This window comes from Schistocerca serialis, chromosome 8, assembly GCF_023864345.2.
Source record: "Schistocerca serialis cubense isolate TAMUIC-IGC-003099 chromosome 8, iqSchSeri2.2, whole genome shotgun sequence".
Lineage (NCBI taxonomy): Eukaryota > Metazoa > Arthropoda > Insecta > Orthoptera > Acrididae > Schistocerca > Schistocerca serialis.
The window spans coordinates 267,313,941-267,458,119 of record NC_064645.1 but is presented as its reverse complement, the minus strand read 5'-3'; positions in this window follow the sequence as shown (position 1 = coordinate 267,458,119).

Below are 144,179 nucleotides of genomic sequence, written 5' to 3'. Positions count from 1 at the left end.
AAAGGAGGATATAAGATGAACATCAACAAAAGCAAAACGAGGATAATGGAATGTAGTCAAATTAAATCGGGTGATGCTGAGGGGATTAGATTAGGAAATGAGACACTTAAAGCAGTAAAGGAGTTTTGCTATTTAGGGAGTAAAATAACTGATGATGGAAGAAGTAGAGAGGATATAAAATGTAGGCTGGCAATGGCAAGGAAATCGTTTCTGAAGAAGAGAAATTTGTTAACATCGAGTATAGATTTAAGTGTCAGGAAGTCGTTTCTGAAAGTATTTGTATGGAGTGTAGCCATGTATGGAAGTGAAACATGGATGATAACCAGATTGGACAAGAAGAGAATAGAAGCTTTCGAAATGTGGTGCTACAGAAGAATGCTGAAGATAAGGTAGGTAGATCACGTAACTAATGAGGAGGTATTGAATAGGATTGGGGAGAAGAGAAGTTTGTGGCGCAACTTGACTAGAAGAAGGGATCGGTTGGTAGAACATGTTTTGAGGCATCAAGGGATCACAAATTTAGCATTGGAGGGCAGCGTGGAGGGTAAAAATCATAGAGGGAGACCAAGAGATGAATACACTAAGCAGATTCAGAAGGATGTAGGTTGCAGTAGGTACTGGGAGATGAAAAAGCTTGCACAGGATAGAATAGCATGGAGAGCTGCATCAAACCAGTCTCAGGACTGAAGACCACAACAACAACAACAACAATCATGCACATCTTATGAATCACTTCCTCCAGGAGAATGACATCACTTGTTTAGAGTAGCCAGCATGTTCTCCAAACATGAACCCTATTGAACATGCCTGGTATAGATTGGAAAGGGCTGTTTATGGACGATGTAACCCACCAACCACTCTGAGGGATCTACACTGAATCACTGTTGAGGAGTGAGACAATCTGGACCAACAGTGCCTTGATGAACTTGTGGATAATATGCCACAATGAATACAGGCATGCATCTATGCAAGAGGACGTGCTACTGGATATAAGAGGTACCGATGTGTACAGCAGTCTGGATCACCACCTCTGAAGATCTCGCTGTATGGTGGTACAACATGCAATGTATGGTTTTCATGAGCAATAAAATGGGCAGAAATGATGTTTATGTTGATGTCTATTCCAATTTTCTGTACAGGTTCCAGAACTCTTGGAATAGAGGTGATGCAAAACTTTTTTTGATGTGTATGTAATCTCAGAACAAAGAATAGTGATGTTTATTATATCTTCAGGATTTAAGGAGTTTAATTTTGGACTGCCATATGTTAAGATACTCGTGTGTGTTTTTTTTCTTATCAATAAAGTAGTATTCACAGTGTATACCCAATTAGTACTTCAGTCTGCATGGATCCTACAATGGATTGCCTACAATGTGCCAGAGGTACAAGTTTTCTATTTTTATTTTTTGTTGTTGTAAGTGTCAGTAGTAAATTATACAAAATGCCAGACACACTCTGAAACTACAGATGAGACTGTTCCCCCTCTGACAGAGCACGCAGAAATACTGTTAGGGTTAAGTTCCCACCAACAGCGGAAAAAGATGAGTTATGCAGGCAGGAAGAAGTCCTGAAAGCTGTGTTTGAGCAGTTGCAATCAGGGTCTGAGGATCAAGGATGTCCATACAATAGTTTATTTACAAGGGAGGGTGGGAGATGGGGGTGACTCGACCTGGGAGTATGAAGTATTTTTGATATTTTGGAAATGAATGGTGACTTGCAAGTAATCATAAAAAGTTCCAGTTCTGAACCAGTTAGCAGCCTGTGTAATACCAAGTTTCAAATCATTTTCTTGAAAGGTGAACACCTGACTACGTCGTACTTTTTCCTGTCCTTGAGAGCTTGAAGGGGGGGGGGGGGGGGGAGGGGGGCAGCCTCTCCTTGCTCCTAGGTATGTGCGCCTTGCTGAAGATGCTAAGACAGTAGTTTGTGTCCTTCCCATTCTTCTCTCTGTCCCTCAGCAGCTGCAAAAATAACATCTTTTTCTGGCAAGTCAACATATAGTACCAGGAAATACAGATTCTGTTGCAATCCCTGCTGGTTGGATGCAAAGAGCATGGTGGATGCATACCAAATCCTCAATATTACGCTACGGTCACAGGTTCGAATCCTGCCTCGGGCATGGATGTGTGTGATGTCCTTAGGTTAGTTAGGTTTAATTAGTTCTACGTTCTAGGTGATTGATGACCTCAGAAGTTAAGTTGCATAGTGCTCAGAGCCATTTGAGCCCAATAATACAGAAATGTTAGACAACCTAGGATAGTGCCACTACTTTACAACAATGGATCTGAGTAGTGGGGTATCACCATCTGGAGATAGTACAGGAGGATAGACTTAAGACCACTTTCACGGCATCATGAGGACATTACAAGTACAAACATTGCCATTTCAGCTAAAAAAATGAACCAGATACTCTCCAGAGGCTACTGGATTGAATTTCGTGTGGCTTAGAGCTGAAAACTTACATAGTATACTGGGAAAACATCTCTGTATTCTCAAAGGGCATGCAGAACATGTAAAACATTGGAAGACATATGCAGTAGGCTATGAATTGTGCATGTGACACTTAGCATAAGCAAGTGACATTTTACACAAATACAGTTAAACTACCATGGTCATGCAATTAGTGGGAAAGGTGTTTGAACTAATCCTTGCCTAAAAGAAGTAATCTTGAACTTCACAGAGCCACAAACCACAGAACAAATACAGTTACTCTTGCAAATTTGTAAAGAATTTTGCACATATTGTAGAACCCTTGTAAATATTGTTAAGGAAGGGTGTGAAAATCCTGTGGTTAGCAGAATGTCAAGCAGTGTTTGAGGCAGTGAAGGCAGCATTAGTTTCTGATCCAGCACTAGACTTTCCTGATTTTTGAAAGCAATTTATCCTCTCCTGTGACACCAGCAGTGAGGCAGTTGGTTGTAATTTGAGCCAGAATGTCAATGGGCAGGGACATCCAGTACCACTTGCATAAAGGCAGCTGAATGAGACAGAGTGTAACTGCTAAACTAGGTGGAATTGAATGTTACAAATTTGTTTTTGTGAAAGAACTGACATTACTCTCACTTGCCTTGTGTGGTGGCACATGGCCAGTTAGGAACTTAATTCTTTTGGGCATGATCATCATAAAAATTCATCTTTGAAATAGATAGATAAGGGAACAGGTTCTTCATTTGCTGTAATTAATGTGAGACTTAGATTTGTCTGTCATGTGGTTACCACTCTGGGTAAGGTCTAATATGACTATATAACATTAATTCCAAAATTACTGTGAAATCTCATAAAGGTCCATGAGTTAATTAATTTGTTCACATTCTCTGAACTGAAAGGAATGTAAAAAGGAAACATATAATATTTCTTATTTGAATAGTTGAGCATTTTTATTGCCATAAACTGTGCAGATACCATTGTCACTTTTCCTGCTTGCAGTAGTGGCTGAAATGTCAGACAATTTTAAATATCACTCCTTGAAAAACTATAAATAAGAAGGGTTTTACAACAGCTGTAATTAATTTTATAATATTCTCTAGTGGCCAGTGCATCATTCCAGTATTGGGGAAGATTCATGTTGGTGTGTATGATTTTTCTGTATCATTACATAACCTGTGACCAACACCAGAGATGAAGTGAATTTCATTACATTTTGTAAGATAAATTTTACAAATAGAAAAAAATGTTGGCAGTGATAGGTGGAGTAGTATACTTTAGCTGTTATTTTAATGGATGGAAGTTTAAGGTCCTCATTGGACACGCTTAATTAAAACAGCTGTTGGGGTTGAAGGACTCATTGAGTAGGTTAAAAAGAAAGGGCACTCAAGCTCAATGAGTTTGATTATGAAGTAGCTCATAAATCGGGTAGAAAGTTCACAAATGCAGGCAAATTAAGTAGGAAAGTTGCAGTGCTACATATGCTAGGCAAAATTTTAATGGAGTGGCAGAGAGTAGAAGTGACTGACAAGACTGACAGATATTCAGGTCACAACTACAGTTCATGACACATGAGGGCTTTCTCTGCAGAATGATGAAATTGGGATCCTGTGTAGGGGTATTTGAGGATGAAGCACTGCATCAAGCCCATGACCATGTCTTGTCAGTTCACAGAGGACACCAAGTGAGAGACAGATGAGTAGCAGAAAGATTCTGCTGGAGTACAAGGAAATGTGACACCAAGCAATACATAATAGACTGCTTGCATTGTTCACAAGGAGCTGACCTTGATCAACAAAAAATACCTTTGCAAAGACTGGCAGGGGCACTTAAGCAATTTAAAGTGACTGAAACTGGTGTTTTAGGCCTTTTAATAAATATGCACTAACAGTTATGGATTTTTTTTAAGGTTCCACCAGGCTGATAGAAGTTCCCTACCCTAAGTGGTGGATCACCAGCAACAGTCAGATGGGTTGTGGCAATCCTAATGTTACTGCATGGCATCAACAGATGAGCAATACATGCAGTTCACTCAAGGCATGGTAAAGTTTGAGATATGTGGTAGTTCCATTCTGGCAAATGGCATGACTTATGAGATAACCAGAGTGAACTTCCACATCCCAGCTGTACCCACAAGTACAACTGTATTTCAGTTCCCTCTCTCTGCACTGTATTGGACAGAGAAACTGTCTGAGACATGGCCAATGCAGAATCTATCTTACTTTTAACAGTACCATGAACCCTGATCTCTTACACTCTTTAGACACACTGATAGTACATCAGCAAGGCAAAATTTCCATGGGGTAAATGTTGCAGCATATTTAGCAATACCAGAAGAACCAATGCCAAAATGTAGTAACCTAGGCATTATGACCACTATCTTGACATGTTTCTGATAGCATTTTGCATACTTCACATTTGTCTCAGATGTAGAAAGATCCATCCTCCATATTAACTGACACATCAGGCACCTGTTGAGTGTTTAACTAATGTAAACCTCAAAAAGTAAATTAAGAAACCTGAAAAATCAGTATAACTTGTAAAAACAAAACTTAAGGTAATGATATAGAATTAGGAAATGATCCTTGTAAGTCAGCTTCCATGAGCAATGGAATTTGTAACCATTGCATAAAGTAAAATTATGTAATTACATCTATGAGGTTAGTGTGGAAGATAATCAAAGGCAAAATTCAGAAAGAATTTCTTGAAACTGGAGAGGAGTGTTGTGCAGCAGAATAATATTATTGTACTTGAATATTTTTTTTAAAGCGTTCCACTAGGTGTGCTCAGAATGGAGTAGATTAGTGCTGGGCTGGTGGGCCTATCAGTATGTCAACAGAGAGTACCACCTATGCAACAAACGTCAGAATGAGGCAGACATAAATGCAAGTGCTCATGTGCTACTTAACAAGACACTGTGAGGTAGCCATATGTAATGTCACTGCCCGAGTGCCACTACAAAGTAAAACATAGACAGAAAAGAACTGAGCTAAGCAACCCAGAATTATTATTGAATTACCACAGGAAGGCAAGGAGCACTGATGGGTCTGGTAAATGTGGACAAATGTGCTCATACACTCAGAGCAACCATGTCACATGCACGGACTCAACCCTTTGAATAAAGAGGCCTTCAGAGCTCAAGTAAGCATTCAGTCATGCTGCCATTCTGTCCATGTCACTATAACCAGAGAGAATGACAGTAAGTTGAGTTTCAGTGAAATCACAACAAGTTTATGATTGATAGGTAGCCTGCTACTTACTTGCTGACTTCAACACAGAGATGCAGCCAACCTGATGCATACCACAGCCATGATCTGCCAGTACTGCCTACTGGTTCATCATGGATGAGAAGACTAGAGAGGGACCAACCCTCCTACATTACTGAGTCATTGCAGATGATCTGGAAGCTGCCATCCTCACATCGAACAGACAAGATGCCTCTGCAGAGCCTCCTGGTCAGCTTGTGAGCATATGTTGCAGTCTTGGTCTATCCCTGGTGGTTGAACAGTGCCTAGAGTTGATGGAAACTGACATCCTGGACCATCGTCAGCAGCCTCTGCTGAGTGCATGATGGGCAATCTTTGCGAGTGCTGAGTTGGGAGGAATACTAGGTCACCATGGAACATTCCTGCAGGCAGTGGCTTCCTTGGCCCGTCACCATTGCTAGCACAGTACACAGCCACTGACTTCCGGTGGTGATGTCATGACTCACAGATGATAAGTTAGTATTCCTTTGTGGCACATGTACTTACCCCAGTCACTGACTACAGCTCTGAAGACACTTATAGTATACTCCGGTACATTTTGTATGATAAATAAATGTTATTACAGATACTACTGTATCACTGACACCTCTGGGCATGCACTGAGCTACACTTTACTCTTGATCTCCCAATCACACCTTGCCTCCAGGCCACATGTCAGAACAATGTGACTTTTCTTAACAGTTCCAAGTACTTTTCCTCTAAATAAAATATCATCTACATAAATAATTAATTTAGCAAGTATTTCCATTCCTGATAGAAAATCTAATCTTTGTATAAGCTCTGCAACAGAAATGTTTAACCCAAGTGGTACAACACAGTACTGATAAAATCTACTCCCATATAAAAAAGCAATGTATTTTTTGGAATTGGGATCAAGTGAGATGTGATGAAATCTTGACTTAAGATCAAGACTAGTCATGTAAGTTACATCTTTAAAATTATGCAATGGTTTTTGTATGTTCTCAGAATGGTCAATTTCTCTCTCTAATGTTTTATTTAAGTGTTTCAAATCTGATGCAAGTCTTATCCCCCCATCCCTTTTACATCACACAATGAGTTCAAGGTAAAATGGTTCGTGCTGTTTTAGCTTGAGTTTATACTGACAGTTTCTTACTCTTCTTGGTTTCTCATTTAACAACATCTCAGTACTCCCATTAAAATGTCCTTTAATCCTCTTTCTCACTCTTGTTAAGTTTCTCTGCATCTTCTGCTTTAGTTTCAACTAAATTATAACAATACCCTACATCTCCCCTCTCATTTAAGCTAACTTCCTCTTCTACAGTTCATCAGCTATCATCTAATACCCACTTTACCCTGACTTGATTATGACTCTTTACGCTATTTGCAATGATTAATTTTGTTTGAGAAGAAATTCCACTTCTTGATGCTTATGTGTCCAGAAAAATCCTACTTTAGTTTTTACAATCTAATTCGTGTCCAAAGTAATATCCTTAGTCAAATCAGGCATCACAAAACAACCAGGTATAAACAGTATGTTGTTAATTCTAAATGACAGTAGCATTTGTTTTCTAACTATTTTACTATGTCTTCCTGTATCTCCTCTAATCTTAATTTGTACTACAGGTTAACTCAACAAAATCTGGACTATTACTTAATTATTCAGGGACACCACAAACTGGACTCCTTATATCATTCAGACTGTCACCTTCCCAGTTATTAACTTCAGTAAGAATTATGAACTTCACTGTATATCACTGTCATCTTTCTTTTTCCACTGCATACAAAACATCCTTCTTAATTTCTTTGAAACCCATATCATTTGTTTCATGTTTCCTTATGTGTGTTCCTACTCTCAGTTGCATGGTACTCATAGGTGTACCAGTTTTTTCTGAGTTCTCTTGATTATTTCTTGTCTCTTACCACAATTCTGGTTGCAGGCTTTTAAATATCTTTTCCAGTGCATCACTACTTTTCACTACTTTCACTGCCATGATGATCCCAAGCTACTTCTAAATTTCATTGTTTACATGTTTTTCATACTCCCTCTCATCTTCACAACAATTTACTGCTTTATTGATGCCAACCAGCAACATGTCATGTTTATGTACCTCCCTATTACAGTTCTGGCTCCCTGAACAGCTTTGTTGCTGTCCCCATAAATACCTTCCTCTAATACTTTCCCTAGCTTCTACATAAACCATAGTGTCTAATTCTCTATATAAGTCTGTCTCACTTCCTACTTTCTCTTCATCTTGTATAACATCTTCACTCTCCTCACCACTGTTAACAAATGCATCTTCATCATTAACCTCATTATAATCATATAAGATATCTTCTTCAGTCTTGTTACCACCACTATCTAGCATAATTTCTTCCCCCTCAGTCCGTCATTGCCAGGTACATCAGCATCAACATTAGAAACAGTAAAATCTTCTTTTGCATCTGCTACATCTTCAGTCATTACCATATATAATCCACATTCATCAAAATCATATTCAATTCTCTCCACTCCCGCTAAAACTTCATTATTTGATTCTCTCAATATTTGTTAGAGATTCTGCATCTGGTTCTACTTCCACAATGTGAGTAACCATTTCTTGTTTTCCTTCTTGCACATATTTATGTTCATTGCCTACCAAGCCTCCTACCAAAATATAAACTATTTATAGCATATCTCTCCCTATTTTTGTTTTGTTGCCAATATGATTCCAAGTTTCTCCTTCTCTCATGATTTCTGTTTTAATAATCAGCATGATTTCTCCCATTTAGTAATTATCCTGATTTCTCCCATTTCTCCTCACCACAGACTGATGGCCTGCCAGTGGGATGATCTTTAATTTACAGGATCATTCCCTCTGTGTCCATATCTACTGTGGTTAAATGGTCTGTTCTTCTCTTCTCATGATCTCTTTCTGTTTTGAGGTGTCCTAATCTCATTTATATTTCTGTCATTCCACTGAGGTCCTCTTCTCTCACCTCTTCTGCGATAATTATTCCTCTAATTTCCTACCTCTCTTTTTCCATGATTACCTGCGTTATTACAATTTTTGTTGCACCCTCACCCCTGCCTGATGATGATTCCCACAATATCCATTCTGATTATAACTATTTCTTTCATTTCTCTCTAATGACCTGTCTAGTTTATCTACGTATTTTAGAAATTATGCAATGGAATCACCTGGCCCATAAACTAAACATTATTGCACTTGCACTTGTACTCTCTTCTTTGCTGCATCTTTTTGTGTAAACTCATCAAACAATTTACCTAAATGGATTAACTGTATCAGTTGTAGAGCACAGAAATCTTTCATACTACTATTTCCTTCTGTATAATAAGGTCAATTTAAGGATTCAATTTTCAGCTTAGCTTGTTCACTTTCTGACCAAATTTTATTCAGAAAGATTTCTGAAAATCACTATTGGTCAGATATGTATTGGGATGTTGGTTAGCCCAAGAGAGTATTTCTCCATCCATAAACTTTTTTACAAATTTTAACTTAAGCAAATCAGCCATACCACTAATAAAATTGTCATGACAGTGCTGTAGAGAATCAACTAGGTGAAGTTTATCATCTCCTTGACAACTTTTAATAGGTACGTTGGCCCACTGTTACCACTGAAATTTTTAGTACCAAAACTTTCTTCCAATTCAGCTAGTTTTCTACAAACATGATGTACAATACTGTTACATGCATCAGCACTGCTAGTTACACCTTTCTCCACCTCAACAACTTTGTTATTAGGTCTAATCACCAAGAGTTGTGGTGACCACTGTGTCCAGACTGCATAGTGGTCAGCACATCTGCCTAGTAAGCAGGAGGCCTGGGTTCGAGTCCCAGTCTGGTACAGATCTTCCGCTTGCACTGCTGATATAAATTAATCCTCACTGGCAGCTAATGTCTCTAACTTTTTTGTGTCTTGAAACTTTCAGCTGTTACGATGAACCAAGGAGCTACCAACAGTGTCTCCTCAACAACATTTCTGCCAAACAATGTTGTGAGTGAACCTGAACAACAGGTGTCTGGTTCATGCACCCATGGTAACTGCTATTCTTTGGCAACAAAGGCTGGAATTCACTGATTGGCACCAGGTGGTCTTTACAGGTGACAGACGGCTGCTGATGTATTCAGCATAAAATGTCTGAAAGCAAACACTCTGCAATAATTGAGAGAGTGTTATGGTTTGGGGAATGTTTTTGTGGCATTCCCTGGGTGAACTTGTCATTCAGGAAGGCACAATGGAGCATCAGAAGTATGCATCTACCATGTCTAACCCAACATGGAGTTTATTTTTTCTCAGCACGATGGCATCTACCAGCAGAACAATGCAACATGTCAGATAGCTCATGGTGTATGTACATTGTTGATGCCTTGAAGCAGAATACCACAAAAAGAACAACTGAAGGTGTGCACATGAGAAACAGATCCTAGATAGAGCACGAGACGTATTGGACAGAAGGTGCTGACACTCTGTTGGACAGCTTTCCTTTCTTGGCATGTTGAGCACTGGAAGCATTAATATGCTGCTCCACTCAGGAAAAAAGAAAAGAAAATCTTACCTATATGAAATGGCCTGTGGTGATACGGTGATGATTCCTGTGTCTGCTGTGATAGTAAAAATTCTTCTTCTAGCAGTTCATGACTAGGTGGTTGAGAGATTGACCCGCCTTCTTGAAGAAGAACCTTGTGGTGATCTGGAATCTGTCCTGCAGGAGCGAAATGCCACTGTCTTGGAGCAGCAGGTGAGTGAAGTATTCCCTTGGAAGACAGAGAGTGGTCTTCAGGGCCTGGTTCTGGACCCTTTGTGGCGATGTGATGAGTGTTTCTGTGGCCTTTCACCACAGCACAGCTGTGTACTCCAGCACTGGTTGAAACAGTGTTAGGTACTGCATGACACCATGGTGTGATGGCAGCATCAACTGCAAGCTGAGCAGTGTGTATAGAGCACAGAGATGCCCCATGGCTCTGCCTCTGAGGCCAATAAAATGAGGTGCCCAAGGTGGTATAGGGTGATCCCATGATATTTCGCCATCCTGCTCCCAGGATTTCGATTGGCGTGAGATCTGGCGGCGGTATTCTTCAGGTGAGATTACTGCCTGGCTACTCGCTGCGTTCAATTTTCGTGGCTATTTTGCAGACCATGCGCCCAGTGTGTCACGCCCAAGCTGGAGGCGATGTCTCATCATGTGAACATTCATGCTGTGGATAAACAGCGCTGTATCATCGGCGTAAAGTGCCAGTTCAATGCGTGTCACCCGTGGAATGTCGGCAGTGTATAGAGAGTATAGCAAGGGGCAGAGTACCAACCCCTGTAGTATCCTTGCGCGTATTTGTCGATCCATAGAAATACCATCGCCTGCCCTCACGTGGAAGGTTCGCTGAGATAGGTACAATCTGAGAAGGATTCCATAGGACGTCGGCAGGCGAGTACAAAGAGCTTGTCCACAAGGCCATCATGCCAGACAGAATCGGAGGCCCTGGGCACATCAAGGAATACTTCGCAAGGTATTCCCTTCTTCCCAGTGCTCTCATCGCCAGCTCTATCAGTTGCAAGAGCTGGCCAGAGGACGATTGGCCGTTTCGAAAACTTAACTGCTCATCAGGAATGACACCCTCCTGAGCCCTTCTGCAAACACCCTCTCTAAAACCTTCGTCAGCTGAAGAGAGCTGTGGTTACGTCGACCCCGACTACTTCTGGGTTCGACATGTTCTCGACTGATTCGAATATTTCCATGTGGAAACGCTCTGAATCCAGGGTTCGATAATTCAGAGGTCAGTCTGGAAGAGACATGGCAATTACATCTATGCCAAAGATGAATGGAAGATGACTGGATGACAGGACATTCCATGTCTCAGCATATGTAAATTGCCCGATGCTCTTCATGAGGGAGAAGTCGATCACATCTGGCCGGATTTGGACAGGGAAGTGTGTGGAACCAAACGACCCAGGATGACTGTGCCATTCCAGTGAATGAAGCGGGAGAGTTGGTGCCCACTGGTGGTGGTGAGGCGATAGTTCCATTCCAGGTTTTTCTTGTTGAAGTTGCATGCAATGAACAGTCTCCCCTCCAGCGACAGCAGGACATTGAAGTCCGCTCATGCACTGGTCTAGCATGCTGCCACTATATCGACACTAGTGGTGATGGCTACCCCGGTGGCCCACAACTTGGCAAGCTCTTGTAAGCGGACTCGAAGATGCTGCAGCGACCTCTTACAAAGGTGGAGGTGCCGCCCTTGTGGGTCATCTTGGTAGCAGCAGTAGTTTGCTGTCCTCACGTCCACCCCAGGTTTAAGGAAATTTTCTGGCACAAGACAGATGTCAATGTCCCTGTCCTTTACGAATTAGGGCATTATCCATGGTGTGCTTGGTTCTTTACCACGTTAGCCTGGGGGGTCACCATAACTGCATGGACGAGAGCAGGTAGCAGACTCATAAGCTGGCTCAGTGTCCGCAAAAACATATTGAGTTCACTGACGTCTTCTCTGGTGGCTGCGACGTTGGTCTTCGACGCTGGGGTGAGGTCTGCTGGCTGGTGTGTGCGTTCTGCATGCTGTGGTGTGGCATGTTGCACCATCTGATGTCTGTGCCCATGTTCTTCTGGCTGCGGCGCAGTTGGTGGCGCGTGCGTGATGGTCTCTGTTGAGGATGATGCCATTCCCTTGGCAGCATCAGTGAAGCTGCATGCTGGCAGGACGTGTCTGGTGGCTGTTCTGTATTGGAAATCGTTGCAGCACATGCCACATGTAGCTCACTACTGTTGCAGCAAGTAGGTGGGTCCTCCTCTTTCTTCTGTCACTCCTTGGTCTTGTGTGACTCGGTACATTTGGCGCAGTGAATAGGCATGGTACAGTAGTTACCATGTGGTCCATGCCTTGGCAGGAATGGTAATGGGCTAACAAACCTTTTGCTCAAAGGGCTCCGTCTTCATTGAGATGTTGAGACTTTGTCCACCCGGAAAACTTCCGAGTTTCGACGTTGGATGCATCTACAGTGGCGGTTGGGCGCTTCTGTGAGGTTTGAGTTACCATCATGTCCTAACTCTGATTGTGTGGGTTCGTTCCAGCCAACTTCAGGCTATCTGTCGTCTTGTCAGGCGCGGCTGTGATCAGTGTTGTTGACTCGCCGTGGAACAAGCCAGATGTGGCAGTCTGCGACCGGGTAGCGTGCTGAGACATGATGACAGCAGGGATGGTGCCAGTAGTCTGCGCCATAATGGTGTAGTTTACTGGGATGTAAATGGAACATATGTGTTAAACAATGGCCTCCTGATACCGATAGAGAATTGTGCCAGTAGCAAGGTAGTGCCCACTAACCACCATGTCTGTGGGCCCTACCAACTGAGTTCAGTCTCAACGCATTGTTTTTGCTGCATCTGTGGGACGAACCCGTACTCAGCTAGCTTCCATCTCAAGCTGGGCGGCAATAAGATCTTCTGCTGACAAGCACTTTCTTCAACTCACTAGCGAGTCGATGAGGCAGTGAATTCATGAGCTGTGGAGAGTGTCCATCTTATTGCCAACCTCATTGTCCATGTCAGCATTTGCTTCCATCGTAGAGGGTGTGTGTGTGTGGGGGGGGGGGGGGTGTAAAAGAGGTAGGGCTGCTGGAAGGAAAATTTCCACCAGGTGGCTTCTAGTCAGTTCCTTCGCCCTAGCACCATGAAAGACCCTGGTTGGTGGCCCTGCCAGACCAAGGTTCGAAACACTACAATTTGTTTCGAGAGCACACCACAAATTGCATTTTTTGGGACAGGAAGCATCGCCAAATAGAGTTAGCCACTCAGAATATCCTAGTGGAGCACACGTAAATTTTAACGTTACTGCTGCTCGAGCAGCTCGGACCGAAGATGGAACGTCGCAGGGCGCTTCTGGAGCTGGCGGACTACAAAGGAACACCAGGAAGTGCACCAGATCGAATACTGAAAGCCAGCACACTGATGAGTGCATGGAACCGAAATAGAAACACCACCGCTCGGTCTGGCGCATCCCACCAAAGAGGGAACGCCTAAGAATGTTACTAGCAGGAGCGGACTGCAGAGAGAACACCGGGAACCGCACTGGACGAAAAATGGAACGGCGACCTACAGACAGGCGCCCCAGACCGAAGAGGGAACGCCTAAGGGTGCTGCTAGCGGGAGCGGACCGCAGACGGAACGCCTGGAACCTACAATGACGGGGGAAGAGTTTACATGTAAATATTGGATCCATTATACTCGATAAGCAGCAGCATTCAGTCTGAGCCAGCAAGGCATGCAGATTGCTGCCACCGTGCGCTACGCCTACTGGGTCAACGAGAGTTCACAAAGAAGTACTGTGCTGTGGCCATGGCGAAAAGCAAATTGTCGGACGTTGATTTAACAACAAAGGCAAAATGTTGTGCTCTCTGTGCCAGAGCATGCGGAAGAAAGCTGTGCAGAAGAAACTTGTCACTACGAAGGTGCCAACGGTCTTGCAGCTCTCTAAGTCTACTGACCAAGCCAAGAAGAATCGAGAAGTGGGGTCGCAGAGTGTTACCCCTTTGTACATTAAGTGCAGAGGTGGCTGGACAGGGCTGTTCGACTTGATGACGAGCTAGAAAAAAACACGATGTGATCTACGAGTCGGTGGATTCAGACTCGATGATCTGCATGCTGGCAACGAATATGGCCGCCCACAGAGCGATCGAGAGCGCTGTGGCCGTCCATATTGCCCTCATGCTACCGGCATGAGAGAAGACCACTGCTGCAAGAAGTGTGAAGACCACCAAAGCGCTCATGAGAGTGCCTTGGTGCTGTGCTGAGACAGCAGTCTGAGAAGGACTGCTGCGTGCCAGGTTCGGTAATGCGGCTGTACGGCTGCATAACTGAACCAACGAGAGGAGACCGCTGCTGCTCGCCGTCGCAGTGCAAACGACTGACGGCTCTAGCGACGTCTTCTGGAAGGTGCTGGGCTTCCCTGTAACGGCAGGAGCTCTCCCTTCCAGCCTGGATCCTCAGCTCCAGAGCTTCAACTACCAGAGCGCGGACTATGTAGCGCAGCCGCACCTGCGACCGTGGCAGAGAAGTTCTGCCGACCTGTGCTCGGTGCGGCGGGCCACACGTAACCAGCTGGCGTGGCTGTCCGGCCTTTTCAAGCCACAGCCGAGCCGAAGGCGGCGTGGCGGAGAGGACGAAGACGACAATGATTGGGGGGGGGGGGGGGGCTGAGCCCAGTCCAGTAGTACAGCAGAGGGACAGCACGGAGGCAGCTCTCCGCGCCAACAGCGGGGACGACCGCCCAAAGGTGAACGGTCGGGATGCAGCTCTCGTCCCCGACAAAAGCAGCGGCAGCGAACTTCACTCCGTCATGAAGGAAGCAATAGCGGGCATTAAAGCTGCCATGGCGGCAGAGAGGGCCGCCTTTGCAGCCGGCATGGCTACGGAGGAGGAGGAGGAGGAGGCCTTGAGGCAACTCCGTGCAGTTCTCGACCAAGGCCTACGACCAGCAGCAGGGGTGCAAACTCCAGCGAACGCTCCTGCACCCACTCAGAAGAGTGCAAGTGTGTCTGCCCTAGCAACTGCTCCAGCAACGCCAAAGAAAAAGGGTGCCAGGAAGATATCCGTCTCCCCAAAGGCAACGCCAGCGACGCCAAAAGCCCCGGGGTTTGTTTGTTTTGTTTTAGGAGGCAAAAACAAATAGGGTCATACGAGCCCATGTCAATAGTGTACAACAGGAAGACAGAGAGGAGTTAAAAAACGACTACATGTCAGTCTCAATCGACATGAGACGGCTAAAAATAGGGACGTGAATAAAGGTGTACAAAATACACTATAAAGAAACGGAGGTCCAGAACTTAAGTTTAGATGGCCTTCGCCATATTGCTATGACGGATAAAAGTAAAACGGGATCGACAGCCCGCGCTTCGGTTGCTAAAACGGCCTATAGCTCAGACGGCAAACCCAAGCGGGAACATAAACGGTTAAAAAATGGGCATTCCGTCAGGAAATGGCGGACAGTTAAAACTTGGGCGCAATGTGTACAGAGTGGTGGGGGAGCGCCACTTAGCAAATGACGATGGCTAAAAAGGCAGTGCCCAATAAGCAGCCTAGTTAAAATGACCTCCTCGCAGTGGGAGGGCTGATAGGAGGTCATCCAAGCTGCTGGAGAGGCTTAATAACCTGGAGCGTATTCCCATGAAGGAAGACGATGCCATAGTGACACCACCTCCTAATAGATGGCAACACAGAAGTCATCGGAGGGAATATTAAAACTAGTGGGCTGTGATACGAGGACTGTAGCCTTGGCAGCAGCGTCAATAGTCTCGTTTCCTGTCAGACCGTCTTTACCAGGAACCCACATAAACACCACAGTGGCTTCATCAAGAAAGGGATGGGCAGCGTACAGCACACAGAGGCTTTGGACGAAGAGAGAGTCTGAACAGATGACACAGTTGAAAAACTCTGCGGTAAATACAGACTTGTGTGCCGGAAGCCGTAAAATCAGCAGTGTGGATCGTCGAGCAAGCCGATCTGCTCGAGGGTCAACTGCAGAAAACTGCGCCTTGCAGTAAACAGGAGACGCCACCCAACAGCGAGCTGCCGCCGTTCAGCTTCACGCTGATGTTGCCCCAAGTCACCAACGACGCGGAGCAGCACAGGACTCAAAGCGGCTCACCAGACTCCTCTCACTAAAACTGTGGTGTCACCGCCAGACACCACACTTTCTAGGTGGTAGCTTAAATCGGCCGCGGTCCATTTAGTACATGTCGGACCAGCGTGTCGCCACTGTGTGATCGCAGACCGAGCGCCACCACAAGGCAGGTCTCGAGATACGGACGAGCACTCGCCCCAGCTGTACGACGACTTTGCTAGCGACTACACTGACGAAGCCTTTCTCTCATTTGCCGAGAGACAGTTAGAATAGCCTTCAGCTAAGTCCATGGCTACGACCTAGCAAGGCGCCATTAGCCTTACATAGTTTGATAGTTAACGTATGAAATGTCTCATCAAGAACGTTGTAAAACAATGAAGAATTAAAAGATAAGTATTCGAGGAGCTGCATACTTTTCTTATTAGAATTGACTACTTATCCTGTTCCAGAATTCACGCCTGTCTGCGTTAGATTTCGGCCTCCTCTATCTACAAGGTGTTGGCACATTTGCCAACACATCAAAAACGACCTCTGGCTCTAACACTGTATCACTGCATGATACCCACTACTAACAAAACCTACCCTCACAAGACCTGCCGCAGGCAGCAAGAAATCAACTACTGCTCTTATTGCCTGACCAAGCTCACTTGGTTACTATATTTGAACTACCGGTCTAAACTTCATACTAGTTACTAACCATCTTCCACACGGAGCACGTCCGTATCTCACCACTGACTTTTAGTATCAGCCGCACGCAGTTGACGGCAACAAGTGTATGGTGAGTTAGTCGTAACATGTTGTCTATTTAGATGTCCCATACAACGTAATAAGGAAGTACGGCCGCTCCTCTATCAGCATACCACGTGTTACTGGCACATCTCAGAATGATGTAGCTTCCTAGAAGGCTTGTTGGTAACATTTTCGACCGTTACTACAAACGTCGTTATGTAAATGGAGCACTTGTAGTAAAAATCGCTCCCCAGGTACGTCGTTTCTGAACCGTACCGCATTATTTTCACAGAGCAATCGTGCAAAATGTCACCCTTATAGACGTCCCATAAGTATTATCGGTAAATAACATCACTTCTCTGCTGTACACCATGTGGTTTTGTCACATCATTTTCGGAATGGTTTGGTTTTTTATAGGCGGGAATTTTACGCGTTTGACGTTCGTTATGAACATAGCTATATAAAGGACGTGTTTATAGAGAATCCTCTTCCCCTCTAGTTACGTTATTTCAGAACGTTAGGGTAAGCAAAGTAAGAATACCACTGTCAGTATAGACTTTATCGCCATGCCTTCTATCCCTCTGTAGGCATTAACATGAAGTTTAATTATATTAGTCATGGTACTGCCATGATATTTTTATCGTAAAGAATATCTTTCGTATAGAACGATTTGTGTCTTTATAAAGAGCTGTATTTTATGTTATGATTACATATCAGTAAAAGCTACAGGATTAATATATGGTTATAATACACTAGGGGGAGTGATAGTAACGGAGTTCATCTGTGAAAATGAGATTATAGTTCACCTTGATATAGTAATTCCGAAGAGTGTAATCGGAGTTTGATGATGAAAGAGTGATGTCGATGTGATCTACTCCATGAGTATTGCACGATAACGATTATGTGTTTGGGTTTCAATCTATTTGATCAGTAGACAGCGATACAGTTTTAAATACTACTTTCGGTTTCCTTTGACATACAGTATAGAGCAGTACTGATTTCTGCATGTACAGGAAATAATCAGTCATTTTGAAGTTAATAGAATTTTATCGGTAGTACAGATAAACAGTATCATAAATATTTACATAAGTTGTGGTGTAAGTAGGACCGATATTATTCCTTTGATTACATGACGCGCTATCCCGAGAGACGTCGGCCTATTAATGATTACTGGATGCCAGTCATCCGTACAGATTCTCACGGTTATCCATACTGTGGTTGATGATTGGCCTCTAGATTATGTGAATTCATGTGCTTGCCGGCCGCGGTGGCCGTGCGGTTCTGGCGCTGCGGTCCGGAACCGCGGGACTGCTACGGTCGCTGGTTCGAATCCTGCCTCGGGCATGGGTGTGTGTGATGTCCTTAGGTTAGTTAGGTTTAAGTAGTTCTAAGTTCTAGGGGACTTATGACCTAAGATGTTGAGTCCCATAGTGCTCAGAGCCATTTGAACCAATTCATGTGCTTGGTTCAAATGGCTCTGAGCACTATGCGACTTAACTTCTGAGGTCACCAGTCGCCTAGAACTTAGAACTAATTAAACCTAACTAACCTAAGGACATCACACACATCCATGCCCGAGGCAGGATTCGAACCTGCGACCGTAGTGGTGGCTCGGCTCCAGACTGTAGCGCCCAGAACCGCACGGCCACTCCGGCCGGCATGTGCTTGGCTTGACACCCCTATATATGGAGCTTTGTCCGTTAGTATTGATTATGAGATAGTAGTTCATGTGTTTGTGCTCGGTTATACCTACTATGGAGTTCACTATGTGGTCAATTCGATAGAGAATTCGCTTTCCCTTGTCAGACTCCGTACTGGACACATTTTCGTCTTCCCCTGTTGCGAATCAGTTTCATCTTAGTCACTTAAGAAGCCTTGTGTTCAGAATAATTTTACTTCCCACTCTCAATGCTTGTTCTCGTAATCAGTGGACAGCTTATATTTCAACTATTAATTTTATACAAGAACTGATGTATATGGATAAGCGAAACGAATGAGTACCCATGGTGTAATGGTGATATTGGTTGTCAGACTTTCCGCCGTCCTAATAAGTAGTGATTAAGCATGTCATTGAGTATAATTAACCTAATCAACCTTTGACTAGATCACATTTACAATACGAGTGTTATACGCTGTATACTTTACTGTATGCCTTCGATCTGGTAAGTGTTTATTAGAGGAACAGCAAATATTTTACAGGTGTGATGAATTGTTTCGACTGTCAGTACCTAGTTAGTCCTTTTGGAGTATTGCTGTGAACTTGATCGTACTATTGACCATGTAAGCATACTAGAATTACACTACTTGTGACCAAGATTACTGCTGTCGATGAGACAAAGACGTTGAAATAAGGTTTTTCAGCGGCTTGTTAACTTACATTTTTATTCGAATGAGTAGGTTTTAGATTGATTAGTATCTATTTTACACCACAGACTACCTTTGATTAACTAAGTTCCATACTCGTTTTCCGGTTTCTTATTACTCGTTTTGCGACGTTATGATTGACGTTGTTTCAGTAACTTGCTTCACTGTCACTTTAGTATGATGACAATGCAGTGTTTTGCAAACATAACTCTATTTCTACCTTTCCTTCCCTTTACTATTCTTTAATAATGGATCTTGCCCTATATATGTCTGATTAGGAGTGCATGTTCTTTTTAGTACTGTTTACTATCCGTAAGGGTAACGGCTTGTCACTTAAGTTTTTTATATATACTCCCATTTCATTTAATGCTTGACATTGATCTGTAATAAAAACGATCATGTATGTATAATTTCATTTGTACTTATTGGTACCACATAAATTGTTAATTTCCAGAATGACTGCATTTAATGAAAACGCCAAAATGTAATTAATTTTATTGAATTCGTCCATTATGTAATATGTCTATAATATATTTGTTTACATAATAACTCTTAGATTACTGATGTCACATTGGTTGTTGTATGTATGGCATATTTTATAAGGCCTGATGATGACGTTGTTACAAAGTTGAAGCTAGTTGCTAAAATAAAATCGACACCTAAATTACAGCTGGAGGAATTTCTTCATTTTTAATATAAACTTTCACAGAGGTTTTTTTTCCCTTGGCTCTTGCCTTTTTCCTCTGATCTACGAACCGCTACCCTTCGTTCAATTTTCGACCCAATCTGTCTCCAGACGAGCGTTAATTATAACCAGACTTATGCAACCATCGCAGCACCAACATCTTAACGAACACTAATCCCTACGCAGAGATTGCAGTAGACCTTTTATCCTTTTATGTCGGCCACTCGCCGGTGTGGACGCGGAGCGTCCGGTGTGGACATGGAGGGTCTCCACCCTATTAAATAAAAGCGACGAGCTGCCTCAAGTAATGCCTTGTGAATATAATGAATCACGTTATCGAAATATCATGCAAGAATGATGCTGATCTCTGAAAGAATACTGGAACCTGGTTGTCAAGGGAAGGCAGGATTCGGTTACGATTGTGGACGGGGCCGTAATCAATTACTATTGGTTGCCTTTTACAGTTACACACATTTATTTTTAGAACAATAATTCCAGAATCAACAATAAATAATAAATACATGTTATTAATGAAGGAATAAACAACTGTGTAAATAATAATGTTTTCAATGCGTTGCAATTTATCGAATCCTCTTAAAACACAGATAATATTAAAAAAAAAAACAAAAAAAAAAACAAGCCACTGTGATCATGGCTGAAGGCGTTACACGCCAAGAATGGCAATATATTAAGAACGTTTAAGAACTCGCAGCAATTACAACTTACAGGTATTGAAATATTAAAAGGTAAGTGGCTACAAACACAGCAGAAGGTATCAGACGTCAGGAATGGAGTAAATAAAGTTTTAAGGCTTACTGCTAAAACACAAATATCGAATTATTTTTTTTAAAGAAATAATCACAATCAAGGCTGAAGGCCTTACACGCCAGGAACAGCAGTTATATAAAAAATTTAGGAACCTGCTGTAAAACAGCAAATACAAGCTAAGTTAATTAAAAGAAACAAGCAACTGACCACCAAATGGGTGAGATAAGATGATGGTAACCTTGTAACACAACCCTTACAATGCTAGATTATTGGAAGGCATTTCATACCTGAAAAAGACGACATAATACACAAAACCTATTATTTCCCAAAGGATATTCACTCAGTGTTTTATGTAAGTAAATAACCATGACATTTAAATGGTGTACATTAGCATATGATAAGTACAGCTTTTATAATACCAATCATTTAGCCTAATTTTTTTTAGTTAACCGAACGATAATAGCGACGCAACTCAGTCTTGTAATACACTCATTGTACCTTCGATACCGATGTCTTTCTTTGGAGAGTTCTTCGTATTTGACTGGGTATGCCGCGCCTTCACATGGTTAGCACTAAGTATCTATGCCTGGACGACTTATCTGACGTAGTAGTAATAAATTATGTACACAAGTCTTCCTCAGGAATAGGTCTGTCTAATTGAAAACCGTATCAAAATTGCTACAAATTTTCGAGATTAGCCTTTACGGAAAAAAAACGTAGCAGGGGACTTTAATTTATAATATGTACGGAAGATATACACCGTTTATCCAGCAAGTTCTAAGGCTGATTTTATTCATGGCGTATAATCGTCGTCAGCACAGTAAATTCGGTTGCAGTTTGAGCTAAGAACCGTAAGTAACAAATGTTTTAAGTTTCAAAGAGTTCCGACACTAGGCAGAGCCGTAGTGAACTATCAAAATGGCGTCTATAGAAGACAGTCGTTACCAGCAACGCGCCGTAATTGCATTCACAGGAGACAAGACTGTGTGTTATGAGTAGGAAGTTACAACAAAACGACCAACTGCAGAATGGTTGGTTGATTCAGGGGAAGGGAACAAACAGCGAGGTCATGGGTCCCGACGGATTAGGGAAGGATGGGAAAGGAAGTCGACCGCGCCATTTCAAAGGAACTATCCCGGCATTTGTGTGAAGTGAGTTAGGGAAATCACAGAAAACCTAAATCAAGATATCCAGACGCTGGTTTGAACCGTCGTCCTCCCGAATTCGAGTCCAGTATGCTAACCATTGCGCCACCTCGGTCGGTAAAGTGCAGTCTCCGATGGTTCGCCAAGACCAAAGAAAGAACGATAATGTTGCGAGCGTCAAAAATGTCGATGAGCATTTTCTTCAATTTCGATTTGTCATTTTGAATGAAGTGAACGACCTGAAACCAAAGTAAAATTGGGCAGTGGTACCAACTTTTAACATGCATCACCAGGTTGCACGTTGTTCTGCAGCCACGTCAGTGGGTTGTAAAATTTCTAATCCTATTTTTGAATTTAGGTGATGTAACAACTCTGTCGATATTGAGAAGGCACCAGCTCACGGATGCGACGTTTTTTCAAATTCGCTGAAACTTTCACGCAGTTCTTTTTCTGTTCGTTTTTCATTTTTAATGCATGAAATATTGTGATCCACTTATGGGTGAAACATTTGGGTCCATAGATGAAGCATTGAATAGCAAACCTGCTGCAAAACATCTTCAGGGTCTACTACAATCGCTCTGTCATGTAAGACAGAGTGTAATCGGAAGGAGCTGGCACAGGTCTAGGCTGTGCATGGTCGAAAGGTGTGCCGTTGTGTTTATTAAATTCTGTAAACAGAAGGGGCGAAGGGCTGTTCTTCTGGGAGAGGGGGTGTTAAATTTCCACCATCTTTGGCTTTATAAATTTCCCTCCAATTTTTAAATTTCACACCAACGCCATGTTTGATCGTTTTAAATTTCTCATCATGTTTTTAATTCCCAATCATCCGTCATCTTGATGACGCCATGTACGCAGCTGTATGTGGGCAAAAGACCTAATGGAATTTTTTCAAGTTTGACAAAACAACCTATGTGAGCCAGAATCGCTGCTGCATTCCTTCTGGCAGATATCAAAGTAAGTGACTGCAGGACACCAAAAGCAACTGAAATTGCTCAGCGAAGGCACAGGGCCTTTGCAGTTCTATGCAACGTATGCGAAATTGTCCCTCCTCTACCAGCAGTGTACTGTACGACACCGCAGGAGAGAAGCGTTCCTAGCGATTGGAAAAATTCACAGGTTGTTCCAGTGTTCAGGAAGGGTCGTCTAACAGAGACACTAAACTGTAGGCATATATCGCTGATGTCAGAATGTTTTAGAATTTGGGAGTTTTATCATCGCTTATTATCTCATTTCTAGAGACAGAAAATTTCCTTTGTTGGAACCTGCATGAATTCCGGAAACGTTGATCGTGTGAAACGTAGATAGCTTTGTTCGTCCACGAGAAGGAGAAGGCAGAAAATACCGGTGCCCAAGTTGGTGTCGTGTTCGTTGATTTCCGGGTGACTGGATAGAAAAGTTCCGAGCAAACAGAAGACAGGATGTCAGTCTTAACGTAGACAAATCTTCAGACGTAAAAGTAACTCTGGGCGTACCCCAAGGGAGTGCTATAGGAGCATTACTTTTTATAATGTGTATAAATGATGTATCATGAGCCATGAGGCTTTTCACGGATGTCGGTATTATACATACAGAAATCACAACGCTATAAAACTGCAGCGATATCCAGGAAGATCTGCAGAGGAAATTTTGGAAATTTGTGGTAATTTCCTTTTTTTCTCGTCATCACTCTTCTGACTGGTTTGATGCAGCCCGCCACGAATTCCTCTCCTGTGCCAACCTCTTCATCTCAGAGTAGCACTTGCAACCTACGTCTGCAATTATTTGCTGGATGTATTCCAATATCTGTCTTCCTCTACCGTTTTTGCCCTCAACAGCTTCCTCTAGTCAATCCCTCATGTCTTAACAGATATCCTATCATTCTGTCCCTTCTCCTTATCAATGTTTCCCACACGTTCCTTTCCTCTCCGATTCTACGCAGAACCTCCTCATCCCTTACCTTATCAGTCCACCTAGTTTTCAACATTCGTCTGTAGCACCACATCTTAAATGCTTCGATTCTCTTCTGTTCCGGTTTTCGCACAGTCCATGTTTCACTACCATACAATGCTGTACTCCAGATATAGTTCCTATGGGACCAAATTGCTCAGGTCATCGGTCCCTAGGCTTACACACTCCTTAATCTAACTTAAAGTAACTTACGTTATGGACAACACACACACACACACCCATGCCCGAGGGAGGACTCGAACTTCGGACTGCGGGAGCGGCGCGAACCGTGGTAAAGCGCCTAAGACCGAGCGGCTACCCCGTGCGGCATCTGCAAAGGAAACACGCTTGCTGCAGGATGGGCGATTGTACCTCAACACAAACAACTGTAGAGTATTACACATAAATAGGCGACAAGATGCGTTATTGTATGATAACAATATTGCGACACAGTCACTGGAAGCTGTCAGATGTGAAAGTATGGGTACGGGGCGATTTAAAGTGGAACCTCCACATACAACTAATAGCAGATAAAACGGACGCGAGACTGAGATTCACTGGAAGAATCCTAAGGAATAAGTAAATCACCCCAGAAGGATGTCGAATACAAAATTCTAGTTCGATCGGTACTGAATGCTGCACGTCGGTCTAGGATCCGCCCCGTAAAGGATTGTGAGAGGAAAGAGAGAAGGCCGAAAGAAGAGAAGCGCGTTAGGCACAGGTTCATTAGGTAAGTGCGAAAGCTCCACGGTGATGGTCATCCAGCTCCAGAGGCAGACGCTACAAGAGAGGCGTTGTGCATGACAGTGTCATTTACTGTTCAAATTCCGAGAGAGTACGTTCCTAGCCCTTAATATACCAGGCCTAAGTAGTCGACGTTGTTTACCAAGCTGAGCTGTTCTTCGGTCCCTATATTTTTTTCTTAATTTATCAACATAGTGGTGTAGAAGGTTACTCAGATTAGGTTCTCTGTATGTCTAAAAGCACACTTAAATTAAATAATCATTAACGACGTGTTGCTTTATTGTCAAACCTGATAAACTGACGAATAGGCAAAAGTCGATTCCGTGCGACGGCTGCAATAAAAGCTGTCGAACGAATATTTTCGTCTGTTTTCCACATTTTAAAAATTGATTCCTTTCGTCAGCGAAGAGCTCCAGCAATCAGTAGCATACCAAGAAACTCTCTGAGTTTAACAGAATCATCATCTGTCCAAATTCTCATTTTGTTCAGAGCACCATTTGCATTGTAATACTGAACAACATATGACGTTTCAGCACTGGTGAAGGTGCATATAATATCTACAATTTGGTCATCAAACAACATGTTGCAAATTTCGGAAATCGTGGTTGCATGATCTCTTTTGCTTGTTGGCCCTGGAGACTCTTTTGGAGTGTTATCCTGCTTAACAAAACGCTGTTTATCGCAGTGTCAGGGTGTCTTCTAGAAACATCGGTCTGACAGAAACAGGTCATCGTCGGTAGGACTTTATGTTGTTATCAAAGACTGGAATAAAAAACATTTGAGTGTTATACTGACTATTATAGTGAGTTACAGTGGACATTGAACTTGTTCATTTTTTTCCTGACTTTACAGTAAACTCATCTTCTTCATCGGAATTCTCATCACAATTTTCGCTGGCAATGTTACTTCCTTCTGTTTCCATTTCAAGGTCGTCTTCCAATCCCAACGTATTTTGTTCGGGAATAAAGGCCTCATCACGCTCACTGAAGACATTTTCTGGGCCACGGAGTTCACATCCATTCTGAACCCGAAGAACCTCATTATCTGCGATTTGCTTGCAGGAATTTTTTAAAAAATTATGTGTTCACATAGTAAAAGATTACAAAAAAATTCATGAAAACACGTGACGTAGTATATCAAGTGTTATTACAATTCATACGACCCCGCTCCACGAACTTCTCCCTATTACCCTTCTTTAAGGGGATATACACTACTGGCCGTTAAAATTGCTACATTACGAAGATGAAGTGCTACAGACACGAAATTTAACCGACAGAAAGAAGATGCTGTGATATGCAAATGATTAGCTTTTCAGGGCATTCACACAAGGTTGGGGCCGGTGGCGACACCTACAACGTGCTCACATGAGGAAGCTTTCCAACTGATTTCTCATACACAAACAGCAGTTGACCGGCATAGCCTGGTGAAACGTTGTTGTGATGCCTCGTGTAAGGAAGAGAAATGCGTACCATCACGTTTCCGACTTTGATAAAGGTCGGATTGTAGCCTATCGCGATTGCGGTTTATCGTATTGCGACATTGCTGCTCGCGTTGGTCGAGATCCAGTGACTGTTAGCAGAATATGGAATCGGTGGGTTCACGAGGATAATACGGAACGCCGTGCTGGATCCCAACGGCCACGTATCACTAGCAGTCGAGATGACAGGCATCTTATCCGCATGGCTGTAACGGATCGTGCAGCCACGTCTCAATCCCTGAGTCAACAGGTGGGGACGTTTGCGAGACGACAACCATCCACACGAACAGTTCGACGACGTTTGCAGCAGAATGGACTATCAGCTCGGAGACCACGGCTGCTGTTACCCTTGACGCTGCATCACAGACAGGAGTGCCTGCGATGGTGTACTCAACGACGAACCTGGGTGCACGAATGGCAAAACGTCATTTTTTCGGATGAATACATGTTCTGTTTACAGCATCACGATGGTCGCATCCGAGTTTGGCGACATCGCGGTGAACGCACACTGGAAGAGTGTATTCGTCATCGCCACACTGGCGTATCAGCCGGCGTGATGGTATGGGGTGCCATTGGTTACACGTCTCGGTCACCTCTTGTTCGCGTTGACGGCACTTTCAAGAGTGGACGTTACATTTCAGATGTGTTACGATACGTGGCTCTACCCTTCATTCGATCCTTGCGAAACCCTACATTTCAGCAGGATAATGCACGACCGCTTGTTGCAGGTTCTGTACGGGCCTTTCTGGATACGGCACATTCTCCAGATCTCTCACCAATTGAAAAAGTCTGGTCAATGGTGACCGACCAACTGGCTCGTCACAATAAGCCAGTCACTACTCTTGATTAACTGTGGTATCGTGTTGAAGCTGCATGGGCAGCTGTACCTGTACGCGCCATCCAAACTCTGTTTGACTCAATGCCCAGGCGTATTAAGGCCGTAATAACGGCCAGAGGTGGTTGTTCAGGGTACTGATTTCTCAGGATCTATGCAGCCGAATTGCGTGAAAATGTAATCACATATCAGTTCTAGTATAATATATTTGTCCAATGAATACCCGTTTATCATCTGCATCTCTTGTTGGTGTAGCTATTTTAATGGCCAGTAGTGTAAAAAGCAAGCATAAATTGGTTCTTAGAGTTGTAGTACTATCACCAAAAGCCACCTTCTGGGGTCTCCAGAGAACCTTGCTTAGTATGTTAAGGCCTATAAGAGTCAACCAATATATTACTTTCTCCTACTATATTTCGTGAAGATACCGTGATGTAAAATTAGGGGAGTTTGAATTCACATGGAATCACCAAGAATAATTCGTGGACTGTTGTCGACTGGTTCTGAGAAGGGCGGAAGTGACAGTGAAACACAAAGCACTCTCCGCCACACACCGAAAGGTGAGTTGTGAGTGTAGACGTCGACGAAGATGTCGAGGGGTCGGTTCTTCGGCAGAAGGGCTCCTCGGCGGTGGCGGCAGTCGGCTGCCCGAGGTGACAAACCCGGGTCCCGGCAGCGGTTGCTACAATCAATAAGGTTGCCAGGTGCGGCACAAGACAAACACTCGAGGGCGCGCGAGCGCCAAGAAGCTGCCACCGGCGGAGCATCGATCGCCGGCCGCCGTCTTGGGCGGTTGTACACACCGGCTGCGGCCGGGCCACAGCCGGGTCCCTGGGAGGCCACCGATAACAAAATTGTTCCAGACGGCGTGCAAGTGTATGAGCCAGTACCAGAGGACTTCCAGAAGACGCTAATACCCTACTGGCCATTAAAATTGCTACACCAAGAAGAAATGCAGATGATACACGGGTATTCATTGGACAAATATATTATACTAGAACTGACATGTGATTGCATTTTCACGCAGTTTGGGTGCATAGATCCTGAGACATCAGTACCCAGAACAACCACCTATGTCCGTAATAACCGCCTTGATACGCCTGAGCATTGAGTCAAACAGAGCTTGGATGGCGTGTACACCTACAGCTGCCCGTGCAGTTTCAACACGATACCACAGTTAATCAAGAGTACTGACTGGCGTATTGTTGCGAGCCAGTTTGTCGACCACCATTGACCAGACGTTTTCAGTTGGTGAGAGATATGGAGAATGTGCTGGCCAAGGCAGTAGTCGAACATTTTCTGTAGCCAGAAAGGCCCGTACAGGACCTGCAAGATGCGCTCGTGCATTATCCTGCTGAAATGTAGGGTTTCGCAGGGATCGAATGAAGGGTAGAGCCACGGGTCGTAACACATCTGAAATGTAACGTCCAAACTGCCGTCAATGCGAACGAGAGGTGACCGAGACGTGTAACCAATGTCACCCCATACCATCACGGCAGGTGATACGCCAGTATGGCGATGACGAATACACTCTTCCAGTGTGCGTTCACCGCGATGTCGCCAAACACGGATGCGATCATCATGATGCTGTAAACAGAACCTGGATTCATCCGAAAAAATTACGTTTTGCCATTCGTGCACCCAGTTTCGTCCTTGAGTACACCATCGCAGGTCCTCCTGTCTGTGATGCAGCGTCAAGGGTAACCGCAGCCATGGTCTCCGAGCAGATAGTACATGCTGCTGCAAACGTCGTCGAACTGTTCGTGCAGATGGTTGTTGTCTTGCAAACGTCCTCATCTGTTGACACAGGGATCGAGACGTGGCTGTACGATCCTTTACAGCCATGCGGATAAGATGCCTGTCATCTCGACTGCTAGTGATACGAGGCCGTTGGGATCCAGCACGGCGTTCCGTATTACCCTCCTGAACCCACCGATTCCATATTCTGCTGAGTCATTGGATCTCGACCAACGCGAGCAGCAATGTCGCGATACGATAAACCGCAATCGCGATAGGCTACAATCCGGCCTTTATCAAAGTCGGAACGTGATGGTATGCATTTCTCCACCTTACACGAGGCATCACAACAACGTTTCACCAGGCAACGCCGGTAAACTGCTGTTTGTGTATGAGAAATCGGTTGGAAACTTCCCTCATGTGAGCACGTTGTAGGTGACGCCACCGGCCCCAACCTTGTGTGAATGCCCTGAAAAGCTAATCATTTGCATATCACAGCATCTTCTCCCTGTCGGTTAAATTTCGCGTCTGTAGCACGTCATCTTCGTGGTGTAGCAATTTCAATGGCCAGTAGTGTAGTTCCAGCCAAAGAGAATACGTTGCTGGCAGGTGTGTATACTACCGAACCATCAGTCTAAAGTTGTGGTTGCAAAATACAGAGGCGAATTATTTACAAAAGAATGGAAAAACTGATAGAAGCCGATCTCGGGGAAGAGCAGTTTGGTTTCTGTAGAAATGAAGGAGTAATCGAGGCGCTATACGACGTATCTTTTGTTGGAGAAAGACAAACGTACGTTTATAGGATCCGTAAATATATAGAGATAGATTTTGACGTTTCGGGGATAAAATGTAGAGGCCGAAAGATTATCCACAATTTGTGCTGAAACCAGATTATAGTTATAAGAGACTAAGGACGTCAAAGGGGAGCAGTAGTTGAGAGGAGAGTGAGACATGTTTGTAGCCTGTCCCCGATGGTTTTGAATCTGTAAAAATGGTTCAAATGGCTCTGAGCACTATGGGACTTAACTTCTAAGGTCATCAGTCCCCTAGAACTTAGAACTACTTAAGCCTAACTAACCTAAGGACATCATACACACCAATCCCCGAGGCAGGATTCGAACCTGCGACCGTAGCGGTCGTGCGGTTCCAGACTGTAGCGCCTAGAACCGCTCGACAACTTCGGCCCGCTTGAATCTGTAAGCTGAGGAATCAGTAAAGGAAAGGGAATTTAAGTTCAAGGAAAAGGAATAAAAGTTTTGAAGTATACTGATGACATTGTAATTCTCTCAGGAATGGCAAAGTACTCGTAAGAATAGTTAAGCGGAATGCTTAGTGTCCAGAAAGCAATTATAAGACGACATTGATAAAAGTAATCCAAGGGTAATGCAACATAGTCAACTCAAATCTAGTGATGCTGAAGGAATTATAGACACTCAAAGTAGTAGATGAGTTTTCATGTTTGGGAAATAAAATAACTATGGCCGAAATAGAGGGGGTATGAAGTGCAGACTGACAATAGCAAGAAAATATTTTCTAAAAGAAGAGAAATAATTTAAGATGTAATATAAATTTAAATGTGAGGAAATATTTTCTGAAGGTATTTGTCCGGAGTGTACACTTGTACGAAAGTGAAAAATGGAGAAAAAATCTTTCAGTCAGGAAGAGAACAGAAGCTTCTGAAACGTGGTTCTACAGAAAAAAGACTTGAAATTAGATGGGTAAATCGAATAACTAATGAGGGCATGCTAATCGAATTTGGAAGAAAATAAATTTATGGCATACCTCAACTAAAAGAAGGATAATAGAGAGAAGTGGTGGGGGGGAGGGGGGGGGGGAGGTATAAGAATTGTAAGGCAGGGCAAGAATTGAATACTTCAAGCAGTTTCAAATAGATGTAGTTTGTAGTAATTAGGCAAATATGAAGAGGCTTGCACAGTATAGACGAGTGTGAAGAGCCGGATCAAACTAGTATTTGGACTAAAGAACACAACAACAACAACAACAACAACAACAACATCCTGAGCTGGAAGCCGCACTTGAAATGTTTCACTCAAATTTTTGTACCATACCATAGTTCCAGAGAACCTGTGTTTTTAGAAAAATGATTGATTTACCTCTTATTCTAGGTCACACGGTAAATTATCGGGGTAAAGAATTAAGTAAGTATGAAAAATGGATACCCATTCGTAATTGTAACTAATAACTAAATTTTTTGGGCTCGTGTACGTGGCATACTCGTTGGGGTAAGGGAAATGGAAAGAGAAAAAATAAGCGTTGGTTGTAAATCACAGTAAAATTTTACATATGCCAAGAAATTTTTGTATCCAAACGGGAAAAGTTTACTGCTTGCTTCAGACAAGTACGTGATTCAAAGATGACGGAGACCAATGCATTAGACACATAAGGAGTAAAATATACCACAGCGTGTTATTTGTTCTTGAATGAATATAATCCACTGTTTACAGATGAATGTCTACTCAATTTCGAGAAAGGTCCTCATCGCACATTTGCCTAGAGCAGGGTCGGTCATGACGTGCGGAACTTCACGCGTGCTTAATGTTATTCCCACGTGCGGACTGAGGCTCGACCTGTATCGGCGCTGTTCGGTACGTCTCGGATTTCTTCGGTCCTTCTCGGTATAGCGCGACATTTCATTTAGCAGTGGGATGCGACACCTTCCAGCACTCGGTATTGCTAATTTTGGTCGGCACGACTGTCTTCAGTTCTGCAAAAATCATGGAGTAAGCGCCGTTTATCCTTTGCTGTTTGTGTCGTACTACAAAGGAAGTTCATAGGTTCACTGACTATTTACGCAAAAGAGGTAATCTTGCGACATATCGTCACAATACTTTTAAAATGAATGGGAATCACAGAGGAGAAAGATGAGAACTCTCAGTAGCTATTATCTAGTGGCATAATCGACGGGTACAGCAAATTTGCAGTGAAACGACATTGCAACAGAAGGAATTTAAACATTCAGTTGACGATCAAAGAACTGGAAATTATAACGATCGACATACGATTTGTATGGCATTCCTTGTTCTGTACATCGAGAACACTAGGCGTTAAATATTCGGAGATGGACACGTGATGGAATCAGTGGCGCAAATAGTAAATTCCCTGAAGTCGTACGCCTTATTACATCGTCAGTTGCAGCAGTTTTTGATGGAATCGAGCGAAGTGTTTGGAGACGTTATGTACTACTGAAAAGTGCATTGGTTTAGTCAGAGGACGTGTCAGGAACGAGTTTTCGATTTTAGACCCGCTATTGCTGAATCAGAAGAAACAAAACTGGCGTTCTACGCATCGGAGCGTGGAATGTCAGATCCCTTAATCGGGCTGGTAGGTTAGAAAATTTAAAAAGCTAAATGGATAGGTTAAAGTTAGATATAGGGGGAATTAGTGAAGTTCGGTGGCAGGAGGAACAAGACTTCTGGTCAGATGAATACAGGGTTATAAATAAAAAATGAAATAGGAGTAATGAAAACCAGTTCTAAGCAAAGAAGGGAAAGCAGAAAGGCCGGCTGTTGTGACCGAGCCGTTGTAGGCGCTTCAGTCCGGAACCGCGCTGTTGCTACGGTCGCAAGTTCGAATTCTGCTTTGGGCATGGATGTGTGTGATGTCCTTAGGTTAGTTAGGTTTAAATAGTTCTACGTCTAGGGGACTGATGACCTCAGATGTTAAGGCCCATAGTGCTTAGAGCCATTTTAACTATTTGAAAGTAGAAAGGCGGAAGGAGTATACAGAGGGTCTATACAAGGACGATGAACTGGAGGGCAGTATTATGGAAATGGAAGAGGACGTAGGTGAAGATGAACTGGGAAATATGATACTGTGAGAATAATTCGACAGAGCACTGAAAGACCTGAGTCGAAACAAGGTCCAGGGCGTAGACAATACTAGAACTGATGTTAGCCTTGGGAGAGCAAGCCCTGACAAAACTCTACCGTCTGGTAAGCAAGATGTATGAAACAGGCCAAATATCCTCAGACTTCAAGAAGAATATAACAATTCCAATCCCAAAGAAAGCAGCTGTTGATAGGTGTGAAAATTACGATCTATCAGTTTAATAAGTCACGGCTGCAAAATACTAATACGAATTCTTTACAGGCGAATGGAAAAACTGGTAGAAGCCGACCTTCTACATCTACATCTACATTTACACTCCGCAAGCCACCCAACGGTGTGTGGCGGAGGGCACTTTTCATGCCACTGTCATTACCTCCCTTTTCTGTTCCAGTCGCGTATGGTTCGCGGGAAGAACGACTGTCTGAAAGCCTCCGTGCGCGCTCTAATCTCTTTAATTTTACATTCGTGATCTCCTCGGGAGGTATAAGTAGGGGGAAGCAATATATTCGACACCTCATCCAGAAACGCACCCTCTCAAAACCTGGCGAGCAAGCTACACCGCGATGCAGAGCGCCTCTCTTGCAGAGTCTGCCACTTGAGTTTATTAAACATCTCCGTAACGCTATCACGGTTACCAAATAACCCTGTGACGAAACGCGCCGCTCTTCTTTGGATCTTCTCTATCTCCTCCGTCAAACCAATCTGGTACGGATCCCACACTGATGAGCAATACTCAAGTATAGGTCGAACGAGTGTTTTGTAAGCCACCTCCTTTGTTGATGGACTACATTTTCTAAGCACTCTCCCAATGAATCTCAACCTGGTACCCGCCTTACCAACAATTAATTTTATATGATCATTCCACTTCTAATCGTTCCGCACGCATACTCCCAGATATTTTACACAAGTAACTGCTACCAGTGTTTGTTCCGCTATCATATAATCATACAATAAAGGATCCTTCTTTCTATGTATTCGCAATACATTACATTTGTCTATGTTAAGGGACAGTTGCCACTCCCTGCACCAAGTGCCTATCCGCTGCAGACCTTCCTGCATTTCGCTACAATTTTCTAATGCTGCAACTTCTCTGTATACTACAGCATCATCCGCGAAAAGCCGCATGGAACTTCCGACACTATCTACTAGGTCGTTTATATATATTGTGAAAAGCAATGGTCCCATAACACTCCCCTGTGGCACGCCAGAGGTTACTTTAACGTCAGCCCGCATCTCGTGGGCGTGCGGTAGCGTTCTCGCTTCCCACGCCCGGGTTCCCGGGTTCGATTCCCAGCGGGGTCAGGGATTTTCTCTGCCTCGTGATGGCTGGGTGTTGTGTGATGTCCTTAGGTTAGTTAGGTTTAAGTAGTTCTAAGTTCTAGGGGACTGATGACCATAGATGTTAAGTCCCATCGTGCTCAGAGCCATTTTGCTCAGAGCCAGTTACTTTAACGTCTGTAGACGTCTCTCCATTGATAACAACATGCTGTGTTCTGTTTGCTAAAAACTCTTCAATCCAGCCACACAGTTGGTCTGATATTCCGTAGGCTCTTACTTTGTTTATCAGGCGACAGTGCGGAACTGTATCGAACGCCTTCCGGAAGTCAAGAAAAATAGCATCTACCTGGGAGCCTGTATCTAATATTTTCTGGGTCTCATGAACAAATAAGGCGAGTTGGGTCTCACACGATCGCTGTTTCCGGAATCCATGTTGATTCCTACATAGTAGATTCTGGGTTTCCAAAAACGACATGATACTCGAGCAAAAAACATGTTCTAAAATTCTACCTTGGGGAAGATCAGTTTGGATTCCGTAGAAATGTTGGAACACTAGAGGAAATACTGACCCTACGACTTATCTTAGAAGATAGATTAAGGAAAGGCAAACCTACTTTTCTAGCATTTGTAGACTTAGAGAAAGCTTTTGACAATGTTGACTGGAATACTCTCTTTCAAATTCTGAAGGTGGCAGGGGTAAAATACAGGAAACGAAAGCTGTTAACAATTTGTTCAGAAACCAGATGGCAGTTATACGAGTCGAGGGACATGAAAGGGAAGCAGTGGTTGGAAAGGGAGTGAGACAGGGTTGTAGCCTATCCCCGACGTTATACAATCTGTATATTGAGAAATCAGTAAAGAAAAAAAAGAAATATTTGGGGTACGAATTAAAATTCACGGAGAAGAAATAAAAGCTTTGAGTTTTGCCGATGACACTGTAATTCTGTCAGAGACAGCAAAGGACTTGGAAGAGCAGTTGAACGGAATGGACAGTGTCTTGAAAGGGGGATATAAGTTGAATATCAACAAAAGCTAAACGAGGATACTGGAATGTAGTCGAATTAAATCAGGTGATGTTGAGGGAATTGGATTAGGAAATGAGATACTTAAAGTAGTAGATGAGTTTTGCTGTTTGGGGAGCAAAATAACTGATGATGGTCGAAGTAGAGATGATATAAAATGTAGACTGGCAATGTCAAGGAAAGCGTTTCTGAAAAGGAGAAAGTTGTTAACAATGAGTATAGATTTAAATGTCAGTAAGTCTTTTCTCAAAGTATTTGTATGGAAGTGAAACATGGACGATAAATAGTTTAGACAATAAGAGACTAGAGGCTTGTGGTGCTTCAGAAGAATGCTGAAGATTAAATGGATAGATCACGTAACTAATGAGGAGATACTGAAGAGAATTGGAGAGAAGAGGAATTTGTGGCGCAACGTGACTAGAAGAAGGGATCGGTTGGTAAGACATGTTCTGAGGCATCAAGGGATCACCAATTTATTGCTGGAAGGAAGCGTGGAGGGTAAAAATCGTAGAGGGAGACCAAGAGATGAATACACTAAGCAGATTCAGAAGTATGTAGGTTGCAGTTGGTACTTTGAGATTAAGAAGCTTGCACAGGATAGAGTAGCTCGGAGAGCTGCATCAAACCAGTCTATGGACCGAAGACCACAACAACATTGCTGAGTTTCTGAAGAAAAAGGGAAGCATAAACGAAAATTAGATCATCCGGAATTAATTGTAGACATTGCATTTTAAATAGACTGCAGAAGGTCCTTAGTAAGACATTGCAACGTAAAAATGAACTTAATTATGATCTCATGGCGAAAGCGGATGCATTTAGTAAGAAAATCTCGTTGTGGAAGGGACAACAACTGATAAGGAACACCGTCGATTTACTTAAGGTCACTGGCGTTAAGGAAAACACGAATTTTAAATAATCCACTGTGGCGTTGAAATAATTCTAGGTACAGCTTTATAAACGGTTGAGGACTCTGCCAGTCTTACATCTGTTTTTGTGATGTTTTCGTCACAGTTTGCAGTTCTCGATTATGAAACTAAATAAGTCGTTACGTGGCAACATGAGTGACGAAAATCTTCGAAATTGTCTGCGTCTGTCCTTATGCCAACAGTTTGTGCCAGACACAAATTTTATTATGTCATTAGCGAGCCAACCATAATTAATTAATACAAGAGATGTTGTTGTTTGTTTTTCCCGCCGCCCCTCCCCACCTCTTCCCACTCAGATGGTGTGGCGTGGAAGAGAGAGAAACGTGACTCAGGCGACTGAGATTCGTACACGTGCATGTGCCGGGATCTTGGACATCCTTGCCTTAGAGAGAATGTGGTAGCCGATAAAATTATAAGAATTTTTTTGATAAATTTATACATTAATGAATTATTTTGAAGGAGAATTTTACTAATAAGTCCACGGTTGATGAAGTATTTATTTGAGAAAAGTATGTTCCACAAAATTCTGAGAAAAATAGGTGTAAGTTATAGGTAGAAACAGGTAATAAATAATATGTGCAAGAGCTAAGAGGAAGTAATAAGAGTGGACCGCCAAGATCGAAGTGGTCGTGTTAAAAAGGGTGTAAGACATGGCTGTAGCCTTTCGCACCTATTGTTCAGTCTGTGCATCGAAGATGCAATGATTGAAATAGAAGAAAGGTCCAGGAGTGGAATTAAAATTCAAGGCGAAAGGATGTCAGTGATACGATTCGCTGGTAACATTGCTATCCTGTGTGAAAGTGAAGAAGAATTACATGATTTCCTGAATGGAATGATCCGTCTGATGAGTACAGAGTATGGACTGAGAGTAAATCGAAGAAGGACGAAACAAATGGGAAGCACCAGAAACTTGAACAACCCGAAACTTAACACCAGGACTGATGGTTACGAAGTAGATGAAGTTAACGAATTCTGCTACCTAGGCAGCAAAATAAATAATGACAGACGGAAGAAGGAAGACGTGAAAAGCAGACTAGCACTGGCAAAAAGGACATTGCTGGGCAAGAGAAGTCTACTAGTATCGAACATGGGCCTTAACCTGGGGAAGAAATTGCTGAGAATGTACGTTTAGAGCACAGTGAAACTTGGACTGTGGGAAAACCGGAACAGAAGAGAATCGAAGCATTTGAAACGTGGTGCTACAGACGAACGCCGAAAATTAGTTGGAGTGATAAGGTAAGGTAGGAGGGGGTTCTGCGCAGAATTGGAAATAGGAAATTTGTGGTAAGGTCGTATGGGACCAAACTGCTGAGGTCATCGGTCCCTAAGCTTACACACTACTTAACCTAACTTAAACTAACTTACGCTAAGGATGACATACACACCCATGCCCGAGGGAGGACTCGAACCTCCGACTCTGCGCAGAATCGGAGAGGTAAGGAATATGTGGAAAACACTGACAAGGAGAAGGGACAGGATGATAGGACATCTACTGAGACTTCAGGGAATGACTTCCAGGGTACTAGAGAGAGCTGTAGAGGGCAAATACTGTAGAGGTAGAGGAAGACAGAGATTGGAATACATCCAGCAAATAATTGAAGATATAGGTTGCCAGTGCTACTCTGAGACGAAGAGGTTGGCACAGGAGAGAAATTGCCGGCTAACTGCATCAGACCAGTCATCAGCCTGAAGACTCAAAGAAAAAATAGTTCCACAACTGCACTACAGCTGCAGAACGTATATTTCCAGAACAGTTACAAGAAAATCATGAATATAAATTAGTTTTGTAGTGATAAGGGCTGGGTATAGGCAGACACCATTTGGAAAGGGCCTACAGAAACTCACAGTCATGCTTGGATAGCTCAGTCAGCAAGAACATTGCCCATGGAAGCTAGGAGTTCAGTTTTGAGTGTTGATCTGGCACACAGTTTTAACTGTCAATACGTTTCAAAGCAGCACATGCGCCATTGTAGAGTGAAAGATTACTTCCGAAAATAATCCACTAGGCCAAACGTCTCCAACATTTCGTCACAATGGGGTGGTTATTCACAAAATGACGAACATGTGCCGCATCATCATTCTGTGCAATAACAAGATACAATAATCGACAACTGAACATAACAAATTTATGGCAAATAGCAGCTATTACATCTCTGCACATGTGAAGATTTCCTGGTACTCTAAACACAATATTTAAATTTAAACTGTATCGCCATGCCTCATATTTCATACATTTCATCAAGCAAATTCAAGTACTGTTAGTAAGCCAGATGAAGTGACATCGCAGGCCATTTCCGACCCGTGGGATATAGTTTAGTAACGCCTGCCTTAGGCTATGCTGTTCCAACGCTGCTCCAAGGGGCACAGGTGTTGCTCTCTCGCAGGCAGGAGCACCTAGTATAGGCTATACACCAGGTAGCCATATTCGATGCATCAAGTTGGTCACGCTCCTCTGCGGGACCGCTTGCTAAAGCTTGGCTATACAAGGCTGTGCCTCAGCTGCTCCACCAACCCTGCACATCGATGCCTGTGGGAGCCCACAGGCGGGCACTCGAGCTGGAACCGCTTACCCTAGGCTCTCGGAAAACCATTTGTACATGACGCACATTTCTCTAGTAGCGTGCAGTTGAAGTGCAACACTAAAACCATAAAACGAACTAGACTTCTAGTTAGACAAAGAGGAGCTTCAGCACTGACTACCTGCAAGACACGAACTGGCACCTTTCAGAGACGCTCACTTTAATTTGAAGCGTGGCCTGCTCAAGTGTATTCCGTCATTAGCTAGCTCCCTGTAGTGGCTTGGCAAAGAAACGACGCTGTTATGCTGCTGGAAACGAAGACTCTTCTCCCAGACTACTGGGTCCGCAGGTTACCAGAGTTATTATTTGGGTTAGTATATCCCTGATGAATCCACTTGACAATTATTGTCTCGCGGTAGGCTGTGTTAGGCTCTTGTGAAATATTTCTTACAGAATGCTCGAGCCTCTGTCCCATGAGCACCTGGTTTGATACCATGTGCAAATTCAAAAAATTCTCTCTTGTCATGAAGGAAGGAAAACTAGGGTTTACAGTCCTGCCGACGGCTAGGTCAGTAGAGACGGAGAACATCTTTCACTCCGGAAATACGCTGGGCAGCGGCGGAACCGCAGGCGCGCACCTTGGGAGATCGGTTTGTAATGGGGCCCCACATATATGGAGGACGGGGCGCGTAGCTGTTATTTGGTGTCTGGAATTAGTTGTAGAGGAACGGAACAACACTGACTTAGAGAGATGTCTGAGGAGCCGAATGGCGGTTGGCAGTGGACAACACAAGTGAGCAGTCCAGAGGGCTAGAAGTACAGGCTGGTCTGTGTTGTCTTGGTGCATCAAAGTGTGTTCCATGCTGCTCCTGTATAGAAGAAAATCAGAAGTAGAACAGAGTAGTTTGTGCAGTTTGAACCTACAAATAGTTGCAGTAGATTAGTGTTCTTGCTGTTGTATTAGTTTGACAATATGTAGTCTGATTTTTCATTGTGTGGAAATATATAGTTTTTTAGTCGTTATTATGAATTAGACACTTAGAGGAGAATCGGCCAGATTTTGTCTCGATTTAAGTCGTTCAAAATTGGTGTTGTTTCGCATCCACCATATATTTTCATGTACTTTACTATGTGTCTTAAGTTGCAGGAATAGAATTAATATCATGTTCCATAACTAATTACAATAATTTCGTCTGGAATCATATTGACTTGAATATTTCCAAATCGGAAAAGGGAAGGCGGGTACAATAGCATCCTGTAGATACTTACATCAAGTTATGGTATAGGTAAGACTCGATGTAGTTCCGAGATGGTCATGAACGCTACACTGGTGTCCAAAATTAAATCAACAGAGGGAAATTTTATAAGGTTGCGTTCATTTTGCGACAAAACAGTATAAACAGGTGATGGTAAAGTAGAAACAATGTAGAGAATACAGAAAGTAATCAACTGCAACATTCACAATGGTAGGCAAAAAAGTTCTTCGTTTTTTTCCAACTTAACGGATTTGCACACACATTCTGACAACTGGTTAACGTGCTCTGTATGGTGTGTGAACGCCTCTGGCACCAATATAGGCCTGACAACGACGGGACATGCTGTGAATGATGTCATCAATTTCATGTTGAGGCAATAACGCCCATTCTTCCCGCTGAGCTGCTCACAACTCTTGGAGAGTGGTCGGTGGATGCTGACGTGACGCAGTCCGCTTCCCTAGTGCATCCCAGACATGCTCTATGGGATTTAAATCGGGAGAGCGAGCACGACACGCCACGCATAAAATATCTCCCGTTTTTTCTTAAAGTGCTCTATAAGATCGAGCATTATCGTCCATCAGTACGAAGTCTGAGCCCACAGCACCTCGTTACAACCGCGCATGGAGTCCCAAGATCCCGATATCTCCTCACCGTACCTGACAACAGTTAAATCTTGCTGATTCACCCTTACAATTTCATTAAGAGTTGTTTGAGTGCTCAACATAATCCCTGCCCTTACCATTAGGGATCCTCCTCGATATCGGTTTCTTTCCATAATGTCTGGGTCCCGAAACTGTGTTCCACGTGCCCTCTAAATGCGAATCCGTCGCTAATCACTCTCCAGACCAAATCGGGACTCATCTGTGAAAAGAACAGTGGCCTATCCTTAGACCTTCCTGGTAGCATCTTGACGGCTCCGCTCTAGACGTTCAAAATGGTTCAAATGACTCTGAGCACTATGGGACTTAACATCTATGGTCATCAGTGCCCTAGAACTTAGAACTACTTAAACCTAACTAACCTAAGGACATCACACAACACCCAGCCATCACGAGGCAGAGAAAATCCCTGACCCCGCCGGGAATCGAACCCGGGAACCCGGGCGTGGGAAGCGAGAACGCTACCGCACGACCACGAGATGCGGGCTCTAGACGTTCCCTTGTGTGAAGACATGCCAGAGGCAGACAGACAGCAGGTGTCTAACAATAAAGGCCACTGTGCCGAAGCCTGCTGTACACCGTTTGCCTCGATATAAGACGACCAATGTCAGATGCCTGTTGCAGTGCAGTTGTACGGCGCTACCGTCGTGTCCTCACAGCCAAATAACGGCCCACGCTTTCTGTCACACGTGGTCGGCCCTGTTCTGTTCTCCGGCATACAGTTTCGGTCTCTGTGAACTGTCGCCCCATCCGAGAAACAACAGAACGATTCGTATTAAGCCATCGAGCCGTATGAGTTTGCGACTGTCCTGCTTCCTTTCTTCCTATGGCCCTGTAGGCTTTTTCTCTGTGCCATACTGCACAGTCTGTGACTGAGTACACAGTGATTGTGGATGTGAGACTACCCTGCGAACACTATCCCGCTTGATAGTTGCCCTCACGTCATTGCTGGCGTGGTTGTCCGTTATTGGAATGCCATCTGCCATGCAGAACACGATCGTAGCGACATCTGTTGATAGTTTATATGATTATATCGTGAATTAGACACGGGACGGGGAAATAGTTTGTTGCTTTAATTTTGCGTTATCTTAATTAGTGAGGATGGTATATTTCTGTCTTTTTCAATGTTTGAGTTAAAATTCTCCATTAAAATAGTATATAAATGAAAAGTTTAGGCTGAATGTTTGGTTGTGGAGAACAAGGAGTAGTCAGTGTGGATCCACATCACTACGGACTGGAAACTCCGCGACTGTGACACCCAAATGGGCAGCTATCGAGGCTAAGTAGACGAGATAGTAGAACTAATTGTAAATCAAAAATCTCTACTGGGGGGGAGGGTGAATAAGTAAGTTTCCCTATTGTATAAAAAAATGCATTAAAGAAAATTTGTCACTGTAAAATAATTTTATTGACATTGTACAATGCTTCTGCTACTTTTGTACATACTTATAATGTTTTTCAAAGCATTTTTTTGTAATGTAACACAAGTTTTTCCAAACCAGTGTTGTAGCAGGTCGGGTCCTGTGCTCGTAGCCAGCTGCTCACTGTTTATGTTACTTCATTATCGATATTGAAGTGCTTACTTCCAAGATGAGTTGGGGAAACATGTGAAAATCGCTTGGCGCAAAATCCGGTGAATATAGAGGGAGCGGGAACACTTTCCAGTTGAATTTTTCGATCTCCGCCTGGGTAATTCGAGCGATATGAGGCTGAGCATCGTTCTGAAGGAAGATACCATTGCGAGAGAAAAGTCAGAACGTTTTCTTTTGATGGCATTTCGCAGGTTCCTCATGACATTACAGTACTTCCCTGCATTCATTGTGGTGATGTAGTGTTGTGGTGCAGGTAGTGAACGAGCAAAACCTCCTGACAGGCCCAAGAGATGGTTGCCATATCTCTCTCTACCAAATGCGTGGCCTTTGCCTTTTCTGGCGCACTTTCGCTGGGTTTCTTCCACACTGTGCCCTGACATATCGTCTGAGGAGCTGAATGATGGAGCCAGGTCTCATTCCCAGCGATAAGCCATTTCAGTAGCAGATCTTTCTCTCTCTGATGCATTTCCAGAAACATTCCGGCCGAATACAGCCGTTGCCGCTTGTGGACATCACTCAGCAGGTGTGGCACCCATCTTGCACAGGCATTGCTGTAGTGAAGATGATCTGTCAGGATTGTTGCGATGAATGGGCGCCCTATTGTAGCCCCAGGAGGTAGCCGCATTAGGATATTGTCAGTGGTAACGTGACGATCGTTCTCCACAATATTGCGAATTGAAGTAATGGCATCACAACATATCGATGTAGTGGGCCTCCCTGTTCACTGTTCGTCATGTAGTCTTCTCGCCTTCCTCAAACTGTATACGCCGAAGTCAAGCCATTTGAATGCTCATACAGCTCCCCGATAGACAGAGGTTAACTCCCGATGGATATCGACAGCAGACAGTTGTTCTGCTGCAAAAGAGAAAGGAACGAATGAGCGCAGAACACAAGCGGATACACTTTGTATTGGTAACTCCATGCTAACTTGGCAGCGTACTGACAAGATTCTGAGCTAGGCATCGTATGCCGCTCTGAGCAGTGTCAAGCCATGCCAATCGAGCTTGCCAACCCTCATATGTCACTGGAACAGTTTATTTTGCGGAGGAATAAAATAGGGAATCTTACGCGTTGGACAACCCTCGTACTATATAATTATTGTTTCTATTATGTAATATTACCTGCTTTAAACTTTCTAGATATCAGGTTCATGTGTAACTAGCTTAGCGCCAGTTGCTTCACTCGGGTAGACTGTATGGCCTACAGAGATTTTTTTTGTTTTTATTTACTCGAATTTTCACGTTGTTCACAAATTACAACACCTTCTAAGCTTTCACGCTAATTACGCCCATATAAGCATGGTATCTTTCGAATGTACTTGAGACCAAAAAGTAGTTCTGGTAGCTGTAGTCCAAAGTTTTTGTTAATCATGCCTTTTGCATTCTTGTGGAGATATTTCCATAGCAACTTTCATCACTTAACAAATTTTTCTTTCTATCTAACCGCGAAGTGAAACATCTATTTTCATAAATTTAGCTTTAATTTTTTTTAATGTAACGGAATATTTTCTTATGAATTTTGATCCTCTATTGCACTCCCTGAGGGGTTGACTTTCCAGAAACAATGAAACATGTATTTTTAAATTTCTAATCGAGAAGTCAAATACAAACTGTCGTAGATGTAACCTTAAAATTCTTCAGTAGTTCTTTCGTAATTATTTATTTAAAAAAAATCTTTCACCCACTGTTTTACCCCTTAGTGGTTGAATTTCCAAAACTGCTGAAACAAGTATTTTTCATTTTCTGACTGTGAAACCAAATACCTTTTTTTGTAGTTCTAGTTTCCAAATTCCCTTAATAGCGGCATACTTTCAAAAAGCCTTTCATCCGCAACTTCGGACAGTCCCTCCTTAAAAGATACCTAAAGTATAAAATCCACACCCAGCCCTTCCTTCAAGTTTCTGTCCTTAGCAGTTTGGGCTGTGTGACGATGAGCCAGTGAATAAGTCTAACCTGTTTCACCTCCACAGGCGCTGAATTTCCAAAATCAGTGATACACTATTTTTTTTATTTCTGGATGAGAAGCCAAATTTAAGTTTTCATAGATTTATCTTACAAAAAGCTTTTATAATAAAATATTTTCAAAAAATCTCTTCCCTTATTTCACACCCTTATTGGATAAACTTCCAAAAACACTGAAATACGTATTTATTATTTGTAAGTGAAAAATTAAATATCAATGTTTACAGATGTAGCTTTAAAAATACTTAAGTTGTTCTTCAGTAATGGTATGTTTTCAAAAAAACCTTGCACCCTCTGTTTCACCCCATACGATTAAATTTCCAAAAATGCTGAAACATGTTTTTCTTTATTGTTGACTGGAAAACCAAATACCAATTTTTGTACATCTAGCTTCAAAATTGCCTTAAAAGGACCTTCAGCCCCTATTTCACCCCCTTGGGGTCGGAATTTCGAAAAATCTCTTCTTAAACGAAGTTTATAGTACAAGATATATAGTATAAGTTGTTGTTGTCGTCTTCAGTCCTGAAACTGGTTTGATGCAGCTCTCCATGCTACTCTATCCTGTGCAAGCTTCTTCATCTCCCAGTACTTACTGCAACCTACATCCTTCTGAATCTGCTTAGTGTATTCATCTCTTGGTCTCCCTCTACGACTTTTACCCTCCACGCTGCCCTCCAGTGCTAAATTTGTGATCCCTTGATGCCTCAGAACATGACCTACCAACCGGTCCCTTCTTCTTGTCAAGTTGTGCCACAAACTCCTCTTCTCCCCAATTCTATTTAATACCTCCTCATTAGTTATGTGATCTACCCATCTAATCTTCAGCATTCTTCTGTAGCACCACATTTCGAAAGCTTCTATTCTCTTCTTGTCCAAACTATTTATCATCCATGTTTCACTTCCATACATGGCTACACTCCATACAAATAATTTCAGAAACGACTTCCTGACACTTAAATCTATACTCGATGTTAACAAATTTCTCTTCTTCAGAAACGCTTTCCTTACCATTGCCAGTCTACATTTTAAATACTCTCTACTTCGACCATCATTAGTTATTTTGCTCCCCAAATAGCAAAATTCCTTTACTACTTTAAGTGTCTCATTTCCTGATCTAATTCCCTCAGCATCACCCGACTTAATTCGACTACATTCCATTATCCTCGTTTTGCTTCTGTTGATGTTCATTTTATATCCTCCTTTCAAGACACTGTCCATTCCGTTGAACTGCTCTTACGAGTCCTTTGCTGTCTCTGACAGAATTACAATGTCATCGGCGAACCTCAACGTTTTTATTTCTTCTCCATGGACTTTTATACCGACTCCGAATTTATCTTTTGTTTCCTTTACTGCTTGCTCAATATACAGATTGAATAACATCGGGGAGAGGCTACAACCCTGTCTCACTCCTTTCCCAACCGCTGCTTCCCTTTCATGCCCCTCGACTCTTATAACTGCCATCTGGTTTCTGTACAAATTGTAAATAGCCTTTCGCTCCCTGTATTTTACCCCTGCCACCTTTAGAATTTGAAAGAGAGTATTCCAGTCAACATTGTCAATAGCTTTCTCTAAGTCTACAAATGCTAGAAATGTAGGTTTGCCTTTCCTTAATCTTTCTTCTAAGATAAGTCGTAGGGTCAGTATTGCCTCACGTGTCTCAACATTTCTGCGGAAACCAAACTGATCTTCCCAGAGGTCGGCTTCTACCATTTTTTCCATTCGTCTGTAAAGAATACCCGTTAGTATTTTGCAGCTGTGGCTTATTAAACTGATAGTTCGGTAAGTTTCACATATGTCAACACCTGCTTTCTTTGGGATTGGAATTATTATACTCTTCTTAAAGTCTGAGGGTATTTCACCTGTCTCATACATCTTGGGGGACTGATGACCATAGATGTTAAGTCCCATAGTGCTCAGAGCCATTTGAACCATTTCATACATCTTGCTCACCAGATGGTAGAGTTTTGGCAGGGCTGGCTCTCCCAAGGCCGTCAGTAGTTCCAATGAAATGTTGCCTACTCCCGGGGCCTTGTTTCGACTCAGGTCTTTCAGTGCTCTGTCAAACTCTTCACGCAGTATCGTATCTCCCATTTCATCTTCATCTTCATCTACATCCTCTTCCATTTCCATAATATTGTCCTCAAGTACATCTCCCTTGTATAGACCCTCTATATACTCCTTCCACCTTTCTGCTTTTCCTTCTTTGCTTAGAACTGGGTTTCCATCTGAGCTCTGGATATTCATACAAGTGGCTCTCTTTTCTCCAAAGGTCTCTTTAATTTTCCTGTAGGCATTATCTATCTTACCCCTAGTGAGATAAGCCTCTACATCCTTACATTTGTCCTCTAGCCATCCCTGCTTAGCCATTTTGCACTTCCTGTCGATCTCATTTCTGAGACGTTTGTATTCCCTTTTGCCTGCATCATTTACTGCGTTTTTATATTTTCTCCTTTCATCAATTAAATTCAATATTTCTTCTGTTGCCCAAGGATTTCTACTAGCCCTCGTCTTTTTACCTACTTGATCCTCTGCTGCCTTCACTACTTCATCCCTCAGAGCTACCCATTCTTCTTCTACTGTATTTCTTTCCCCCATTCCTGAAAATTGTTCCCTTATGCTCTCCCTGAAACTCTGTCGGGTTATCCAGGTCCCATCTCCTTAAATTCCCACCTTTTTGCAATTTCTTCAGTTTTAATCTACAGTTCATAACCAATAAATTGTGGTCAGAGTCCACATCTGCCCCTGGAAATGTCTTACAATTTAAAACCTGGTTCCTAAATCTCTGTCTTACCATTATATAATCTATCTGATACCTTCTAGTATCTACAGGATTCTTCCATGCATACAACCTTCTTTTATGATTCTTGAACCAAGTGTTAGTTATGGTTAAGTTATGCTCTGTGCAAAATTCTACCAGACGGCTTCCTCTTTCATTTCTCCTCCCCAATCTATATTCACCCACTATGTTTCCTTCTCTTCCTTTTCCTACTCTCGAATTCCAGTCATCCATGACTATTAAATTTTCATCTCCCTTGACTACCTGAATAATTTCTTTTATCTCATCATACATTTCATCAATTTCTTCATCATCTGCAGAGCTAGTTGGCATATAAACTTGTACTACTGTAGTAGGCATGGGCTTCGTGTCTATCTTGACCACAATAATGCGTTCACTATGCTGTTAGGAATAGCTTACCCGCACTCCTATTTTTTTTATTCATTATTAAACCTACTCCTGCATTACCCGTATTTGATTTTGTATTTATAACCCTGACCAAAAGTATTGTTCCTCCTGCCACCGAACTTCACTAATTCCCACTATATCTAACTTCAACCTATCCATTTCCCTTTTTAAATTTTCTAATCTACGTGCCCGATTAAGGAATCTCACATTCCACGGTCCGATCTGTAGAACGCCAGTTTTCTTCCTCCTGATAACAACGTCCTCTTGAGTACTCCCCGCCCGGAGATCCGAATGGGGGACTATTTTACCTCCGGAATATTTCACCCAAGAGGACGCCATCATCATTTAACCATACAGTAAAGCTGAATGCCCTCGGGAAAAATTACGGCTGTAGTTTCCCCTTGCTTTCAGCCGTTCGCAGGACCAGCACAGCAAGGCCGTTTTGGTTAGTGCTGCAAAGCCAGATCAGTCAATCATCCATACTGTTGCCCCTGCAACTACTGAAAAGACTGCTGTCCCTCTTCAGGAACCACACGTTTGTCTAGCCTCTCTCCGTTGTGGTTGCATCTACGGGACACCCATCTGTATCACTGAGGCACGCAAGCCTCCCCACCAACGGCAAGGTCTATGGTTCATGGGGGTAGGATAAGATCCATACCTTCTCAAAAGTTCAAGTTTCTGTCCTTAGCAGTTTGGACTCGGCGATTATGTGTCAGCCAGTCAGTCAGTCAGTCGAGACATTGACTTTCATATATGGAGGTAATTAAAAATAAATCAAATAACGTTGTTACTGGAGAGCACGGAATTATAAAGTGATCTGGGCTGCAAGTGTCATGCACACAGTACTTCCCAAGGGCCAGTCGAGTTGTTTTTAAGCCTGCCTTCTATACTGCCGACAGCGCTCTTACATGATGTACACTGAAGCGCCAAAGAAACTCGTATAAGCGTGCGTATTCAAATACAGAGATATGTAAACAGCAGAATACGGCGCTATGGTCGACAACGTCTATATAACACAACAAGTATCTGACGCAGTTGTAAGATCGGTTAATGCTGCTGCAATGGCAGGTTATCGAGATTTAAGTGAGTCTGAACGTGGTGTTATGGTCGGCGCAAGAGCGATGGGACACCGCATCTCGAAGGTAGCGATGAATGACAAAAGTGCAACCCTTCCGCAAATTGGTCAGATTCCAATGCTGGGATATCAGCAAGTGTCAGCGCGCAAACCATTCAACGAAACATCACCGATATAGGGTTTCGGAGCCGAAGGCCCACTCGTGTACCACTGATGACTACACGACGCAAAGCTTTACGCCTCGCCTCGGCCCGTCAACACGGACATTGGACTGCTGATGACTGGAGACACGTTGCCTGATCGGACAAGTCTCGTTTCAAATTGTATCGAGTGGGTGGACGTGTACGGGTACGGAGACGACCTCATGAATCCATTGACCCTGCATGTCAGCAGGAGATTTTTCGAGCTGGTGGAGGCTCTGTAATGGTGTGGGGCGTGTGCAATGGGAGTGATGTGAGACCCGTGATACATCTAGATACGACTCTCACAGGTGACACGTACTCAAGCATCCTGTCTGATCACCTGCATCCATTAACGTCCATTGTGCGTTCCGACGGACTTGGGTAATTACAGAAGGACATGCGACACCCCACACAGCCAGAATTACTACTGACTTGCTCCACGAATACTCTTCAGAGTTTAAATACTTCAGCTGGCCACCAAACTCCCCATCATGAACATTACTGAACATATCTGTGATGCCTTGCAACGTGCGGTTCAGAAGAGATCTCCACCCTCTCGCACTCTTATGGATTTATGGAAAGCCCTGCAGAATTCATGGTGTCAGTTCCCTCCAACACTGCTTCAGACATCAGTCGAGTACATGCCACGTCTTGTTGCGGCGCTTCTGCGTGCTCGCGGGTCCCATAGTCGATATTAGGCAGGCGTACCAGGTTCTTTGGCTCTTCAGTGTAGAACAGGCACTAGTGTTACACAGCATGTTTGGCCAGAGATTCTGCACAAAGTTGTCCACTTTTTGTACTGCTTTGAACTAACTTTATGTGTGGTTGGTTACACCTGGTTATGAGACTCGTCGCAAACATTATTTCGTGCTGTTCTTGCAATAGTGTAGAGTGACTCAAAACTGTCAATTTGCAACTAGAAGATAATGGAGTAAATTAATTTAATAGAGGCTGTTATGTTATTAATTGGGATCTTCATTTCATTGTCCATTTGTGGGGCTCTGAGCACGACAGTTATAACCCGATTATTCTATGCATTGTGTAGTCGAGGTTCTAAGTGTAATTTAATCAGCTGTTTTTTTATATCGTAAATATTGGTTTTTCCTCATGAAATTCTATTTTATGAATCGTCGTTTCATTATGAAAACATTAATTACTATATGGTTATAAGAAGTTGTGAGTCCCCCCTCAGGCATGGGTGTGTGTGTTGTCCTTAGTGTAAGTTAGTTTAAGTTAGATTAAGTAGTGTGTAAGCTTAGGGACCAATGACCTCAGCAGTGTGGTCCCATAGGAACTTACCACAAACTTCCAAAAACAGAAGTTGTGTGGTATTCTACAGCCCTTCCACCTGTGAGATCGCCCCTGTGTGCCAGACCAGTACTCGACCCCGGGGCACTTGCCTTTGAAGGATAAAGAGCAGGTTCTGACGCATTTTTGCTATCAAATGAAATGACTAATTAATTAAATTAATCAATTAATCGCCCTCTCCTCACAAATCTGGAAAGTTGCTGGAAATACAAATTTTCGTGGTAAATTCAAACGCAGATTACATTGCGTAGCAGAAGACGTAATAGAGAACAATGTATCTGTCCACACCAACGATATGAAACTGAATTTTTATGAACACTGAATATATAGTAATAATAATAATAATAATAATAATAAACCACGTGGAGGCCCGGGAAAAGAATAGGCCTCCGGTATGTTCTGCCAGTCGTAAAAGGCGACGAAAAGAACAAACCACTAATAGGGCTAACCCCCCTTTTAGTGTGATTAGTTGGCTCAGGACAGAACTAATGAAGCCTCAGACAAGTGCTGTCATGGTCGGGGACGACGCTTGAACCCTATGCCCGTCCACAATGGTAACGACACTGCTAGCCACACGGAAAATGATTTAAATCCAAATAGAGGTGTTTTGCAGGATATGCTTCCTGCAACCACTCTAGAAGGAAAACAGAGATGGTCAGATGAAGTTAACCGACACCTCATGTTCTGTTATTGCCAAGCAACAAAGTTAGGAACCAACACAACTTGATACAGATCACAGGTATACACAACATTTATTACAAGGTACCCAGAATTAAAATTTTTAACAGAACAACAACTAGCTGATCAGATCCGTGTAATAATCGAAAATAACAGGATACCCCAATCAGAATTAGAAAACATCAAACAACAAGTTCAACAAATACTGGAACAAAATAATGTGCAATCAAAAGAAGAAGAAAATACAGTAATGGACTCAAACATCCCAGAGCAAACAAACAAAGGACAACACGCATCAATTAAACAATCAGAGGAAAACGAAATCTTAAGACAGCTACCAGAACAAGCACAAATAGAACATGAAGTGACACACATGTTAGATATAGAAGAAAAATTTCCGCTGAAATATATAGAATACAAAGACACAAAAACAGACATTAGACCATTCTTGCATAGACCACCAAATAACCCACAAGTCGAAACAACAATAACAACTATCAACACAATCATACACAACAAAATAAATGAAAATACAACTATGGAAGAGTTACTACTACTGGTTTATATAGGAGCACTCACTACACTAAATATACACACTAGGCAGAGATCAGAACCAACCAACACACAGAAGAAACCCACAAAACCAGGCTAGAGATCAGACTGGAAAAACTGAGAAAAGACATCGGACAGCTAACACAATTTATAAGAAATGAAATATCAGACAAAGAACGAAAAAGGTTAGGTAAAATCTCACAACAAGAAGCGATAGAGCAATTAGATGAAAAGAAGCAGAAATGACAAGCATTGGCCAAACGACTTAGAAGATACAAAAAAAAGTGAAAATAGAATGGAAAAAACCAAACATTCAACACAAACCAAAAGAAATTTTACCAGACAATAGATAACACACACATTAAAACAGACAATCCACCAAACATAACAGACATAGAACACTTCTGGAGCAATATATGGTCAAACCCAGTACAACATAACAGACATGCACGGTGGATACTAGCAGAAACAGACAAGATGATACCACAAATGCCTGAAGTGATAATTTTGCAACATGAAGTCACCCGAGCAATTAATTTTACGCACTATTGGAAATCCCCTGGAAAATATAAAATAGTAAATTTCTGGCTAAAGAAGTTCACCTCAACACATTCACATCTAACTAAACTATTTAACATTTACATTGCAGACCCATACACAGTCCCTGATGCACTTACACAAGGAATAACTTGTATGAAACCTAAAGATCAAGCAGACACAGCAAACCCAACAAAATATCGCCCCATAACATGCCTACCAACAATATACAAAATATTAACTTCAGTCATTACACAGAAATTAATGACACATACAACACAGAACAAAATTATAAATGAAGAACAAAAGGGCTGCTGCAAAGGAGCACGAGGATGAAAAGAGCAACTGATAATAGATGTAGAGGTGACATATCAAACTAAAACTAAACAAAGGCCGCTACACTACACATACATTGATTACCAAAAAGCTTTTGATAGTGTACCCCACTCATGGTTACTACAAATATCGGAAATATACAAAGTAGATCCTAAATTGATACAGTTCCTAAACATAGTAATGAAAAATTGGAAAACCACACTTAATATCCAAACAAATTCAAATAATATCACATCACAGCCAATACAGATTAAGCGTGGAATATACCAAGGAGACTCATTAAGTCCTTTCTGGTCCTGCCTTGCACTGAACCCACTATCCAACATGCTAAATAATACAAATTATGGATATAATATTACTGGAACGTACCAACACAAAATCACACATTTGCTATACATGGATGATCTAAAACTACTGGCAGCAAGAAATCAACGAAATACTAAAGATAACAGAAGTATTGAGCAATGATATAAATATGGCTTTTGGAACAGACAAATGTAAGAAAAATAGCACAGTCAAGGGAAAACACACTAAACAAGATGATTACATGTTGGATAACCACAGCGACTGCATAGAAGCGATGGAAAAAACAGATGCCTATAAATATCTAGGATACAGACAAAAAATAGGAATAGATAATACAAATATTAAAGAAGAACTAAAAGAAAAATATAGACAAAGACTAACAAAAATACTGAAAACAGAATTGAAAGCAAGAAACAAGACAAAAGCTATAAATACTTATGCTATACCAATACTGACCTGCTCATTTGGAGTAGTGAAATGGAGTAACACAGACCTAGAAGCACTCAATACACTCACACGATCACAATGCTACAAATATAGAATACATCACATACATTCAGCAACAGAAAGATTCACATTAAGCAGAAAGCGAGGAGGAAGGGGATTTATCGACATAAAAAACCTACATTCGACAGGTAGACAATTTAAGAACATTCTTTATAGAATGAGCAGAAACTAGCAAAATACACAAAGCAATCACTCATATAAATACATCGGCTACACCACTGCAATTTCACAACCACTTCCACAACCCTTTAGATCACATAACATTAACAGATACGAAAAAGTAAATTGGAAAAAGAAAACACTACATGGCAAGTACCCGTATCATGTAACACAGCCACACATCGATCAAGACGCATCCAACATGTGGCTAAGAAAAGGCAATATATACAGTGAGACAGAAGGATTCATGATTGCAATACAGGGTCAAACAATAAACACCAGATATTACAGCAAGCACATTATTAAAGATCCCAATACCACGACAGATATATGCAGACTTTCCAAACAACAAATAGAAACAGTAGATCAGATCACAAACGGATGTACAATACTAGCAAATACAGAATGCACCAGAAGACATGACAATGTAGCAAAAATAATACATCAAAAACTTGCCATACAACATAAACTAATAACACAACACGTTCCCACATACAAGCATGCACTACAAAATGTACTGGAGAATGATGAATACAAATTATACTGGAACAGAATCATTGTAACAGATAAAACAACACCACATAATAAACCTGACTTCATACTCACCAATAAAAAGAAGAAATTAACACAACTAACTGAAGTTCCATACCCAACACAACAAATATACAGAAGATAACAGGAGAAAAAATTGAAAAATACGTCCAACTGGCTGAGGAAGTCAAGGACATGTGGCATCAGGATAAAGTTGACATTATACCAATTATAGTATCAACTACAGGAGTCATACCACACAATATCCACCAGTACATCAACGCAATACAGCTACATCCAAACGTATATATACAACTACAGAAATCTATAATTATTGATACATGTTCAATTATCCGAAAGTTCCTAAACGCAATGTAACACATACCGTACAGTTAAAAGGAAGTGACGCTTGACCGAGGTCCGCGTCACTTTCCATTTTTAGCCAGACATATCGTCTGAGAAAGGAAAGAAATAATAATAATAATAATAATAACAATAACAATATATTTAGTATTTATAAGAATTCTTTTTGCATATCGTTGGTGTTTACGGATATAGGGTTCTCTCTCTTTATTTCATCATCTTTGTAATACTGGCGCAGTTTAGCTATGAAGTCATAATCCAAGACTGCCGATCCAGTCAAGCTCCTCTCCTCCTCCTCCCACCCCTACTCCTGCTACTGCTGGCAGAAAATTCAAAAATTAGCGGGACATTAAAAATCAGCGGGAAAATTCGATTTTTTTCTTCTGGCTGTGAAGCGTGGCAATTGGGGAGAGGTAGTTGCCATTGATCGAGTGGTGCAATGTATTTCTAGCCAGTCTCGTCAGTAACTGCTGGATACAGAGAATATTTTTACTATTAATCAGGAACTAGAATTTTACTCCACCAAGTCCAGCCAGCAGCCCTATGGAACGATAAGTAATAATGAGAAGACAGCAGATTATTACTGAAGTGCTGTGGAATAGCTGCTGGCAGGGACACAAGGATGGGTATTAATATTGGAATAGAAAATCACTGTCCCAGTGCTTCGACTCCTTTCTTTTTTTGTGTGTGACACGCTGTAAATAGAGGTGTCATCGTCGACGACGACCCAGACTTCATGGTGGAAGGTAAGGAGGTACTTGAGTCCACTTTATTATGAATAAATTTTTGAGGTAAATTTCTTAAAGCCTGTATATCGGTCTGTAAGAATGTCGTAGTGCCAAGGAACGTGGTACCTTATACCGATGCCATGGGAGGGGTACTGTCGTGGCCAGAGCTCTTACGTGGTACACCGCATTACGTAAAGTGTCTACTTTGTTGCGCAGGATCGTCGTCCGTTTGCGAAATACTGCTTCAAGTACTGCAAGTCAACGATGCAAGTATAGCGGCTGGCACGAAGTATCCATCTGAGTACCACATTTTTTTAAATTTTTAGACCGCCAATTTGCGCTGGAGTGGCAAGACCCAGTCGAGCTGCCATACAGTATCTTAGAGAGAACGGTCGCCTTATGTAACCGACGCTTTGCAGTGGTACTGAGGTCAGTAGTCTTGATAAAAGGTAGGAATTTCTTGGTCGTACCAAAAGGTTTATTCCTGAGAGGGTCAGTATGTTTATGGAGAAAGAAGTGTTTGTCCAAAGTGTCCCCCAGTGTCACCGTTACCCCCAGGGAATATCCCACCCATGCAGTCTCGAGGTGGTTGTCTCCGAACAGCGTTTTTTGCTGAAATAGATGGCTGTCGTCTTAACGGGATTTAGTTGCACTTTATTGGTCTCACAGCAAGCGGCTGTGGCATCTAGTCCATACTGAAGCCGTCGAATGTTGGCGTGAATATGTCTTCTGCTGGTGAGGAATGCCGTACCATCAGAAAACTGTGCAATTTGTACCCCTGTGACAGTTGGCATGTCATTTACATAGGGGATAAATAGTAGTAGGGATAAAACGGATCCTTGAGGCAGCCCCATCTGCGCCGGTCGGGTATCAGACGATTGGCCTTCAGCTATAACAATCATCTTTCTGTCTGTCAAACAAACTAGCTATAAGTTTGACATAACAATTGAGTATCAACGTCAGTTCATCCAGTTTCCTCCATAACTTACCACATGACCTTTCGGTATCTAAGAAGACCGCTACAGCAGCAGCAGACACGCTGAAATGTGTGGTAACATGTTCCGCCAGATGAACGAGTTGCAACTCTGCGAGTGGTTTACGTTAGAAGCCATATTGTTCTGCCCTGATCAGACCAGCTGCCACCAGTGGTTCCAAAATGCGGGCCTGGATGACTCACTTGAAGGTTTTGCCCAAACCACTAAATAGGCTAATGGATCGGTAATTTGTGGCCACGGTAACGTCCTTTTGTGGTTTGGAAATAGGAACTTCCTTGGCGATCTTCCACTTAGTGGGGAAATACTTCGTCAAGAGACAGCCATCGTAAATTCTTGTCAGGAGCACCAATGGTTTATGTGATAAGTTCTTCAGGTATAAGTTACTGACCTTGTGCCTTGTTCCCATTTAGATTCCTGAGGATGGTCCTAATTTCACTAGGTGTACTTAGATGGGTAGAGAACCCTTCGGGAATGGTGATGATCCGATCGACTAGTTGTATGAAGGCATATTCATTTTATCTCTGGGCTCTGTTCAGAGGCTCTCTCAGAAGCGCCATTTGTCGCTCAAGTGCCGCCGCGAATGTTTCCGCTTTGGTGAATGGGTCTTCTGTTAATCACTGAGGAGTCTGAACCCATTGTTTGGGTGTGGGATAGGTCCTCAAGTTTTTCACTAAACGCCATTCTTACGGTTTTCAAAAGAAAGGAGGACATCTCATTCTCCCACGTTTCTACTCGCCAGTCCAGTAACCGTCGTCGAAACTGCCTTTCCAGGCGATGCACCCATCGGCGGGAAGCTGGGATGCGAGTCTGTTGCCATAGCTTCCAAAATTGGTTCTTCTGCAGCTGTAGTTCTTCAAGTAGGGGAGGCAACAGATCGTGGGTTTGGAAGTCATCAACAACCGTTACAGACGACATTTTGTGGGCCTTCTGTAGTTTCCGCGCTAAGGAATCGATGGTATAATCGATTTGGGCCAGCGTCTGAACCTGCAGGGTAGGCACGATGTTGTTATTTAAGTACCTCAGTTATTTTCCTGGCGAACACGTTGGTTCGGTTGGTGACTGGTCTTTGGTAGCGTCGCCAGAACAGTACCATAGTTCGATGATAAGTCATTGATAGTAAGAAGACATGGATCAATCCCATACCCCTGGATGATAACAATGTCATGAACATCTGGTTGTCGATGGCTGGGGGAGGGAGTGTGATACTGCTCGAAAGGTCCCCAGATCTTCAGGTCAGAGTCCTATTCCAGGCGATGCAGCACCAGTCCCCTAGGGTTGGTGGTACGTGAATTCCAGGTAGGATGCTTCACATTCCAGTCGCCGCCAATAAACGTCTTGGCGTTTGGTGCTAAGATATGGTGTAAGTCTTGTGCTATGAGCTGCATTGTGGGTCGAAGATATGCCACCACAAAAGTGATCTCTCCCTAATCCGTCCAGACTGAAATCGCTGTCGCCTGCAGCTCCTGCAGGTTGGGTAGGTCGACATGCTGGTGAGTAATAGTACAGCAAAGGTAAATTGCTGTTCCATCATCTTGTGCATGTCTGTCAGAGTAGTAACCCATCTTATTTAGAAATTTGAAACTTTCACTTGGCCGTAGGCGAGTCTCTGCCAAGAGGACTATATCAACCTTGTGACAGAAAATGAAGTCTTGTAGCCCATGTTTCTTGTTGCGAACGCCAGTGGCATTCCATAGATGCGAAGATCCTTCGTATGTGTGGCCATTATGAAAATCTGACTAGTGAATCTGCGCCAGTGTTTCTACCATTACAACTATCAGACAGCTTGTCTTCAGCTGCCAACATCTTCTTTCCCAGCAGTGATGGTTTGTGTGTAAGGTTAAGGCTGCTAAGAAATTTGAGAACAGCTGTCACCTCCGTAAGTGCAGCATCTGCACCATTGTCCCAAGATGCCCTCGTTGTTGAATGAACAGTGCCACGCTGTACACAGTGCTATGACTTTTGTTTTTCCTGTATTGTCATTTCATTTCCATGCCCCATGTGGGCAGGAGAACAGTACATACACAAAATATGGGGATCAAAGATGAAATTTAAACATGGGAAGGGGAAATAATTGGAGTTAAAATAAACAAAAAAAGGGATAATTTGATGAGGCACTTTTACATAAAATGCACATACAGTTAAAATGGTGCTCAGTGAAGACGTAGCACATAAACACTGGCGGCACAAATAGCACAATTAGAAACGGCGTTCACAGTATGGGACGATGATACTGAGCACACACTGCACTTATGTGACGTACAAGGTGAGCACCAAAACACGACAAAGTAACTGCATCAAAATTTGAAATGCTGCCCAAGAGGGAAGGGAAAGAGGAAAGAGAGATTGGAGGTAGACAGAGGGTGGGAGCAGGAATGGGGAGGAAGGGGTGCAGTCAGCAGCACACCAAGGAGCAGGAGATGGGGAGCGAGCGCAAGGGCTGGGAAAGGAGAAGGACAGGGGGTGGAGTGAGGAAACAGCAGAGCGGGAGGGGAAGAGAGGGAACCCAAGGAAGCAGGGGAGAGGAAGAGAAGGGCCAGAGTTGGAAAAAGGATAAATATCAGGGTGAAGCACTTCATCTGGGGTGAGGAGACTTTTGAAGTTCCTTCAGGAGAGGAGGTGCAGAGAGTGGAGGTGGAGAGAGGGTGGGACACATCAATAAAGGAGCAGCAGCAGGTGGGGAGTGGAGGGGAAAGGAGACATCAGGAGGTGAGGGGGATCAAGGTTGTGGTTGGTGTACAGATGTGTTCAGGGAGGAGGAGGAGATGTGGGCAGGAAAGGAGGTCATAGAGGCTCCTTTTGAGGGGTGCAAGACAGATATGGAAAGTGAGGCAGATTGCATGGCGTTCAAGGATTATAGAATTTAGGAGGGGTGGAGATCCAGGCAACACTGATGTAGCAAAGGATGGGATGAATCAAGGATTTGTAGGTATGAAGGATGGTGGAAAGGTGCAATCCCCATGTCCAGATGGACAGGAGTTTCAGGAGGCAGAGTCTACTGTGGGCTTTGCATTGGATGGTAAGGAGATGGGGAGTCTGGGTGAGGTGACAGTGAAGGGTGAGGCCAGGGTATATCAAGGTGGGTGTAAGTTGAATAGGGCAATCATAGATGGTGAGGTAGAAATCATGGAGCCAGAAAGATGGGGTGGTATGTTCTATAAAGATTGTCTGGGTTTTGGAAGGATTGAATTGAAGGAGCCACTGGTTGCACCAAGTGGTAAACTGATTTAGGTGGGTTAGGAGGGAGCACTGGGACCGTTGAAGGATAGGATAGAGGGCAAGCAAGGCAGTGTCATCAGCATATTGAAGGAGATGGATGGGTAGGTGTGATATGGGCATATCAGAGGTATTCAGGGGATATAGGAGAGGAGAAAGGACAGAGCCCTGTGGCACATCTGCATTTGGGTAGAAGGTACAGGAAGGACGGCAGGAGAGGAAGAATGCAATGAGACAGATGAAGTTGATCGGAAGGACATAAGTCTGGAGCCTGAAAAGGAACCTGCAATACCATACATGGTTTAGGCATTCTGTAGGTCAAGGGAAACAAAAGTAGCAGAGTGATGACGGGAGTTAAGTTAGAGGAAGAGGAGGTGGGTGAGGTTAAGAAGCTGGTCATTGGCGGAGAAGGAAGGCTGGAAACCACACTGCATAGGAGAAGGAAATACGTTGTGTTAGGTGGTGATGGATATGGCAGGAGAGAATGGACTTAAAGACCTTACTGAACATGGAGTTGAGGCAGATGGAGTGATAGGGGGCCTTGTCGGAAGGGGCTTTGTTAGGTTTAAGGAACAACATGATGTGGGAAGTCTTCCACAGGTCAGGGTAGAAGCCAGTGGAGAGGATGATTTTGTACAGGTTGACATAAAACAGGAAAATTGTATTTATGGCCTACTGGTTTATGATTACAATACTCCTACAGTTTCGGAAGTTGCAGTAACAATAAAAAAGGCTCTGGGTCAGAAAGAGGTGGGAAGAGAATATGGACTGACTGGTGGAAGGAAATGAACACACAGGAAGAAAGAAATGGGCAGAGTGAGGTGGAAGAGGAGATGGAGATAGAACTGAGGAGTAGATGGACAGAGAAATGGGGGTGCAGAGAGAGGTAGAGAGGAGACAGAAGGAGATGGACAGAGAGAGGGGGAAGAGAAGATGGACAGAGAGAGGGGAGGAGGCGATGGACACAGAGTGGGGAAAGGAGGAGGAGAGGGACAAAGGAAGGGGGTGGGAGAGATGGACAGAGATAGGAAAGAGCAGGAGATTAGGACGTTTATCAGTACCCATACATGTGCTTTCTCTTTTCTTTATTTTCCATTTAAGTGAACTGGGTCATAGCAAAGTGTGACCAGGTGCAGCTAGCTAACAATAAAATACAAATCCTTTTGGGTTTAACATACTGGCCCTGTAGCAGCCTCTCTGTTACGGCAGTGTAAAGACTTGAACAATTTAAAGTGAAACTCAGCCTGAAACAAGCGTCTGCACAACCACAATTTTGCACGGAACACAACTGACACAATCTCTTCTAACGCCATCGTGGCCGAGCACACACATTCGCTAAGATCACCTTATATCTTGTCCGCACCACTTCTCTGAGTCAAGACGTCAAGCACTATACACATCGCCCGGACAGGAATCGACGCCCCTTACTGACAGCAAACCCAGATCCCAGGCTCCACCTGGCTGGTGATATATACATAGCTGGTGAAAGACCTACACAGCTTTATCAACGCTCAGATAATATTATAAATATTTGTGAAACGAGGAAACTCTGGTTAACAATTGGGATTTTGTTTAAAAGACAGGTGAGTCATAAAAATTAGCTTCCTGCATCATTATCTTTCTCGTGCACTTCCTGTCACAAAATGGTTCAAATGGCTCTGAGCACTATGGGACTTAACATCTGAGGTCATCAGTCCCCTAGAACTTAGAACTACTTAAACCTAGCTAAACTAAGGACATCACACACATCCATGACCGAGGCAGGATTCGAACCTGCGAGCGTAGCGGTCGCGCGGTTCGAGACTGAAGCATCTAGAACCGCTCGGCTCTTCCTGTCACAACGCCTATAAGGTGGTTACCTCGAAGTTTTTCTACTTCATAGATTAACAACGTAAATACATTTGCAGCTTTTTTTCTTGATGAGCAACTGTCTAAGCTGGACGATGCTAATATGGTGATGTCATTGATCGGCCGATATTACATCAGCCTTAAATGCATATCGCATGGTCAGTAATAGAACCTGCATTTATTCTAAATTTATCACACGATATCCGATACCTTATAAAAATCACTGCATTGTAAAGATCATACAGGCTTTAAAATACCAATTCACGATCATGTATCACGCTCTTCGCAACGAATCAGCGATCACTGATTAGGCTGGTTTCTGCCTTAGCTCACGTCATTAAGATAATTTAGATTTCTCTTCTTGCTAGTAATCAAATAATTAACCTATAATACTTCCCGTGAATGAGGAATTATGCTGCCCCCAGTGCTATAATGCATGAACTTCCTGCTCCGCCTCGTCCGGATAACTACGTTCGCAGATACTCGCTTCCTGTAATGCAGAGGTCTCCAAACTTGTTTGCCTCATGGACCATGTGACAATTATTTCTGTTTCGGGTAGACCTGCGTTTACATATTACATATACTAAGTTACTACAATTTCAACAACTTCAAATGTTATTTTCTGCCTTGGTCAGGGTGGAGATATGCGATCTATGAAAGAGTTAAACGTTAAAGATTTTTTGATATAAAATCCTGTTCCAGATCGCGTTGTTTTAGGAATCATTGACTGCTCGTTTCTGATGAGCAATCAGCCATCTTCAGATCTGTAATGTTACAGATAATTACACGAGGAGGTGAAGAATAGTATAAACCACACGGGTAAATTTAACAAGAGGTAAATGAAGGACAATACATACCAATTAATAAAATGAGTGCAGTGTATATTCAGTTCACCCAGCAGTGTGACACTGCGCTCATTTTATTAATTGGTATGTGTTAGCCTTGATTTACCTCTTGTTAAATTTACCAGTGTCCTTTACACTATTTTTCACTTCATGTAACGTTTCATATTTGCAGATGGTTCATTGTTCAGCCGAAACCAGTAGTTAATTATTGTTAAAATATTGTGATCTGAACCGTTAAACGACGTGATATAAAAATTCCTTAACGTTTAACTTGAAATATGTTTTTGACAGCTGATACAGCTCTACTCTCTTTGACAGGTTTGAATGTAGTAGTGTAGAGTGAAAAACCTATAAAAATCTTACGTTTTATACATTTATTGCTTTAGACAACACTAAATACAAATACAGTAAAGTTAATACATAAATGATTTTGTCGGAAAGGATGAGTCTGATGATTTATTAGGAAATTTTCGATATTTAGCTTCGATTTAATTCCAATCCTTTTTTGTAAGAATATTGGTAAACTCTCTGAAATCACTTTCCACGACGTATGAGGATTTAAAACCTATAAAAAATGTGATGGAAAATAATCCACTTTCTTTTCTCCTGCACTCCCAAAAAATATGACACTGACTCGCTTTCGCTTCTATGGTACGTAACTATAGTCTGTTCATAAAGAGATGAACTAAGGCTCCCTAGTTCCGGATCGGCAGAAGCCAGAACAAGACTTCGGTCCGTTCATGTTTCGTGCCCAGCCGCTGCCAGCCTCAGCGATCTGACGCAGAACCTTGCGTATGTAGCAACTGCGAAGTGACTCTTGTGCCGTGCTGTGCTGAGTCGCAAATTAATATCCTCTTGATGAGTGACGAAGTCGTTTCTGGCCAGTGGCGAGGCATCACGTATTCGTAACTGTAATCGCTTTTAAAATTTGTTGAAAGTAACAGTATTGTTGTTAGAGTTATCATTATTATTGTCATTGTCAATATTATTATGTTATTGTTTACGATTATTTCTGTTATTATCATTATTATTATTATTATTATTACGTTATTGTTTACGATTATCTATTATTGCGTCACATCACGCCCTAGTATTACACTGAATAATGTTGTATGCCGTCTATTAAAGTACAAGCGCAACCTCCTAAAGATTAGGCCTACTGACCGATATCGGATACTCGGAAAATACCTGATACTATACCTATATGAGTAAGGATGATATTAAAAGCTTCGGTACTCAAAGTTTGATTTATATTAGAGGTCAGTTCTGCGGTTCTTCAGACATGGAGTCGTAGAATGACACTTGTTGATTTACGGATTTGAGCAATCGTTATCCAGTGGACACCAAAACAAGGTGAGAAAGTTGAGTGTGGGATGCGTATTTCGAAGATAACTTTTGATTCTATTCAACGCCGAAAATGGTCTTTCTGCCGAAGCATTGGTTGCAGGAATGGCCAAAATGAATTTCGTTAGTTTTGATGCTTCAGGTACGGCTTTTCGAGACCACAGGAGTAGAGATTTTGACCTGGCTAACATTACAATTTTTGTGCCTCTTTACAGCCACATGATCATTTATAAGAGGAGTACCCAGATCACTGAAAACATGCTATAATATTTAGTATCTGTATTTAAATGTGGAAGATTTAGTGTAGGCCGTCCATGTTTGTTCATGTTACTTTTCCTCTCAAATTAAATCCTGCAGACTGGTATTTCTGCAGACCTTCTAGCACATATTTACAATCTGATATGTTTGTATCTGTTGAGGAGATCGATACTTCGTCCATATGGCTTCAGCAATCTAACTTCACGCTTACTTAATTAATTCAAAAGCATTAAACTATACCTGTTCACTAAAACTATAATGAATAAATAATAATATGCACGAAGACACTAATAAACTAAAATTTGTACTCTGATTTATATTTGAACACTTTCAACTCTGTAGTGCGCGAAAGAACAAGACATGTGTCTTTAGAACCGAGCTAAATAATCGTAGGCGCTACACGATTATCAGCTGCCTTTAAGAGCTACGTAGTCCACTTCCACTTTCTCTAGCGGAAGCGAGAGAGGGGTTGGATTTTGCAACGGGATGAGCGCGCACCAGTAATCGCTGTTGCTGCGAAGTTACAGAAGTGTAGCGTGTAGCTGACCAGCCCCTGTGAAATTCCAACCTGGCGCCTGTCACACTAACAGCCGTTAATGTCTTAAATTCCCCAAGGTTAATGGTACGTTTTACAAGTATGAAGTATGCTCGCAACTCAAACAGCAGCAAAAATATATACCATGGATGTTTAAATGTAAAAACATCTTACCTGTAACTGTAATTGGCGATTATAGCAGTCACCAGCTCGCCTCGCTCCTGTTCCTGGCACATCACGGGGAGTGCCAGATACTGTTTCTACTTATTGGAGTAGGAGATCAGTGTTTAATGTCCCGTCGACAACGAGGTCACTAGAAAAGGAGCATAACGTCGGATAAGGGAAGGCTGGAGAAGGAAAGCGGCTATGCCCTCTCGAAACACAATAAGACAGAAAAGCAAACTTTGACAGCTGTGTACATGCTAGCTCTCCTAGTCGCTGACATTTGTTACCAGAAGAATGGCATGCTATCAACTGAGGAACTGCTATTTTTAATGCTGTTACTTCCACTTTTACCAGTTTTTAAATGGGGTGGTGATTTTTGCAATACGAATAGGAAAATGTAGTCAAACTAATATCCAGGCTCCTGCTATTGTTAATATAATAACAAAATGTAAGTGCAACGTCGAAAATCCTTTAAGGGTATTGTTACCTGCTGCGCTTAAGTTCAAAAGAAAGTGACTGTGACGATATCCACGTTCTTTGCCACGTACTTTCTGAGGCTTTAAGCCGATTGTAGTCGGTTTCGTGAGTTTATTTACGATTTTCATACTCATTTTAATATAGTCAAAATTAAGTGTGATGTTTACATTCTTGGAGGTTAGTCAACATTTATTCTTAAAAAAGATCTATTCTCCTTCCAAGTATTAAAATGTGTGCAGCGTCTTAACTAATATGGAGGAAGCCTGGGAATGGGTGGAGAACTTAAAGAGAACCATAAACGTTCATATGTACATTTGATATTTTTTTTATTTTCTTAGTGACAGACACGTTTGTGGCCTTAGTTGTTTTGCTTTGTTTTCAAATTTCCAGATCTGAATCATAGGTATTTCTTTTTATTTTTAAATGATGCTCAAAATGTCTACCTTTAGCTCTAACACTAGCTTCTAAACACAGCGTCAAGGACTATCTTATTCGCTCCAATATTTCAGGCGTCTGCTGAATGGTGAAATCCTTCTTAAACACGCTGACGAAGACTGCCAACATTTTCAATAGGTATTGAATACAATATCGTCTTTAAATACCCCCAAAAATAACAAGCCAGTGAACTGAGATCAGGAGAGCGAGCAGGCCAAAATGTTTCTGCCCCAAAAACCATCCATTTATTTGGCGAACGCTGACTTTTTGCTTGCAGAGCAAAATGAGATGGTGCCCCATCGTGCATGAACCGCATGTTCTGACGTATGGTGGAACATGTTCCAGCAAAATATTTAAATGTTCTATTAAAAATTCACAGCATGATGCTCCAGTGTTCCATGGAAAATGAAAGGTCATTTAATCCGTCTCCAGTTACTCCAGGCCAATCATTAATGCTAAACTGTTGTTGATGCTTTGTTTCCATAACTAAAAGTGTACTTTTATCTGACCACACATGAGCGTTGTGAAAATTCTGCAGTTCATTCCTGGTAAACTTTGCTTCTTCAGTGGATAGTATGGTAGACAGAAATTGTTGGTCCAGAGAAAACATTCCCTGTAACCTAGTTCAAAAAGTTTTCCTGGAATGAAAATCTGTTTCAGTGAGACCCTTTACTCTCTGGAAATCATACAGATACAGAATTAACTATTGTAACACTTTCCACAGTCACATAACTACTATTTTTTGGTGCTGTTATCATTATTGCCTTCAATTAATGAAGTTTTCGAACCTTTAAATCAGATGTCCTAACTCTATTTGGTCTTCCATAGCGCAGTTACCTTTTCTCAAAAGAGTCTGTCAACACAAAACATTCGTATATTCTTTGAAAGGTCTTAGTGATCGGCAAGTGTCTATTAGGGAGTCTTTCAGCATACTAACGTCTGGCTTCAAACGGATTACAATTTGCAAGTTCATACGATAGGTGCATGTTCGCCATATGCTGATTAGAATACATATTAGTCAGAAATGTACAGTGCACGCTAGTCCAATAAGAATACGCCCGTGACTGGAAGTGAGACCCAACACGTTGCTCTCCAACTGAGGTCGCTAATGCACGCTTGTTCGATGGCGCCCCTCTTGGAAGTTGCCGATTCGATTCCCGAGGTGTGGGGGGGGGGGGGGGGGGAAAGGAAGGAAGAACAAAAAACAACTTTGAGTAAGCTTCCACATTTTATTGTGTTCTTAATACTAAAAGGATTTGTTTATTTACTAGCTCCTTGGCGACGAAGTTAGACATAAGAAGGCTTCGACTTAACATTTACCAAAACAACCAACATTTGTAAAGAAAAGATACCTGTAGAACCCAGCTGGAAATCTTGAAACACAAGGACAGAAACGAGATAACTTTCCTCTACCCATTCCCTGAGGTTTCTCACTTACGGTATTAGTTAACATCCAGGATATCCCTTCTAGAGTCTTTCTCCCGGCTGTAGCGTTGAGTCGTCCAGCATGTCCACCTGTGTTGCTTACTTCTTATTTATGTGCATACATTAACCTGCAGCTAGCAGATGTTCCATTACTTTCGGCTACAGTGCTGCATTATCAGTGAATCGTAGGCCAATGTGCTGATTCTCTGTCCTAGACAAAGAACAACAGCCCTTTAGTTTCCTCATTTCCTGTTCCATTCATTGGTGGTGACAATGACTTATATTAAACTATTTTGCTTTTGATTTCTTATACAAATTTGCCAGTATATACTATTCTAATCCGCTTTGCAGTAGGAGAGTAGGTTTTCAGCACCCTGTTTTATCGACATCATGCTGCCTAAAAAAGGAAAAGAAACCGTTCATACCACATTATAACACGCCTTTCCGTATTTTAAACCAAGGACCTTGCCTCAGTGGAAACGCCGGTTCCCGTCAGATCACCGAAGCTACACGCTGTCAGGCTTGGTTAGCACTTGGATGGGTCATCAGTCTGCTGAACGCTGTTGGCAAGCGGGGTGCACTCAGCTCTTGCGAGGTCAATTGGGAGCTATATGACTGAGAAGTACCGGCTGGAGAGCAGTGTGCTGACCACATACCCCTCCATATGCGCATCCAGTGGCCCTATGGGCTTAGGGTGGCACGGCAGTCGGTCGTTACCATTGGACCTGTTCGGACAGAGGTTAGTTTTCCATTTTTGTACTGCCACAATAAGCTCCGAGGGACGTCATCATTTGCATTGTGACTGTGCATCTTCATCACATGTACACAATACACAATCGTTTCGCAGTGTGTTTATACATGCCACCCGCTTGGCGGCGCTGCGGTAATGAAGTTGCAGAAAAGCAGTAAATCAGTGGGAATTCCATGACTCATAGTTTTGGACTCTGTTCATACTGCAACGTCTCCGATGAGGCTTCACGTAGTTCCAGCTCTCATTAAAACACACCAACATTTATGTGTTTTTTATATAGTACAAGCCACTGTCACTGTTTCATAAGAAGTGGTTATTAGCATGAGCGAAGAAAGACGAACCACAGAACAGCATGCGTTCAAAGAACTGACACAAAATTTATATACGTTTGCCATAAGACATTAGCTTCACACCTATGTGGCCAATGTTTAAAATTTGCATTGACAGCTATAGTGAAAACTTACTAAACTGGCACGTGGAGTTTTAAATAATAAAACAATGTAAACTATTAATTGGAATGGTTACAAAAATAACGACTTGACTGCTTTAATACACAAATTATTTAATTTGCTTCCAGCGTGAACATTTCAAAAAAGCGCAGCGGTAGATATAATATCCGGCCGGCGTATGACAAAAACGAAGCCCTGAGATCAGAGAGCATAAAATTTTGTAACCGTAATTGAAATTAACAGAGAAACAGTACGGAAACCTAAAAAAAAAAAAATGGATTCAGGGCAGAAATAATCATCAGAGAGCCACCAAATGAAGAGCAAATAAAAAGCAAATTTTGACATATATTTTTGAACCTGTTTATTTTGCACAAAAAAAGGAAGGCAAACAACCGAGTTAGGAAATCATTTGTTTTGAAAGACAAACTGTTAACAGATCTTATGGAAGATTTCCAGAATATAGCAGTCGAAGATTTTGACAGAGAATAGAACTCGGTATTGGATCATAGTAATGCGCTGCGGCAATAAAGAAAGAGGTGCGTTTGCAAGCCATGAACCATCTTCCAGCACTAAACAAGACTTTAATAATGTGGAACAGACATTATTGAGTCAGCTCTGAGACGTTTACAAATACGCATCGGAAGTTTTCAAGTACGTTTTCAAAAATGAGTTAAATTTTCTCATTTTCCGAGAGCTGAACGGCGATCTGTTTAATTGTTAAAACCGCGCAACAGCCAAGATCGCATAAATATTTTTTATTTAAGACAACCGGTGTCAGAGCATGCTGTCATCTTCAGGTCCTAAAATCTTTTCATGTAAAATGTATTTATTTTACACTGAAGTCACGCGCAAGATGTCAAGTGGATAAAAATGTTACATTATGAAAGGTTTGTCATCTCTGAAACATTTAAAAAGATGGTCCTATTTATACTGGCAGACTATATGATTACAGGAGAGAGTGACATATGAAGTAAAGTATTTAGACAGTCAAATCTTGAGACTATGATTTCAAGGTGGAAAAGAAGAATGATCTGGTAACCCAGATCGCCCGACGTGAATCCCGACGAAAATTTATGGGACGTAATCAAGAGGTCCTTTCGTGCATAAAATCCTGCACCAGCAACACTTCTGCAATTGTGGACGATTGTAGTGGCAGCATGACTCGATATTTCTATAGGCGACTTGCAAAGACTTGCTGAGTCCGTACCACGTCGAGTTGCTGCATTGTGACGTGAAAAAAAAAAGGTCCGTAACGATACTGGGAGATATCTCACGACTTTTGTCACGTCAGTGTATTTCGCAATATTTCACATACTAACATGGATTTTTTTAGATATCCGTCTATGTTGTTAATATGTGAACTAGTGTAAAATAGGAAATCGCGGTTTCCTTGTTTATAGAACTTGACAATGGAGCCGCACCTTCCCCACGCACGATGTGTTTCTAAATTAAACTTTGGATAACTTGTGAAACATGATCACCGTATTAATATCACGATATTATTGCACTGTGGCAATCTACCAAGGTAGCCGAGAGCACTAACGTGCTGCTTCCTGGACTCCGGTAGGCGCACCGGCCCCAGATCAAATCCGCCCGGTGGACTAACGGCGAGAGCTGGTGCGCTGGTCAGCCTGTATGTGGTTTTTAGGCCGTTTTCCACATCCCGCTAGGTGAATACTGGGCTGGTCCCCACGTTCCGCCTCAGTTACATGGCTCGCTGACATTTGAAACACGTTAGCGCTGTTCCATGGCCTACACTAGACGCAGACAGCTGGGGTACACTGATTCCATCCCTGGGGGTACAGGGTGGTGACAGGAAGGGCATCCAGCCATCCTTTAAAATTAACGTGCCACGTCCGTTTAACCATAAGAGCGGACCTCGCAAGTCGGGATTAATGCTTGGAAAGAGAGAGAGAGAGTATTGCACTGTGGCTCAGCAAACAAATAACAAATACCCAATGAAATAAATTTACCAGGGCACTAACTTTCATCATGTAACATACACAGAAAAGCCAAAGAAACTGGTACACCTGCCTAATATCAACTAGGGTCCCTGCGAGCGCTAAGCAGTGTAGCAACACGACGTGGCATGTACTCGACTAATATCTGAAGTATTTCTAGAGAGAACTGACACCATGAATCCTGCAGGGCTGTCCATGAATCCCTAAGAATACGAGGGAGTGGAGATCTCTTGTGAACAGCATGTTGCAAGGCATCCCAGATATGCTCAATAAATCTCACGTCTGGATAGTTTGGAGGCCAGTGAAAGTGTTTAAGCTCAGAAGAGTGTTCCTGAAGGCAGACTGTAGCAATTCTGGACGTCTGGGGTGTCGCATGTCCTGCTGGAATTGCCCAAGTCCATCGGAATGCACAATAGACATGAAAGGATGCAGGTGATCAGACAGGATGCTTACGTAAGTGTCACCCGCCAGAGTCGTATATAGACGTATCAGGGATCCCATATCACTCCAGCTGCACACGTTCCACAACATTACAGAGACTCCACCAACTTGAACAGTCCCCTGCTGAATGCAGGATCCATGGATTCATGAGGTTGTCTCCATACCCGTATACGTCCATCCGCTCGATACAATTTGAAACCATACTCGTCCGACGAGGTAACATGTTTCCAGACATCAATGGTCCAATGTCCGTGTTGACGGCCCCAGGCGAGGCGTAAAGCTTTGTGTCGTGCAGTCATGAATGGTACACGAATGTGCCTTCGTCTCGGATAGACCATATCGGTGTTGTTTCGTTGAATGGTTTGGACGCTGACCCTTGTTGATGGCCCAGCATTGGAATCTGAAGCAATTTGCGGAAGGGTTGCACTTTTGTAATGTTGAACGATTCTTTTCAGTCGTCGTTAAACCCTTTGTTGCAGGATCTTTTTCCGGCTGCAGCGATGTCGGAGATATGATTTTTTACTGGGTTACGGTACACATGTGAAATGGTCGTACGGGAAAATCTCCCCTTCATCGCTACCTTCGAGATGCTGTGTCCCATCGCTCGTGCATCGTCTATAACACCACATTCAAACTCACTTAAATCTTGATAACCTGGCATAGTAGCAGCAGTAACTGGTCTAACAACTGCGCCAGACACTTGTCTTATATAGGCATTGCCGACCGCAGCGCCGTATTCTGCCTGTTTATATATGTCTGTGTTGAAATACGCATGCCTTAACCAGTTGCTTTGGCGCTTCAGTATAGTACTTAAAACTGAATTTGTCAGGTACAACATTAGAATCTACTTTCATTCGGAAACATCTGTGCAGAGCGACCCATGAAGGATGATCAGTATTCAGGAATATGACAGAAACGATCATTCGAAGCAAGAAAGTCTAGTAAACACTGCCTCTCACATGCATATGTTAAGAGCTATGAACATTTCTTTATCTTCAGCATCGAAAGAAACATCTTTTACTGCAAGATCTTTGCCCTCCATATTTACTGGACGTTATTTTCTTGCTTTGGTCTATATTACCACCTCTCGAAATATGGAAAGCAAGGAGCTTGCTATAGAAGAGATTTGTTTCCACAGTATCGAACATGAAGAGGTGCTCATATCACTTAGAGTACGGTACGCATTTTAAAGCCCATGTTTACTACACTTTTGTGCTTCAAATTATCGTTTGTGTCAAATACCTGAACGTTGATCATCGCCCTGGGACACGCTGTATTCATAAATGGCTGAAGTGGTTCACAGCCTCCCTTGCAGGTTACATGTCTGACAGCTTCCACAGAGACCAAAAATTTGATTTTCAGTATATCATATAATCACTGAGTTAATTTAAAAAATGTGAAATCTGTCGTAATATATTCATTAAGAGATACAATCTTACGTTAACGGTTTCACACAATAACTCGAGTATCGTAGAAACTGTGGGTGTCTTGAGGCAGCACAGCTCACTGTGAGCAGATACCCAGAATGTATTCATCCAATAATTGTGAACGAGAGCACTTAGCGACCTCCAACAAACTTAATTTCAAACATTTTCGAAACTCTTTCTTTCTGACACTCGTCGCAAATTAATAAAAGGGAATATGTTTATCGCTCACTACGTAGCGGTGTAACAGGACTGTTAGGATAATGGGTTGAGTGACTGATTGAGCCTGGAGTTACGTCTTTAACGAAGCACTTATTACTATAATTCCCAAATTTAACATTTCTCTTTCACAATCAGTTTCATGAACTCAGTTCCGCTAAGGAAAAACGTGACCTCCAATTGAACAGAAATTTTTAGCTCTGATTTATATTAAGAGAAAATAAATTTAACTTGATTAAAAAGATGTACAGGGCTATTACAAATGATTGAAGCGATTTCATAAATTCATTGTAGCTCCATTCATTGACATATGGTCACGACACTCTACAGATACGTAGAAAAACTCATAAAGTTTTGTTCGGCTGAAGCCGCACTTCAGGTTTCTGCTGCCAGAGCGCTCGAGAGCGCAGTGAGACAAAATGGCGACAGGAGCCGAGAAAGCGTATGCCGTGCTTGAAATGCACTCACATCAGTCAGTCATAACAGTGCAACGACACTTCAGGACGAAGTTCAACAAAGATCCACCAACTGCTAACTCCATTCGGCGATGGTATGCGCAGTTTAAAGCTTCTTGATGCCTCTGTAAGGGGAAATCAACGGGTCGGCCTGCAGTGAGCGAAGAAACGGTTGAACGCGTGCGGGCAAGTTTCACGCGTAGCCCGCGGAAGTCGACGAATAAAGCAAGCAGGGAGCTAAACGTACCACAGCCGACGGTTTGGAAAATCTTACGGAAAAGGCTAAAGCAGAAGCCTTACCGTTTACAATTGCTACAAGCCCTGTCACCCGATGACAAAGTCAAACGCTTTGAATTTTCGGCGCGGTTGCAACAGCTCATGGAAGAGGATGCGTTCAGTGCGAAACTTGTTTTCAGTGATGAAGCAACATTTTTTCTTAATGGTGAAGTGAACAGACACAATGTGCGAATCTGGGCTGTAGAGAATCCTCACGCATTCGTGCAGCAAATTCGCAATTCACCAAAAGTTAACGTGTTTTGTGCAATCTCACGGTTTAAAGTTTACGGCCCATTTTTCTTCTGCGAAAAAAACGTTACAGGACACGTGTATCTGGACATGCTGGAAAATTGGCTCATGCCACAACTGGAGACCGACAGCGCCGACTTCATCTTTCAACAGGATGGTGTTCCACCGCACTTCCATCCTGATGTTCGGCATTTCTTAAACAGGAGATTGGAAAACCGATGGATCGGTCGTGGTGGAGATCATGATCAGCAATTCATGTCATGGCCTCCACGCTCTCCCGACTTAACCCCATGCGATTTCTTTCTGTGGGGTTATGTGAAAGATTCAGTGTTTAAATCTCCTTTACCAAGAAACGCACCAGAACTGGGAGCTCGCATCAACGATGCTTTCGAACTCATTGATGGGGACATGCTGCGCCGAGTGTGGGAGGAACTTGATTATCGGCTTGATGTCTGCCGAATCACTAAAGGGGCACATATCGAACATTTGTGAATGCCTAAAAAAACTTTTTGAGTTTTTGTATGTGTGTGCAAAGCATTGTGAAAATATCTCAAATAGTAAAGTTATTGTAGAGTTGTGAAATCGCTTCAATCATTTGTAATAACCCGGTATAATAAATCATTACTACGCAAGAACGGCTGGCTAAACCGGAAATAAATAAATGTACTTAAGTACAACATTCCACACAGATACCGTAACCAGGAATACTTTAGAGAGACAATTAGTTTTACAGACTCGATGTCGGAGTACAGCCACCAGTGACAATTACTCTATTTGATCAAAAGCATCCGGATACCCCCCCCCCCCCAAAACATACGTTTCTCATATTAGGTGCATTCTGCTGCCACCTACTGCCATGTACTCCATATTAACGACCTCAGTAGTCTTTAGACACAGCGAGAGAGCAGAATGGGCCGCTCCGCGGAACTCACGGACTTCGAACGCGGTCAGATGATTGGGTGTCACTTGTGTCATACGTCTGTACGCGAGATTTCCACACTCCCAAACATCCTTAGGTCCACTGTTTCCGACGTGATAGTGAAGTGGAAACGTGAAGGGACACGTACAGTACAAATGCGTACAGGCCGACCTCGTCTGTTGACTGACAGAAGCCGCCGACAGCTGAAGAGGGTCGTAATGTGTAATAAGCAGACATCTATCTAGACCAGCACACAGGAATTCCAAGCTGCGTCTAGATCCACTGCAAGTACTATGACAGTTAGGCGGGAGGTGAGAAGACTTGGATTTCATGGTCGAGCGGCTGCTCATAAGCCACAAATCACGCCGGTAAATGCCAAGCGACGCCTCGCTTGGTGTAAGGAGCGTAAACATTGGATGATTGAACAGTGGAAAAACGTTGTGTGGAGTGACGAATCACGGTACATAATGTGGTGATCCGATGGCAGAGTCTGGGTATGACGAATGCCCGCTGAGCGTCATCTGCCAGCTTGTGTCGTGACAACAGTAAAATTCGCAGGCGGAGGTGTTATGGTCGTCATGTTTTTCATGGAGGGGGCTTGCACCCCTTGTTGTTTTGCGTGGCACTATCACAGCACAGGCCTACATTGATGTTTTAAGCACCTTCTTGCTTCCCACTGTTGAAGAGCAATTCGGGGATGGCGATTGCATCTTTCAACACGATCTAGCGCCTGTCCACATTGCACGGCCTGTGGTGGAGTGGTTACACGGCAATAACATCCCTGTAATGGACTGACCTGCACATAGTCCTGACCTGAATCTGATAGAACACCTTTGGGATGTTTTGGAACGCCAACTTCGTGTCAGGCCTCCCCGAGTGAGATCGATACCTCTCCTCAGTGCAGCACTCCGTGAAGGATGGACTGCCATACCCCGAGAAACCTTCGAGCACCTGATTGAACATATGCCTGCGAGAGTGGAAGCTGTCATCAAGACTAAGGGTGGGTCAACTCCACAGAGAAGTCCAGCATTACCGATGGAAGGCGCCACGAACTTGTAAGTCATTTTCAGCCAGGTGTCCGGATACTTTTGATCATACAGTATATATATCTCTAAGGTTCAGTACGTAATACGACATCACACAGGTGTAACTAATGTAACTAATGTGACTCAGGATTATAATCACTAGTCACAATGACATTAACTCCGAGAAAATGAGTAACTCCCACTAACATGGCTTTCCCAAACTGTTCATTCAGTTACACCAACAGACTTCGTAGTAGCCAGTCGCTGTGGCCGAGTGGTTCTAGACGCTTCAGTCCGGAACCGCGCTGCTGCTACGGTCGCAGATTCGAATCCTGTCTCGGGCATGGATGTGTGTGATGTCCTTAGGTTAGTTAGGTTTAAGTAGTTCTAAGTCCAGGGGACTGATGACCTCAGATGTTAAGTCCCATAGTGCTTAGAGCCATTTGAACTTTGTACTAACAGAGAACAAAATTCCCCTATATTCGAAGGAGAAAACTGGCCAGTAAATTTTAATATCAGGTTACTAAGAAAACTAATTGGCTGTAAGTATTAAAGTTGAAAACCAGATTAAGGCAAAGTTTAAAACCTTTTCCTATCAACAGATGAAACTCCAACTTCGGAAATTATCGTGATCATATGAGCTTTTAGATGAACAGTATCACTTGTACCGCGCTACACCTCTTCCCACATGTCACCGATCTTTAGTACATGCCAGCAACAAAGCTAGAACATATTATTACTAACACGCAGAAATGGCGAATGTTACTATCAAACGAGTTCAGTTCTTCTTCTAGTTGCTATAATAACTAACAGCGTTCAGCTTCACATGCATTATAGAACAATCAGGTAACATGAGTTAACCTGAATTCCAAAACCAGTTAGGAAATAGTGCCTCCTCCAAGCAATGACGACAGAACTCCGCACACTCCAACCGCTCTCCTATGAACTCCCTGTAGCTCACTATTATACATCGCAGAATGCAACAGATATCAGTACCTTTAACACGGATCACAGGAAGAGCACGACTAGTTCCACAGCGTGTAGATTCACACTCTTCCTTCGTATTACCCGCTGGAGTAGTGGCCGCCACAAAATGCACAGGCAACGCACATCCAGTATCACCCACCTGACCAGCTCCGGAACTCGCTTCCAACGCTAGGGCATCAACAACCCGCACTTTCTAGTCACCGTTTCGTAACTTACCGCCCACCCCTCCCCCCCTTCCTGCTTGTCACACTCTGATAAACTACCTGCCTCACCAGCTGCGTCATGAGTTCAGGAGGCAGAACAACTGCGTGTATACAGAGCCAACTACATTTTCATATGACTTCAGCACCACGCATGGCGTTCTAATTTATATTTCGTCACAAGTTACTCCACTCGCAACGAATTTTCCATACAGTATCCACGTATACCACCGAATGTACTTGCAAAATTATATGATTGTACGATACACAGTTCTAGAAATACGACTTCGTAAACAATGGGATGCGTGAAAAACTAGCTTTTGCTTCAGAAAGGAGCGTAAATTTCAAAACCATACGGTCCAGTCATATTAATATAGCCACCGTATAAATCCGACGTCAACGTGCAATAGTCACTCACAGTGGCAGCAATACCAGTGGTGGGTATATAAAGCGTCTTGGGAGAATGCGGAAAAAGAGTGCTGTCACTGTAATGCGGAATCGGAACGACATATTTGACGTCCTAAAGGGCATGATCATTGGCTTCCGAGCCAAGCGTGGAAGCATTTCCGAAACGGAAACTGTTCGGGTGCGGCTGTGCTAAAAGTATCACGTGCATGGCAAAACGGAGCTATTCAAACCGGCGCTGAGGCAACTGTGGTGCACCACGGGCCATAGATAACAGGGTGAACGACGGCTGCAGAAAAGTGTTTAGGCAAATAGACGTGTAGCTGTTGATCTATTGACCGCTCAGATGAACCAAGGGGCTACCAAAAGTGTTTCCTTAACGAAAGTTGCTGCGTAAGCGCCTCTACAGCAAATGCCTGTTTTATGCACTCAGGCTGATTGCTATTCACCGGCAACTAAGGCTGGAATTTGCTCGTCAATACCGTAACTGGACAAACCAACAAACCAGAAACCACCAAATCCACTGGATGGTGACAGATGACCTTACAGATGAATCACGTTTAATCGGACAGGTGGGCAGTGCGTGTACGGCGTGAAACGTCTGAAAGTAAACACACTGCGACAATCTTCGGTACGGTCCAGGCTGGACTAGGGGAACGTTGAGGTCTGGGTAATGTTTTCCTGGCGTTCCCTCAGTGACCTCGTCATTCTGTAAAGAGCAACTGATCAACACAAATATACATCTATCCTTGTGGACTATGTCCAGCCGTTCATGCAGTTTGTTTTTACTCGGGACGATGGCATCTACCAGCAGGACAATGCGGTACGTCACGCAAGTCTCTGTAGAAATTCGAAGAGCACTAGGATGAGTTTACCAAATTCCGTTGGGCATTCAATTGCGCGGATTTAAACGCAGTCGCGAATCTCCGGGGCCACTTCAATTGGGGTGTCAGGCCACGGATCCTGAAACGAACTACCTAGCGCAGCTGACCACAGCAGTGCAATCGGCATGGTTCCACATCCTTGTTACCCCTATCGGTATCTTGCAGAACCTCACTGGCTCTCTTCCCGCACATTTCATAGCGCCCCCGCTGCAAATGGTGGTTGTACGGGCTTTTGACATGTGGTGAGACTAATTAGACTGAACAGTGTATTACAGACTATACTCGTACTGTGAATGGCAACGAGAGTTGTTTTATATGTGATATTTCGGATCTTTAATGAATCGGAAGGTGGGGATTGTTGGTTTATACTTCTGTTTGCCATTGTTAATTGCCAACAGCAAATCGGTAGTACACTACTGGCCATTATAATTGCTACACTAAGAAGAAATGTAGTGATAAACGGGTATTTATTGGACAAATATATTATACTAGAACTGAGATGTGATTACATTTTCACGCAATTTGGGTGCATAGATCCTGAGAAATCAGTACCCAGAACAACCACCTCTGGCCGTAATAACGGCCTTGATACACCTGGGCATTGAGTCAAACAGAGCTTGGATGGCGTGTACAGGTACAGCTGCCCATGCAGCTTCAACACGACACCACAGTTCATCAAGAGTAGTGACTGGCGTATTGTGACGAGCCAGTTGCTCGGCCACCATTGACCAGACGTTTTCAATTAGTGAGAGATCTGGAGAATGTGCTGGCCACGGCAGCACTCGAACATTTTCTTTATCCTGAAAGGCCTGTACAGGACCTGCAACATGCGGTCGTGCATTATCCTGCTGAAATGTAGGGTTTCACGGGGATCGAATGAAGGGTAGAGCCATGGGTCGTAACTCATCTGAAATGTAACGTCCACTGTTGAAAGTGCCGTCAATGCGAACAAGAGGTGACCGAGACGCTTAAACAATGGCACCCCATACCATCACGCCGGGTGATACGCCAGTATGACGATGACGAATACACGCTTCCAATGTTCGTTCACCGCGATGACGCCAAACACGGATGCGACCATCATGATGCTGTAAACAGAACCTGGATTCATCCGCAGAAATGACGTTTTGCCATTCATGCACCCAAGTTCGTCGTTGAGTACACCATTGAAGGCGCTCCTGTCTGTGATGCAGCGTCATGGGTAACCGCAGCCATGGTATCCGAGCTGATAGTCCATGCTGCTGCAAACATCGTCGAACTGTTCGTGCAGATGGTTGTCGTCTTGCAGACGTCCCCATCTGTTGACTCAGGGATCGAGACGTGGCTGCACGATCCGTTACAGCCATGCGGATAAGATGCCTATCATCTCGACTGCTAGTGATACGAGGCCGTTGGAATCGAGCACGGCGTTCCGTATTACCCTCTTGAACCCACCGATTCCATATTCTGCTAACAGTCATTGGATCTCGACTAACTCGAGCAGCAATGTCGCGATGCGATAAACCGCAATCGCGATAGGCAACAATCAGACCGGTATCAAAGTCGGAAACGTGATGGTAAGCATTTCTCTTCCTTACACGCGGCATCACAACAATGTTTCACCAGGCAACGCCGGTCAACTGCTGTTTGTGTATGAGAAATCGGTTGGAAACTTTCCTCATGTCAAAACGTTGTAGGTGTCGCCACCGGCGCCAACCTTGTGTGAATGCTCTGAAAAGCTAATCATTTGCATATCACAGCATCTTCTTCCTGTCGGTTAAATTTCGCGTCTGCAGCACGTCATCTTCGTGGTGTAGCAATTTTAATGGCCAGTAGTGTAGTCTGGAAACTGACGAGAGCGCTCTGGAAACGGAAGGCGGCACGTGGTTCAGCCCATCCCGGAGAGCTGCGACGCCAGTGATTCATCCCCGAGGCAGCTCCTGCAAGGGAGGACGCAGAGCGACGAACCGCGGCCGGGCTGCAGGGTCCGCCGTGACGCAGATAGGGCACGCGGGCCATCCGTCACCGCCACTTGCTGGGGACAATGCGTCACTCCCCTCCCGCACCTTCCTCTCTCCACCTCCAGCAGCCCGCCTTTGACGCGTGCTTTTCGTTTGGCAGTCCCCATCCCCTTGGGCTACGTCGCAGTAGATGATTAGTCATTTTCTTACACTCTAATGACCCTCATTTCTCTCTCACCCGGGAGGAAATGGGCCCGAACGTCTCTTCGAGGGGAAAGCAAGATTTAGTCGGAAGCTGGAGCGTGACTGAGATAGTTAAGTATGAGATGAGGACCACAATATTAGAATTCCAAACATACTGAAGGATTTTTGAGAATATTTGTCACTGATTATTAGTTTCCACAGATTTGGATGATGCTAATTCCGCACCTGTTGTTCAGTCAATGAAAGTCCACTCCAGTTGCTTTCGTAGAAATTTATTAAGTTTGCACGACCTTTATATTACGCCGTTATCAAGTATATCTGAAAATGCCAAATGTTAACGCATAGCACGATAGACATATAGATATTTTGTTTCTTTGTAATAGTGCAAGCGCAGAGACAATATACAACTTACATTATGGTGGAGAGAAGCAACGTCAAGTGATAATGATGTCATGGGAGAAATGAACGTCTCGTAATTATAAAAGCTGTACAGTCCAATATATGGTTCAAATGGCTCTGAGCATTATGGGACTTAACATCTGTGGTCATCAGTCCCCTAGAACTCAGAACTACTTAAACCGAACTAACCTAAAGACATCACACACATCCATGCCCGAGGCAGGATTCGAACCTGCGACCGTAGCAGTCGCGCGGTTCCGGACTGAGCGCTTAGAACCGCTAGACCACCGCGGCCGGCACAGTCCGATATAGTTCATACTGATATACAGTTGTAACCTGTGGAATCTGATGAAGTGGTGGCGCAGTAGTGGTGGCGAGCACGTGGCGACAACCTGGTCTCTCCTTTAGCAGTAATATGCTCTATTTAGTTCTTCTTGGTGACGTGAATATCATTGTTATAGCCATTTCCAATGCGAGAGCACCATTTTACAGCTAAAATTATACCTGAGGCCATTACATCTCAAATTAGATACAGGTTGCCTCGCTCGGCACCTGCGCTGTTGACTCGTCGCATGCTGGCTACTGACTCCTTCTTGGCTCTCTCGCTTCCCGCCCAGCCTGAGCGCCAATTCCACTTTTTAGCTCGCGCCACACCATGTCCGTATCGGAGGGGAATCACTATGTCTTTTACATTATCCAATACAAAATCCCTAAGTATGAACCAGTTTTTACATTCCATATATAAACAAACGTAGTTAATAAAATTCTATTATTTAAACACACTAGTACATTAAAGAATTTCTACATCACAAAGTACCACCTCCCTCCATGAATTCCAAAGAACTTAACTAGTAACGCGTCAACACTTCTTAAACAAAGTTGCTCTTCGCCAACGTATGTAGGACCATGAAGATAAGATCAGAGAGCTAGGGGTCGGGCAGAGGCATGTAGATACTCGTTTCTCTCCTCACTCTATTTGCGAGTGGAACAGAAAAGGAAATGGATAGTGATGTTACAGGCTACTCTCCGCCGCGAACCATACGATGGCTTTCAGAGTATGTATGTCGACGTAGCTGTAAATATGTGACAGGCAGCAAAGTTAATGTTGAAAATAATCTGAGAAAGTTTCTCCTTGATAATTCGTTCTCTTTCGTAGAAGGATTTCTGTTACTGTAATGTGTAAAAGGTGGTGGGTAGAAATGACTAACTCGCATCTGCATATTAAATACGAGGGGCGTTCAGAAAGTAAGCTCCGATCGGTCGCGAAATGGAAACGACTATGAAAATCCGATAAAGCTCTGCACAGATGTGTTGGGTAGTGTCTCTAGTATAACCCCAGTTAGCATCACGTCGCTCTTCTCATTTCTGAGCTCGCAGTGAGTGCGTAAAGATGTCTAGAAAATAGTGTCTGCCGCCAAGTACGAGGGCCTGGTGAGAAATTTCGCCTGAAGCTATGCAGCTAACATTACATAACTGTCGTGCTGTTTCGTCTTCACGACAATTCTCAGCCGCATTCTGCAGGGGCAATGAAGATGCTCCTGCATCGTTTTCAAATGGAAATGTTAGATTACCCACAATACAGTCCGCAATTGTCTCCCCCTGAGTTTCATCTCTGGTCACATGAACCGCTGTCTTTGAAGACAACATTTTGACACAGACATCGAGGTGTAGGCCAGCGTGGAGAATTGGCGGAAAGCACTGGCGCCTGCCTTCTATGATGAGGCTATTGAAAAGTTGGTACAACGCTATGACAAAAGTCTAAGACAGAACGGCGACTGCGTAGAGAAGTAGCTGAAAGGTGTAGCTAATTGTTACAAGTAAAACATTTCTGATGTTCACTGTGGTTTCAATTTGGCAATCAATCGGAGCTTACTTTCTGAACAGGCCTCGTACTAAATTTTTTTAAAAAAACAAAATTTGTAAATGTTCAAAATGTACCCATATTTACAATGTAATTTGTGATATGAATGTAAAATGAGTCGTTCCACATCATTACCATCTATCGTGCAAATGATTCATGGTACATGAAACTGAATAAAAAACTAACCAAGTTCTTGATTGGATCAGGATAAATTTCCCACTAGCAACAAATTACCGAGGAAAAAATCCCTAAATAGTCCAGTAGTATCTAGGAAATAGGTAGAAAGAAACTGTTCATGAGTGTGAAAATACAGAGAACAAATTATTATGTTGCTGGGGTGGCGCATGCTTGAGATTTACAGCGGGCTCTGGCCAGGATCCACGGAAAGTTGTTTGTTGAAATGAATCAATAATTTGTCTCGGAACATGGCCAATGATACCAAAAGTTTTATACGTGAACATGTCAGATGAGTCATTGTGAAAGACGACGGGTTCAAATAAAATGATTCACTAATTATTAGTGGTTGTCATAAAAACGTGGCTTACAGAAAAGACTCTGTTGCTAAACAGGAACAAAGCATAGTACATAAATGTGGGCGTTGGCTTCTGCGTAGTCCAGGAACAAATATGTGGACTTAGCAGATTTCTGTTCCTTTCTGAATACCTCATTTCAGAAACTCCGCTTGCCCGACAAATCATGGCGTTCAGTAAAAAGCTAAAAATGTCCATCACCGACTTCGATAAAGAGTTACTGAGTATTGTGCTGCCCATGATGCACTACCAGAGAATCTGAGGGATCTGCCTCTACTTATTCGAGGAGCAATATCGCCCACGCATGATGCACGTCTGTCCCATTTCAGGACTGGTGTGTGGTATCGTCTGGTAATCACTGTCGTGAACCGATGCATTGCACGAGACGGCCATGTGACTATTGATACCGCGTCATCTGAGATGTCAGGTTTTGTCCTTTTGGGTTTATATCAAGCAATTCACACACGAATATTTCATTGAATCAGACGAATAAGATGTCATCAGTGGTGGTATCTTGCAGGATTTGCTGGCGATCTTCTAACGTAAACAACAGTCAATATTTCGACATTGGGCTAGTTTTGTAGTGTAGTTTTGAATCTTCATTGATCTTATTGAGATCTAGCGCATGGTGCACCAAAATATCTTCACAACACGTACATGGACTTAAGCTATTTTCAGATGTTCGCAACTGAACAGCAGGAGCCTCTGTTACACTTCCTAATCCATTCCAGCTTACAGAGAGGTTTATGTTGTTCGTTGCGACGATTTGAAAATTACCTAAGGCCCCAAACCCGTTGTGAAGAAATATTGGTGCAGCTGGTACCATGAACCAATAAAAATGTTACTGGCAATTGTGAAAGAGCTGTGTAGAAAAAACCTTATTGGACGGGATAAGCCCCATTCTGTTTGAACATTTGTGTCGCGCTACAAGGCCTGTTGTGACGTCTTTGTAAATGTCCTTACCGTCAAAAACTGGCGCCGAAGTGTACATTCCTATAAGCAATGCACTAATGAGCCAAAATATCAAATCCATTTTCTACCATGAGATTTGGTGCCGCCTGGGGACACTTGACGATATGTGATATGTATATAAGCCGAACAGAAAGGAACAGGCAACCATTACAACGACGATGCGGACGGAAAATGGATAACGCTACTGTCATAAGCGACTTTGACAAATGGCGGATTGTTGTGACTCGCCGACTGGGTCCGTGAATTTCAGAAGCTGGGAAGCCGGCCGGCTTTATGCGTGCTACCCTTGGGAGCTTCTATAGAAAGAGGTGAAAAAGTGAGTAGACGACTAGGTGTTGAGCGTCCAGTCCTCGTCACTGAAAATGGGGATTGGATGGATCAACGTTCTATAAAGTAGGTTGGAGGCGAACTGTGGCAGATGTTGTTGTTGTGGTCTTCAGTCCTGAGACTGGTTTGATGCAGCTCTCCATGCTACTCTATCCTGTGCAAGCTTCTTCATCTCCTAGTACGTACTGCAGCCTACATCCTTCTGAATCTGCTTAGTCTATTCATCTCTCGGTCTCCCTCTAGGATTTTTACCCTCCACACTGCCCTCCAATACTAAATTGGTGATCCCTTGTTGCCTCAGAACATGTCCTACCAATCGATCCCTTCTTCTAGTCAAGTTGTGCCACAAACTCCTCTTCGCCGGCCGTAGTGGCCATGCTGTTCTAGGCGCTACAGTCTGGAGCCGAGCGACCGCTACGGTCGCAGATTCGAATCCTGCCTCGGGCATGGATGTGTGTGATGTCCTTAGGTTAGTTACGTTTAATTAGTTCTAAGTTCTAGGCGACTGTTGACCTCAGAAGTTAAGTCGCATAGTGCTCAGAGCCATTTGAACCAAACTCCTCTTCTCCCCAATCCTATTCAGTACCTCCTCATTAGTTACGTGATCTACCCATCTAATCTTCAACATTCTTCTGTAGCACCACATTTCGAAAGCTTCTATTCTCTTCTTATACAAATTATTTATCGTCCATGTTTCACTTCCATACATGGCTACAATTCACTTCCTGACACTTAAATCTATGCTCGATGTTAACAAATTTCTCTTCTTCAGAAACGCTTTTCTTGCCATTGCCAGTCTACATTTTATGTCCTCTCTACTTCGACCATCATCAGTTATTTTGCTCCCCAAATAGTAAAACTCCTTTACTACTTTAAGTGTCTCATTTCCTAATCTAATTCCCTCAGCATCACCCGACTTAATTCGACTACATTCCATTATCCTCGTTTTGCTTTTGTTGACGTTCATCTTATACCCTCCTTTCAAGAAACTGTCCATTCCGTTCAACTCCTCTTCCAAGTCCTTTGCTGTCTCTGACAGAATTAAAATGTAATCGGCGAACCTCAAAGTTTTTATTTCTTCTCCATGGACTGTAATACCTACTCCAAATTTTTATTTTGTTTCCTTTACAGCTTGCTCAATATACACATTGAATAACATCGGGGAGAGGCTACAACCCTGTCTCACTCCCTTCCCAACCACTGCTTGCCTTTCATGTCCCTTGACTCTTATAACTGCCGTCTGGTTTCTGTACAAATTGCAAATAGCCTTTCGTTCCCTGTATTTTACCCCTGTCACCTTCAGAATTTGAAAGAGAGTATTCCAGTCAACATTATCAAAAGATTCTCTAAATCTACAAATGCTAGAAATGTAGGTTTGCCTTTTCTTAATCTAGCTTCTAACATAAGTCGTAGGGTCAGTTTTGTCTCATGTGTTCCCATATTTCTACGGAATCCAAACTGATCTTCCCCGAGGTCGGCTTCAACTAGTTTTTCCATTCGTCTGTAAAGAATTCGCGTTAGTATTTTGCAGCCGTGACTTATTAAACTGATAGTTCGGTAATTTTCACATCTGTCAACGCCTGATTTCTTTGGGATTGGAATTATTATATTCTCCTTGAAGTCTGAGGGTATTTCGCCTGTCTCGTACATCTTGCTCACCAGATGGTAGAGTTTTGTCGGGACTGGCTCTCACAAGGCTGTCAGTAGTTCTAATTGGAATGTTGTCTATTCCCGGGGCCTTGTTTCGACTCAGGTCTTTCAGTGCTCTATCAGATTCTTCACGCAGTATCGAATCTCCCATTTCGTCTTCATCTACATCCTCTTCCATTTCCATAATGTCGTCAAGTACATCGCCCTTGTGTAGACCCTCTATATACTCCTTCCTCCATTCTGCTTTGCCTTCTTTGCTTAGAACTGGATTTCCATCTGAGCTCTTGATATTCATACAAGTGGTTCTCTTTTCTCCAAAGGTCTCTTTAATTTTCCTGTAGGCAGTATCTATCTTACCCCTAGTGAGATAAGCCTCTACATCCTTACATTTGTCCTCTAGCCATCCCTGCTTAGCCATTTTGCACTTCCTGTCGATCTCATTTTTGAGACGTTTGTATTCCTTTTTGCCTGCTTCATTTATTGCATTTTTATATTTTCTCCTTTCATCAATTAAATTAAATATTTCTTTTGTCACCCAAGGATTTCTGCTAGCCCTTGTCTTTTTATCTACTTGATCCTCTGCTGCCTTCACTACTTCATCCCTCAAAGCTACCCATTCTTCTTCTTCTGTATTTCTTTCCCCCATTGTTGTCAATTGTTCCCTTATGCTCTCCCTGAAACATTGTACAACCTCTGGTTTAGTCTGTTTATCCAGGTCCCATCTCCTTAAATTCCCACCTTTTCGCAGTTTTTGCCCCCTGGAAATGTCTTACAATTTAAAACGTGGTTCCAAAATCTCTGTCTGACCATTATGTAATCTATCTCCAGGCTTCTTCCATGTATACAACCTTCTTTTATGATTCTTGAACCAAGTGTTAGCTATGATTAAGTTGTGCTCTGTGCAAAATTCTATCAGGCGGCTTCCTCTTTCATTTCTTATCCCCAATCCATATTCACCTACTACGTTTCCTTCTTTTCCTTTTCCTACTGTCGAGTTCCAGTCATCCATGACTATTAAATTTTCGTCTCCCTTGTGGCAGATATGACGACAGAATGTAACACTACAGAGTACTACAGCGTATGTAAATCTTCGGTAATGTTACTTCTGCTGTAGGAATTACATTTAGGTGAGAAAAGTCATGGGACAGCGATATGGACAAGTACGGGTGGCGGTAGTATCGCGTACACTAGGTATACAAGCGCAGTGCATTGGCGTGGCCGTCATTTTTATTACGGTGATTCACATGAAAAGATTGACGACGTTTATTTAGCCGCACCACGGGAATTAACAGACATGGATCATTCCTTTTCGGAAATCGTTAGGGCATTCAATATTCCGTGATCCACAGTGTGCACAGTGTGCCGAGAATACCATATCTGCAGTATTACCTTTCACCATGGACAACGCAGTGGCTGTCGACCGAGTGTAGCGGCGTTTGCTCAGAGTTTTCACCGCTAACAGACAAGCAATAGTCCGTGAAATAACCACAGAAATCAATGAGGGAGGTGCGGCGAACGAATACGTTAGGACAGCGTGGCGAAATGTGGAGTTAACGTACTGTGACATCAGACGACCGACGTGACTATCTTTGCTAACAGCACGGCATCGCCTGCAGCGCCTCTCCTGGGCTCCTGAGCGTACCGGTTTGACCCAAGAATACTGGTAAACCGTGGCCTGGTCAGATGAGTGCCGAAGAGTTTCCCCAAGAACGATCGAATTTTTATGGATGAAAATTCGCTGTGCCCCTGGGCCTCAATAGTTCGTGCCTGGTTTCGAGAGCATTCTGTACAATTGGAGCGAATGGTTTGGGCACCAGACTGTCCGACGTAAGTCCCACTGAACATTTATGGGACGCAATCGGAACGTCAGTCCGTGCACAAAATTCTGCACTGGCAACACTTTTCCAGTTACGGACGGCTATAGAGGCAGCATGGCTCAATACTTCTGCATGGGACTTCCAGTGAATTGTTGAACCGATACCACATCGAGTTGCTGCACTACGCTGGGCAAAAAGGAGGTCCGACACGATGTTAGGAAGTGTTCCATGACTTTTGTCACCTCAGCACAATGTATACAGTAAGTAGTGGTCATGCTAGCGGAAATCGAACCAATCTTAATGTGGCTCTCTGCTGTATGAGACTTTACTTGGAATTGAAATCTGTTCGTCTACATCTACATCTACATGGATACTCTGCAAATCACATTTAAGTGCCTGGGAGAGGGTTAATCGAACCACCTTCACAATTCTCTATTATTCCAATCACGTATAGCGCGCGGAAAGAGTGAACAGCTATATCTTTCCGTAGGACGTCTGATCTCCCTTATTTTATCGTGGTGATCGTTCCTCTCTATGTAAGTCGGTGTCAACAAAATATTTTCGAATTCGGAGGAGAAAGTTGGTGATTGGAATTTCGTGAGAAGATTCTGTCGCAACGAAAAACGCCTTTCTTTAATCATTTCCAGCCCAAATCCTGTATTATTTCTGTGACTCTCTCTCCCATATTTCGTGATAACTTTTTCTATGTACTCCGTCAGTCCTATCTCGTAAGGATCCCTCACCGCGCAACAGTATTCTAAAAGAGGACGGACAAGCGTAGTGTAGGCAGTCTCCTTAGTTGGTCAGTTACATTTTCTAAGTGTCCTGCCAATAAAACGCCGTCTTTCATTAGCCTTCCCCACAACATTTTCTATGTGTTTCTTCCAATTTAAGTTGTTCGTAATTGTAATACCTAGGTATTTAGTTGAATTTACGGCTTTTAAATTGGACTGATTTATCGTGTAACCGAAGTTTAATGAGTTCTTTTTAGCACTCATGTGGATGACTTCACAGTTTTCGTTATTTAGGGTCAACTGCCACTTTTCGCACCATTCCGATATTTTTTCTAAATCGTTTTGCAGTTTGTTTTGCTCTTCTGATGACTTTATTAGTCGATAAACGACAGCGTCATCTGTAAACTATCGAAGACAGCTGCTCAGATTGTCTCCAAAATCGTTTATATAGATAAGGAACAGCAAAGAGCCTGTAACACTACCTTGGGGAACGCCAAAAAATCACTTCCGTTTTACTCGATGACTTTCCGTCAGTTACTACGAACTGTGACCTCTCTGACAGGAAATCACAAATCCAGTCACATAACTGAGACGATATTCCATAAGCACGCAATTTCACTACAAGCCGCTTGTGTTTTGTACTTGGTAACGAAACAACAGTACGACCTAGCAAAGTATCTGTAAAGCAGCTAGTCGTGAACAACACAGATAAAAAGTTAAAAGCCGGCCGGAGTGGTCGAGCGGTTCTAGGCGCTTCAGTTTGGAACCGAGCGACCGCTACGGTCGCAGGTTCGAATCTTGCCTCGGGCATGGATGTTTGTGATGTCCTTAGGGTAGTTAGGTTTAAGTAGTTCTAAGTTCTGGGGGACTGATGACCTCAGATGTTAAGTCCCATAGTGCTCAGAGTAATTTGAACCATTTATTTGAAAAACTTAAAATGTCTTAGCAACAAACTATCTGCCACTAACGCGCACTCTCTGTGTTAAATCAATAAAGATAATGTTCATTATACAGTACCACTTACTAATGGAGGAGCACAGCTAATTTGGACATGATGTGGCATGAAGTGGTCTTAACACTTTACTACTGAGAGACAGTAAAATATAAATTATTATCAACGTGTTATGCTGACTAATGTGATTGCTATTTGTTTACAAGTGTAGCATGCAAGTCTCTGCTCTATGTAAAGCATAAGTGAAACGTGTGGATCCTGAATCTGTTATAGCCTCAATAAGCTGTTCCCAGATATACTTACAAGAGCACAAGTGTCTGTAGAATGATTATTGCACTTCATAAAAACTGTCACTGTAAGAATTACTGAACTGCAGGCTCAGAGTTTGGTAAACGGCGGGGGGGGGGGGGGGGGGGGGTCAGAAATTCTTCTGTCTATTGACTGGCTTTAAAACTACTACTTCAAACAACATACAATAAAATAAAACATATAAAAAGAAGTAGACGAAGAAAGTCGCTATCGAAAGTCCGCAAAATAAGTAATAACTCCGTTGGCCTCTAAACTGTAATAGCCGGTTATTGCTTGTTATAATTATAACCCTATTCTGTTACTTTCAGTACTGCACAAAGATTTTAAAAAGAAAGAAAAATAAATACTGTAATTAGGACCTTTCATTTGAACTCTTTTATTGGAATACTTCATGTATTTGCTTTTACTGGTCATGTGGGCTATTTGATACAAATGATTAGCTAAATGTCTGAGAAACTTATAACTCCACGAAAGTTAAAATAAACGGATTTTGATACAATAATGATTCCGTAGTTCATTACAATTTGGAGACCTGGAATTATTGCGTCATTAGGAAAGAAATCTACGCAGGTAAATGACTAAGGAATAAATCAGTGTCCTTAACGCAAAGTTGAAATTAGATCATATTTGCACATTAAGCAGTTTAGTGGTCATTGAAAATAAATACAATATTAAACTTCACTTGCACTGAAGGTTGTGGCTGTGGCGATCTTCTTTGGCACAAGTATGAAGTCAAACACATGATCATGGTTAGTGACGTAAAAATGGTCTGTAAATTGTCTTCTTGGCGCCGGATTTTTATGATTCAGAACAAAACAATAACTGCAGTGGCTGATCGGAAGAATATCGTTTGTTGTTACACCAGGTCGATGTTCGTGTTTCGATACAATGTCATCCGGGCGAATAGCTGCACATCGCCACGACGCAGACAGTACATGCAGTATTATATGGCAGTGCCGTATGCTTGTTACCCGCTTATGCAATATGCCGCAGTTAATATGCCGAAATGAAACACAGTGAAATACAAATTATTAATTTATGGAATATTCATTTTTACTTACAAATTTTCAAATTAAATGTTGAAAGTGTCCCCCGTGATGTTCAATACATAATTCAATTCGTCTAATAATGTTTTCAAACACAAGTTGTAACATTTCTTCTGTAACAGAAGCAGTGAAAGTGGATGTTGCAGTTTTCAATTCATCGATGGATTTTGGACGGTTTTTGCAGACAGTTGCTTTCGGTGCGCCCCAGAATAAAAAAATCAGGTGGTGTTAGGTCAGGCGATCGTGGAGGCCATAGTCCCTGTGAAATTATGCGATCACCAAAAACATCAGCAAGCAGTGACACTGAAACACGAGTTGTATACGCGGTTGCACCATCTTGTTGAAAATAACCGTTCAGTATTTCGCTTAACACAAGTTCTCCTATGAATGAGTACAAAATATCAGCCGGCCGCGGTGGTCTAGCGGTTCAAGCGCTCAGTCCGGAACCGCGCGACTACTGCGGTCGCAGGTTCGAATCCTGCCTCGGGCATGGATGTGTGTGATGTCCTTAGGTTAGGTTTAAGTAGTTCTAAGCTCTAGGGGACTGATGACCACAGATGTTTAGTCCCATAGTGCTCAGAGCCATTTGAACCATTTTTGAACAAAATATCACTGCAGTATCTTTGTGCGTTTATTGTTTCGTTGCAAACTATGGGACCCACAATCCGACGTCTAGGAATTGCAATCCAAACTCCTATTTTCACTGAATGAACTGGTTCATCATGAATACACAATGGATTTGCAGTACTCCACATACGAGAATTTCGCGAGTTCATGTACCCGGATAAATTAAAACACGCCTCATCAGTGAAAAACGTTTCATTAAGAATATCCCTTCCATTTTGTTGAACGAAATTTTTGAACCATTGACAATAATGCAGTCTCTTGACATGGTCAGTATTTTTCAGTTCTTGCACGACTGTCACTTCGTATGGGAATTCTTTCCTGTGTAAGCCTTTCCAACACTAACATCGAATTTCTGGGCGAGTTTTCTTACTGACTTGTTTAGTCTCATGGACATTTTATCGGAAATATCGAGTAGTTTATCCTCAGACAAAACGCTAGGACGACCACTTCTCGGTGCATCTGTCACTGAACCCGTACTTCGAAATTTGTTAATCAAAACGCGCACTGTACGCGGTGTAGGAGTGTTGTCTCCGGGAAAGATGAGTTAAATGTTTGACGAACTGAAACTGTGTATTTACCGCCAGCTCTGAACAGTCATAAGGCACGCACGGCTAACAATCATATGGCACTGCAGAGAGCCTTTTTGAACACCCCGTACCATGGAGTACGTAGCCAATAACATCCACATCGGAAGCATCGTTAATCTAAACTTGGTGCTATTCTAGCCTCATTCAGTACTCAAAATGCTAAGTATTTGAATGCTAGTCACCAACTATATGTGCCACAAAGATTTCTTGCGGCACTTCGCGCTGAACCACTTTTTTCATTTTCGCCTACAGTTTTCGTTGAGGAGGAATGTCCATCCAGGTTTTACGTTTACTTTATACTACCTTCCCTGCGCAGGAACGTGTTTTACACAGAATATTTTAACACATTAGTTTTATAAAGAACCATAGTTTCGAAAATTACATTGAGAAATTAATTGTTGTTAAATAACCTCACAGAAAATAAGAACAATTATTTCCATGTATGTTGAGCCAAAGAACATAGTAATACGGATCTAAAATTATACTTCGGAAAACATAGAAGTTACGTGGAGAAAATTAAATCGATTTCGAATTTAAGTGTTACAAGATAGCAATGCTGATGCAGCATAAGTGTTTCGGAGCAAACCGTTCAGCATCCGTTGTTCAACATTTTACTCTGCAACAGGCGACCTCTCCGTTCTCCGAAAAATCAATGGAAACATGTCAGCCGGCCGGGGTGGCCGAGCGGTTGTAGGTGCTACAGTCTGGAACCGCGCGTCCGCAGGTTCGAATCCTGCCTCGGGCAAGGATGTGTGTGATGTCCTTAGGTTAGTTAGGTTTAAGTAGTTCTAAGTTCTAGGGGACTGATGACCTCAGAAGTTAAGTCCCATAGTGCTCAGAGCCATTTGAACCATTTTTGAAACACGTCACCTGACAAGATGAATAGCGTTTAATGCTACACCAGGCCGATGGCCCTGTCTGCATACGTAGCCATGCAGGCGAACAGCTCCACGAAACATGTACCTCGCCATGGGAGCAGGCTGTAGATGCAGTACTAAGCTATTGAGGACATTCACCGTATCTTCCACGTGACCTGTGGTAGTAATCGAAAGCACCATGATAGCTGTGGATTACGTGAACTTTATTGCGGACCATCTTGTCTGATCATAGTTGATGAGTTCCCCGACAGCGATGGTGTCTTCCAGCACGATGACTGTCCATTTCACAAGGGAGACAATGGAAGACAACCGGGACGCTGTCGGACGCCATCTGCACGCCTACAAACCAGAGACCAGTAATTTGCAGGATCTGGATGACCCGTACTTAGAGATCTGGTGTCCTACCTCCATGAACATACCAATGACTCGTCGAAACCATGCAGCGCAGAGTAGATGCTGTACTGCGCCCCGAAAATGGACCAACGCGCTATTAAGCAGGTGATTATATTGTGGGATTCTTAATGTAAGTTTTTTTCAAGTTGTGTTAATTGACGAACGTGGATGCGACAAAATAAATAACAAAGCATTTCCCTGCAATAAGGAATGGTAACTTAAAAATCTTTCCGTATCTTACTAGCAGTATCAAGATCAAAAATGGCTCTGAGCACTATGGGACGCAACTGCTGAGGTCATTAATCCCCTAGAACTTAGAACTTGTTAAACCTAACTAACCTAAGGACATCACAAACATCCATGCCCGAGGCAGGATTCGAACCTGCGACCGTAGCGGTCTTGCGGTTCCAGACTGCAGCGCCTTTAACCGCACGGCCACTTCGGCCGACGTATCAAGATCTTTGAGAGGTCTGGGTAGGAGAGCTGTGGTTCCAATCCTGACTCTGATTTCTGCAGGAGAATCATGTAAAATACTTTAAATCATTTTCTTTAAGATTGTTTGTAAGAAACGCGAATTTCATTTACACAATCTTCACTTTTCAAGAATACGATCATCTTTTTTAGAAAGTAGTCGACAGGGTCATCGGACAGTGAGATCGTCGCTGTCACAGATTTCACCAAGCGCCGCAGTAGGGCATAAGAAGGATATGGGCGAAACCGTTGGTGTCATACGACTATTTCGCTCACCGTCGAACCAACAGCAGTCATTTCTAGCAGTACAATGCTTCGCTGAATACTCTCACTAACACCATGGTCCATTCATTATCCGTGGCTGTGATTTAGAACTTACTCTTTGGCTGTTTTTTCGGAATGCTTTCTTTGATGTCTGATTGGACTCTGGCGCGACAACATGCTCTCTTGGTGGATCTTTAGGCTGTCTGTATGTCACGTTTATCTCTTGAAGGTACAGAATGGTTTGTTGCCTTTCAGTATGTTTTGGTGTTGTGTAAAGAGCGGTTAATGCTGATTCACACACAAACGTTCACAGAAAAACTACCCACATGTTTCTGAATTACAAATGATGAAGATGCAAATTACAAATTTTTTGACGAACAAGGACCTACAGAGAAATTCAGATTCCTTGTAGTAATAAATTACGTGCGTTTATTATTCATTGGTTTTAATCCACTGGTGTAGCTTGACAAATATACAATTTAAGACAAACAAACATCTCAGCACAAAGGAATTATCCGAATAGGACGGAACTTGAGAGATGTTACGTACACGTACGAACAAACAAATAGTTACAGTTTCAGAAAAAAAGGATGATTCATTCAACACAAAGAGATTCACAAACTGAGCACGTCAGTAACGTGTTTGGCTACCTCTGCCCCCTAAGCAAGCAGTTACTCGTCTTGGCACTGATTAACAGAATCGCTGGTTGCCCTCCTGAGGGATATCGTGCCAAATTCTGTCCCATTGTCGTGTAAGATTGTCAAAAGCCCGAACTGGTTTGTGGACCTTGCCCATAATGCTCCAACTGGGGAGAGATCCGGCTACCTTTCTGCCCAAGTTAGGGTTCGGTAAGCACGAGGACAAAAAGTAGGAACTCAGCCTGTGTGCAGAAGGGAGTTACCTTGTTAAAATATAAGCTCAAGATGGCTTGCCATGAAGGCCAACAAAACAGGACGTAGATTATCGTCGATGTTCCACTGTTCTGTGAGGGTGTCTAGATGAGAACGAGAGGGTTCCTACTATGAAATGAAATGGCTCCCTAGACCATCACTCATAGTTGTCATACCGTATGGCGGGTGACATCCACACTGGCATCCCACCGCTCTCTGGTTCGTTTCCAGACACGTATTCGCTGGTCGGCGGGGACCATATCTAAGTGGAACTCGTCACTGGAGACAGTTCTGCTCCAGCGAATGAGATTTCAGGCCGAAGACGCATTTGAGACACACCAGACAGCAGTGGGACACTACGCCCGCCACACGGCGCAACTACCAGGAGTGATGGTCTGAAGTGCCACTTCATTCATGGCAGGTCCCATTTGGTTGTCACCTGTTAAACCCTTACACAACAACAGTTAGTTGACGATATTCTGCGGTCCGTTTTGTTGCCTTTCATGGCAAACCATCCAGAGCTTACATTTCAGCAAGATAATGCCTGCCCATACGCGCCCAAAGTGTCTTACTGCTTGGCTTCCTGCTTGCAAACCGTACCTTGACCAGGAAGGGCAATATGGGCAGGGTCCTCCAACGAGCTCAGGATTTTGATGATGTAAAGCGAAAATTGGACATTATCTGGCACAACATCCCCAAGGATCCAACAACTATATCAGTCAGTGCCAGAGCGAATAAGGGCCAGTGGACCGACGCGTTATTCACTTACTCAGTTTGTGAAGCTTTTTCTCTTGAATAAATCATCAAATTTTTCTGAAATTGTAATCATCTCTCTGTAGATATAAATCAAGTATTTCTTTTTTTTGTCTTAGATAGTATAACGGCTAAAATAAGTGAAAAGTTTTACATTTAGTAAGCTGAGCCAGTCGGCTGAAGTAGATTAAGTTGCGGATTGCCCTATGATGGAAACTATGTGTGAAGGAGTGAGCAAATTCTTTCAAAATGCAAATGCTTTTTATATCGGTGTAATGGTTTCTGTTTTAGGGGCTAAGAAAGATTCTAAGATTAACGTGAAGAAAATAATGTGTCATTAATGGGAAAAATGATGTGTATAAGACATTTCAAAAGAGGAAAGAAAAAGTTATATTTTAAATAAAGGTTTTGTTATTGAGGCATACGTCTGCATTGGCCTTTTATTTATTCCAACTGGGATGACATAAGGGACTACCCGGATCCCTTGTCACTCTCATCCCTGATAACGAATAAAAAGAGAATTACGACACTTCGAACAACTATTTATAGAAATAAAGTTAATGCTTCGGCTGCTGTTTTGGTATTGGAGGAACTGCGGCACTACAAACCCAGTTGTAATGATATGGTTCGACTGTTTAGCGAAGCTTATCAGTAGTATGTATTCATGCCTAATGGTGAAAGGTGTGCAAATAGGCATTACGAATTTCGTCAGGACAGATACAGACCTCTATGGCACCGATGTTTGTTAAGACCTCAATAGTACACAAATTATTTAATAATTAATAATAATGAATTTGTTTGTACAGAGACGTAGACACTGATAGCAGTAAATGAAAAACCCTTTCTAAGGATAAGATGTACATATGTAAAAAGTAGTGGGTAAGAGTTACTAACTCAGATCTGTATATTTAAAAAGAAACTTATAAATATTCAGCATGTGCCACATTCGCAAATTAGTTTGCGATGGAATGTAAAATGACTCTTCCACATTATTACGATTTATCATGCAAAATGATTCTTGAAACATGGAACTAACTAGCTCAAGAGGGCTTTTCAGCCGTAGATCATCCTAAAAACTCCAAGCAATGGTTACTGCGACTATGGAATATTACTTCCCTTCAGAAGGCAGCCTTGAAAGTACGCGTAAACAAAACACACTTATCGACGTCATGAATGTTTACAATTTGATGTAGCTGTCATTTACATAATTCCAAGCTCTGGGAAAAGTCATCAGCTGCCAGAGCTTGCAACCTCTGGAGTCCGAATTGACGAGTGACCGTTTCGTGCTGGACGTTCCACACATTGCCATGGTAATGGATCATGTGGCAATGCTGGGTATCTTCTCAGTTTGCCGTAACAGAGCTTCCTCGAAGCAAAGAGTTACCACACTGTGAAGTCCAGCAGTTTCCCGTCGGTCTGCTCTTAGGGATCCTGTTTCACGAAGACGGCCATCAGGCCTTCGGAGTGTGACATGATTCGGTAACATCCTCCCCGGGAACTGCTTTGCTTACAGGCGCGTGGCTGGTAGACTGTTGCATCGTGCTTCCCCAAAACTGAGAAGCATGTCAGCTAAATACACTAGAGTATAATCAGCCATCCGGAAATTACTACTGCTAGTACTTTTTGGCACTATTTGGCCTATTTCTTCTACATAACTGCTCGAAATTTTACGATCGCGACATAAACTGCAGTGTTGTAATATTGCGTTTTGCGTATATTGCAAATGTCATATCGCGTTTTATTTTGTACCCCACTTCAACACTTGTGAATATTGTTGATGTTTGTTGTAAATGTTTTAAGTACTGCTGAATGGGTGTATTAGTGAAGATAACCCTAAGGAAAGTTCGAAACACAAAGTTTGCTTGAAGGAATCAGGAAGTTTTACCTGAGGTTTCTCTCTCGTTATTGAGAAAACCACTTTCTTGGATGTTGCAGCGTCACATTTTAAAGGGAACTTGCTGTCATTGTGACATGACAGATTCTAAAATTAAAGCAATATCACTGAGAATACTTTAAGATTAATCCTTAAGCCTTCGCATTAAAATTGCACCATTCAGAATGCAACTCTACTATAAACGCTGTTCTCCAGAACAGGTGGAGGTAGTTGCTGTTCGTAAGCACCTGGAAATCTCTCTGTCCGTTGTCAAGTGATTGGAAGCTGCCGCAAATGTGTGTATTGGGCGGAATACCAAGAGCCACATATCAGAGATAACAAAAGTACTGTAAATCAGTGTTGCTTGGATCTTGTGGGGTTATTTGAACCCAAAATGTTAAAGTGATTCAAGCCGCTCCTGTTACCCGTTTATTGAAATACTTGACGTAGTTCATCCACAACGTATCAGCACTCAGCAGGCTGTGGCACACTCCACGTATTTCCACGAGTTCCTGCTATAATTTAGTGGAGGTTATGTTAATGGTATAACACATATACTATTTTTCTCTTCTCACAACTCCTTTGTTCAACGTGCGAAGAATCGACTTTTTGAATGCAGTAAGTGCACAGTTTTTTTCTTAAACAGTACCGTACAAGTGCCATGTAAATGTTTAACAATAAATCACTTTTAAAAAGTTATTCATCAAAATGTATGCTGGTGTACTGATAATAAAATGCAAGAGCTACTTAGACCAACGACTGACTTGGGTCCAAGCAAGTTTTAGATACGTATATTCTTTATTCACATGAAAATTAAACCACTGTTACAGATTGGGACAAATTACTTTCAGTTTGTACGTAATACAAAATATGTCTGAAATTAAGAGTGCCTGGGAGCAGCAAGCACAATAATTTTGCAGATAAACACGAAAAAAATGCTTAAACGCTAGAACAAACAGTTAAAAATTTCAAACAAAACAACCACAGGAAAAGGGAAGAAGAATATCAATAAATTAGGAAACTATAAAAAAAGTCGGCTTTGAATCAACATCAGAAGAAGATGATGATTTCGGCCTTCAGCCAGCAGGAGAAATGATTTTAGTTTGTTTAGCCTGAGCTCGTGAAGAGGTTTTCTGTGCTGTGCTGTGGGCGCCGCGGAGAGCAAACTGTCGTGCGTTGTTTTGACAACGCGTGCAAATTGTCGTGTTCCGCGCCTCGCAGCATGGGGAAGAAGGGTGCGCAGAGGAAACCTGCCGCTACGAAGGGTCCTTCGGTTGTGCAACTCACTGAGTCTGCCGACCGTGCAAGGAACTCCAGAGAAGAGGAGTCGCGGCCTGTCCCCCCCTTTGTACGTCAAGTGCAAAGGCGGGTGGACAGCGCTGTTCGACACCATGACGAATTGCGCTCGGAACGAGGTGGTCTACGAGTCTGTCGATGCAGACTCGCTGATCTGCGTTCGAGCCGCAAACGTGGCCGACCACAGGGCGATCAAGGTCGCAGTGGCCGACCACATCGTCGACGCGCCGCCGGCGCGTGAGAAGGCACCTTCCGTAGGAAGGATGAAGACGACTAAGGCACTCCTCAGGGGGCTACCTTGGTGCTGTGATGAGGCAGCGGTCCGGGAAGGGCTGCTGCGAGCCGGGTTTGGTAATGCAGCCGCAAGGTTGCACAACCGGACCAACAGGAAGAGGGCGCGCTCTATGCCGTGACCGTGCAAACGGTCGACGGCGGGAGCGACATCCTCGACTTGCGGAAGTTGCTGGGCTTCCCGGTTACGACGGAGGCTCTCCCGACCGCCATGGATCCTCAGCCCCAGTGCTTCAGGTGCCAGGGCGAGGGCCATGTTGCGAAGTATTGCCGCAACGCGGCGCGGTGCGTCAAGTGCTCAGGTGAGCACGACCGCGGCAGCAACGCTCTGCCGACTTGTGTCCGGTGTGGCGGCCCGCACGTCGCCAGTTGGCGCGGTTGTGTGGCTTTCTCTAGCCGCAACCGTGCCGGGGGCGGCGAAGCGGCCGCGGCCGCACCGACGCAGCAGCAGAAGAGAAGACGACGTCGGAAACGGCGTAGGGCGGAGAACAGCCCGGTGCAGCTGAGGGAAGGCGCAGCAGCAGATCCACCTGCCAGGGGCGGGGACGGCCGCTCGGAAACGGGCAGCCAGGACGCAGCTCGCCCTCCCGCGAAGAGATGTGACCTCGAGCTCGGCATCGCCGTGAAGGAGGCCACAGCAGCCCTCAAAGCCGTCATGGCGGCGGAGAGGGCTGCCTTCGCAGCCGCCGTGGCTGCAGAGAAGGAAGAGGCCTTGAGGCAACTGCGAGCAGTCTTCGCCCAAGGCCTCAGTGCAGTCGTACCTGCGAACACTCCTGCGACCTCGCAGAAGGACGTTCGCGCGCCTGTCCCAGCGGTTGCCCCAGCAGCACCGCAGGTGAAAGGTGCAAAGAAGAAAACCGCCAGGGCAGTCTTCATCGCGCAAGCGTCGCCGCGCTGCCGCGCCGAACTTTTATGTTACAGGGAGTAAGCCACTGCGGCCGGCCCAGGAGACAACGAGGGAGCCCAGCCGCGGCACCGGACTGACCCAGCTAACGACCACGCAGTACATAGGTAACGTTGCACGATACCTCACGCTAACCCCCCTCGCCTTGCATGCTCTGTCGCAGCTAGCAAACCGCTACTGCTCTTACTACCCGTCCTACTGTCGCAGAGGTTTTTTTCCCTTGGCGCTGGCCTTGGCACTTTTTTTCCTCTGCTCTTACAACCGCTACCCTTCGATCGTTCTCGACCACTTCTATCTCCTGATGGACCATGTTAATGAGTAGTCTTACCCAGACGCATGGATAACATCACAGTCTGCATCCTGTGACGCCTGATTCAGAACTAACATGCATACGGAGGTGACAGTAGAACTTTTGTGTTGGTCACCACGTTGGTGCGGGCGTGGAGGGGCCCCATCCTTTGTTAACTTGTTAGTTTGTTTAACAGCGAGAATGAAGATCTCTTATTTGCCACCTGGCAAGCTAGGATGGGCAGTGCAAAAAGTGGGAAGAAAAAAGAAGACTGTGCTCAAAAGAGAGTAGTCTTAAGCAGACAGTGGAAGACGGCTCCTCTATAGTCGTTTCATGGGAGAATATTGAATTTCCTGGAATTGTGTCTAGACGACAACGGAGCTGTCTTCGAGTGTATGCAGCAAACATAAAAATGCTGGATGTGTTTGAAAAAAAAAGTAGTATTCTACATTATAAATGGTGCGACATTAAGTAGAACATTACCTTTCCAAAACTTACCTAAAGGGGCTTATTTTCTGTTACATCAACCAAAGATAATGTTTAGGGCCGGTTAGGGTTCTGTAATTTGTTTCAGAACTGTAGTTGTAAGGTGTCAGGCAAATTCAACACCTTCCATGAAAACCCTGACATGATAAGCAAATCCAGTAGTATGTCACATAGCTCCGAATAAATCGTCACATTAAATTAACCAAAGTAATACGAGTAACGAGTGAGCAAATGGAATACCACAGACTAACACAAGAATGCCTAAATGCATGTCATACCTTCCCACCGTGAGACAGACGCAGTTCCGAGGGGAGAAACGAGAACAGAAGCTGAGAGCAGAACCGTGTTAAGCGAGAAGGCCCTACGATAAGGAATGGACACCCAAGTCGCCAGCTAACCGCTACGACCACACCACCCGCAAGTTTTTAGCGTGAGACTTTTTCGCGTCTCTGTTACGTTAGGACCACCCCCCAGCCCATGTTAAAAGCCAGAGCCCTCCAGAAGAACAGTGTAGATCTTACGATAACACAAAAAGGGCCACACCACCCGCAAGTTTTAGCATGAGACTTTTTCGCGTCTCTTTTACATCAGGACCACCCCCCAGCCCATGTTAAAAGATAGAGCCCTCCAGAAGAACAGTATAGATCCTACGATAACGCTAAAAGGACCACACCAGCTGCAAGTTTTAGCGTGAGACTTTTTTCGCGTCTCTGTTACGTTGCAAACTTTAAAAACATTGCCCCACCACGAAAAGTATAATGTTTCTCATTGGATAGACAGAATTTTTGTAGGCAGAGCTTAAGGTTAACATTGAGACCCTGATTGGTCAGATGAAAACACAGCCAGATAGTTTTTTTTAAACCAACTTCGGTAAATTGCAGTAAGGAGAAGTTAGGAGACAGTTGCTTCCGAGAGGGCGAGCTGAACGGAGCTGCGCCGGCCGCCGCCCCCTGACGAACACCGACAAGGTAATGAAAGCACGCGATGCCGCATTTTTGAGCGCATAAGGCTTCACCCAGAAGTGCAGAAGTCTCATCTGTTACATCCCCTTTACGTAATACTAGTGTCGATCGTCAATTATAGTTCATGGTGTTTACATTTGCCACTTGAAGTAAAAATCTGAAACTCGATGATTTTTCTGTTATATAGTTATTGACAAGCCGCATCAGCCACTGTAATTTACGCCAAGTTAGATTAGTAATTAAAGATAATTGAGGATCACTGTAGACCATTTTGATAGTTTTCTCTCTTGTGAAACTTAATTTAAACCTAGATTATAGATTTGATATGGCATAGGTCATCCTTCGATCCATTGTAGAACTTGGAAACCCATTCATGGAATATTCGTTCACATTTTTGTTGAACGTAGTTGGTTTTTACCATCCTGTATAAAAACATTTCCTTTTATCAATAGTGCAATTTATAAACGATGTTTTGTGAGTAGAATAAAATTTCCAATGGTAAACTTAACTGCTTTTTCGACGTTATTTTACCAGCTAACTAAAAATAGGAACCCCTTCCACAAAATTTAGTTAGTATTAAGATTCCTTTACAGGGAGTGCAGTGGAGCTGACGATGAAATCATTATGTATTTGGTTATATCATCGCTAGTCTCACTGAACTCTTCTGAATTCTACATGTCATGTGTGGTCTGACGTCTCCTTACCAGCAACAGGTTCCCTAAAAAACAAGCTCAGAGCGTCGTTGCGCGAAAGTGGTAGGGAGACACGATACAGAACAAACAGACACCCCGCAGAATGTTTAGAAAATGGCGGCCCTCCCAGGATCGTAAAATACCATGATTGAAGGTCGATCACATGCCTAACTAGGTCAGAAAAATATCCCGTTGAAAAATTTTCATAAGAAAAAAAATTTTTTTGAACGTTATAAATAGTCGAAAACAGTAGCTGCAGCGATAGATAGTAAGAAAGTATTCAATAGATAGAGATTCTAGCAGAGATAATAGCATAATTAAGTTATGAATTTTAAAAATTATTAGAATTAAGTTTTCTCCTCAATGCAAGTGCACGGGTGGAGGATACATCGTTGACAAGTTGGTTCTGACCCAACAAGTAAGTGAATGGATTGTCAGTCTTGGTAGTGTCAAGTCGTGTGAACAAAAAGTTTATGCAACGCGTGAGATCGTATGAGCGCATGTTGACGCGAAGTAGGGCGCGTGAATTGCTTTTAAAACAGAAAATAAGGGATTCGGAAAGATTAGCAATGGCAGATCGAGACCCTGACCGAATTGAGGTAGAGACCCAGCATTAAAATGGACAGAGAATAGAGGACAGTACAACAGATGATGCAGTATCGCGAGAAATAGGACGCATAACGCACCATAACCATGATAATGTACGTCAAGGCATAGAAAACGTAAGTCAGCATACGACAGAGGAGCAGAAAAGTAGAGAGACAGTCGATGAGGATTCTAACTTGCGGCTTGAATACGTAGAACCCATAGTACAAGTAATCAGAGCTCCCTCACCACAGAGTACAAGGAATGCGAGCAGAAACGTGTCACAGCGCAGTTCAATGCAATCGGTTGCAAACCAACAATTGGGCGAAAACACAGAGCGTAGGACGTCGGAAGAAAACGCAATAGGACCCACCAATCTGGCAGAATTACTACAACAAATTACGGAAACCATGACAAGGCAAAATAAAGACATAGCAAACCAAATTCAAATTCAGAATGCAGAAACCACGAGACAAATGCGTGAGATTAAAGAACAAAACAAAAAAATTCAGTTACACCTAAGTCATATTGAAGACAAGGCAAAAGAATCTTGAGAAGTGATAGGAAACTTAATAACGGGTTACAATCAATTGAGAACAGACATTGACAAGGTACAAGCGGACGTACAAACATTGCGTAATGACATTCAGGACGAGATCAAAACATTACGTAACAACACCCACAGAGAAGTCAAGAAACTAGAGAAACAGATAAACGAAATTACTAGACAAACAGCAGGTACAGCGCATGAAATTGTTGAAAACGGTGTGTTACACAAACGAATCACGAAAGCAGCGCTGAAAAGATATGATAACCGCATAGTCAAAATAGAAGCGCAAACAAAGGGACAGTTTCAGAAACTGCGAACAGAGTTGTTGCAAACCATTGAAGAGCGTAGTGAACAGGATCGAACAAGCACTGAGTCTGCAACCACATCCGTATGTGTAACAGCACCGGAAAAATCAAGCAATTAACGAAGATATTACGCATTTGCGATTCCAATCACAGGCGGAAAGTAACATACGTGAAATCAGACAGCCTGCACAGCAACAAACACGTTTCGAAATTTTTGAGGAACAAATGTCATCACAAACACATGCGGAACCACAAATGTATGTTTCAAGACAGTTTGGATCGTGCAATGAAGCGGCAAGGTTAGCCAGACAAGATACCGAACCAATACATGACAATGTAAAACCAGGTCGCGAAGAGTACAGTGCAATGCATTCAGCTACACGTTCACAACCGATGGAAGAAAATTATTGAGTACCTCTCCAGCGACACTACGCAAGGGTAGGCGAAAGTTGCAGTGGACAATATCCAATGGATCTACCACAACCGGAAAGAACGACGGGAGAAATGATCAGAAACAAAAGTGGCAAAGAATCGCGAATTTCATATGGAACTATGACGAAGTACGACAACGATCATTTCCTCACAGTCAGAAAATTTCAACACTTTCGAGAAGGAAACTCATTACATCCACGAACTTTTATTGATCAATTCCGAGTAGGATTAACAGAACACTGGACGCTAGCACACAAATTAGACTTTATATGTCGGGAACAATCGCAGAAACCATGCAGAATGTTGCAGCGACATGCCGATCGAACGAAGATTTCAGAGAGAAGTTTCTCTCACGATATTGCTCCAGCGAAGCACAGAACAGAGTGAAGTACGAATTATTACAGAACCCATATTTTGAAAATTCAGGAGAGAAGAGTCCCGTGAAATTTTTCGAATTACTGGCAAAGAAAAATCAATGCTTGGATGTACCATACAGTGACGGAGAGTTGATTAAATTATGCGCGATGAAGCTACCATTGAAATACCAGCAATCATTAGTAGGTCGCGGAGGCAATTAAGTCGAAGCATTTAAAGGTATTCTAAGGGAACTAGAGTTCATATTTTCGGAAGATCACGCAAGAAAAAGGCGAAGCGCACGTGAAAACGAAAGCAAAACGCGGTGGAATCCACAAGACACAGTACGAAGAAGCAATAATTACGAACCATGTGATAACTTCGCACCAAGAAACGACAATGGATTTCAACAAAGAACCGATTATGGATTTAGAAGAGAATATGGCAATAACTATAATTCACCCAGGAACGGCAACAACTATTACAGAGGGAATAACGACAACCGGAACGGGTACTGGAGAACCAATAGACCGACAAATTATCAACAAGGACCCACTATCAACAAGCCGAACAAGAAAAGAGAATAAAGATAGAAGAGGTGGAGGTAAGACCACTAAACCCCGATAAACGTTCGAATTGACAGCTAAGCGCCCATGCCAAAGAGAATGACGCACCGACCCAGGACAATTGCAGCACCTTGGACAGAGAAGTAAAAATCTTATCACGAGAAGAGAAGAAGGAAGAAACAAATCCGCAGGGACCAGATGAAAACGAGGACAAGAAAATAACAATATCGTGTTGGGACGAAATTAATTAGGAGAATACTGACGAGGAAGATGAATTACCAGAGGCATGCACAACGAATGTAGGAGGAAAGGACGAAGTAATGAGTATTGCAGAGCTATTTGAGATGGAAACCAGGGAAAGCGAATTCAATGAGGATAATACGCAGTCGACAGAAGTTGAAAATAAGTTACGAGTGGGCACACAACCCAACGTATATAATGAAGGAAGTTATGAAGCGATAATTAGAGCATTTAGATGCGATTATGTGGGAGTAGCGACGAAGAAGGAGAAGATAGACAAGGATGAGGAAAAAGTAGAGGATGTTGAAGAAAGCGTAAATGAAGGAAGAAATAGAGAAGAGGAAATAAAAGAGAGAGAAGTAGCAGTCGAAGCTTATCCTACAGAAAGTTCGAATTCACAAGGGAAATTCCTAAAAAGACTCATGTATGATTCAGTGGAGGATTCGTTGATGCAAGAAGAAGAAGTACAGAACCAACCCTCTGAAATTCAACCAATTGTGAAGGCCATTGTAAAGCATATCCCAGTCAGTATTGTAATTGTTAGCGGAAGTGAACTGACTGCGATCTCAGAAAATTTATTCATGCAGTGTAATGCCAATGAGGAATTGTCAGTACTGAAAACACTTGAGATTAAAGTAAGAGGTCCTATTAGAAACAATGCTGCGGAAGTTACGAGACAAACAAGGTTAACTCTTTCGTGCCAAGGTCAAAAGATCGAAGCCAACTTCGTGATTATACCTAAACTAACTGTAGATTTGATTATAGGTGCAGATATTTTAAATGAGAGACGAGCGATAATAGATATGGGGAAAGGTAGCGTAACATTCGGGAATGTCACACTTCTCTTTGAGCAAAAGCCAAAATTAGAAGAAATACCAGTCATAAACAATCAATTAAGAATGATGCGAGATAAAGAGGATGAAGAATTAGAATGTTATGCACAAAAGGGGGAATCGCCTCAACTCATGTTAGATGTCCATAAAGAAATCGACGAAAAATTGCAAGAAGTTCAAGGTATTTCGGAACACAGTAAAAGAGAGTTAGAGGGTATTTTACGAGATAAAGCAGAGGTATTTTTACCTAAGACTGGCAGTATTAAACACTTTCAGTACAAGTTTGAAGTAAAACAGCACAAACCATTTAGAGTGCCACCCTACACAATCCCATTAAGCTACAGGAATAACGTATTCCAGGAGATATCTAAAATGTTAGATGACGATATTTCTGAACCAGCTACCTCCACATATAACAGCCCGCTCCATTTTGTACAAAAACGAGATGGGAGCATCAGGTTAGTGCTTGATTCCAGACAGATCAACACAATCATAATCACTGAGACAGATCGACCAGAAAAATTAGAGGAATTGATACAAAACTTCCACGGTGCTAAGATATTTTCATCAATTGATTTACGGAGTAGTTTATGGCAAAAAGAATTGGCCCCAGAATGTAGAAAATTTACAGCATTTATCGTATTCGGTATGTGTTACCAGTTTGAACGATTAGCCATTTGGTTTAAACATATCATCAGCAGCGTTTATTAGGGGATTTAATACTATAATCAGTCCTGAAATTTTACAAAAAATTACTTGTTATATTGATGATGTGATTATAGCAGAACCCTCTTGGGAACATCACGACACATTAAATCAGTTTTTACAGATCATGAAAGAGCATGGGGTCACAGTAAATATAACAAAATCGAAATTTGGAAGGCGAGAGGTCAAATTTCTAGGACACATAATTTCCGAGAAAGGGGTAATGCCCGACCCAGAAAAACTAACGGCAATCAAAGAATTCTGTACTCCATATAATAAGTAAACTCTCAGGGGATTTCTAGGTCTCACCGGATTCTATAAAAAATTTATTTGGATCGACTCTCTCGCAACACCACGCCTATGTGCATTGACTGGAAAAAACACGCCATGGGTATGGGATCAACAAGCCAATGAAGAATTATTAAAAGTGAAAAACGCACTAACAACAGCACCGATTTTAGCACATCCTGATCTAACACAAAATTTTTGTATGGCCACTGATTGCGCGAAAACAGGTTTAGGAGTTGTTTTATTCCAAGAATACGAACAGGCAGGGCTTAGATCATATAGAACAATTGCATTTGCCAGTCGGGTACTCACAAAAAGCGAAAAAAACTATTCAGTCACGGAGCTGGAAGCATTGGCCATTGTATGGGGCTTCCAACGTTTTCGATACTTCCTATTCGGAAGAAAAATAAAAGTATACACTGGCCACAGAGCATTAGAATTTCTGTTATCCGCCAAATAACTCATGGGAGGTTAGCCAGATGGATGTTAATACTACAAGAATTTGACTTCACTATTACACACATACGAGGACCAGCGGATGTATTAGCAGATGCTTTGTCACGATGTCCACAGGGTGCATCCAATAACATAGGTTTGGAAGCAGCAGAAGATCAGTTTACAATGTACTATATGAAACAAGTACCTTTAGAAAACTACATTACGACAGCATTGAAAAACTTAGGCAAAGAACAGGACAAGGATCCCGAAATACTAGGAATCAATCACAAGTGGAGAAGTAAGGATTTTCCAGACATTCGACAGCACTATCTCGTAAAAAACAATGTTTTATTTTTTAGACGAAATGTTGCAACGAATGAATGGTTAATTTATATCCCAGATGAACTAATTAATAAGTACATATGGTATACCCATTTAAGTAATGGCCACTTTGGACCAAAGAAATGCTTTTTAAAAATAAAACAAACAAGCCATTTTCCTAATATGGAAAGACGAATTAGAACAGTATTAGTCAAATGCAAAAAATGTATGAGGGCTAAACACATCACTTTCCAAACCAAACCACCTATCTTTCCAATAATCCGTAAAAGATTAAAACAAATAGCTGCAACAGATTTGATGGGGCCCCTCCCACGCACAAAAAATGGATATTTTTTCATATTTGTCGTTTTGGAACTTACTTCTAAATATGTTACCTCGACACCATTAAAACGAGCAACTGGTCTTACTATAAGTAAAGCATTTAGACAAGATTTTCTCAGCCAAGTAGGTCGAGTGGAACGAATAATTTCGGATAATGGCCCACAATACAAATCAGTGCAATGGAAGAACACGTTAAAACAACACAAAATAAAACCCATCTACATATCTAAGTACAAACCTAGCGTAAATCCAGCAGAACGATCTATGAAGGACATAGGCACTTTATGCCGATTATATGCAAGCAAAAGGCACAACACTTGGGATATATACCTTAAAGATTTTCAAGCAGTAATAAATGAAATGCCACATAGCACTACACTACTACCTCCAGTTACTGTACTTAAAAATATTGAACCCCCAAACATAACCAGAGAAAATGTTAGATTTCCTATTGTACCACGTAGACAGCACAAACAAGTCATAGCAACAGTACTCTCTAACATCAGAAAGGCAGCCATTAAAAGAAAAGAAAGAGGAGATAGAACAGCAATTTACAGAACATTCTTAGTAGGCCAGAAAGTATTTGTAAAAACATACCGTCTCTCCAGCAAACAGAAACACAAAATAAATAAGTTTTACGCTGCATACAAAGGTCCTGTCATAATTAGCCGAATTGCTCATGATAATGCTGTGGAACTAATGAACCCAAAAACAGGCAAAACCTTAGGACATCACCATGTGAGCCATATCAAAAAGTTTGAAGATTAATTTTATTACTGGTAAATAATCAGCACAATATTTGAAGATTATGTTGCAGATAAGATCGTCAGGAGAAAGAAGAATGAAGAGAGTGGAAGGTGGGAAAAAGAAAGTAGTTTCAATAATAACACCAATAGTACCATAGATTAAGGTGAAGGGATATAGCGTAGATAGTCTAACAGCATGAAATACTAAAATGCTATACACCACGACTCTACACAAAAAAATAAAAAAACGAATTTGAGGATTTCTTGTAGAAGTTAAGACTCAAAATATCTTAGAATTGTAACATGGAAAGGGCACCGAAATTTAAGAAGGCGTAAAACGATGTAGGTACTAGATATATGTTTGATGATTATAAGTAAAACTTTTTGTAAGAACCATTGTAAAAACTCCAGCAAGGACAAGATGCAAAGACCCACAAGTTGCAACGCGAGATGTATCAAGAAAGAAAATGACGTAATTAGCAAGACACGATTCCTACAAGGCAGAAGCGTCTAGAGAAGGGAAAGGACAGCGAGACCAACAGAAGGCCCTTGTAACTGAAGTGGGCAATAAATCTAACCACTAGGCGTAACCCTGCTGCTGGGACAGAACACGGAGCCGCACAGTGACAGAACCCTGCAGAGACGCGACGGGACGCCGAACGCTGAACACCGGAAGGGTCTCCGAGCAGCCCCACTCAGCGGCGTGAGCAAAAAACGGCCCGACGAGAAGACCGCTTGGGCAAGCCACCACTGGCAAAAAGTATGTGTAAGAGTCACACTACCGCTATTAAACAGCACGCTGATGCACGAAACTGAAGAAAACGTCCAAAAGGTAAAAATGACATGCTCACACAATTTATCAAACTGTTACTAAGAGAAGAACTTCAAAGCGACTAGTTATCAATAAATATTTCCATATCATGCCCAGAGAAGAACCAAGAAGCAAGTAAGAAGCAGAGAAAAAGCAGGAAGAACAGAAGTTGAAGATTCATAAGATTGAGAGCAAGAAAGAAGATGGGTGAAAAATAGATGACATACCTTCCCAAATCCCTAGCCTATTGTAAACTAGTCGTCTGCGAAGTATTACAACGAAAAACGACCGCTTTCAGCGCCACATAACTATGACTTTCATGCATACAAAGCCAGTAAACGACGAGATTCTGCACTCACAGCTCCATTCCATTATGGGACCTCCACAAAAGCAACATACACTTGCAAAGCCAACAAGGAACGACGAACAAAGCTGTACATCAAATACTTGCCCACATCCATCTCGCTCAAGTCCTTCACCTTTGCGCAAAAAAACATTCACCAACCTCATGCTTAAACTTCACAGGATTGAGTGAATGTGTGAAATCAAATTATGTGATGTAGGAATTGTGAAAAAGAAACGTGTGAAAAACTAAATAAATTAAGCACACCAGACAGTTAATAAACTACAAAATAACAGTCATTGACTATGGACTTAAGTAAAAAATAGACTATCCATAAAAATAAGTCATTAGTTCTGAAATGGACAGTATATAAAGAACAAAAGTAAGGCATAATAAGCACTAAAACTATATGCCACTTATTTTCTCCTCATAAAAATAAAAGAATAACTATATTTTACTTACTTTCTCCTTATAAAAACAAAGAATAGCAAATTATCTTGTTGGATGTTTTCCCTTTTTTTTTTAACATTTGTACCATTTGTTAGGATAATATCTCAATACTTGTGTATGTATATTTCTTTGTCAAAGCAATTCTTGGAAATAATTCTTATTTGTTAGTGTAACAATGTTGAAATGAGTGTCTAGAAACAAAAACATTTTGTTTGTACATGATATTTAGAAAATGTGTTAGGAATAGATTTTACTTAATTACTACATTTATAAAAACAATATTTCTAAGAAAATCGATGTGAAAGACTCCTCACTATCGATAACAAACTTCTTAAAAAACAAACTTCACACTTAAATAAAGAAAGAAAATAATTAAAAATTAATAATAGCATAAAAATATTCTTGTCTTGTAATTTTTAAGAGTAATGTGGAAGAATATAAAAATATAAATTAGTAATACAAACTAGCATAGAACCAGAATAACGTAGCTGAACAGTAAGCAACAAAATTTAGGTACAGCAATAATTTTTGACTGACTTAGACAACGATTCAATCGTTGGCTAACTTCAGTGCAAAAATTAAGTTCGAATGGTGGTGATATGTAAGGTGTCAGGCAAATCCAACACCTTCCATGAAAACCCTGACATGATAAGCAAATCCAGTAGTATGTCACATAGCTCCGAATAAATTGTGACATTAAATTAACCAAAGTAATACAAGTAACGAGTGAGCAAATGGAATACCACAGACTAACACAAGAATGCCTAAATTCATGTCATACCTTCCCACTGTGAGACAGACGCAGTTCCGAGGGGAGAAATGAGAACAGAAGCCGAGAGCAGAACCGTGTTAAGCGAGAAGGCCCTACAATAAGGGACGGACACCCACGTCGCCAGCTAACCGCTACGACCACACCACCCGCAAGAGACTTTTTTGCGTCTCTGTTACGTTAGGATCACCCCCCAGCCCATGTTAAAAGCCAGAGCCCTCCAGAAGAACAGTGTAGATCTTACGATAACACAAAAAGGGCCACACCACCCGCAAGTTTTAGAGTGAGACTTTTTCGTGTCTCCTTTGCATCAGGACCACCCCCCAGCGCATGTTAAAAGAAAGAACCCTCCAGAAGAACAGTATAGATCTTACGATAATGCTGAAAGGACCACACCAGCTGCAAGTTTTAGCGTGAGACTTTTTTCGCGTCTCTGTTACGTTGCAAACTTTAAAAACATTGCCCCACCACGAAAAGTATAATGTTTCTCATTGGATAGACAGAATTTTTGTAGGCAGAGCTTAAGGTTAACATTGAGACCCTGATTGGTCAGATGAAAACACAGCCAGATAGTTTTTTTTAAACCAACTTCGGTAAATTGTAGTAAGGAGAAGTTAGGAGACAGTTGCTTCCGAGAGGGCGAGCTGGACGGAGCTGCGCCGGCCGCCGCCCCCTGATGAACACCGACAAGGTAATGAATGCACGCGATGCCGCATTTTTGAGCACAAAAGGCTTCACTCAGAACTGCAGAAGTCTCATCTGTTACATCCCCTTTACGTAATACTAGTGTCGATCGTCAATTAAAGCTCATGGTGTTCACATTTGACACTTGTAAAAATCTGAAACTCGATGATTTTTCTGTTTTATAGTTATTGAGAAGCCACATCAGCCACTGTAATTTACTACAAGTCAGATAAGTAATTAAAGATAATTGAGGATCACTGTAGACCATTTTGATAGTTTTATCTCTTGTAAAACTTAATTTAAACCTAGATTATGGCATAGGTCATCCTTCGATCCATTGTAGAACTTGGAAACCCATTCAGGGAATATTCGTTCACATTTTTGGTGAATGCAGTTGGTTTTTACCATCCTGTATTAAAACGTTTCCTTTTATCAATAGTGCAATTTATAAACGATGTTTTGTGAGTAGAATAAAATTTCCAGTGTTAAACTTAACTGCTTTTTCGACGTTATTTTACCAGCTAACTAAAAATAGGAAAGCCTTGCACCCCTTCCACAAAATTTAGTTAGTATTAAGATTCCTTTACAGGGAGTGCAGTGGAGCTGACGCTGAAATCCTTAAGTATTTGGTTATATCACCGCTAGTCTCACTGAACTCTTCTGAATTCTACATGTCATGTGTGGTCTGACGCCTCCTTACCAGCAACAGGTCCCAGATTCAAACTAGTCAATTCCCTAAAAACAAGCTCAGAGCGTCGTTGCGCGAAAGTGGTAGGGAGACACGATATAGAACAAACAGACACCACGCAGAATGTTTAGATAGTTTGTTCAATATTTTATTGCGTCGTTAAAAGAATTTTTCGAATAAAATTATTCTGTAATTGCACATCTAGGCATTGTTTCAAGACGTGACGTCCTACTGAAACCAACATACGATTATAATATATTTCTATAGGAAAATAAATATGAGTTCACATAACCCAAACTAAGGGCTACTTGAACTCAATTTTGTCTTAATTCTTCTTTTTAATGTTGAAACGTGAAAACAGGTAATAACTGTCACTAACAAAAGTTTTAGATCAAGAACGGTATAGTTACTTGTACCTGTATTTTATAATTACGGTTTTACAAGAGCATGTGTCAGAAATATGTAAAAGCTATGTCCAAGTGAGCCTGGTTGAGGGAACTTCAAGTATCATTGCCTCCAACGGTTACCGTCGCCATTGCAGGAAGTACAGGACTATCACTAGTCGTTAACTTGACTGTGAGTGGCTGTCAATGGTAGGTCTAGGCGCCCTGTACAGGGGTGATGGGAGTCAGGGAGAACTCAAGGGAGAACTCAGGGTGCCACTCCCATCCTCTAACCAACAAACTGGAGGTGTTGTCTTCCAGCGAAACTGGAACAATGATACATCACCTTGTGGGAAGCCTGTTGTGATGAGCGGTCAGGGGAAAATGAGCGCAAAAGGACAGGGGTGTGATAATCTGTGGCAATTCAAATGTACGGCAAATGATGGTGCCGCTTAGGGAAATGGCAGCAAGGGATATGAAGCATCAACTTGTGCTCTCTTTGTGTATTTTCGAAGGCCCCAGTGCTGTTTTGATTGTCATTGAAAGAACCAGATGCAACTAACTGCAGACTGTACACACGATGGAATGAGCGATACCTGTCCCCTCACCTCTGAGGTACTTGGATTATACCCAAGACTTGTAGAGAAGACTGAGGAGACCAGCCTTACTCGAGGAGTTGCGACGAAGCTCAAGTCTTCAGCAGCCGATCGGGGTCCTCTAGTTCTAAGTCGAGTGGAAGGACTGAAATAAGGATTTCTAAGGTTCAGTAGCAAGCTCAGCTGTGGCTTTGCGAACTTACGCCTTCGTGTTTAGAAATGTAGGCCCTCTAAATGGGTCAAGTGTGCACTACACGCCAGAGGCTGCTACTCAGCTTACTGAAAGTGTGTGCAGTGCACACAAAGTTTTTTAGTTTAGGTGACTTTCCTTTCAGTCGACATAACGATAGCTATGGGAGACTCCATAGTACTACTGTGTGGTACAAAGAAATAGCCCCTGCAGATGAAATGATTAAAATCCTAGTGATCGATTGCCGAAGCATTCGCAACAAAGTCTCAGAGTTTGAATCAATCATAAAAAAGAAGTGGAGCTCATATAATAAATACTAAGTACAGAAAGCTGGCTAAAACGAGAAACTATCATCTGTGAGTATTTTGGAGTAAATCTAAGTGCATGTCGAAGAGATAGATCACAATGATTTAACGCATTAGTGTATAACCTATCTGAAACTTTCTGATATCAACAGGTCTCTCCAAAGTATACACTCTTCTGTCATGATTACTAAACCAGAAATTAGCATGATTCAATTATGCTCAATGGAAAATTCTCGCAAGGCAATTTTCCTATTATTTATTGCTTTCCCTCAGTCCATGTTCTCCTACTAGTGTTGCTTACCTTGCTATTGTCGAATTCCAGTTGCCTATCACAATTAAAGTTTCTTCTACTTTAACCGTCTGAATAATTTCTTTTATCTCATCATACATATTTCAAACTCTTTTCTACGGAGCCAAGAGACATAAAAAATTGTGCTGTTGTGGTGCATGTTGTATTCGTGTCTGTTTTGTCTATGATAATGCATTCACTACGCTTTCCGTAATAGCATACACAATTTTTTTTATTACACTTTGTTAGACTTACTACTGCGTTACTACTATTTTATTTTGTATCTGCAACCCTCTTTCCATCGGATCAAAAGACCTGTTCTTCCTGCCACCACACTTAACTAATTCCCGCTACATTATCTAGGTACCTATTTTGAAACGAGCATTGGTGTCAGCTGGTATCAGTTGCATCATGGAAACCTGTTATCCACATGGGATGAGACTGGAATTGTCCAGTACGTTGCAGTACCACACTCGGCCCGAACTACAGTGGAGGTGTCGTGAAAACAGAATCGACTAGTAGATCCGTCGGCGCCCCTGCCACAGAGAGTACAGGCAGCCCGCGGCACGTACCCGCTGGAATGGTTGCAGCCCTTTGAGGCGTTGCACGTGAGCTGGGGGCGAGCAGCGGCTAATGATTGTCTGATTAAAGGCTCGCCGAGCGACGCCGGCAAAGGCACGGCTAGGGGCTGCTGTGTCGCCACTAATTGCACCTGCGCCTAATTACCTCGCCACGCACACGCAGCAGCCCATTCTACGTACCAGCCACAACAAGCCTCACGCCTTTGCATTCCGCCAAAGCTGCATAACGCCTTTTCTCACAATGGACAGCATTACGTATGCATATATTAGGGGACCGGTGCCTGATAAAACTTTTTACAACTGACGATTACATTGTGATAATTATTCAGCAATTATTATCACTGAAACTGAGCAGGGAAAAAATCTACATAAACCAATTTCTCAGAGTAAGAGTGTGCACCTAAATAAATTAATTTAGAAGAGAAAGATGGATTAGGAACTCTTACTCCTCTAAAGGCTGTACTTAAGCGGTTAAAAGATAGGTATGCTACTCAAAGTTTAATCGTTGAAATATTGAACATGAGTGGAGGCAGCAATTGTAATGTTCACTTCGTGTAGGAAAAGGAGGAAAAGTAGGCAAATCAGTTGCAATGGTACAAGATTTACTGGAAATCTAAACCACCCTACAAAGACTTCTTTAAGCATATATTTAACTACTGTGATGTCCCAGGGTGCATCCCAGAGTGCCCCAGGGAGCTAAAACACTAAGAAGAATCGCTTCTCGGCTTTTGGCAAGATCAATGTGTAGTCTTCTTTATTAACTTATTTATTAACTATATTGAGGCTATAAACTCACCCTAATAACCTAATCATGATTATTCTGCAACAAGGTCCTAGTAAATCTAGGTCCCTTGTTGCTGCAGAACAGCGTTTGATTTTCACTTGATTTTCAAGTCAACTTCCTTATCAGCGCTCTAATCTCCATAAGAATAACACTGCCGGAAGTTGCGCAATCTTGATTTTCCAGCAACAGAGACTAGTAAAAATATATAGGCGCGCTCGAGCGGCTAAGTCCGATCTCTTTAAAAACTTCAGAAGGATCAATGATTAACCTGGTTACCTATTGTTGTGGAGATACGATAAATACGGCTCAAATGAATATCAAATTCACGTCCACAATAATGAAACCACTAAATATCGTGCTGACTGTTATTTGAAAGTGCTTCACAAATGCAACTGGTGAACTCAAATAGCTGACATTAGAATTGACAATGATACATGCCTGACATAAAAAGCGCGCAGACACACACACACACGCACACACACACACACACACACACACACACACACACACACATTCATATATCACAAGAGTTAAGCTGAAGCGACGAAAATTGACATATAGGTAAATGTTCGCAGGACTACACAAATTTCAGTTGCTAGTAGTAATATTATATTAATGATAATTTAGCAATGTTTTAAAGTAATACACAGGGTGTTAAAAAGAGTTATTCATATTTGGAGAGGTGGTAATACGGACCAAAACAAGACAAAAGTGTCCAGTAATCATTTGTTCTAAAATGTGCATCTCAAGAAGTATGAGAGCTACTTTGGTACTGTGAAACACATCTCTTCTACTGCAACGTGCAGACACACTAACATGATATTACATTCTATCATTAGGTTGACTGGTGGAAAGTATAGTCATTTTTCATCAAACGACTTGCCTACCCTGCTAGAGGAGATAGAATTCTAATAATACTGGGGATATGGTTCATATATGATGGAATTACCAGTCCATTTTCTCTCGTTTAATGATGTACACACATTGCAGGAGCGCGTCATCAATACCTGCCAGTGCATCCGTGACCAAACTGGACTTTTTCAGAGAGCGCGTGAGTCAGTAAACCACCGGACAGGAGCACGCCTTACAGTGAGCGGACGTCGTATTCAGCACCTGCTTTAGCGACGGCTCACAAGTGCAGGTCATATGCAATAGCAAACGGTTACATTAGATGCTTTGCCGTTTCGCAGTAACAGAATAATGTGTCCTCATTTGTTTATTCATTTGTTTACTGCTATCTGTAGGTCGTTCGTAATAGCAAAGAGCATACGACACTAGAGATGTGTTTCACATCAGCGAAGATGAACAGGTAATTCAAGCTCTTAAGGTAAGTCTTTTAGATTCCATATTTAATAGACATTTATTTCTTATTTTGTCCATACTACCACTTCTCAAAATACACAATACTTTTTTTACGTCATGTATAGGGAGCAATAAAGTGTCAGCACCAGAACTATTGATAGATTATGAGTATAAGGGCGTAAGAAGTAAATCGGAAGTGCTCCATTTAAGTCAAAATGTTTATGTATTTCAATGCACTGAAAATGGACTGAATTAAGATAACACCCGCCTGGCAAAATGTAAACTGAATCTATTTAGTTGCACAAAACATAACCCAAAAATCATTAATATTAATAAGGTATAGAGCGAGGATTCAAGGTCAGTGCTGCTATTAATAAACACAATAAGAATCAATCCAAGTTTATTGGTATCGGACTTAATACGCGTACATATGAATTAATCACGTGCTCCAGCGGCAGCTAAAGAGTTTATAAAACGTGCATTAATACGCTAAGTCTGCAATTAACTAAATAACAATCCCACTGGAGAACAAAAAAGATGAATGTGGTCCTCTTTAAAAGACTCAGACAGAAAAGTGGAGAACTAGCTACCGCATTTAACATTCGTCACCGAAAGATTTGAAATGTGAGCACATTTGCGCTCTTTTAAGATGGAATAATGTAAATCTTTATACCCGGACTCTCTTTATAGTGGAGCCCTCATATTGAGCATCTCCCTCTTACTGCCACTGTCTCTCTCTCACTTTCTCTGTTTTGACTCATTTGCGTTTTCTCCCGTCTGTCTCTCCGACTGTCTGTTTCTTCATCTCTTTCTCTCTCTCTTCCGTTCCACTGTCTCTTTCTCTGCCACTTCCGCTGCCATGTTCTTTCCCACATTCTGTATCCCTCCTATTGCCACTGCATCTGCTATTTCTCTTCAGCCACTATTGCCCGCTCTTCACACACGTTCTCGGGGATGGTTTGCCTGGGGCTTTGACTCCTATACCGGGAAACATTCACACGTGGGGGTGAAGGATGGTGAAAAGGGGACACATTTTTCTCACGTTAAATTTGGCCAGTATGCGACGGATGGGGGGCGGGTGGGGGGGTGGTGGCGGGGTGGGGGGGGGGGGAGGGGAGGACGGGCGAGTACGGACCCCAGTCTCTCTCTTTTTCATCTGTAATTTTTATTTCCACAGTCTCCTGTCTCTTTTGTTCAAACTGCTACTGTCTCCACTCACCTGTTTCTCTTTCACTGCCACCATCTTTCACTGACCATCACTATCACCTCTTTCTTAGGCTCCCACTACTATTGTCTTCATACGTCTCTCTTTCTCTTTCACTGCCACTTTATACCTCCAGCATTGTTTTCTCTCTCTTTCTCTCACATTGGCACTGTCTTCTCTCTCTTCCACTTTCTCGCTGATACTCTGTTTCCCACAGAAAGCGCGAATGTGTTATCATTCGATAATTTTTGGTAAGGAAAGCGGAATGAGGACTGAGACAGCTGGTTCTCTAATTCTCTGTGACATTCTCTTAAAGAGAAGCTTATTCGTCTTTTTAGTGTTCTGACAGGGGCATTTTTCAGCAGCTGCCCTTCTTTTCCCTGTCACAGAAGAGCGTGCTGCTTATTTAAACGAATTCTGTAGATTGGTAAATTTTGACGGTTTGTTTATTAACCTCGACACAGTTACATAGTTTGATATAAATAAACAACAAATAAATACGTATGATATTAAGTTTACACCTAATCGTCCCTTATTCAACTCCAGCTCACTTTACGAAAAATACACAACACTTTATTGGCTATACCTACAGTAAGAAACTAGAAAGAAGAAAGTACTTTGGTGTTTTGGGATAGATTTTATAACTAGGTGCAACAAACACCGTTCCAAAATTCCAGGAGAAAAAGGTAAAGCTTGATGGTGATTTGAGACACAAGAAGATGTCTTTAATATTCTGTGGCAAGATACATGGGTTAGGGAGCAATCACTAATATCAAGGCAGAACTCGCTGCAAATACGGGTCGTGTCTTACTGGTCATAAACATTACACGCAAATTCAAAAGAGTAACGGAAATCAGAGAGCTAAGCGGTAAATCAATAGACAATACGGAAAGAATGAAAGAAAGTTACAACTCTCTGAAGCAATGAGCACCGGAATAGGTCCAAATGTTCGAAGCAGCTAGTAGCAGAGAAGTGAAATGTAATGAAGAAGGAAACAGTTGTGCACAGAAATGTTAATCTGTGAAGCACAGTGGGAAGTGTCTGAGAAGTACATGCGAAAGGTCGTACAGATGGCTGGTTCAAAATGGTTCAAATGGCTCTGAGCACTATGGGACTTAACATCTATGGTCATCAGTCCCCTAGAACTTAGAACTACTTAAACCTAACTAACCTAAGGACAGCACGCAACACCCAGCCATCACGAGGCAGAGAAAATCCCTGACCCCGCCGGGAATCGAACCCGGGAACCCGGGAACCCGGGCGTGGGAAGCGAGAACGCTACCGCACGACCACGAGATGCGGGCCAGATGGCTGGTGCACATCGAAACCCTGTAAGACGGATAAAACTAAAGGAAAGGTATTGAGCTATGTTGGGGAAATATTTGATAAGGCACATGTTGTTGAACTTCTTGAGCTGCAATTAAAAAGCATTTACACACATAAAAAAAGTTTTGTTTCACCCAAATTCTCAGAACTTCTCAAGATTGACGTTTATTGTGGATATTGTATGACAGACACAGGCCCTTTGACTCTTCAGAGATGTCGCTAAACCCGCCCAAAGATGTAAACAACCATGCATGAGCAGCGTCTACTAGAAGGAGGAGGTCCGACAGCCGATCAGTTCCAGTCATTCCACCAGGAAGGAGGTACACGGCTCGTGTTGTCTTTAGTTCAACCATGCCTAGCCGGTCAATACCGCGGTTTGATCGCGTTTACTTTGTTACTTTGTGCCAGGAAGGGCTGTCAACAAAGGAAATGTCTAGGCGTCTCGGAATGAACCAAAGTGATGTTGTTTGGCCATGGAGGAGATACAGGGAGAGAGGAACTGTCGATGACATGCCTCGCTCAGGCCGCCCAAGAGCTACTACTGCAGTGGATGAGCGCTACCTACGGATTATGGCTGGGAGGAACCCTGACAGCGACGCCACCATGTTGAATAATGCTTTTTGTGCAGCCACAGGACGTCGTGTTACGATTCAAACTGTGCGCTATAGGCTGCATGATGCGCAACTTCACTCCCGACGCCCAGGCGAGGTACATATTTGCAACCACGACACCATGCAGTGCGGTACAGATGGGCCCAAAAACATTTCGAATGAACCGCTCAGGATTGGCATCACGTTCTTTTCACCGAGGAGTGTCGCATTAGCCTTCAACCACACAGTTGTCGGAGACGGGTTTGGAAGCAACCCGGTCAGGCTGAACGCCTTAGACACAATTTCCAGCGAACGCAGCAAGGTGGAAGTTCCCTCCTGTTTTGGGGTGGCATTATATGGGGCCGACGTACGCCGCTGGTGGTCATGGAAGGAGCCGTAAACGTTGTATGATACATGAATGCCATCCTCCAAGCGATAGCATATTGGCGAGGCATTCGTCTTCATGGACGATAATCTGCGCCCCCATCGTGCACATCTTGTGAACGACTTCATTCAGGATAACGACATCGCTCGACTAGAGTGGCCAACACGTACTCCAGATATGAACACTATCGAAAATGCCTGGGACAGATTGAAAAGGGCTGTTTATGGACGACGTGACTCACCAACCACTCTGAGGCACCCACGGCGAATCGCCCTTGAGGAGTGGGACAATCTGGGCCAACAGAACCTTGATGAACTTGTGGGTAGTATGCCACGAACGAATACAAGCATGCATCAATGCAAGAGGACATGGTCCTGAGCATAACAGGTACCAGTGTGTACAGCAATCTGGACCACCAGCCCTGAAGGTCTCGCTGCATGGTGGTACGACATGCAATGTGTGGCTATCATGAGCAATAAAAAGGACGGAAATGATGTTTGTGTTGATCTCTATTTCAATTTTCTGTACGTGTTCCGGAACTCTCGGAACTGAGGTGATGCAGAACTTTATTTGATGTGTATATATTGGACTGTCTGGAAACTTAAGAGCCTTCTTTCAGAAAGTGGAAATGATCGGCCCAGTGAGATTAGATATCTGCAGAAATGAGGGTCGGTGGTCCCATTTAGGTAGGTGGAAAGGAGACAGGACGAAGTCTGAAAAAAAATTAAGGATACGCGAAGGGCCGGCCGGAGTGGTCGTGCGGTTTTGGGCGCTACAGTCCGGAACCGAGCGACCGCTACGGTCGCAGGTTCGAATCCTGCCTCGGGCATAGATGTGTGTGATGTCCTTAGGTTAGTTAGGTTTAACTAGTTCTAAGTTCTAGGCGACTGATGACCTCAGACGTTAAGTCGAATAGTGCTCAGAGCCATTTGAACCAAATGCGAAGGAGAGCTGACGAATTTGCGGAAAACGTAAATCAGGTCATGAAAGAAGTGAAGGATGTAAAACCAGACGTTGAAGATCTTTGGGAAACATCAGATGAAACGCGAGAAGCAGCGGCAGAGTCCAAATGTGCGGCTAGGCACAAGATGGTCGAGAAAATGCCGAAATTGCGTGAGATCAGGCAGCGCTGGCAAAGGTCGAATGATTACAACCAAGAAGGCTATTTGTGCTCTTCAAAAAAGAAGGAGACAAAGTAGCTGAAAAGAAACAGCAAGAAATGTTAGAAATCAGGGCCACGTCTCACCACTCAGCAGAATGAGTTGTGTCATGAGATGAGACAATTTGCCCGTGAACGTCATCTGCTAGCGAGTGTAAGGCCAATAGTGAAATTCGTAAGCGGTGGTGTTATGATGTGGTCACGTTTTGGAGGGAGGGGGCTTGCAACCTTTGTAGTTTTGCGTGTCACTATCACAGCACAGGCTTACATTGATGCTTTAAGCACCTACTAGCTTCCCAATGTTGAAGAGAAATCGGGGATAGCGATTGCATCTTTCAACACTATCGAGCACCTGTTCGTAATGCACGGCCTATGGCGGAGTGGTTACACGACAGTGACATACCTGTAATGGACTGGCCTGCCTAGAGTCCTGACCTGAACCCTTCGGAACACCTTTGGGATGTTTTGGAACGCCGAGATCGTGCCAGGCCTCACCGACCGACATCGATACCTCTCCTCAGTGCAGCACTCCGTGAAGAATGGGCTGTCATTCCCCAAGAAACGTTCCAGCTCCTAACTGGGGGTATGCTTACAAGAGTGGAAGCTGTTATCAAGGCTAAGGGTAGGCCAACATCATATTGAATTCCAACATTACCGATGGAGGGCGCCACGAATTTGTAAGTCATTTTCAGCCATGTGTCAGGATACTTTTGATCACATAGTGTATGATTAACGTGAGCGTTGGCTTGTAATATATATAACTGGGTAAAATACTTCCATGTTAAAGAGAGAAATTAGTTGTTATAGCAGATCTATCACAAATATATCTCCCGCTGCCTTACTTGTCTCACTGCAGGCGTCCTCACTTCTTGGATGAACGCCTGTAACGTGACTGTACGATCCTGCCCGACTGAGTGAACAATATGTCTGGCCTCTGGGGTTCAAGTCATGTGGAGCCACTGAGATGCTGCACTGCGTCCCATATGCTTCACCTGAAATCGTCGATCCCGCACCCGCACAGCAGTCGTGGGAAATGAACCAATGGGAACACCAATGTCATGGGACGGTGTACCGGTACTACAGTGTCGACTGGCCACGATCCTGCCGTTTGCAGAATCTTTGCACGTGCTGGTACAAGTTTCTCCTTTATGCTCGAAGCATAGCATGATATTCTCGCAAACAACCAACATTCAAATGCGATTTCAAAACGAGAAACCCGCTGTGTAGTCTTTCCTTACACGCAGAATGGTGTCGGAATAACTCCTACCTTCTCTGTGTTGTAGTTGATAGCAGCACTGGTCTAGTGGTGAACGTTGATGGCTCTCGATGATATAGCCCTAGGTCCGATTTGCGACTGAGTCGGTGATTTTCTTCGCTCGAATGCGCGCACGCGCGCGCGCGCGTGTGTGTGTGTGTGTATGTGTGTGTGTGTGTGTGTGTGTGTGTGTGTGTGTATGCATATGTGTGTTGTCCTCTTTATCACCGACGTGCAAGTCGCCGAGATGGAGCCAAATAAAAAGATTTGCATCAGGCGACCGAACTCCCAAAATGGACTCCCAGCCAAATATTCCATATTCCATATGCACATTTCACACATATGCGTGGTTGTGCTAATATGCTAATAATAAGTAATGCAACACTTTTTTTCTCGATCAGTTTCGGTTGAAAAAAAGCGAAATTTTTTGTGGGACCTCAAGGAATATTCACGCTTCAGTTACTACGGCTTCCTGAACTTGCGATAGGTGGCGACGCAGTACGTAGCCTTCAAAAGGCTTCTGTAACGGAGGTGTGTTCCAGGCAGAGGGGTGTATTGGGTTTCTTTCGGCAGAAAACCAGAGCAGCGCAGGTATTCATAGATGCATGCAGAATGTCTACAGAGACTCCATCTCGGCGACTTGCACGTCGGTGATAAAGAGGTCAAAACACACACACACACACACACACACACACACACACACACACACACACGCATTCGAGCGAAGAAAATCACTGACTCAGTCGCAAATCGGACCTAGGGCTATATCATCGAGAGCCATCAACGTTCACCACTAGACCAGTGAACAAAAGCACAGTGAGTCGTTGGGTGAGGCACCTATCGTCAACGCAATAACGTCGCGCAAACCTGCCCCATCTCGCGCCCGCAGGCCGGCCGCATACAGCTGTGAGTTGCAGTATTTGAACGTGCAAACACTCTTATTGGAGGTGACTGACGTATCAAAATCGAACACTTCGATGCACAAGTGGATGTGTCTGTTGGTACTGCTCACACACCCGTCCACTGTTTGGTGTACTCCAGTATATTCCCGCTGGGTTCCTTGGGCCCTAACAGAAGACCATAAAGAACAACGAAGGAATGTCTGTGCATAATCGTTTGCGCGTTACGAGGCTGATCGTGACAATTTTTGGCTAACAGAGGCACAGCCATTGAAACATGGGTTCATCACGTCGATCCGGAAAGAGGTTGTGTATTCCATGGAGTGAAGCCACACCATCTTTCCTCCAAAGAAAAGTTCGGATCCGGACCCTCAGCTGGTAAAGTCATAGCCAGCCGCTGTGGCCGAGCGGTTCTAGGTACTTTAGTCCGGAACCGCGCTGCTGCTACGGTCGCAGGTTCAAATCCTGCCTCGGGCATGGATGTGTATCCTTAGGTTAGTTAGGTTTAAGTAATTCTAAGTTCTAGGGGACTGATGACCTCAGATGTTATGTCCCATTTATACCATTTGGTAAAGTCATGTCGTCTGTTTTCTGCTAATCTGACAGCGTTATTCTGTTTGATGTCCCCCCCCCCCCCCTCCCTAATGGTGCAGCGATCAACTCAGAAGTGCACTGTGCATCCCTCAGGAAACTAAAGATACGACTGCAGCGTGTTCGTAGCCTCCAGGACAACGCAAGAAGTCGACGAGTAGAGTAGTACCATGTAGGCAGGCCCTCCAAAAAGCGGTTCAAATGGCTCTAAGCACTATGGGACTTAATATCTGACGTCATCAGTCCCCTAGACTTAGAACTACTTAAACCTAACTAACCTAAGGACATCACACACACCCATGCCCGAGGCAGGATTGGAACCTGCGACCGTAGCAGCAGCACGGTTCCGGACTGAAGCGCCTAGAACCGCTCGGCCCCAGAAGCCGTCACAGGCCTTCCTACTAAGCTGTGGAATAATATCGTGTATTGGAATCCTGAATAAAACCAACCTACCTTCAGAAAAAAAATGCGTTGGATGACCTATTGAACACCCATCCTAATTCTTATACCGGCACATGGAGCACACTTCAGTTATTTTGTCGTTGCTTGAATCCTTCATAGTTTGCAATATCAGGACTATGAATGTAATTAATGCACTTTTAAACTCTCCCTTACAAATATTCAGCAACGTAATTACCTCTGGTGTCTTCTCTTTGACCTTCAGTGTAGACTTGTTATGCTTTCCACAGAATACATCTCAGATAACTTTATAGTCATGCTACCTTTGTTTCGTCAGTATGGAAAAAGCGTATTTCACTGTGCTGTAGATAAAGTCGAATGTTACTCCATAATGGCCTATTATATTTAACGAGAAGTGTGCCTGTATCCCTTTTGTAAGAAATGATTACGTTGACCTTTACTTTCAGATTCAGGCAAAGAGGAGGATGTGCTGTGATTCTTTTTCATTCGTAGTTGCTTCTTAGAACCGGAACGCCACATTCTGAAATTGGTATTTATTTTGAACGAACAGCTCCTTCTGCTACAGTAAGTAAGTGGAATGTCAGAGTCGCCTGTATTTTCTTGATAAACGCTAACCAGATTTCAGAAGCGTGATTGCACGATGCTAATTGACGACAGTTTTAATGAGTGTGGACTCAAGGTCACTAGATTTCTGTTTGAGGGTTGAGCCGTCTGGATTTATCGCTTGTTTCCCAGTTTTTGTTATCTACAAATAACTAATTTAACTTATGGTAGATTGATAATTTTTACTTCACACGCCATTTACCCTCTCTGTCTCTCTCTCTATCTCTCTCTCTCTCTCTCTCTCTCATTCACTAACACAAAACTCACTCACACTCACACACACACACACACACACACACACACACACAACTGTATCACATAATTATATCACTCTTTCTCTGGCACACAAAAGCACGCTTGCACGCGCGCACGCACACACACACACACACACACACACACACACACACACACACACAGCCACACACACACAATTACAAAAAAACAGATCATAGATATCACAAAGATACATTCAGTAGCTAGCAACAACATTCGATCACTGGCAATAACATTCGACAATTGGCAACACCAGTCAAAACATAAGATCAAAACAAGTGTTCATTTCATGGTGTTGTGGAGTTTTAAAACAAAAATTTTCAAATAACGGTAATAAGAAGAAGAACAGCACTAACAAAGGAACACAAAAACACAACATGCAGAACGACACCCATGAAACCTGCAAGTAGAACTTTAAATTATCGCTGCATTATAGAAACGCTTACTGCCAGAATTGTTTATGATCTACGTCTACAACATCCTAAATGTAAACTAAATAGCATAAACAAAAATATATTCATATTCTAGGCCACTGAAGATGTCTTAGAAAAAATAAAAGCCAAATGCGTATGACACAAAAACTATCTTCAATTCAGTTGTAAATAGAACGTCCACAACTAAAAATTATTAATGTACCGTAATACTGTATTATACGCCACTGAAGACGTCAGGATAAAAAAGTTGAATTTGTAACTAAAAATGGCTCAGATGGCTCTGAGCGCTATGGGTCATAACTTCTGAGGTCATCAGTCCCCTAGAACTTAGAACTACTTAAACCTAACTAACCTAAGGACATCACACACATCCATGCCCGAGGCAGGATGCAAACCTGCGACAGCAGCGGTCGCGCGGTTCCAGACTGTAGCGCCTAGAACTGCTCGGCCACTCCGGCAGGCAGTTGTAACTAATTTGGCGTTCATTTACCTTATTCCACCAGGACTCTGTAACGTCGTATGATTTCATTCAGTGTGAGAATATGTGCATCAAGGAAAGTCATTTGCTAATTTTGAACAGATTTAATATCCACTCGAAATTTTCTGGAAAATTGTTGTTACGATGATATAATCAGCGAAATTACTTTTAGTTTACAAGTCGGAACACCCATTTTAAAATTTCTGCTATCTAATTTGAAGAATAAACGTGTAATTCAGTTCAAGGACATTCTAAAAATGTTTTCTTTGATATCTCATGGCGCATAGATGACGCATAAATGCACGTGACAGACATGTTTGAAACTCTGTATTCTTGATCAGTTTAGGCCCTATAATTTTAGGGACGAGCACGTAAGGGTTGGGTAGGGAAGGTGAATGGTCGACTTCGGTTTATTGGGAGAATTTTAGGAAAGTGTGGTTCATCTGTAGAGACCGCATATAGGACACCAGTGCTACTCATTCTTGAGTAGTGCTCGAGTATTTGGGATCAGCACCAGGTCATATTGGAGAATGGCATTTGTTAATGGTAGGTTCGAACAACTCGCAAGAATTACGGAGATGCTTCGGGAACTCAAGTGCGAATAACTGGAAGGACGGCGACGTTCTTTTCGAGGAGCACTACAGAGAAAATTTGGAGAACCGGCCTTCGTAGCTGACTGCGGGATGATCCTACTGCTGCTAGCGTACATGTCGCCTAAGGACTACGAAGATTAAAAGAGAAATCAGAGCTCGTACGGTGACATATAGATAATCGTTTTTCACTCTCTATTTACGAATGGGGCAGGAAAGAAAATGACTAGTAGTGCTATATTGCACTAAAGCACTCCGTCTTCAGGCCACAAGTGGCCCATCGGGACCATCCGAATGCCGTAACATCCTCAGCTGAGGATGCGGATAGGAGGGCGTGTGGTCAGCACACCGCTCTCCCGGTCGTTAAGATGGTTTTCCTTGACCGGAGCCGCTACTATTCGGTCGAGTAGCTCCTCAATTGGCATCACGAGGCTGAGTGCACCCCGAAAAATGGCAACAGCGTATGGCGGCCTGGATGGTCACCCATCCAAGTGCCGGCCACGCCCGACAGCGCTTAACTTCAGTGATCTCACGGGAACCGGTGTATCCACTGTGGTAAGGCCGTTGGCAGTGCGATATTGAAGTGTCTATGCTGCCTATGCCTATGCTGCAAAATTCCTTTGGACATGCTTGCATGTTCGAAGTCACCGACACTGCAACGACTACAGCTGTTATGAAAGACATCATATGTATTTTCAGTTGCAAATATGGACTACCATTAGCTGTAGAATAACGACAGTGAAAATTTGTGACGGACCGAGACTCGAATCCGGATTTGCCGCTTAGCGAGAGCGGTTGCCTTGCCTTTTTAAAATTTTTTATTTTTGCTACCTTCCCCTGGCGCCAAAGGGGAGAGGTGGGGGCAAAGAGGACAGTGTTCGCAACCCGAGGCCTGGCCACCAAGTCCCGTTCCACACCCTCCAGGAACCAAGGAAAGCGTAGGCAACGTAGAGTAGAATGAACATCAATGGTTTACTCATTCATTTTTTTAGACTATCAGTGCACAGTTTTGGAGTAGGACATTCCGATGACCAGAGAATAAATCGGTTCTAAGAGTGGAAGAGGCGGGAATCGACTGTTCATTGCAGGAACAGTTGATGCACGTTGTGGTTTAAGGAAGACGCTGCAAAGGAGACTGGAGTAAAATTGTCTTTATTTGGGACGGCAGACAACTGAAAAATGGCGTTCATTAAGGAAGTGCCAAAAATCAAGGACATTTTCCTTGCCATCAGAAAATAGAGAGTTAGCTGCGCGTTCACAACGGGGTGTCTGCGAGGTGAATCGTGTGAAGGAGTGACCGGCATACTTGCTTGCCATTGACAGTAAGATCCGTGCAGACTGGACGTCAGTGTCTAGATAGGGAGAGCACACCGATTACCAAATGGCACGCCAGTCGACGTGGTAATGCTTTCTCTCAACCACTTTCTGTGACCTGTGCTGCCGAAGAAAGCCATAGATCGCCTTCGTGTATGTCAAGTGCGCTGGCAGTATCGCTGTATGGACGCAGCCAAAGCCGAGAAAATAGTGGTGGAAGTAAAAGAAAGGGAGCGGGTCGTCCGAAAACGGGATAGGTGTTGAGATAGAGCGTAGTGCAAGAACCTCCAGGAATAGGCTGGTAAGGCACGTAAGACAACGGTTCCACAGCGCCATGTGACAGCCATTGAAAGGAGTTATTGCTCTGTCAGGAACATGATACAGACCTAAACCGTGTCTGCACCGTGGACGGGTGATGAGGTCGTACCTTATCTTGAACAGCAAGTCGTAACAAGCAAATGAGCCCAATGCTGCTAGCAAGAGACGACCCATGGATGGAGGAACAGGAAGCATCTATGCCCCGAGAGGGATACGTGACGCCATATACACATTTACATATTGTGTTTGTTGCAGAAGATCGAGTGCTCTTAAAGGGTGATCTAAGAGCTCACACAGTTCGTAGTTGGGAAAGTAGGTGCGGCAGTTGAGGGCAATCGTGTGCCGCAGGTCACTGCCGAAATCAAGTCCTAAGCATCGGATAGTATCAGCTACACGCGAAGGATCAGGCCTGTCAGCAGGGAGCTCCGCACCTATAGCCATGGCGCTCGATTCGCGGACGTTAAGGCAGCTACCACAAGCTTCGGCGTACGTGGTAACACATGCCAGTTACTCCCTGACCTCAGTACCGCTACGAAGAACAATGGCAAGATCATCTGCATAAGCAGTGTAGCCTGCCTCCGAGAGACATTCCAGAGAGGTGTTGACGGAGACTGCAGAGCAACGGTGCCATGGCGAAAGCATGCAACAGTGCAGAAAGCGGGTGGCCTTGACCCACCGAGCGACGGATCGAGATGGGAGGAGTGAGACAGACATTACAGTGTACAAGGGACGGAGCTCCACGACGGAGACGCTTTACGACGACGACGGTGGCATCAGGGTATTCGATATTACAGAGCACCCCTTCCAGATAGTCGTGGTCGACCTGATCGAATGCCTGGCTGAAGTCAAGATCTGCCAAAAGTAAAGGCATACGACGAGTGTGAACAAGAGCGATTATGCCCCGATAACGACAGAGGGCACCTCCCAAAGAAGGCAACCATCCGTTTAAGCAGCGAAGCCAACCAACGGGTGAAGATATTTGTGTCGCTGTTTAGTAACGTCAAGGACAGGTAATCACATATCCGTGATGTACCCTGAGGCTTGTGGATGGGAATGAGGAAACCGTCGAGGAAACAGTCTGGGATCGGAAGGAATATGACATAAGGTCATGACAAATTGCCTTCCACACTGCCGCCATTAGGAGACGAAATGTCTGATAAAACTCCAGGCGACCTATTAATAGAACCGCGTGGATAGCATTATGGACTTCGTCTTCTGTGACGTTAGCAAGCAGATCCACCGTTGCATCCACAGGAATGGAGCCGAAGGAAAGAGTGTTGATCGCCGTAATGTTGGCAGGGTGGTGACGTTGTTCAGAGTGTAGCGTAACGTGCTGTGCATGGACTGCAGATCCTACAGCCCATTGGGTATCAAAACGCAGCCCATCATCGGTCATAAGAACATTAATCAAAGTTCTCCGACGGTGGTGTCGTTCCGCTATGACGTGATACATAGATGGACGCTCCTGCACTAACCCGTCGTGTGTGCGCACCCTTCAAGGTGGCAGCGAGAGAGGGATGTGAGGTGTGCCTTGGCACGATTCACCATCACCTGGCGCTCTGGCGAATACGGCAGCATGGTACATTCGGGGAGAACGGTGAAATAGAATTTCTGAGTTCGTTGCTGTCACGTTGCAATTTCCCTTCTTTAACCAATCAAGGCCTTGCGGAGGGCAGGTTTTGCACAGAGCACCCACCGTGGCAGGGCGGACTGATAGGCATGACGGCGTTAAGCTGTCCCCGTGGTCTCCATGAGATGCCGGCAGTCGGGTGAACTAAGGTGGTTCGTATACAGTTTCCATGGTCCACGGCACCATTTGTCTATCTGCGCACTCCTCTCGGCCAGACCCAAGATCCCAGATGTCGCAGTCATGCACCTAGAACTTGTACTCGTACATCTATTATGTATAATCGCGAGCAGGTGAGATATTTTACTTGAGAGTCGCTTGCCCGTGTCCACGGATAAATACGATATTGCAGTGTCCTTGTTATTCTGAATTACGATACAAAGCTCCTTGCTTTTATCCCATTTATTGTTTGTCATCTTCTATTACTGTACTGCCGCCTCGTTTTCTTATTCCATTTACTGGCGTCGCTAACTTCCTGTCTTACTTGCTCGTGAGCGGCAGCAGCAGCGCGTATCGATAAGTGCACTGTCGTACCATCTCTGGAGCGAACGATAGTATTTCCGGGTCGTCGTCTGTCTGGCAGTCAGTTCGGGACGCACCAGCAGTGAAGCCCGGGATGGAGCGCCGGTGAGGCGCCGACAGCCAGTGCTCACCGACCGCTGGCGACACACGTGAACTGCCCGACGGAGGGAGATTGGAGCAGAACGACCGTTGGTTGGTCGTTCGGTTGGTCGTCTCATCGGCCAACTTATATTTGGTCCTTTCACCGTTTCCGGGCCTGGACAGTTGGTCGGTTGGCGTGGAGCAGAGAGGAAGTCTCCGTGGAGCGTGTCTGGCAGCGGCCTGCTGGCGGCGTCCACGCGCGGCCGGAGTGTGTGGTGCTGTTCCCATTGCTACGAGGTCCGTGGCTCAGCGATCCCAGACACGAAAGTAGAGTCTTTACTCAATCTACCAGCCAGCCCCAACTGTTCACATTGTGTCGTTTGAATTTGGTTGTGGGCTGTTGGGACATTCCCGTGAGAAACAACGTATGTTTTCAAGTTGGCGAAATTCTAGCCGCCCTCCTGGAATTTTTGAATTGAAGTGTACCAGCGGAATCTTCTGCCTCGTGGCCGTTAACGTTTCGGTTACCTGCCTTGGTCGTTGACGTAAATTCAGGCAGCGTATGTTCCTCGTCGTGTTTTGGGTGTCCAGCACGGCGTGTAGTTTGACAGCCGTATGTGTGTAATTCGTCGTGGGCCGTCTCCGTTGTTCCATTGAACTCCCTGATGTGTGCTGGTCGGGTGGAGCGTAAATTATCCTTTCGATTGGTCCGTTAACTGTCTGTAGGTTGGGTTGCCTTTGGATTGACAATTGTTGGGCCGACCCTTGGAAACTTCTGAGCGCCGTTTGATGTGCTGCCTTTTCTTATTCGTCCTTGTTGTTTGTTTATGTATGGCTTCTAGCCGATTTTAAATTAAAGTTGTTTTGCACTTACGGCGTGAGATTTTTTGGGCCTTCAGCTTAATTTAGAGAAATATTTTAAGATAAGGCCTTCTGCCTTTTAAATTCAAATACCCGGTTTTGAGTCTTAAGTGATTGGCCTTCAACCTGTAAGGTGTCAGGCAAATCCAACACCTTCCATGAAAACCCTGGCATGATAAGCAAATCCGGCAGTATGTCACATAGCTCCGAATAAATCCTGACATTAAATTAACCAAAGTAATACGATCAACGAGTGAGCAAATGGAATACCACAGACTAACACAAGAACGCCTAAATGCATGTCATACCTTCCCACGGTGAAACAAACGCAGTTCCGAGGGAAGAAACGAGAACAGAAGCTGAGAGCAGAACCGTGTTAAGCTAGAAGGCCCTACGATAAGGGACGGACACCCACGTCTCCAGCCAAGCACCAGGACCACCCCCCCTCCCCCCGCCAATGTTAAAAGATAGAGCGCTCCAGAAGAACAGTATAGATCTTACGATAACACTAAAAGGGCCACACCAGCTGCAAGTTTTAACGTGAGACTTTTTCGCGTCTCTGTTACGTTGCAAACGTTAAAAACATTGCCCCACCATGAAAAGTATAACGTTTCTCATTGCAGAGACAGAATTTTGTAGGCGGAGCTTAAAGTTAACATTGAGACCCTGATTGGTCAGTTGAAAACACAGCCAGATAGCTTTTTTTAAACCAACTTCGGTAAATTGTAGTAAGGAGAAATTAGGAGAGAGTTGCTTCCAAGACGGCGAGCTGTATGGAGCTGCGCCGCCCGCCGCCCCCTGACACTGCCTAACCAACGACAACATAATGAACGCACGCGATGCCACATAACAGCGCATAAAGCTTCACTCAGAACTGCAGAAGTCTCATCTGTTACATCCCCTTTTTGCGTAATACTAGTGTCGAGCGTCAATTAAAGCTCATGGCATTCACATTTGCTACATAAGTTAAAATCTGAAATGCGATGATTTTTCTGTTATATAATTATTGAGAAGCCAGACCAGCCATTGTAATTTACGACAAGTTAGATAAGTAATTAAAGATAATTGAGGGTCACTGTAGACCATTTTGATAGATTTCTCTCTTGTGAAACTTAATTTAAACCTAGATTATAGATGTGATATTGCATAGGTCATCCTTCGATCCATTGTAGAACTTGGAAACCCACTCAGGGAATATTCGTTCACATTTTTATTGAATGCAGTCGGTTTTTATCATCCTGTATTAAAACATTTCTTGTTATCAATAGTGCAATTTATAAACAATGTTTTGTGAGTAGAATAAAATTTCCAATGGTAAACTTAATTGCTTTTTCGACGTTATTTTACCAGCTAACTAAAAATAGGAAAGCCTTGAACCCCTTCCACTAAATTTAGTTGTATTAAGATTCTTTTACAGGGAGTGCAGTGGAGCTGACGCTGAAATCATTAAGTATTTGGTTATATCATCGCTAGTCTCACTGAACTCTTCTGAACTCTACATGTCACGTGTGGTCTGGCGTCTCCTTACCAGCAACAGGTCCCAGGTTCAAACAAGTCAGTTCCCTAAAAAGCACGCTCAGTGCGTCGTTGTGCAAAAGTGCTAGGGAGACACGATATAGAACAAACAGACACCACGCAGAATGTTAGAGAATGGCGACCCTGCCAGGATGGTAAAATACCATGATTGAAGGTCGACCACACGCCTTACTAGGTCAGAAAAATATCCTGTTGAAAAATTTTCGTAATAAAAACATTTTTTTTGAAAGTTATAAACAGTCGAAAACAGTAGCTACAGCGATAGATAGTAAGAAAGTATTCAATAGAACGTGAGAAATTCTAGCAGAGACAATAGCATAATTAAGTTATGAATTTTAATATTGTTAGAATTAAGTTTTCTCTCCAATGCAAGCGCACAGGTGGCGGATATATCGTTGACAAGTTGGTTCTGACCCAACAAGTAAGTGAATGGAATATCAGTCTTGGGTATAATAAGTGTCAAGTCGTGTGAACAAAAAGTTTACGAAACGCGTGAGATCGTATGAGCGCATGTTGACGAGAAGTGGGGCGCGTGAATTGCTTTTAAAACAGAAAATAAGGAATTCGGAAAGATCAGTAATGGCAGATTGAGACCTTGACCGAGTTGAGTTAGAGACCCAACATGAAGATGGACAGAGAATAGAGGACAGTACAACAGACGATGCAGTATCGCGAGAAATAGGACAGATAACGCACCGTAACGAGGATAATGTACGCCAAGGCATAGAAAACATAGGTCAGCATACGGCAGAGGAGCAGGAAAGTAGAGAGACAACCGATGAGGATTCTAACTTGCGTCTTGAATACGTAGAACCCATAGTACAAGTAATCATAGCTCCCTCACCACAGAGTACAAGGAATTCGAGCAGAAACGTGTCACTGCACAATTCAATGCAATCGGTTGCAAACCAACACTTGGGCGAAAACACAGAGCGTAGGACTCGGAAGAAAACCCACCAATCTAGCAGAATTATTACAATTAATGACGGAAACCATGACAAGACAAAATAAAGGAATTGCGAACCAAATTAAAATCCAGAATGCAGAAACGACGAACCAAATTGCAGAAACCACGAGACAAATGCGTGAGATTAAAGAACAAAAAAATATTGAAGACGAGGCAACAGTATCTCGAGAAGTGATAGGAAACTTAATAACAGGTCACAAACAATTGAGAACAGACATTGACAAAGTACAAGCGGACGTACAAACATTGCGTAATGACATTCAGGACGAGATCAAAACATTACGTAACAACACCCAGGGAGAAGTCAAGACACTAGGGAAACAGATAAACGTAATTACTAGACAAGCAGCAGGTACAACGCGTGAAATTGTTGAAAACAGTGTGTTACACAAACGTATCACGAAAGCAGCGCTGAAAAGATATGATAACCGCATAGTCAAAATAGAAGCGCAAACAAAGGGACAGTTTCAGAAATTGCGAACAGAGTTGTTGCAAACCATTGAAGAGCGTAGTGAACAGGATCGAACAAGCACTGAGTCTGCAACCACATCCGTATCTGTAACAGCACCGGAAAAAACAAGCAATTAACGAAGATATTACGCATTTGCGATTCCAATCCCAGGCGGAAAGTAACATACGTGAAATCAGACAGCCTGCACAGCAACAAACACGTTTCGAAATTCTTGATGAACAAACGGCACCACAAACACATGCAGAACCACAAATGTATGTTTCTAGACAGTCTGGATCGTGCAATGAAGCGGCAAGGTTAGCCAGACAAGATACCGAACCAATACGTGACAATGGAAAGCCAGGCCGCGAAGAGTACAGCGCAATGCATTCAGCTACACGTTCACAACCGATGGAAGAAAATTATTGCGTACCACTCCAACGATACTACGCAAGGGTAGGCGAAAGTTACAGTGGACAATATCCAATGGATCTACCACAACCGGAAAGAACGACGGGAGAAATGATCAGAAACAAAAGTGGCGAAGAATAGCGAATTTCATATGGAACTATGACGAAGTACAACAACGATCATTTCCTCACAGTCAGAAAATTTCAACACTTTCGAGAAGGAAACTCATTACATCCACGAACTTTTATTGATCAATTCCGAGTAGGATTACCAGAACACTGGACGCTAGCACACAAATTAGACTTTATATGTGCACACATGTCAGGAACAGTCGCAGAAACCATGCAGAATGTTGCAGCGACATGCTGATCATACGAAGATTTCAGAGAGGTTTCTCTCACGATATTGGTCCAGCGAAGCACAGAACAGAGTGAAGTACGAATTATTACAGAACCCATATTTTGAAAATTCAGGAGAGAAGAGTCCCGTGAAATTTTTCGAAGTAATGGCAAAGAAAAACCAATGCTTAGATGTACCATACAGTGACGGAGAGTTGATTAAATTATGCGCGATGAAGCTACCATTGAAATACCAGCGATCATTAGTAGGTCACCGAGGCAATGACGTTGAAGCATTTACAGGAATTCTAAAGGAACTAGAGTTTATATTTTCGGAAGATGACGCAAGAAAAAGACGAAGCGCACGTGGAAACGAAAGCAAAAAGCAGTGGAATCCACAAGACACAGTACGAAAAAACAATAATTACGAACCACGTGATAACTTCGCACCAAGAAACGACAACAGATTTCAACAAAAAACGGTTATGGATTTAGAAGAGAATACGGCTATAACTATAATTCACCAAGGAGCGGCAACAACTATTACAGAGGGAACAATGACAACCGGAACGGGTATTTGAGAACCAATAGACCGACAAATTATCAACAAAGAAACCAATACCAACAAGCTGAACAAGAAAAGAGAATACAGATAGAAGAGGTGGAGGTAAGACCACGAAACCCCGATAAACGTTCGAATTGACAGCTAAGCGTCCATGCCAAAGAGAATGACGCACCGACCCAGGACAATTGCAACACCTTGAACAAATAAGTAAATACCTTATCACGAGAAGAGAAGAAGGAAGAAACAAATCCGCAGGGACCAGATGAAAACGAAGACAAGAAAATAACAATATCGTGTTGGGACGAAATTAATTGGGAGAATACTGACGAGAAAGATGAATTACCAGAGACATGCACAACGAATGTAGGAGGAAAGGACGAAGTAATGAGTATTGCAGAGCAATTTGAGATGGAAACCAGGGAAAGCGAATTTAATGAGGATAATGCGCAGTCGACAGAAGTTGAAAATAAGTTATTAGTGGGCACACAACCCAACGTATATAATGAAGGAAGTTATGAAGCGATAATTTGAGCATTTAGATGCGATTATGTGGAAGTAGCGACGAAGAAGGAGAAGATAGACGAGGATGAGGAAAAAGTAGAGGATGTTGAAGAAAGCGTAAATGAAGGAAGAAATAGAGAAGAGGAAATAAAAGAGAGAGAAGTAGCAGTCGAAGCTTATCCTACAGAAAGTTCGAATTCACAAGGGAAATTCCTAAAAAGACTCATGTATGATTCAGTGGAGGATTCGTTGATGCAAGAAGAAGAAGAACAGAACCAACCCTTTGAAATTCAACCAATTGTGAAGGCCATGGTAAAGCATATCCCAGTCAATATTGTAATTGATAGCGGAAGTGAACTGACTGCGATCTCAGAAAATTTATTCATGCAGTGTAATGGCAATGAGGAATTGCCAGTTCTGAAAACACGTAAGATTAAAGTAAGAGGTCCTATTAGAAACAATGCTGCGGAAGTTACGAGACAAACAAGGTTAACTCTTTCGTTGTCAAGGTCAAAAGATCGAAGACAACTTCGTGATTATACCTAAACTAACTGTAGATTTGATTATAGGTGCAGATTTTTTAAATGAGAGACGAGCGATAATAGATATGGGGAAAGGTAGCGTAATATTCGGGAATGTCACACTTCTCTTTGAGCAAAAGCTAAAATTAGAAGAAATACCAGTTATAAACAAACAATTAAGAATGATGCGAGATAAAGAGGATGAAGAATTAGAATGGTATGCACAAAAGGGGGAATCGCCTCAACTCATGTTAGAAGTCCATAAAAAAATCGACGAAAAATTGCAGGAAGTTCAAGGTATTTCGGATCACAGTAAAAGAGAATTAGAGGGTATTTTACGAGATAAAGCAGAGGTATTTTTACCTAAGACTGGCAGTATTAAACATTTTCAGTACAAGTTTGAAGTAAAACAGCACAAACCATTTAGAGTACCACCCTATACAATCCCATTAAGCTACAGCAATAAAGTATTCCAGGAGATATCTAAAATGCTAGATGATGATATTATTGAACCAGCTACCTCCACATATAACAGCCCGCTCCATATTGTACAAAAACGAGATGGGAGCATCAGGTTAGTGCTTGATTCCAGACAGATCAACACAATCATAATCACTGAGACAGATCGCCCAGAAAAATTAGAGGAGTGCTAAGATATTTTCATCAATTGATTTATGGAGTAGTTTCTGGCAAATAGAATTGGCCACAGAATGTAGAAAATTTACAGCATTTATCGTATTCGGTAGATGTTACCCATTTAAACGATTGCCATTTGGTTTAAACATATCATCAGCAGCGTTCATTAGGGGATTTAATACTATACTCAGTTCTGAAATTTTACAAAAAATTACTTGTTATGTTGATGATGTGATTAATTCAGAACCCTCTTGGGCACATCACAATGACACATTAAATCAGTTTTTACAGATCATGAAAGAGCATGGGGTCACAGTAAATATAACAAAATCCAAATTTGGAAGGCGAGAGGTCAAATTTCTAGGACACATAATTTCAGAGAAAGGTGTAATGTCCGCCGCCCCCTGACACTGCCTAACCAACGACAACATAATGAACGCACGCGATGCCACATAACAGCGCATAAAGCTTCACTCAGAACTGCAGAAGTCTCATCTGTTACACCGCCTTTTTGCGTAATACTAGTGTCGAGTGTCAATTAAAGCTCATGGTATTCACATTTGCTACATAAGTTAAAATCTGAAATGCGATGATTTTTCTGTTATATAATTATTGAGAAGCCAGATCAGCCATTGTAATTTACGACAAGTTAGATAAGTAATTAAAGATAATTGAGGGTCACTGTAGACCATTTTGATAGTTTTCTCTCTTGTGAAACTTAATTTAAACCTAGATTATAGATGTGATATGGCATAGGTCATCCTTCGATCCATTGTAGAACTTGGAAACCCACTCAGGGAATATTCGTTCACATTTTTACTGAACGCAGTTGGTTTTTATCATCCTGTATTAAAACATTTCCTTTTATCAATAGTGCAATTTATAAACAATGTTTTGTGAGTAGAATAAAATTTCCAATGGTAAATTAACTGCTTTTTCGACGCTATTTTACCAGCTAACTAAAAATAGGAAAGCCTTGAACCCCTTCCACTAAATTTAGTTGTATTAAGATTCTTTTACAGGGAGTGCGGTGGAGCTGACGCTGAAATCATTAAGTATTTGGTTATATCATCGCTAGTCTCACTGAACTCTTCTGAACTCTACATGTCATGTGTGGTCTGGCGTCTCCTTACCAGCAACAGGTCCCAGGTTCAAACTAGTCAATTCCCTAAAAAAGATCAGAGCGTCGTTGCGCGAAAGTGGTAGGGAGACACGCCTTAGAACAAACAGACACCAAGCAGAATGTTAGAAACCGGTTTTAAATTTTAAATTGTTTTGACCTTGAGGTGTGAGACTGAATGGCGCACTTAGCCGGGAATGAAGTTCTAAAATTAATGTTTGGCTTGCTCTGTTTGTAATGTTTGTCAAATGAATGAAGTAGTATGTTCGAGTGCAAATGACAGCCACTGATTTTGGCCCCTTTCCACAAAATAAACTATCAGTCCTGTCCTTGCGGGTATAGCAGGGGATCTCAATTTTATATATATATATATATATATATATATATATATATATATATATCCTCGAGGATTCTCTTTATACCAATCATAAACTTTAGTTTTAGATTCAGGATGCGTTTACTGAGAGACATGGCTGCTAGTACTGAAATTAGTTCTCACGACCATGCTTCTCTTACATCCCAGAACTATGGGACTTAGTGTAAGAGTGTAAACAAGTGGAAACACCGATTTTCCTCTAAAATCACCACTGTTCGAGCATCAGAAAGTGTAATAACTCACACAATCATCGTAAACGTTTTAAGAGATTGTAACCTGCACATGTAATTTAATATGTAATCCCACGGATAGTTTCTGGACACAGCACGGACTTCCTGTCAGGCGAAAGCCTCTTGTCTGTGCCTCATGGTCGCCAAAATGTAATTAGGAAGTAAAGTCACATCAGTACAAATTAGTGTACTTATATTGCTCTGTATCCTTTAATTTTCCTTCAGAATCTAAAATAACTGTATTTCTTGTTCCATACTGCCATGTGCACTTATGATCTGCTATTACCTACCATGCATTTTTCATTTATTGGTTCAAATGGCTCTGAGTACTGTGGGACTTAACACCTGAGGTCATTAGTCCCCTAGAACTTAGAACTACTTGAACCTAACTAACCTAAGCACATCACACACATCCATGTCCGAGCAGGATTCGAACCTGCGACCGTAGCGGTCGCGTGGTTCCACACTGAAGCGCCTAGAACTGCTCGACCACAGCGGCTAGCGTTTTGCAATTGTTCACATAGCTGTAATCGTAGCTTCTACCTATATGATAAGATGGTGGGCGCGTTGTATGTACACCACACGACAATAAATAAAGTAAAATAAACCTAACGCGATATCCAACGTGGAGGGTCAGTATAAACTGCCGAGGAAAAAAATTTAATACACCTGGAGAGCTGACATCGATTTTGATACGATGACTGCGTATGCTACCAGGGGGACAGTAGATGTATAATGGTTCAACGTCGTCCCCTAACAGATGGCGTAGTGGCATAGTTCTTAGAGCACCATCTGCGTCTACCCTTGAATAGAGAATGCTCAAAGCCAGAAGGCTCAGTGTGCTGAGACAAGCAGGCAATGATGCCACGGAGACGCACTCGTGCTCCCTGCAGCCAATTGTGCGACTATGAAAGTGGTAAAATTGTGGTGCTTTCGGAGAACTGCCTCACAACTTTGTCATGCTGCGTCAGTTGTGCAAATCTGCTTGTATCAGTGGTCACGAGAACATTCTTACCATCGTAGAAGAGCTTTTGGACGTCTACTCAGCACAGACGCCCGCCAGGATCGTCGTATTGTAAGGGCAGCAATGATTGTACAGCTACCACACCACAGATAAGAGGTCTTGTGAACCCAAACGTGTCAACGCACCAGTTATTAACAATGGAACTACGGGCACGCACACCTCTAGCCCGTCTTCCACTCACTCCTCAGCATCGACGTGCACGGCTCAAGTGGTGCCGTCAGAGGATCACTTGGAAGATGGAATGGCGCGCCATCGTCTTCAGCTACGAAAGTAGATTCTGCCTGCACGTAAGTGATATTCATTTGCGATTATGACCTAGAGCTGGTGAACTCAGTTTCATAGAGTTTCCAAGACACACTGGCGCCACGCCAGCTACAATTATCGTTCACCCTTGGTGTTTTTGGACTTAATGTTAACCAGCGCTCGGTATGTGCAGAATGTTTCTAAACCCGTTATTTTGCTGTTCTTGTATCAGGAAGGTGATGCGTTGTTCAAACGGGAAAATTCTCGCCAACACACTGCCCGTGAAGTAGAATGTGTTCTGCAAGAGATACAGCAACTTCCCTGGCCAGCACGGTCTCTAGACTTATTTCCAATCGACCACTTGTGCGATATGATGGGACCAGAAGGGACTCATTCGACTCGTCAATCAACAACTTTTACAGAACTACATGAATAGGTTTAGAAGGCATGGGATAACGTATACCAGAACAGTATTCACCATTAGTACGATAGAACGGATGCCAGTCAGCGCCTCACTACCACCCATGGAGGCTACACCGCCTATTAAAATTGGTGTTTCAGCATGGGTCGATATCTGGTACCACAGAATATCCACTGTTGTAGCAATAAATCTTGAGTGAATTGGAAACATACAAAAGGGTGTACCAATTTTCTTTCTGCTCATGTATGTTGGATATCTTAAGCACAATTTAGACACATTTCTGTGATGCTTCAAATAATCATGGGAATTAAACCTTCATGTTTCCTTACTCGTGTGACAGCAGGCCTGACAACTGCAATATACCCCCCTGGCCAGTCTGCTGAAGAACGCGTTACAATAGTGCGTTCACAACTGTTCGTGTGGCTGCAGCTGATGTGGTCTTCAGTCTGAACACTGGTTTGACGCAGTTTCCAATGCTAGTCTGTCCTGTGCAAATCTCGCCAGGTCTGCATAACTATTGCAAGCTATATCCACCTAATCTGCTTCTATAGTGAAGTCTTGATATCCGTCTAATTTTTATTTCTCCTCTCAATCCTCATATACTTTCATCAATTACCATTTTAAGTGTTTCTTGATGCCTCATAATGCGTCTTATAAACACCTCCTTTCTTTGGTTAAATGTTCGAAGTAGACCTTTTCTCTTCGCTTCGATTCAGTACCTCTAATTTAGCTATGCGATCTATCAATCTAATTTTCAGCATTCCTTTATAGCACAATATTTCGGATGTGTCTGTTTTCCTAGTATGTGTATTGTTCATCGTCCACGTTTTACTGCCGTATAAGGCTACACTTTATAAACTATACGTTGTCGTCCTGAAGTCAGATCTGGAAGCTGGAGAGACCTGAAGAGACAGTGTAAGAGTCCCTAACTGATCTTTCTAACAATCTGTTGTCTTCTAAAGTTGTGTCCCCAGCGCAGAAGACAGCTCGTCGATAGTGGGAGCCTAGAACCGTTCGGGCACCGCGGCCGGCTCTACGCACAGGTCATGTAATTCGCTTAAATAACCAGCCACTGCGTACTAGATGATGGTTCCCGATAGCGACCTAGATGGATTCCATAGGATTTAAATCAGGCGAATTTGGTCGCCGAGACATCAACGTAACTACACTATAATGCTCCTCAAACCACTGTAGCTCGGAATTGGCTCCTATATTAGGACAATTATACTGCTGAAAGATGACATCGCCGTCGCGGGAGATATCAAGCATGAAGGGACGCAGGTAATTCGCAGCAGTCGGCGTGTCTTCGATTATTACCATAGGTCCCGCGCAAGCACAGGAGAATGTCTCCCATACTCTAACACTGTTCCCAACAGCCTGTACCAGCGAGCAGCCGCTCATCTTCAAGACGGCGTATGTGGAAAATACCATCGACCTAGTGTAGCAAAAATCTGATTCACCCAATGAGCCGACACGTTTCCGTTGGTCGAAAACCGAATCCAGATGGTTACCTGACCACTACACTTGTAATTGTTTGTAGGTCAATATGTGAACACGTGGGGGTGGTCTGAAGCGGAGGCCCATGTTCAACAATGTAAGATGAACGGTGTGCTCCGAAACACTTGTGCATGCGTCAGCATTATGCTATTTCGGCAGAGATACCACATGTCACCATCAACCCTACCTCACAGAGCAGACAAGCCTTCGAAGCCCACGTTCTGTGGACGTCCAGCCATTTAGCGCCTAATGGTAGTTTCACGGTCCTTCTGACTCCTGTAGACGCTCACGACATCAACATGTGAACTTCGCCATTTTCGAGATATTCGTTCACAGGCTTTGCCTAATAATAAACTGCCCTTTGTGAAAGGTGCTTATCTCAGTGGATGTCCCCACTTGCAGCCCATATCTTTGCTCCGATTACATACATTGGTTACTGCGTCACGTGCCCACAACGCTATCAGGCGACATCCAACATCGCGGTGGGCAGTAGTCGTAACGTTTTGTTTGATCAGTGTAATTTTTATTCACTTATCCTATTCTCACTTTGCTGTCCAAATAGCAAAACCTGTCTACCAGATGATCAAAAAGTCATTATAAATTTGAAAACTTAATAAACCACGGAATAATGTAGATAGAGAGATAAAAACTGACATACATGCTTGGAATGACATGGGGTTTTATTAGAACCAAAATGCGGGATGGCGCTCCACCTCATATTGCCAGACGCGTGAAAGATCTCTTGCGCGCGTCGTTTGGTGATGATCGTGTGCTCAGCCGCCACTTTCGTCATGCTTGGCCTCCCAGGTCCCCAGACCTCAGTCCGTGCGATTATTGGCTTTGGGGTTACCTGGAGTCGCAAGTGTATCGTGATCGACCGACATCTCTAGGGATGCTGAAAGACAACATCCGACGCCAATGCCTCACCATAACTCCGGACATGCCTTACAGTGCTGTTCACAACATTATTCCTCGACTACAGCTATTGTTGAGGAATGATGGTGGACATATTGAGCATTTCCTGTAAAGAAGATCATCTTTGCTTTGTCTTACTTTGTTATGCTAATTATTGCTATTCTGATCAGATGAAGCGCCATCTGTCGGACATTTTTTGAACTTTAGTATTTTTTTTGTTCTAATAAAATCCCATGTCATTTCAAGCATGTGTGTCAATTTGTACCTCTCTATCTACATTATTCTGTGATTTATTCAGTTTTCAAATTTATACTGACTTTTTGATCACCCGATATTACTTCCAGTGTTTCGTTTTATAATCTAATCCATGTCCTTGGAGACAAGAGAGATGCTACATTACAAGAAATATCAGCCGGTGTCCCTTGTAAGCAGTACCATAGCCGTGGCTTAACCTCTCAAGAAGATGGCTACCAATAAATGAGTGGTTATTTTGTAAATAAAAACAACTATAGCTCGTATTTTGCAAACTGAATTTTTAACAAAACGTGATTCACGTAATGTGTTAGAGATCTTCGGTTGTCTATAGAGATATAAAAGAGATAATTATTTACTCAACTACAAAAGTTTTGTTTAAGATATTTAGTATTTCGTGGAATCAATTGAACGTTGTATTTATATTATATGCAAGTACAGGATTTAAATTTGGCGCTCTTTTTCATTTCTTCTATTATAAAACAATGGACATTGTTGACCAAAATTAAAAATAATGTAAGTAATCGTATAATGAAGTGGTGACCTTATCTCCTTTTTTACACTGGATGAACCTAAGTTTGTTAGTCGAGAGCGATTGTTTCCACGTGATGTGAAACGAATGAACTTAAGTTTTCTGTGCAACTTGAAAGCAATGAAGGTGTAGTCATATACTTCCCCTTACTCAAATATGCAAAAACCAGGTTCAATGAAAGTAAATGAATTGCATTCTCTGGTATTAAATATAATGCGCACACGTATGTAGTACCACTATTGTTGAGTAGTAGGTATTCATGCACCAAGAAATCTACTCAATTACTCGAAACACACTGACGTGCCCAACCCAAGCAACTCGCGTAATCTTGTAAGCAAACCAGCCACAAACACTTGTACATCAGCTGTCAGTTTCAAATTCTGCGTTGGCTGTTGTTCTCGAGCAGTCACAAGAATGTGCATTTCTATTGGCCAAGTAAGAGTGCAATAAGCATAGAGCATTCTCTGTCACTTCGTAGTGGTGATAGAGTTCTTTTATGAAAATATTGTGGGAAGCCGTATAGAAAGCCTTGCTGAGGTGCAAGAGTGTGGCAAAGATAATACCTTTATTTTTAAAACTGTTGTTGGCTTTTGCTACCACGCTCGCAACTGCTTGGACTGTGGACTGGCTGGATCTGAAACCATACTGTGTGGAGCTAAGTATTTCATTATATTCAAAATATTGACTCATGTGCTTATGCATGCAGTATTTTATTATTTTTGATATTATGGATATAAGTGATACAGGTCGATAGTTACCTGCAGATACTACATTTCCTTTCTTATGTATTGGTTTAGCTGCAGATATTTTCATACATCCAGATATATATATTCATTTAAGATTTTATTGATTGTTTTAGTCAATGGCACTACAGTTTGATTTCTGATATGTTTAATAGCATAATTCGAGAGGTCATAGTAATCTACTGCTCTAGGATCACTAAGCTTAGCGACGTGTATCTTCTCCATTGCATGGGTCCAGCGAGAGCTGTCTACCAGCTTACTGTTCAATTCTGGCAGCAGCGTCTCTGCTTTACTCACATCCTCCATGATACTGTCATCTGAGAGAGGACTGACTA